The sequence below is a fragment of the Numenius arquata genome, chromosome 2, assembly GCF_964106895.1.
Source record: "Numenius arquata chromosome 2, bNumArq3.hap1.1, whole genome shotgun sequence".
Classification (NCBI taxonomy): domain Eukaryota; kingdom Metazoa; phylum Chordata; class Aves; order Charadriiformes; family Scolopacidae; genus Numenius; species Numenius arquata.
This window is the reverse complement of record NC_133577.1, coordinates 110601259-110745437: the sequence shown is the minus strand read 5'-3', so window position 1 is coordinate 110745437 and position 144179 is coordinate 110601259. Positions and strand designations below refer to the sequence as shown.

The 144179-nt window shown below is 40.2% G+C and overlaps 1 protein-coding gene across 1 annotated transcript; it reads right to left on the bottom strand.

The window, feature by feature from the left end:
- Positions 1–86376: 86376 nt before the first annotated feature.
- Positions 86377–143617, bottom strand: IL17REL (interleukin 17 receptor E like). The gene is made up of 17 exons (XM_074169044.1): positions 143516–143617; positions 116614–116641; positions 109722–109871; positions 108840–108949; positions 107328–107442; positions 105442–105486; positions 104440–104579; positions 104204–104275; positions 101871–101925; positions 100090–100253; positions 94896–94943; positions 94186–94243; positions 93700–93848; positions 91056–91115; positions 89941–89998; positions 87408–87462; positions 86377–86404 (listed from the first exon to the last, which is right to left on the bottom strand). The coding sequence occupies exons 1-17, from the start codon at positions 143615–143617 to the stop codon at positions 86377–86379; spliced, it is 1437 nt and encodes a 478-aa protein (XP_074025145.1).
- Positions 143618–144179: the final 562 nt, after the last annotated feature.

The following is a 144179-nucleotide window of genomic DNA, read 5'->3' as shown; positions in this document are numbered from 1 at the left end:
GAAAGTTTATACTTTACCTGAGTTACAGTTGATTGACTCAGTAATTATAAAATGGAAATGTACGTCATGCAAAGCTGTAGGTGCATCAGTGCATCTTTTTCTAAGAGAAAGATTTCCAACACTACGGCAGAGATAAAGAACATTGCCAGAACTTATATTGATGTACTCTTTTTATAGGAAACAAGCTGGTTAAATTCTGGGTGAAGAGTAAAGTATGCCTGTGGTTGTCCCCTTCCACGGGCACACGAGACCTGTTCTCTGCAAACAACATTCATCAAAAGGTTGCAATCACTCATCAAAAAAAGAAGACAGCCGAGCATAACAATTATTTTAAACTATTTAAGCTAGCCTAGTTTATTTTTCTTGGAAAAGGTTAGGGAGTGCTCACATGAGCCATGTGCAGGGCAGATCTAAGAGGGCAATCATCTTTGACAGCAAAACAAGGAGCTGAGGGCAGTAACCTTTACCACCAGCAAAGACAGATGGTATGTCTATGTCACAAGGCTACAGAAACCTCTAGTGCTCCAGGAATGCAAACTTTCAATGAGGACAAATTTTGAGAAGCCAGGAGAAAAAAAAACCAAATACCACCAACGTTATTGGCGAGCAGTAGTCATAATTCATCCCAGCATCAAAAAGGCAGATGGTTCATCTAACAAGAAGAATCAATAGTATTTGTTATACTTAATGTTGACATTTTTTAAACTTCTCTATATTTGCAGGGCAAAGGCCAGCCAAGCTATGCATATTTCATCTGCTGGAAGATATGATGACCTTACCATCTTGCCCTTTTTCAACCCTGGCCTTTTAAGACTACAGTGAAGAGGCAATCATCATTAAAGAAGAAATAGATATTCACATGAACCATAAACTAATTTTTACTCAAATTTGTTACCTAATTCTTCTGTTTAAGGAGTAACAAGATTTTGGCTCAGTTTCCATCACCTAAAAAGCAGCTGTATGTTTGTTTTTTGGGTTTTTTTGGTGAATTTGCCAACCTGTCAATATAGATTGTATGTCTTCAGAGCACCAGGATTATTCCTGGAAAGTAGGAGCATTCCCTAGCGTTTACCCTGGCCACATCAGGGCTGGAAGTTCCAGAGTAAATGGTATAGAACACTGGAGATTCTCGGGAAGAACATGCTGACCTGATGTGATACATCATGAAAAAGGCGAGGTAATTTCCTTTTGAGATTAATTTTTTCAGTGGTTGTATCAGTATATGGGCTTGCTAACAAAATACAAAGTAGTTCTGTGTCTCCATTGCCAAATGAATTACAACTTAGTTTTGGTGAAAGTGGTCACGAAACAGTATTCTCTAACAGCTGCTAACACACGAAGGCCTTTTACTTCAGTTACTACCTTCTCCATTTTTTATTTGCAGTACGTGATATGAGCTACTGACTTCCTCACTCTATTTTCCCTCTTTTCTTGCAATCACCTCTCTCTTACTCAACCAATCACTTCTACTTTCCTTAATTTTCCTTCTCTGGATTCTTTTCCTCACTAATTTTACTCAGCAGCTGACCACTCAACCTCCCATCCCCCTTCAACGTGTTCTAAATAAAAGGGGTGAAAACCAAAACATGGTCTTCAGTTTGCCTCTCCTTTTGCCTCCAACAGCATCGTCCTATGATCTGTTGGGAATTCTGCATTTCATTTCAGATACATACAGCACAAAGCAAGGTTTTGTGATACCTGTTTACATGTAGGCTTTGGTAGCTGGGGACTGGTTCTACTAGATCCACAATGCTGTTTGCTCACATAGTGATCTGAAACTCTCAGCATCCAAAGGCTCGGGTACTGGAATGACAGGAGCCCCTGGAAAAAGGCAAAACCAAAATCCTTCTCCCACTGAAGTCAATAAAAGTTTTCCTTCTTTCTTAAACTAAAGCTCAGAGTCTTTATTTGCTGAGAAAGTCTCATTTACTGTATAAATAGTGACATGAAGGCAGAGCATGACTTAATCCACTGTTGACTTTTACATAACCATAGTTACTAAACTACAGAATTCAGTGAAGAGACGTCCATAGAAAATGAGCTGCTTTATTACCAAATGTTTACTCAATAAGAGATTTAGCATGTTTACTTTAAGTATCCCTGTAAGACTAACCTACAAACTCACATTTAGCAACTTAAAAAGACTTAGTACCATATTGTGATATCCAGGTAGCAGAAACATTATTAAATGCTTTCCAGAAATAAACACAATACCTATTTGTATTAGTGTAAGTGTTTTTGACTTACCGGTTGAATTCACAATAGATCCAAATTACCCCAGTTTATTTTTTTTTTCCTGTATGGCATGTACCAAAAAATGAATTCATATACTTTATTCTCTAAAAATAGACATTGTCAGATTTATGAAGGTGATTATTCCTATAATAATTACTGAAACAAAAAATTAATTGACCATGAGTTAAGGTCATTTATAATACATTCCCTCCGTGAACAATGCATGAATCTGACTCCTTAATTTTACTTGTCTGTTGTCTGTTCTCTGCATTTGCCACCAGAGAGCTCTTTTAAAATAAGATATTGACCATGGAAAGTTCATGTTAACAATCAATTTATTTACAATGATCTCAGTATTACAAACAAGGACTTACACAAGTGAATAACATTACAGCAAATATGAGCTAGTTAATCCATCCTTCAACTACTCAGGAGTGCATATAATAAGAAGTGACTCTGTTTTTCTGTATTTCGATTGCTTGGATTACCATTTTATTCAGTGTTTTAGAGCTCCCAGTAATAATAAAAATGCATTAGGCATGATTCATTTCCAATACTGTCATCTACATTTTAATAAGTCTCAAAATTAGAGAGAAGAAAAATGACAAAGACTTATTATAGTTAATACAAATTTCAATCTATGCACTTCACTTTAAACAATATTCTAGGCTGTTAACTAAGGGTAAAAAGGGTTTGTAATAACAAGATCTCCTTCTCTCTGAAAAGAACTAAGGCAAAGAAAGACTGGTGCTACATGAAAGGTACACACAAAGGTACCCTCAATTGACTAAAAATGGCAATGAAAACTGATGAAAGGCATAAAGCGTACTTGTTCATACACAGTCAGAAAGCCTTCTCAATGCTTAGTGAACTCTCCAAAGATACCCCAAAAAAATCAGATTTAGTAAGATCAGTTTATTGATATCAAAGGTAGAACTCTCTCAATGTTATTTAAAAGGTTTGAGAGAGAGACTGATCCCTCTGGAGGCTGAGTTCCTTCCTAGGTTGGATGTCTTAAGCACAGTAGGGTGAATCACCCTGGGGAGGTACCAATTACATCTCCACTGACTACTGGGGGAGCTGAGACAACAAGCTTAGATGAGGCAACTGACTCCCAGAGAGCGCATTAGGAGAAATTAATGTCTCCCAGCCAAGGTTTATCTGCATTGCAGATGAGGCTGCATTTGAGTATAGGAAGACTTATCTTCTCCAAGTTGAAGTTTACTAGCACAAGATAACAGTAATGAAAAGTTGCCAGCACAGGCTTCAGCAAGAGATACCCTTGCTGGCCGCTGGCCTACATTCAAGGCAAGGTACCACACAATCTTTATGTTGATGAGATTAAAGTCAGAGCAGGGGTTTTTGCCTGTCATATAATTATACATCTGTTTGTTCCAAAGACTTGCCTGAAGCCTAGAGGCAACTTTTTCACCTCAGATTAGCACACACACAAAAGAATTTTCACAGGAAGAGTGGTAACTGTTTCTACCTCTAAGACATGGAAAATGACAGCCCACAGGAAATCCTGTATTTTAACATTTAGTTTTACCCATATAGAGATTAAAAAATATCATAATAAATCAACATTACCCAGTAGCTAAGTGGGATAAGATAGGTGGGGTGCTTGACTAATCTTGTGGCCTTATACAGTGGAGTGACTGCATCAATGGACAAGGGAAGAGCTATGGATATCATCTACCTGGTCTTCTGTAAGGCCTTTGACACAGTCCCCCACAACATTTTTGAAGTTAAATTGGAGAGATATGGGTTTGAAGGATGGACTGTTAGATGGATAAGGACTTGGGTGGGTAGCCACATCCAAAGAATTATAGTCAATGGCTCAATGACCAAGTGGAAACTTAGTAACGAGTAGTGTCTTTCAAGGAATACTATTTAATGTCTTCATCAATGACATAGACAGTGGGTATGTTTAGACTTGACATAAGGAAGGCATTTTTTACCATGAGGGTGGTGAGATACTGGAACAGATTACCCAGAGAAGCTGTGGATTCTCCATTGTTGGAAGTGTTCAAGGATAGGTCAGGTGGAGCTTTGAGCAACTTGATCTAGGGAAAGATGTCCCTCTTTGGAAGGGTTGTACTAGGTTATTTTTAAAGATCCTTTCTAACCCAAACCACTCTATGATTCTATGATAAGGAAAATCTGTAAAACATTGTTTGGAGTAGCTCTGCCAGGGAAATAAAATAATTTTATTGACAAATTCCTGCTTATAATTAATATAAGATCTAAAATTAGTGAAGGAAAACTGTGTATGATATAACAGGGGATGAAGCTGATGCCTATTTGAACTTAGCTCCTGAAACAATGCAGCTACAATACATGTATGATCCCCTTAACATATTTTGTTGCATTTTGGGGGTAGATGGAATCATTCAAGTCTGCTGTAATTGCACAATAGATATCACTTTGATGGGTAAGAAGTCAGTAAATAAGAGCTAACTAGAGGAGTCTGCAGCTGGAATATAGACAAAATTCTTTGCTATATGTTTTTCCTCTGTCCTTAAACTAAGAATCATGTTTTCTTGCAGTTTGACACAACTAAATAATCTTGTTTCAAGGAGGTGAAGCAGCCCATTTGTATGTTTCATTTCTATCGCTCTTATTTTAAATCATCCTGAGTTACTCTCTGCTGATTTCTTTTCAGTCAGAATTTCTTATATGTCTAATCTCTGACTGGCATGTATGTAGGTCAAAGCAATTATATTCCTTTGTTAAGCAAGCTAGCTTGAAACAAGGGAAGCCATCTCCCTGTTACACAGCCTTAAGCAAAAAATAAGCCATTCAAGCTGAAAAGTTTCCAGAAGGAAGACCTGAAAAGGAGATGAGGACTCTGATTATGCATGTAGGAAGCAAAAAGCAACCAGAAAACCCAAGAAATACTAGAGCATAATTTCGTAGAATGGGCTTGGGAAAAGATAGAAATAAAGCATCATGATTCAGAGCTGCATGTTGGGATTGGGATTTCTGACTACAAATAATTGCTTTCTCTTCGTTCCTACTGCCTCAGCAAAAAGAGAACTCCACGTGCACTCTTTGTTTAGCAGCAGGATTTCACTAAGGAATGTTGGACCCAATGTGTGTCCATTACCTTCTGGAGTGGTGCAAAGAGAGTAGTAGGCTTGGAGGTTGATTTGCTGCTATCCACTGGTTCTAGGCCCTTATGTCCACACTACATATTAACAAGAAAAGAAGTTTACTCCAGTTGTTGATTCTAGATGCACAGCATGCATGGGCAGAGAGCCAAGCACTCTGTAGGGGACCTTACCTCCACAGTGGAAGTGGGGTGCTCTAGATGGTGCCCTGGTGCATGACTTCATCACTCCAGGACAAAAACTGGTGGGTGCTTGAGTATCTACCACATAACACAAAGTATATACAATAGAAATTACCAGATGGCCATATCACTGAATTCATTTTCACACTCACCCATTTCTAAACTCTGAGCTTTTGTTGAATTGCTGCAGGTTAGATTCTTGGTGGAAGACATCACTCCATCAACTTTATGTCATCAAGGAGTTTCCTGTAAAAAAAAAGAAAAAATATGCCAGAGAACCCCAGTGATACATGAATCTATTATTCTATAAATATGTATTCTTATATAGCTGTATCCTCACTTTCTTCTTCTTTCTGTGATGTATCTGTGCTATTCCTTCTTGATTACCACTGCCTTGGGTGCTGGGACTGCAGGACAGCCTCTGTGAAGAGGTGGGGGGGCTGCCCCATGCCAGGCACGGCTGGTTCCAGCCAGCTCCAACCAACCCACCCCAAGGCACTGCTGAATCCCTCAGCCAAGATGGTGGCACATCTGGGTCATTGTATTTTAAAAAGGGCAAAATTCTGCATGGTAGTGAGAGGTGAGGTGAGGTGAAAAAGTGCGAGACACAGCCCTGTGACACAGAGGCTGGGGGAGAGAAGGAGGTGCTTAAGGTGCCGGGGCAGAGAGATTTCCCTGCAGTTGCAGAGGAAACCACAGGGGAGCAGGTATCCACACTGCTGCCCACGGAGAGACCACAGGGGAGCAGATATCCACACTGCAGCCCATGGAAGACCCCACACCAGAGACGATGGATATTTGCTGCAGGACTGCAGTCTGTGGAGAGGACCCACACTAGAGCAGGGAAAAGTGTGAGAGGGAAGGAGCAACTGAGAGGAGCTGTTCTGGATTGACCATAACTCCCATTCCCCACCCACCCTCACCCGCCTTTGTGCCACTCAAGGAGGGGAGGAGATTGAGGAGTCAGGAACAAAGGAGTGAGGTTGAGCCTAGTAAAAAAATCAGAGAGGGGAGGGAAGGTGTTTTCATTTCTGTCTTTGCTTGTCACCATATAAATCTATTTTAAATGGCAATTAATTAAATTGATTTTCCCCCAGTCAAGTGTGTTTTGCTGTGAGAATAATTGGTAAGTGATTTCCTTGTCTTTATCTCAACCCATGAGCTTTTCCATCTTATTTTCTATCTCTGTCCTTTTGAAGAAGGGGAATGAAAGAATAGCTGGGTGGACATCTGGCAGCCAGCCAAGGTCAAAACACTACAATCCAGCAGTTTCTTAAATCCAAACAATAGCTTGAGAAACCATCTATCTATGTAATTCAAATTATTAATCAGTCTTACACGCTTCCTCATATATGACATTGTCCATCTGCTTTGATTAGAGGTTACTATTGCTTCAAATACCTTCTTCCATAAGGAGACATTAAGCTTTTAAAATTAGCTTAAAACAAAGACAATGAAAACAACAATCATCTTTTTTAAAAACTGTTTTCTAAGGTGTGCACTGTAATACCTTGACCTTTCATCTCTCTTTGCTTATAGCTTAAAACCATAATTCAGGCAATAACTGTTTCAAATAGCCTTTAGTAATCCCATAATGTATTTTTATCATTCTAAAAGCTTTTTCAGTAACACAATTACTCTTTTATCCAATTACTCAATTCAGAATAACAAGTAGGTATTTTCAGAGTACATTTCTTACATCCTGGATAGATTCAGTTTCTTGGAAAGCACTGTTTTCTTTCACAACAGAGCTGCTGGAGCAGTGATGTTCCTTCAGTTATAAGGAGCAGTCCTTGGAGCAAGGCCTACTGCTCTTCAACCATAGACGTCTTTGCAGACAATGAAATTAAAAGCCAGGTGCTCTTTGGCACAAGCACTCACTTTCTTCCTCTTCTCTTCTTCCTCTCGCGTGAATCTTACCTTCTATTTTTAAAACACTTTCTTAACCACAAGAAGAGAGATGGAGGTTACAACATCTGAGAACAGATTGAAGCATGATGTTTAGAGTCGACTCCTGAAAGACAGGAGAGTAGGTTTTGAACACTTTAGGGCAAAAAGATCAAATATGAGTTTCCCACTTTCTGCATGGGTATTTTGAGGACAAAGCCATTCTATAAAAAGGTTCTACCACACAGGTCATTGATGGCTCTGCTATGGACCTAAAACGACTTAGTTTTGAACTGTATGCTTTTTTGAAAGAAATCCTCATTCTCTTCATCAGGATTTATATTCCAAATAACTGTACTTTCTGAATTTCCAGTTCTGGTAAACTGCAGTGGAGCAGCTCTTGGGTTTCCAAAAATGAGGAGCTGGAAATATAGAGAGAATTCTGTCTCATAGGCTCCATGTTATGCAAGGTTTATATAAATGTACATTTCCACTGCTTGTAGATTTATGCTATGCCAATACAAAACTTTAGACTCTTTACAGACGCTTCAGTGTACATTTTTGTACAGAATTACAGACATACCAAGATGCCAGACACATCAAGCACTGCAAAAGCTGCTTTGATCTCTACTGATTGAATACTTACTGCTCTGTTCTCCATACCATACCAAAGTGCAAAATGAGTAAAGCCACAGTAATGGCACTTAACGCTCTAATGATAAGTGATTTTTTTAAAAAACAGCAAACCACATAGCAATGCTATGTGCTATAAAACTACAGACTGCTATATGTAATTCTGGAAAAATACCATTAACATCATTCCACTTTTGAATGCTATAATTTCATCATGGAATCGAGGAAGTTCCAAAATAAATCTTGCCTCTTTTCAAAGACATTGATTTGATGCCTTTTCCAGATTCTGTTCCATAATGTTCTCATTTCTAATCTCCATGTAAGAGAGCAGATGTGTACTGGGCTGGTGCTCAAATACCCTGCGGAGGGAGAACTGAATAAATATGTTCTTAAAAGTTAATTTATTACTCTTCCGTTGCTTCTAAAGATCAAGACTTTGAGTGAGCATCTTGACAAATTAAACAGATGGACAGCTCCACAGAGTAAACATTTTCCAGAGGAGTGTCCCTTGATTTCCAGCTTACTCCATGGTTTCAAACCAGTGTTCATTCAGCTGAGTGGTATCTATTAAATACCATGCAAATAAATGGCAATACAAATTTGGGGGGCATGTATGAGCGTTTGGCCTACCTAATACTAACAGAAGTCAACCAAGATTTTACATTTAATATGTACAGCTTCATGCTTTGTTTTCTGAGTGAAAAATAGGGCAAATATTGATTTTTGATTACATTTTACACACAGGTAGCATAATATCAAAAGATCCAATGGTCTTTATTATTTACATGCATTGAAGTGCCTAATTATTCATTTGTATTTATCTAGATGCTTCCATATGCCTCTGTATACAAAGAAATAAAGACAATGATATTTGTTTCAATGTGCAGCTACACTAAAAATACTAAGAGCACCTTCTCTCTCTCACACCAATTGCATATAAATTTACTGAAAATACTTTAAATAGAGCTGTGGAGCTATGAAAATTTCCAGATTCTTCCAGCAAGATAACCATTCTTTAAAAGCTGCATACATCTGAAAAAGGACTAATACTTAAATCCATCTTCAGCTAGTATTGCCTATAATTTTTCTATAGTAAAATGAAATCTTTAGATCTCAACTAGCTGATACATACATTCTACTCTGCCAAGTCCCAAATTATCATTTGTATGAGAGCTTCTGAATCTATAACCATTTGCACAAGCATTCAAAAATGCAGCAAAATCTCTGCCCCAAAATCTATGGTGTGCATGAAAAAGTCTGAGACAATGAAGTGTTAATAACTTTAATTATAGTTAATTGTAGTTACATGTAACTCAAGCAAGCCTGAGGGAGCAGTTCAAGTTGTCTTTTTGTAGTAATACATATAGCTCTTATTAAAATGATTGTGAATTGCTTATAAAATTATTATGTACAAACTCCTAAAGATTCAGTTGAGTAATAAAAATTATCAATACATTACTGACCTATGTATGTACAAAGCAAAGAAGAAACCTGTCTAGGCTACTTGAGGCTAATATGGTCTCCTCTGGAGATATTCAAAACCTGCCTGTATAAGTTCCTGTCCAACCTGCTCTAGGTGAACCTGCAGGGTTCTGGGTGAACCTGGCAGGGGGGTTAGACTAAATCATCTCCAAAGATCTCTTCCAACTTCTACTTTCTGTGATTCTGTAAAGTGTCACAGCACCTCTGGACCATTTTCTCTGATGCATACACTGAGAGAGACAACCCAGCAGATGGCTCACAAGTGTTAAAAATCCAGTAGGAAAATCATGCAAGAGCATAAAGTGCTTAGATTTATTCTCCTGTCCGGTACAGGGTATAAGGAGAACTCAGGCAACTACTCCTTCACTTCTGTACAGTCCTGCAAAGGACAATGAGTAGGGAATTCCTTCATTTCACACACACACTGCACTTCAATGAAGCCACAGTCATCTTCCAGCTAGACTGCCATGGCAGAAAATCCACAGGAGTCTGCAAAGAACTTGTTCTCCTTGAGAAAATCTAATCATTTCCACACAACTTCAAGGTAGACACTTCCCCACAACCTAAATTTTACCCTGCCTGTCTCACCAGGAATCAGGTACAGGGAGTAAATACAACCAACATATGCAAACCCCTTCAGTGTTTTCCTGTTGTCGTGCCCTGGGTTGAAAGGGTTTGTACCACTTTGCCAGAAAAGATCAAAGGCTTTAGTCCACTCCGGCTTTCTCTCCATTTGTCCGAGGGGTGGTCTTTACATAGTCTAACATATCTTGCCTTAACCAGTTATTCCAAGTGGGATTTATCCAACTGGGACAACTGGCACTGGAATGTCCCACTCCATACAGCAGCTCCAAACAACTCAATTTCAAACTGCTGTTTGGGCTTGCTCTCTAAAAAAAGATGCAATCCTAGACAGGTCTCACAATAGCACGGAATATTCAATATACATCCATGAAATCTTAAATGAAGGAAAAAGATCAATCAACCAGAAACCCTGACTGCAGCACATCACATGTATCTGTAGAAAAAGAAATAAAATAAAATAGATCAAGCTCTTAAAAATAAAAGATGAGGGGGGAGTGAATTTGCCAGGTACTTTTTCCCTTCTTAATTTTTGTCTGGTCCCAATCTGCTGTACTGAGGAGAATGCATAGGTATGGGAGAATCATACTGCTGGGTCCTCCTTCCCCCCCCTTCCTTTTCATTTTGGTGATAAAATTCAAAAGCTAATAAAATCAGACAGATTATAGCAGCATTGATGAATGGCCATGTCTGGATTTCCTGTCTGGAGACCGGAGCAGGCAGTGTCTGAGAAAAAAGACAAGGCAGTCACTGCATAGAGAGAAAAGGAATATCCAGCAGATGGATTATGTCTGGCTGCTCCCATTATTAATACTGATCTGTATCAGGCAGTGATGAATACATAGAAGCACTCAGAAATACTAATGGTTTCACCCTTTAAGTACTAATTTCTATGCTTCTATCCTATTTAACATTAAAAATGCTCTCTGATCTTGTCATTGATGGAAATGGTTATAATGAAGAGGCAGGGCTCTTGGGAAGAAAGAATATACTAGATTTAATGAAAAATATTAAAATCAGCTTTAGAGGTAGAGAAGTCATAAACTACAGTCACAGAATATCAGAGAAAACTGTCTTCCCCTAAACAATTTATATTCTTATTTCAATGTAATTTTTAAATCCTAAATCTAAGGATATTTTCAGTTATCAAGACTCTGGACTAAATACATTCTGAGGTATTAAATAACCTAAGGAAGGCAGGACATATTAGGTAACATATAGACAGTAACATAATCAATGAAACAGCATTCATGCTGCACTGAAGTTAGGCTTAGTGTTACAAAATCTCTAAACCTCCATTTCCTTGAATCTTTAACTCTTTCAAGTCAAACAATGTGTATGCAGTGACTGTCAAACAGGTCAAAAAAATCACATCCTAAGGCCTGAAAGTGCCTAAATATCCACTAAATCAAACTGGAAATAGAGGCAGCTCACCGTCTGGAGGGGACAGCTAAAAAAGACCAACCAGGCTGTAGCACCTACCAGTAGCGCTTACCCAGGATGAAGTAGGGGAGATCATCTGGATTAGGAAGGTTCAGGTGTTGACTCACACTTCACAGTTCTTGTTGATGATTCTGCCAGGAGCTATTTGGGGTATTAATCGGAGCCAGGGCAACTGGATAGGCTTGATGGCTATGGAGAGTAGGGAAAATGTAGAATCATAGAATTGTCTAGGTTGTAAGGCACCTTTCAGTTCACCTAGTCCAACCATCAACCTAACTCTGATAAAAAACATCACTAAACCATGTCTCTAAGCACTATGTTTGCTCATCTTTTGAATACCTCCAGGGATGGTGCCTCAACCACTTCCCTGGGCAGCCCATTCCAATGCTTAATAACCCACTCAGCGTAAAAATTTTTCTAATATCCAACCTGAACCTCCCCCAGCACAACTTGAGGCTTTTTCATCTTGTCCTATCGCCTGTGACTTGGGAGAAGAGACCGACCCCCGCCTCTCTACACCCTCCTTTCAGGTAGTTGTAGAGAGCAATAAGGTCTACCCTCAGCCTCCTTTTCTCCAGGCTGAACAACCCCATTTCCCTCAGCTTCTCCTCATAAGACTTGTGCTCCAGACCCCTCAGAAGCTTCATTGCCCTTCTCTGGACCCGCTCCAGCACCTCAATGTCTTTTTTGTGGTAAGGGGCCCAAAATTGGACACAGTACTTGAGGTGAAGCCACGCCAGTGCTGAGTACAAGGAGACAATCACCTCCCGAGTCCTACTTACCACACTGTTTCTGATAGAGGCCAGGATGCTGTTGGCCTTCTTGGCCACCTGGGCACACTGCTGGCTCATGTTCAGCCAACAGTTGACCAACACCCCCAGGTCCTTTTCTGCCAGGCAGCTCTCCAGCCACTCTGCCCCAAGCCTGTATCGCTGCAACCACAAATGTAATATAGGTGGTATCTAACAACCAAGATAGAAATTAAGTAACATAACTGAGAGTAACAACAAAATTTCTCATAGTGGCTCAATCTGAGGATTGTAGGCACCAGGTTCTCAGCCATCAGGTGGTTGAAATCTGTGGATCTGCATTGTTATGTGCCACATCAACCATTTGCATTAACCAAGAAACTTCTCCTGGGCTTAACCTTCCTTATGAAATGCCCTACAAAGAGATGTATATGGAGGGAAGGAAAAAAGAGGGATCTGTCATTTGTCCTCCCTCCTCTTTTTCCTGGAAATACAGGTAAGCTTTGGTCTGGATCACGTGATAAGGGTAGGGAGAACAGAGACTCACATAGGTGCTCTAATTCATGCTTAAGCCACCAGTACAGTGTTCCCTGACTCCTTTTTCTGAGTCTGAGATCCTATCCCTCAACTAAAAGTGTTTATAAACTTAGTTGTGGGGTAAGAGAGGACATAAAACTGTGGAGGTGGGTCACTAATTTTATAAATCCTGCCAGATGAAGCATTTCTTTCTTTCTAGCCAGCAGATAGTTCTGTTGCACTTTGACTCTTTTTGTTCAGAAAAACAGTTGTGGTCTTTTAAATCTCTATCTCAAACGCAGGATAGTCTTCTAGACTATTTTATTCCCAAATAATCTTACAGACTATTTTATCTAGCACAACCTCCAGGAACTCAAGTACTGTTTTGAACACAGTGTCACAAATTCAGTGCCCCAAGAGCTCTCTGAGAAAGCCTACTCCAACCACAAAATACAACTTTTCAACACAAATTTTCCCTGAAGTGAGACTTCATTCTCTTGAAACACAAATAACATCTACTTTTTCTTCATTTTGTCTGTCACTTGCCACTTTTAACCTCAGATTTCATTCACACCAGAGAAGCTGTGGTTCCATGCCTAAAACCAAAGACAAGAAATGAATAGTTTTGGTTATTTTCATTACTCTGCCAGTGACTTTCTGTGTAACACCAGGAAAATCAGTGTCTACTCTGTTATTCTCTTATTTTTACGAGAAGTAGATGTACTAATACACACTTATTTTTCTATGTTTAATTGCAAGCTTGTTATACGAGCTTTTCTAAAATGCTTTGATGTTTCTGGGAAAAAAATCATAGTCTGTAAATGCCATCTGCATGCATATAGATGTTTAACTCAATCATACTTTCCTTCCTTTTCTTCCACCCCTAAAATATGAGTTTTATTCTTGTTTCATTAGAAAAGCTTCATTTTTACAATGAATATTGTATTATTACATACATGAACTCCCGAAGACACAGACTGTCATTTTAAGAAACTTTGTCTCCTTTCCAACAACCCACATAAAACATTTTTTTTTTTTTTTTTTAATTTGAGGAGGAAAAAAAAGGAAGAATATTGTAGAACTGTTCAGTAGGCTTTCAGGATACCCATCCTTTTCCTTCCTGAAAAAGGAACTTCCAGAAAAAGGAATCAAACATTGCAAGCCTTTTTCTCATGTGAACAGTCTTCAGTCAAGCAAGATGTTCTGCACAATCATTGGAAAAAACTTTTATACTTTTATTAATACTGAGTAATACTTAACTAATAGGTTTCAGAGGAAAGTATTACTCAATGCAGGATTCTGAAAAAGTAGGGCTATTAGAGTCAGAACTATTTATGTAGCCTTTCCAGGATAATTCATGAGAAAATGTTTTTCAATTTAGGCAGAAATAAAATCAAAACAATGCACGTTGTTAATTCCACAGGAGAAAAAAAAACATAAAAACTTGTTTTAACATCTCTGTTTTACTGTCTTGTGGATACTATCACAATATCACTGCACACACAGGTTTTATCTTCAGCGTTTCACTCAGATTTTAAAAGTATTATATTTTATCAATAAATTTAGAACCACTACATTAGAAAATTGGGGGTTTCTTTATATATTTGAGTATGAAATTAAGTTATTGAAATAACTTGAACAATTTGGGAAGGGAGGCCATATTTTAAAAAACAGAACAAGCCATTAGTTAACATAAGTATTTTAAAAACAGCTCTACCAATGTGGATGGAATTTGTTTTAAAAGCCTTGAAAAGCCCATGATTTACAATCTCTGTCAAAAGGCATTATGCATTTTTACAGTTCCTATTCAGATCAGCAAATTTCTAATCTCATAATGTAGTATGGAAATTAACTGCTTGGATTTCTCCATTTTGCATTTCTATTTGCAGTCCAACACATTCCTTTAGGAACATGAAGTTCCATATGTCTCTCTTCATTAACTCAACAGTAAAGCAAGATATCTTTGTCTAAAGCCTTTACAGTTGTCTTCTATTTCTAGATGTTATTGTACCATTGGGTATTATATAGTCTCTGAAGAATGAGGTCTCTAAACAGTTATTTCAGGTGTGTATGCCATTAAAACCAATAACAATACTAAATATTCAGAAAGGTCAAGGCAAAAGCTAAATGAACTTCCACAGGGCTTGGGAGTTTCAGTTATAAATCAACCACATCAAATACTTAAAGATACTTCTTATCTGCAGCTTATCCTAATATATCAATAACATCCTTCTTGTGGTAGCTGAAAACTAGGGTTGAAGTTCCAATTTTTTTTCAAGTCGGTATCAAGCCTCCTGACATCTTTACACAGAACTGTGATTAGCAGAACCCACTAATTCCAGCATTTCAGGGCGGTCTGATATTTAAATACCTGTAGAGTTAGTAGCCTGCAATAGCCACACATAAATACTTAGCAAGGAATAATGATCACCCGGTTAATCACAGGGAGGAGTGTTATGGAAGTATTTTGTAGCTCCTACAAATAGTTCAATTTTAGCAGGTATTTGCCCGCTTATTAATTTCGTGCTTGTACACAAAGAGACTCACAGATAGTTTCAATAATATGGAGCTGCTTATGGTGTAACATCAGCCTTCAATTCATTGTACCAAAGAAAGATTTGGAGAGTGTGTTCTTTGTAAATTCCTTCTGCAATACCAAGTTTCTCTCAGCTGTTTCATTACTGTTTCAGCTGCGCCAATCAGATATGACTCCTGTTTTTTGGAGGACCCGAACGTTTGTTTCAGTGCTATTGCATAGCTCACCACACCACTGTTTGCTACAGGTGAGGCATGTGACTTCTGGCCATTCTCACGCTTCCAGAGAATGTTAAAAGGAACAAGTCCACCACAAGCAAGGAAATAAAGCAAATAGTTTTAAACAATAGTTCCTAAAAGTTTCTTTACAATTCTGTAAGCTGTACTTTTAATTTTCAGACCTCTCCTCAAACAGGAATGCTTTGTCCAAGTCTGGAATGCATCTGCAATACTCTTCTCCAGAAGGCAACCGCCCATGCAGTATGTCAGGCACTCTGGTTTGGCTTTGACAAGGTTAAAGAGGGGCAAGAATCCAACTGTAATGAAAGCTGAAATCAGACTTAGTTGAAGTTGCCTGCTGGGAAGAATGCTGTGGGTGAAGAAAGACCACCATCACAAGATGGTAATCACAACACAACATTAACTAAACACAATAGTTAGGCAGGGTGATAGTGTTGCTGCCACCCTAACAATGGCAAATCCAATTACTTCTATGGAGCTCTCATTAGGACTTAAGATAATAGAAACAAATGCAGGTTTTCAATATATTTTCACAGAGGACAGAGCGTAGTTTAAGCCAGTTCATCAGCCTGAATAATTAGGATCCTCACTGTAGTCAGCACTGTACTTACCATTTTTCTACATGATCTTTTTCACCATGTCAGCCTTAAAGGCATCCTTGCTTCTTTTTTCCTTCTTTTCCAGTAAAGAATTTTCTCTCCTTTTTGCTACATCAACCACTCCATTTCTAAAACATCCTCCAAAAATTAAACTCTCCCGCAAACTCAAAAGTCAGTGAAAGTTGAGGACATCTACTTAATTAAAAACTCTGATCTTAACTGTGCCAAGACCAACAGTGGTACCCAAAACAGCAGGCAAGAATCAAACTGAAAACAGGAGGAGGTACCTCACAGCACCATTTGTGGCTCAAACACAGTCTCTTCTCAGCTCTGCTGTGATTCACAGAATCCATCGACCCTTGGTTATGTGGCATTTCCAGCCCTTACCACTAATGGAAGAGGTGCGTTTAGCAGCTCCACTGTCTGGTTTGTTGCTTTTGGTTTTAAATGCAAGGTTATACCTCACAGAAATGACCTATAATAAAATCAGATAACCTATATTAGCATAGGTTTCAAGATGTCTTTCTAAGTTATCCTAAGTCAGGAAACGATAACAGAAGGCTTTGTGAGGACAGTCAAAAAGGCAAGCTGAGAGTCGTGAAGGAAATGGTGGAGTAGAGCTGGATTTCTGCATCATTAGAAGTCCCTATCACCCAGCCAAATGACAAATACTGTCTCCACAGAGATCCAGCACGCACAGAATAGCAAAAAGAGCTCGAGGGAAAACACAGACTCATCAGAAGGTCAGTTCAATGAGCAGTGAGAATGCCAGATAAAGGCTTCCCTGCCTTTCCCCACCCACAAGGGGAGAGCTGTAATTCTGCGGTGCAATAGTCTTCCCCCCACCCCATATTTAGTCATAGGGCTCTTCGGCTTTCTGTGGTTCACCGCAAAGACATGGAGGCCTGACGATGGGACACTCTTGTCCCTAAAGATAAGGGACAGTGAAGAGCAGCTAAATCATAAATAACCTCCTCCATCCATGGTTTGTTGCCAAGATACATATGGAAAACTCCTGCTCTCCCAAAAGAACAGAGCGAAGGCAGCAAGGGGGACACAGTCCCACCTGCGAAATCTGTTTATTACATATCAGGTTATTATTTCACTGCTAAGGGAAAGTGACTTTGCCACTGGAGCACAAGGATGAGGGAACGCAAGGGAGCAAATGAACAACAGACTTCAAAATATGTGCTGTTAGTGCAAAAAAGATAATGAGCTCATCATATAATGTAAGCATTTCTGGAAAGGGATCTGTGTTAACAGATATTTTCTTTTTCCAATCTCGGATTGCTAGTTTTCAATCAGTCAACATGGTTGAAGCTGGAAAAATGAGCTATATAAAACCTTAAGAGTGATATAATAGTTATAGCAAACAGTGTTTCCACCATTCCTTCCTCCTTTGTCTTGCTTTGAGGAAATACAGTACACGCACATGAACAGCTGTACCTGCAAGTTGTTACATTTCATTTGTGTTGCCTCTATTCACAGGGTCCTTGCTTACAAGATAGAATTGGACAGGTTTATTCTGTTAGAATCTTATAGGCAATATAAATTTTTAAGTCTTGCCTGTACAGTAAGCCCTGTCTTGAAAATGCAATCTGCATTAACAGGATTTTGTAGGAAGGAACATCTAAATCAATAAGGTTAACCCAAAACACCCTAGGTTTTGTGCATTCATTTTTGGATAAGTAACTGGAGAGCACGGCAAAGCTTTTTTGCATGCCAGCCTCTTTTATCTTCAAACAGATCCACAAATGGATTATTTATAGATGTGACAGCAGCCCTCTGAGTAAAGCATAAAGGGCAGAGATTACAAAAGATTGATTTCCACAGCTCGTTACTGCCATAAACCTATAACCCAAGCAGATGCACAGGGGAGAATTCTCTTCCTTAGGTCAGCTGTTTATTTCTGGCACATGCTTACAAATCTCTGGGGAAGACTAAAAGGACATCCATATACTACAGTTTGAAAGGGCCGGTAAAGAAGTCTCATTGCTGTAGTTTCCTCCAATGTTTGCCTCCGTTTCATGAATCATTGTGGTTAACCCAGAGAAGAGATCCATTTCTACCTGTACTGTAAGCCATATGCATACTTGTATGTGGAAACACCACCACAAACTTTGAATTCAGTGTCTTATCTACTGAATTCACAAACTATGAAAATCAAAATTTATGAATTTACACTTGGATTTCAGGTTATTGCCCATTTGAATTTGGTGAGTAGAACACAGACAGGAGTTTTTTCCATCTCATTTCTGTGAACAGTGAAAATATATAATGTAAAACACCCATAAATCTAAAATAATATAGATTTGAATATAATTCCAATTGCTCACATCATATAAAAGGTTTTATGAACCTAAGACAGTGAGATATCCAGGCTAGGCTCAACTAAATGACAGCCAACAGTGCTACATCCTGCTCTAACTATATGTTTAATGGAACACCTTCATGATTATACCAGTACAAGTCCTCATTTTCATTTTTTTTTAAAATTTCTCATCTTTCCTTTTTGAAGAAGAGCTATAAATACACTCCTGATAAGACAAGTATCCATTCTGCCAATTTTAATTGACTCAACTTTTCAAACAGGTTCAATTCCTCCCTTTGCCCATTTATTCCCTAGAAGTCAAGAAAGCCAAGAGTAAAAAACAGCAAACTAAGCTCCTTACTGTTCGTAAGATAACTCTTCTACAGAATCAAAACTAATATTACTAAGTGTTCAGAATCTGCTGTCAGCTGACAAAAAGACATTTCAATTCCCTTTTTAAACTGAATCCTTGACAGGCTACTTTGTTCTTGCATTTGTTACAGTTTTCTCCAGACTGCTCAGTTCAGGCATAGATCCCAGAACGTATAAGGTATGGTTTTCATTCATTGTATCCTAAACATAGGAAGAAATCAATACATTCAGCTTTCCCCTTCTGAGCTAAAGAAGCAGTGCCTAATTGGTACAAGCAGTCTTCTGTCAGTCTGCTTCAGAACCATCACTCTGCAATGCTACAAACACCTTAAACACAACCCACTCAGCAACATAAGCAATTATATTGAAAGTTAGTAGATAGTCTTCCATCTCCACTTTGAATACAAATCACAGCTTCTAATTTAGCAGCTAGCCTCTTGAGACATGCACACACTCAGAGGGGAAAAAAAAAAAAACACCATAATGGCAGCTGCTTTTGTGACCAAAACTCTGTAGCTCACATTCCTATGGAGAGCATCAATCCAGTATCAGCAGGGCTCTTCTACTTCACACAGAGGCCAATTCTTAGTTATAAGTGTTTTCAGAACAAAACCAGTCAGAGTGACTTACTAAAAATAATGATCTAGGACCTACTGCATTTTGGCCCAATTTCGTGTGCTAAGACAGCTCCTCATTATTACTTCTTTTTTTCTTAATAAAAAGCTTGTTGACTTTGAGAGGGTGTAGGGAGAGGGAAAAGAGGAAGGGACTTGATATCACCCCAAACTGCCTGTAGGTGACAGCTGTGAATTTAACTCTCCTCTTAATGTAATAAGTAGGCAGTCAGCAGTTGTGGTCATTAAGCCCTCCACAGTCACTTTCTTAGCCTAAAAATTCATGACAGCTGCTACAATTAAGCAAGGTACCTTCAGCAGACATGCTTAATACAGCGTCTAGGTGGCTTTGATCAAAGATAATTGTATTTCTTGTGAATAAATGTACTCAGCGTGGAGAAAAGCATTACCATCTTGATTTCCAAGGCTATGTGCTTTAATATGTATTAACTGGGTGCAATTAACCACTGTCCCTCCCTAAAATTTATCAACCAGTTAACATGTAGTAACATACTAACTTGTGCTTGTGGCCTAGATATTTACAGGCTGCCTAATATTCTTCTCCCTTCCCCGTTTCCCTCCACTCCTGCCTCATCTACATCTGGAGACATAACTAATAGAGTCACCTTGAAAGGATAAAAGGAAAAGCTGCATTCAGGGCAATGGGTGGATGGTTCATTCCTAAATGATAACTGAGTCTGGAAATCCCAGTTATGCATAGCAGGAAAGAACCGTGGGTTTATAAGAAAACTTGGAACATCTCACATCAATAAACAGTAAGTCACCATTTCCAAGTTTTACATCGATACTTTCTTTCTGACAGTCTTTATAAAGGCAAAATTTAAAAAAATAACATTTGTATTTTAAGAATTCATTGGGCTGAATTGAATTGATAAAAAATACTTAGAATTGTCCTTAAAAATACATTAGATTGTATTATTGCAGCTACAGTGGGAAATTAAAGGAAAAACTATTGCTAATTCTGAACACTCAGCCTAATGGAAACCTCTCAAAGATTACTGTATGCATAAAAATACGGTAAGTCAAATTGCTCGAGTAATTTCTCCATGTCAGACTTCCTAAATAAGCTCTTGTACAAAGATATAATGAATTTTAATTGCATGCAGAAAATGTCTGAAATCTAACCACAAGTATAACATGCTGTGCCAGCTATTTCAGACCTCCTTTTTTGTCCCTTGCATTTAATTTTGTTCACCCTGTTAAGAATAAGCTCATATGCACAAAGAGAATAATTTTTCTTTTACATTATTAATTAAAAGACTAATGCACACCTTCAGATCTCCTATAAGAGCAGTGTTCCAATATCTGTATAGCTTTTAATGAGGTGAGCAAGAGAGATCCAAAAACTGTTCTTTTCTGTGGTCATATTTTCAGTGTTAATAAGAAAATTTAGCATCCAGTGAAGCACAAGCCTCAAAACCTGCTTCAAAGTATCACATAGACCAGGCTGAGATATGGAAATAGCCTGTTACAGAAATGTAGAGAAATGGCTACTCTGTTGGACTCTGAAAGGACTGCTCTGTTGGACATCCCAAGTCTCAGAACAATTCCTTTACTGAGTAGTCAAATCAGGAAGAGATTGCTATATACTGCTGCCGCTCCACACCAATCCCATATTTTACCATGTGCTCATTGTTTCTACAGGGAAAATTAAACAAACCTGCATTATTTCAGCTGATTGGATATTCAAAATACCCTAGTTGTTTCAAGAGGTATTAGTCAAACCTTTTAGAGCGAGACTCCCAGCTTGTGGCAGATGTAACTTCATATGTCCACCTTCAAAATGCCCAAGCAGCTGAGCTCTGCCAGTCCTGCTATGCCAACTCTGTGGCCAGTGCTAAATATGCACTTTTTTCTTTTATTTGTGGTTTCTCTTTTGAAACATATACTCATTTCACATCATTCCCAGGGCCATCTGGTATCAGGTTGCCTTTCTAGGCACCCCCAAAGGATTACCTGGCTTGAGCTTTGGAGGTTAGGAAAGCTGACAGATAGAAAAAGGCAAATCGGATATTAGCCAATACAGAAAGACATAAATACATTTTTAGATATATTATATTACAGTTCTTACACTGTGGTCATGAGTAATTCCTTTTCTCCTCATTTCTCTAAGCCAATTTTTTTTTTTTTTAATTTTAAACTGCCACAAAAACAAAGAAGTTATTGAACTCTCATTTTTTCTTTATGCATTACAATTACAGGAAAAATATAATATCACTTTGGGTCAATCTTCTGTGAAAATTCACAGAGTATTAAATAGCCTTACTTTCAGCATATATCATTTTAAATTGCATAAGCAACAAATGGGAACAAAGGGTTCTTTTATCCATTCTAGTGTGTGTGTTTTTTAAGTGTTTTACTCCTAGTTGTAGAACCTCTAAAATTGAGGCTTTATGTAAGAAATTACATAAAACAGCAGATAGTTAAATTCACCACAGGAAAGAAAGACAAGAAGAAATAAATATGATAATAGGATGATTTAAAACAGCATGATCTCTTGATTGCAGTCTAAATATTAATACCTCTGTGTTTACTGTCCTAATGCATGGAGAGAAAAAGAGGAGTCAGGATGACAGACTTCAGTAAGAGCTCCTGGTGCTCAACACCCAGGGAGTAGGACCACTATTAATGAGCTGTGGACAGGATTTCATTTGCCCATTCCTGCCATACAGTAAGGAAAAGGACTTAATTAATGACAAATTATCACTTATCTGATAACACACATGGCTCTTTGCCACACTCTGAAAATTACTTTTATATTCTTAAGTTGCTCTCACTGTTTTGAAAGGTGAGAGGTATTATATGTTGACAAGAAGCATAAAATTTTGTTTTAAATCTTATTCCATAGTAGAAAGCAAAAAATAGCAGAACAAAAAAAAAAAAAAAGCTGGTTTAGGAGGTAGATTTTTGGCTGAATTCAGATTTTCCTTTAGTTTCAGCTACAGAGGCTCCCTTCTTTATGCTATGCTATATGAAATTCCTATTCTGCCATTAAAGCAGTCTGATAAACTACTAATTACAGCTATTAGCCTTAAATGTCCTTTGAATTTTGTACAGTCAGTCAGCACCCCTCCCAAATTGTGCTTTCATCTTTGATGCAAATGTAAGAAGCATCCTCACATCCTCCCTTGAGGAACATAGTCCTGTCACTTTAACTTTATGGTTGATGCTGCCTGGGGTTAATATGGTATTGCTCCCAGATGCAATAAAGGAAGAGACCATGTTTTGCTGAGAAAGAGAATTAGACTGACAGTCCCTCCAAATTCTTGAACTCTAAATGTCTTATTTGGTATTTCAAATATTTTATTTTGCAATGTATTGTAAAAAGAAAATTATTTTAATATTTTTTATTGTCTGCAGGTAAAATGCAATACTTCACTCTGCCACCAAGTCCCTTTTCCTTTAAGAATGGCTGCACGGATGACTTATTTTGAAAAGATTCCTTAGAGAACATTTTGTAAGACAACAATTGTAAATTAAAGCACAATTATAATTTATATTGAGTCATTCTGGTTTTTTTATGGTCTGACTCTTTATTAGAGCTACTATTAGCAACTCCCTGCAGAGCCTCTTTTTGTAATCAAAATGACAACTCATATCATCAGTGGTAAACATTGTTTGAAATGTAATACAACACTTCTGTGATAGAGGCATAGGCAATTTTAAATTTACAGCCTGAACTTACGCTATCAAAAGCAATGGAAAAGCTCATCAAATTCAGAGGGCTTCTGATCAGGACAAGAGTCACGTAAATGAGTAAGAAATTTTTCAAGTAGTATTTTTATACTGGTAAGAAAATCAACTCATTCCTTTGTGGATTTGCTGTTCTGGGGTGTGATCCTGCTTTCCAGTGCTGCTGATGCACTTCCTCCAATAAGTCCTTAACAGAAAACACACAGGTAACCCCAGGAGCATCTCTTCTCCTCCAGTAACTTCCACATGAGTGTCCCTACCTAGGTTTCTACTTGCTCTTCCGTGACATCTCTAGCCCATGATTCCAGTGCTTCTTTCTGCACAGAGGAACTAACATTGTCACAAGTGAAAATGTTCACTGTCAGCTTAGACTTCCTTGTAGCCTGGTGGCCATGGCATTCGTTTGTGAAGTGGGAGTTCAGGATACCTTTCTTGTTAGAAAAATTATGAATTCAGACCTAGGTTTCCCACTGCTATGCAAGTTCTCTAATCCTTTATGTTACTCAAAAGAGATGGCCACCAATTCTTGTCTACGAACTGAACTCAGCATCCTCGGTGTGTAATTCATTTGCTTAAAAAATCAAGTCCTTCCAAGGACTTACGCTTAGTTTACACACTTCTCTTCCAGCCTCTGAGACACAACAGATCTCGGATGGGGACTTCATATTTCTGAACAGTGAAATGACAGCCAGTGAACAGCCCACACGGCAACTTGAGCCCTTAGTCACTTGTGGGTTCAAATACTTCCCGCGTCCCTGCTCTCATCTCAGTCCCTACTACATTTTAGTGCTGAATGAATATCTCCGCAAGTGCTGCTGTTTAGTGCTTTCTGCACAAGCCCTTCTGTGTCTGTCGGACAAGTGCAAAAGTGATTAGTCCAAAGATATTGCGCATTTGATTTTTAATACAAACGCATGCAACCAGCAAGGCATTTCCAATTCTTCTTTCTATAACTAAGTAGTTAAATCACATGCATCTGCAAGAATGTCAGTTTCTCCCCAGTGACCCAAAGAAAGTAGTTTCATAGCTCATTAAAACACATTAAAGTGTGAGTAAAAAGTGAAAACAAAAGTTAAAAAAAAAAATCTGTGGAGAATTCTCTTTTTTCTCCTTTTGGAAGTCAACCCTTGCTGTTCACAATTATCTTGTTCCTTACAAGCAAGGGACTGCAATAAATGGAATTATATTTTCCCTGAAGATAGTGCCTCAGTTCTAAGGGTGAGGATTTCATGTATAATCTGAATAATTTGAATTGTGCAAACTATTTATTTTTTCTGAATAATCTGAATTGTGCAAACTATTTCTTTTTTTAAAATACACACATTTAATACAAATGATGAAATGACAGAATTCTTATATATGGTGTTGAAAAAGAATTTACTGAAAAGCATTTATACATTTTGTCTCACAGTTACATAATTCTCATACTAACCCTGTTGCCTACATCTTCACATTTTCAAGAGGTGTGAATTTGACAGATCAGATGTCAGCTCAGAAAAAGTACGCTAAAACTTGCAAAAGGTTGGATGCCATTCTGGCTGCACCGATTAAAGACTGACACATATTTGGAACATGCCAGTTCAAGATTGAAGATGACAACAAAGGAAAGCATGAAGATGTGGAAGTTGTGATTGATGGGTGGTACATTATTCTAAATTAATACTTAAACTGGGAGCTGACATAGTGGAGCAAAACAAAAAAATTTGTATTTTGTCTGATACACTGCCTCTCACAGTAATATATACTGAAAGTTCAGAGAAAAATACTTTGCCACACTATTTATAGCAAATGCAGAATATCATCTTAACTCTTTATAAATACCTTCTTCATAACACAAATCATTCAAACAAATGGCATCTTGATTTTTATAGTTGATTATGTATTACCATTTACCCTGTCAGACCCAACCATACGAATCTGACAGCTTTAACATCTCTGTAACCTCGGCAGTTATCTGCAACTCAGAGACTGCTGTATTTCAAGGGTGCCAACTCCGTCTCCACTCTTCCATACATACCCCTTTCACCTTACCCCAGTGTCTCTAACTTCCCTCCTAGCACTATCTCCTCACCTTTATTTCCCAACATCCACCCCCTTGCCCACACCCCCTATATTTCTTTATTACCTATTTTTAATTTTCCTTCTCCAGTGTTTTCAGACATCAGCACCAGGCTGCCTAACCCAGGATCATCAAGCAGTTTCTGATGCAGGATTGGGGCGAGCTGGAAGGACACGTGCGCTGGCAAGGGGACCTTCATGTGTCAGTGACTAAATGGCAATCTGACCACCTTTTCATATCACCTATTTTTCCTTTCATCCTCAGATCCTTTCCTCATGGCCAAGAGAACTGTTCAGCAAGCTACAAATTGTGCAACCTTCTCTTGGATTTCTAGCTGCTGTCTAAAAGCGCCTCACAGGACAGAACCATACTCCATATCAGCAATTGGTCATGTGCGATATGCAAAAATCAGTATGAATGTCCTTATAAGCATCTTTATAAGCCTATAATTTCTCTCCTTTACATCCTAACCCACCAACAGAACCTATAAATGCCTCCAGCCCCTTAGGAGACTTCTATCTGCAATCCCTTGTGATATTTTAAGTTAAGCCCTGTCTCCAGTGCCAGTGTTGGTCTTTCTAAAACAGAACAGGTCTCCCTAAAACAGTCTAAGATCTCTTAGTCAAGTCTAAAGCAGAGGAACCCAAGGCTTTAATTTAGAGAATTCACTATGGATCATAATCCTTACATCTTGTTTCTCTCTCCTCTGAGAAACACTTTCATTATTTCATATTTTGGGACACAAAAGTTCTAACAGAAGTAGGAACCATTTTCAAATATTAAAACCCAAAGTTAAAGACTCCAAACCCAGTAGTTTTGATTTTTAAAAAAATTATATTCCTTTCTCTTGTTAAAGACTCTTTGTTTCATCTTTTTCATTCCTTATCTTTCCTCTCCCCAGTGTAACATCCCTAAAACTTACAAAGAAAGGAATAGACATGAAAAATACATCTGCTTTGGCCTGCCTGTGCAAATGTTAATCAGAAGGTAATAAGTAGTATTTTGGAAGCTGAGCTCTTTCCTGCAGAGCAGTCATGGGATGCTGCGTGTCCCAGCCCCAGCATCAAAAATAGAGAGTCAAAATCTCAAGTGTAAGTCTGTATTTGAGCACTGGAAAATGAAAGGGTTTCCTCTACTTGCAAATTCTTTCTTCAAGAAGGGGGGATAATCAAAGCATCTCTTTAGCAGTATAACATACACTACTATCATGGTTCCTACCTATTCTCTACCAATCATAATTTCAGTAAAACCCCTACATGTAAGACAAAGACTTTTACAACTCTTTTTTTAGTCATCTTCTACAATCTAATTCTTCCAAAACTGTCCTTTTTTTCATTCTGTAAGTGACATTTACTGCAATTCTTCATAAACCCCGAGAATTGGATTCCTTGCTCCTGGAATGGAATAAAATATGTGCACAGCCTGTCAGCAGGTCACATGTATCCTGCCAACCTACATCTAATAGATTTTTCACTTTTCATCAGTGGATTTCAAGACAGTATGTAGTCTGCCAAATTTACTAAAAAGCTTGCTACAGTATCGCACTTTCAAAATGTGCAATCTGTCAAAGCCACAGCTCAAAATGTCTGCTACGATGAGAGTCTTTGAAAAATCTGCTACGGTGTTGGCATTCATTCAGAAAATAATGAGTATATCAACAGAGAAGGAGGGGAAAAGAAAAAAGTTGTTGGGGGGTGGGGGAAGAAGTGGTGAGGAAAGAAGATGAATCCTAAATGTAATTTGTTAGCATCTGAAGAAACTCCAGGAATTCTTTTATGCAAGTGTAATTCAGTTTCATACAAATTCCTCCATGATGACAGCCTGTTAATAGATAAATAGTCTATGACTGCTATATTTAATAACACTGATGAAAAGATAATTTATCATAGATTTGACCACAACTGTACATAGCAAACCTCAAATATTGATTCAAACACTGAATACATTTAACAAACAGTAGAAGACAGCAAAATTGCTTGCACTGCTGTTGAATTTTATGAGATGCTATATATGGGGTGTATCATAAGAGACAGGTGGACAGAGCAAGGATGCTTAATTTATTAACTGAAATATGAAGGAAAAAAGCAATTTCAGGAGACTTGCAAGTAAAGAAAAACTTCAGTATTAAAATAGATGACACTAGTAAAAAAATATCCAAGGACTGTGAAATGCAACTCTGAGAACTTCCCTTGTCTGTTTTCCTTCGTCCTGTATTTTAGAAAATACAGTTACATTCAAAGAACACAGAAAGGGCAAAAAGAGGGTGAAAGACCCCATTTAGAAAACAAGAAAATATTTGCATATTAAAACCAAGTTCTTGTGTACCTACTTGAACAGCTGACAACACAGGCAAGTTTTCCTGAACAAAATGCTAAGCTATTGAAAGGATTGCAGTAGAATTTTGAATTCAAAGCACCACAGAAGAGCTGCTTTACTCCATTCCATGTATCACCAAAGACAGGAGGTTACTGAAAGACCCCAGAATACAGGAAACAAATGCATCCTTAACACCGTAACATTAACATGTCTCAATCCAATCACTTCCAGAAGCAAACAAGGAACTTGATATTATGAATATTGAACAACAATAACAAAACAAAACAAAAAAACCCACCACCAACCCCCTCCCCCCCAAAAAAAAAAACAACAAAAAAACAAAACCAAACAAAAACCCCACCAAAAAAAAAAAAAACCACACACAAAGAAAATCCTCTACTTTGGATAAAACATGCAAAGTTTGTTGCAATCAAGAAGGCTACAAGCTGATTGAAGTCAATCAGGGAGATTTACAATAGGCAGGATACAACTAGAATAAAGATTGGCTTGCAAACTAATCGCATTGCCAATTTAGTTTTCTCTGTTAAAGAGTTAAATATCCATTTTCTACTCTAATAAAATCTGGTTTTGTTGTTTATTTTAAGAGCCTTAGGTCTTCTTTGGGAGTCTCACTGAAAGTCTCACCGAAAGTCTCACCTGGGATATACCAAATCAACTCTTGAAAGACATCTTTACTGAATTCATTATTATATTGAAGTTGCTCCTAATATAGAAAATAAAATGCTTTTTTCATGCAAAAGCAGAAAAAAATATTTATTCACTGAGATGATGGTTTTGTGTTTAATTGTCATGTTCTTAAAAGCGCTACAAAGTATCCCGGATGACTTTGGCAATGTAAGTCATAGTCTTTGGATGCCTTTAAGAGACCAAATTCAGAAGTGGCTTAGCATTGTATAAAAATACTAAAAAGATTACGTTTTTTAAACCAAATATTTTGAAGCATCTTTAATTAGTCCCTCTTTCTTTCCCTTTCTTGCTTCCATTCAAATGTCTTTAACAGGGGGTTCACATCCATAACTTTTGTTTGTATAAGGAAACCACATTGTGGAAGAGTCCAGTAGAGGTAATGAAGTTGATTAAGTACTTCGTAATTTCCCATTATGGCCATAAACTAAGATTCTGTTCTATAGGCTTCAGAATAGTGATTTCTTTCCAAATGTAAGTATGGTAACTTAAAGTACATAAGTTGGAGAGTTTGTCCTGTAGTCTGTTAAACAAATGCAGCCAGAATACATTAAAAAAATATATAATTTTAATGTAGCCAGCATCATGGAGCACCGTGACAGCCAGGTCTCTTGAAGGCCCTTCAAACACTCATATTTTCCAGTAGAGCTCGTCTGTAAGGTCTATTTTCCCCATGTTTCTCCTGCAAAGGAAGTTAGGAAGTGTGTGGGCTTCAGTTCTTCTTTCACACGTATCGCAGTTTTGTCTTGGCAAACTTCGAAATCATATTTAAATGTTTACAGGTTCTGTCCTGTGGGATCTTCAGAAGGCATCTCTGAATTTTGTTAAACTGTGCCTTCAGCATAAGTATTGCAAAATTGTTTCAACATGGGGATAGAGGGTGGGGAGGAGAGAGAGAAAGAGATCGTTCATCAGCTTAACATGGTTTTGAATTTTGTTTCTCCCTCTCCTTAGAAGACCATCAAAACCAGCAACCTTGACGATGCAACCTGCATCCTGCTTCCAGGTTTATACATTGTTTGATGTTACAGTTCTTTAAACGATTGCCTCCTGCAGCAAAATGTAGAGACTTCAGATTGCAATTAAGATGCCATGGTCTCAAATTTTCTTCTTACAAGTGTCAAAAGTGTATAGTAGTTCATCAATGAGTCAAAGCTGCAAAGATTCAAGCACCTTTTGTGTGTGAAAAATGTCAGCAGGTTTTGTTGGTTTCACTAAGTCAGGAGTGTTCAAAAGCTTGTAGATTTAGGCTCAGCAGCTGCAAATTTAGAGCATATGTCTATGTTAAGTGTTTTAGGTTTGACCAGGACTGAGCTTTCAAAGGGAATTTCCTAATAATCTCCATTTACCAGTCTCCGATTCACAGTACAGAGCAGTCTCAGTGTCTGAATTATAGAATCATAGAATCATCTAAAATGGGGTTTGCCTGGAATGTTTTTTGAGGGCTTATAAGCTTCCATACTGATGTGATCAACTGTGTTCCATCACAACCTTTCCCATTCTGAAATGGTTTGTTCTCACTTGAGTTTTTTTACTTGTCTAAGGAGGGACTTTTCAATGCACTGTAAGAGGGGCAATATATATGTTGATGCTCTTTGCAAGACAACCTCTCTGTGTTTTACCTTTAAAACTCTGGAAAAGAAGGTACAATTTGAAAATCAACTCTTATCTTGATGTGTTGATGATTAAAAAAATGCCAACAAACCATGGAAAAAAAAAAACAAAACAATCAAAAACTAAAAAAAGCAGACTTACAGTGTGTTCTTTGGAAGACAAAGACCATATCGAGCCTCACAGAGTTCTGAGCTTGCCAGAGGACTGCAGACTGGGTCTGCTCCTTTCCTTTATCCCAGAAGAGGAATCTCGTCCAAATTAGCTTTTGATGATGTATAAGATTAGGGGAGAAAAATATACACTCTAGATTTTAAAATCACCTCCCTAAAGTGATCTTTTGTTCCACTGGCTAACCCCCTACTTTTGGTAAAACTATTTGGTTGCATACTGTGGAAGCAGAGAAATGTAGCTGAGCTGGCCCAGTTCCATCATAAGGAATTAACAGAAGTGGGATTGTAACTGGGTCCCAGTCTGGGAGGGACAGAAGTGCTTTTGTTCTGTTGCAGTGGAATCCTGCAGGAAGGTTAAATAGCAGACAGAACCCAACAACAGAGAAGTGATAATACTACATAGGCTGCAATACACAAAGATACACATACACACCGTGGAGATTATTAACACTCTCCAATTTTAGGCATCTAATTCAACTACCTACTCTCACTTTCAGCCAACGGGAAGAGGAAGACAGTTTTTTCCGAGGGGAAAAAAAGAGAATCCTTGATCTAAACTGCCCCTGGAGCTGACTCCCCCTTGCTCACTTTCTGCACTAACTACAGAAGGAAAGCGGAGACCAGCCAGCTACATTAGACACTGAGAAATTCCCTGATGTAAATATCCAGCAGTGTGCCTTTCCTAACCCCATAGATACTGAGGATTTTGAAGACAAGGGCTCTGGTTTATAACTAACTAAACTAACCATTCCTCTTCTGGCTTGTCAGATAAGTCAGTCCTATGAGGTTTTATAGAATTGACAGTTGTTTTGAAAGTTAGGATTGTCCCAAAATTTAGGAGACTGAAGGCTTTTAGGAATGTCATTTTATTTCTCCTTTCTTTTTCCAGAAGACAGACTGTACATAGTTACTTGAGGGAAACCACTTTTAATTAAAAAAAGGGTTTGAACTCTTTGGCTGCAACAGCCTCAGCCACAGACTGCACACAGTTTTAAGAGAATGGTAATTACAGTAGAATGATTAATTCAGAATTCACTTGAGATAACTTCACTATTTTGTAAGTGTCTACAAACAAACTCATCTTCATGTTTTTTTGAGGATTCAAAGGAAATAGTTGCAGACAGTGATTACAAAAGGTGATATGGTGAAGTTATGGTGGAATTTTACAATATTCATTCAGCTCTAATGCAAAACTCCCAAGCTTTTCAAAGGGTGCACTTTACTGCACAGTCTTAACTTAGGTAATTGCATGTAATACTAGTGCATACTAGGAATTCCCAGTAATCTGAAGTTCAGCTAGTCCACGGAAAAGACTTTGAAGAACTCAGATAATCATTTCACAGTGAGGAGCCTAAATATATGCTAACAATGACACCAGCTTCAAAAAGACATTGCATTATAGAGACTGAATAAAATATCTAGTGTGGTCTTACATAACCAATCAAGAGATCTGCTTAAAATAAGGGCTCTTTAAACTGATTATGCAATGCATATAATAAGAAATTACCTTGTTGTACATGCAGAAAATATTCTAAGCTATTATTATGGCCTACTACATGCATTCACCATTTTCTTATGAATTTCTTAAATATGTATTTATCTATTAGACCAAAACAAATTCTTCTGAGCTGAATCAGCTTCATACATTATGGAAAGTGGAAATGTCAAACATGCATCGTAAGACCACTGGTGCACTTCATCAAGTTATCTACATCAGACAAAATATCGTCCTGTTGCTTCAGCCCCAGCTGTGCAGGAGGCCATGATGGGATAAGTACGACTACAGATAAAGCCCACTCCTAATTAACTGTACCTCATTCTCTGAAAAAAATAATTTTAATTAAACATTTTATTTCTTCAAAGCAGGAGAATTTCACAGAAGCGTCAGGAATGAAGACAGGCTGTAGCAAATCCAGCTCCATTGCCTGGACTGCCCAAGAGAGGACCGAAGACCCTATCGAGCTGAAAACACACATGAATACACACACACATATATTACATTATGTACTTAATGTTATAATGCACATCAGTCTCAAGTGATAACCTTGTTATTATTAAACAGATAAGCAACAAGTTTTGCACTATTGTTTTTGCCTACATTTTGCAAGTGCAAGTACCCTGAAATCGTCTTTGAAACCTAACTTCTGAAATTCGTAAGGAGAGTGTTTTCCCTGACTGATGCCCATGAGCAGCCTTTGAAGTAAATCTTTATCTTTCAGTATAAACATTTTGTCACCTGCTTCCTTTCTCACTTACGCACACAGTCATGAAGTTCATCACGCATCGCCCCGAATTGAAACACACACGCCTCACAAGCCACCTGGCCTGTATATTCCCCTTATCTACTTGCAGTTCATTTCACTTATTATACTATCAATTGACACAAGTTTTGGTGCAATGATTCCACCAGGCACCCTTGCATCCCTGCTGGCTCGCAGGGCTCAACACCAGTGCCAGCAGTCACAGCAAACAGCCCAGCGCAGGGAGCGACCGGCTGGCAGCTCCCAGACGCACTTCCCGAGGGCAAATCCCTCGGGATGGGAGGTGGCGCCTCTCTCCAGCTCCCAACAAACACTAGAGGCAACAACCTCCTTCCCAGCCTATGAGCCTCACTTCTAGCACTACAATATTACAATACAGGGTTTACAATATTTTCCCTTCAGGGGACTTTTTAGCAATAGATTTGCCAGGAATTTCATTAAAATACAACATTGACTTAGCAGCTCAAGTCTCTGGCAGTTTTCCCTGGGAAAAACTGGCAGGATGGATTCCAGGCTTCTCTTCCCGTTACACAATGCCACGGTGCTTCCTACACACGCCACTGACTTATGAGGATGCTTTAAACTTGCATTACTCTTCCCACTCAAACAAGATGTCGGTTTTAATGTCTGCTAATAATAAAGAAGTATTTTGATGATTCAGAGCTGGCGGCTGACTCACAACTCACTTTACACTACAGAACCCAATGCACATTGCCAGAGAGGACAAAAGCCTTGCAAACTGGAAGAAAAGGTTTCCTTCTGGGAAATGTTTGTTAGGAATAACCTTACTTGAATATCTTTTTTTTAATGAATATGTTGTTAATAAACATTCCCATTGTCAAGACCCCACAAAGGCTGGTGGATCCATTGGGTTCAGGCACTGGGAGTGGCGGGGGGTCCCCAGGAGACCTGGGCGGGCAGGGCTGGGCAGCCAGGGCCTGTCCCACCCCAGCCAGGAGCAGGGGAAGCCCCAGCCCCAGGCATCACCCACCTTCATGGGGATGGGAAGGGGCTGACGCCAGTCACGGGCCCATGGATGTGCCCAGATGGGCAGGGCCCATGGCCGGGCAGGGCAGGGATGTGGGGAGCTGGAGACCAACCCTGCTGCAGCAGACCCCCCCCTTCCTGGGGCAGGGGCTCATGGTCCTGGGGGGCTGGAATGGTGTCCTGGGCTGTGGACAGGGTGGGGGAAGCCCCGGCGGGCTAAAATGGAGCCCTGGGCCATGGGCAGGGCACTGCATGTATGTAAGAGCTCACAGGGGGGGAAAAGGAGGAAGCATCCCTTCAAGACTACACAGCAACTCAAACTCCTATAAGAAAGTTAACCCAAAAATTGCTGCCAGTCCCACATATCTGGCAGTCCAGATTCTCCCTTGTATTAATATCAGATAACAGCAACTTTCAGAATACAGAACTGCAATGCATAATACACTGAAATTAGAAGCAGTGTGCAAGGACCTGAATTTTGCACGGAAAAGCAACATATCCAAATTTGGAGTGATATATATGCACACATCAGTGGTTCAACAGACCTTGCTTTTAAATGGACATAAATCTTCTACACAGTGTTGACGTTTTCTCTCCCAGAATGCCTCAGAAACCATGCAACTTCCCATACAAAAAAAAAAAAAAAGACATGCTGATGGAGAACTGAGCACTTTTTTTTTTTTTCCCTACTTTTAAATGAGCTAGTAAGTAGTTCAGAGCAAGTATTTTATAGACTGGAATAGTATTCATAAAGACACTCATCAGAAACCTTCCAATTTACAGGTTAAGCTTGTGAGGGAATGTAAGCTTCACTTATTGCACTGAGTTTGTGGCTTCTCCCTTCCCACCTCCAGTGCAGTTCCTATCTCACACAGCTCAAAACAGGAAACGAGAGGTTGTCTCCTCCTCCCCAGCACTAGTTTCTTCCCAAGCCCCACACCTGCCTTTGGGTCCCCCCAGCACGCTCCCTCTTCTTTCTATAGTGGTGGTTGCACTTGTCAAGGATGGGCACCTCTGCCAGCCCTGGGGCAGGTGGGACTGACACCTCTGCTCCTCAGGCCTTCCTTCTTCTTCTGCCTGGGGAGACCTGTAGGTCCAAGAGAGTTCTCCATTCTCACTCTTTTCAGATCTGCAACGGTAAGAAACAGGAAACAAGATGTAACAACATCTTAATTTCAACTTATTTCTTGCATGGGAATCTGGGAGCTGATTTTCCCCAGGTTCTGGACCCTTTCTGTTCACTTCACTGTTCTCCTCAGAGAAACAAGCAAATTCATATATTTTTTTCTTGTTCAAAAGATTCCTCTTTTTAAGGGGTTGGAGACAGCAGAAGCTCCCTCCCAATTCAGCTGTTTTCCTCCTGGAGGCAGGGAAGTGCAGAAAGCAGCCAGTTCTCAGGGCTTTTCAATCCTGTTGAATAACAGCAGTGCCCAGCCCACCAAAGCTTCATTTGTGAGAGCATGACCCATCTATGCAAGGTTCCACGAACTTTCAGAAACGTTTCCCAAGTCTTGTTGCGGTAGAGACAGTAACCCTTAGGATTAAAAAAAATAAAAAAAGGGTTAAGGGCCATGAATGACAGTAGATCAGCAACATGTAGCAAGTGTCACTGTTTTGAATTACTAAAAATATTGAAGGGAATTTGCTAATACTTTTTCCCCCGATACACTAGAAAGCCTGCTGTGATGGAAGACAGTGTTTCCTCAGCTAAGACACACGTTTTGCGGTCTCCCAGCTCTGAGTCCTTACTGTCTGTCCTTGACAAACCCCATGCGATGACAGGAAAGCCGAACTCTGCCATCAGTTAACATTCAGAACAGATGAGCACGTGCCCTGGTAAATACGAATTAAGAAGAAGAAAATCTTAAAAATAATTACTTGCACTCAAAGGGAAAACATAAACATCAATCCAGACATTTAGAGCTTGAAAGTTTGTCTGCATAAAAATCATGATACTCATTTTAAGAAAAATGGAGTGATTTGTTTCAGGAAGGGTCAATTTAAAATTAAAATACTTTTTCCTCTCTTAAAACTTAGTGTACAATGTGACATAAAATATAATAAGTTCTTTTATTGTCTTTCCCTAAAATAGAACAGTGGGAGAGAGGAGGACATTAACATCTATATAAGATATAAACCATTAACTGTAAACTAAGAAACAGATTTAAAAAATGCACAAACAATAACAAGCAATACTCACTGTTAAGCTGGATACAGCACATGATTCACAGAAGTGGATGTAGAGCTAGGACAAAAAAAAATTTGATTTCTGTTCATTCAGTTGCAAAATTTGGACATAATATTCACATTTGGGATTTGCATTTCTCTCTTTCTCCTTAGTAAAACCTGAAACTGAAAACTTGATTCTATTTTAACATAGTTCACAACTACCCAAAATAAATACACGTGAAGTGGAAGAAAAGATTCTGAAATTCCTTGTTCTCTAGAAATGTCTTTCAAACAAAAAGGTTTGCTTACTCCAATTTTTATTCAGAATTTCTTAGCCAAGAACAACCTCTATGTCAAACATGCAGACCTTTCACAAGCTTAACCAGGTATTTTAAGCTAGCACGAGGTATCTCCATTTAACATTTATCCTCCAAAGTTCTGCCATCTGTGCAGAAAACATGTTTCAAAACAGTGACAATGTCACGTTGCCATCCACAAATCCTACCATTCACAACTGCAGAAAATCTTTGGCCAAATACATCTCCAAGCGCTTTCAGTTAACCAGGACTGTACATCCCAACAACATGTATATTCACAAAAATAATATGAACAAAATGGAGATATTTTTTCCTTTAGAATTATTTCTACTGCTTAAATGTAAAAAGAAAGGGCTCCATTATAAATATAAGCAGTTAGACACACAGCATCTATTTGATTTTATCAAATATTTTTCTCTCTTTACTCAAAGACACCAAACAGTCACCCTCTTGTGTCAATCATGTCTCGTCTAAAACGTCCAACAAAAATAAATATTTCTGAGCAAAATATGTGCACAGATTCTCTTTTAGCAACATTTATTTACACCAGAAATTAATCAATGTAGATTAAACGTACAGTTCATCTTAAAGTTTTTGGACAAGGTATGGCTAAGATATACCACAGTATTGTCTCATTTATTTTAATTCATTCTTCTAAGCCCCAAACATGTGAAATAACCCATAATCTTACGTTCTTAGTGACCACTGAAATGACTTCATAAAATGTTATTGATATAAAGTATACGGAATAGAAGACTAAGCACATATCAATGCTGCATTAAAGGAGAAGGGAAAAGTGCACTTTCAAACATTTCTGCTTCAACACTCTGGCCCACCAGCCATTTAGCCTATAAATAAGTGGATTTACTCTTTTATAGACTGTATTCTTTCCTTCAAAACTAGACTGATTCATCGTTATTATTGTCAAAACCACTAGTTTCATTGGCTATGAGTGTCTTTCTGCGGGGACATATCAACTCTAAATAAAAAACCCAGGCAATCAGACCTGCAGAAAAGCATTAAAACCCCAAATTCAGATATAAATGCGTAACACTAATTTTAGTTGAATCAGTGTTGGGTTTCATTTCTGACTGTTCCTTAACTCAATACATAACCACAGTTGTAAATACACTTATTCTGGAAATATTTGATGCACTCATGCAAACCAACAGACCTTGGAATCTTGGAAGTAGCATAGCTTTGTGTTCATGCTTTAAATTTTCTTTGAAGGTGATTTGCAAGGCCCATAGCTGATACAAAAAAAAAAAAAAACCAAACAAAAAAAAAAAAACCAAAAAAAACCCTAAAGGTGATTTATATGTCAGGTGGACTTCATTAATCAATACCATCTCTCAATTATGCAAATACTGTATGCTTAAATCTGATCTGCTGTTCTATAACGTACTCAGCTATTGTAGGTGGGAAGTTAAACATTTCTAAAGGAAAACAGTTTTATTATCTACTATTTGTTTCAGAAAACTTTTTAGGAATTGGGTCTGGTTTTGACATTAGATGCACAGCAACTGAGCAGCAGGTGATTCCAGGCCCTTTAAATACACTACCTACAAACACACAGGTGATTTATACAGGTGTCCAGATAAATATCTTCAATTCCTAACTTCACAAAAGGAAATTTTGACTGTGATCAAAGGTTTGATTTAGTTTTAATGATTACATTCTCATTAAAAGTTAAATATATTAAGTAACCACTATGCCAAAAAACCCCTTTTGGCAATTACACCTTCCTTTTACTAAGAGCTGATATATAGACAAAAGCCTCAGTTTGAAATAGGCATGACACTAATAATTGAGAAGACATACAGGCAAAGGGAAAAACATAAGAGCAGAAAATTAGCCTTTTGCAGGGAAATAAGAGGAGGTTTGTGGAACTAAAGAGAAATGTATGCAGCAGCCATGCATTCCAGCAGATGGCAGCTATTTATTAGTGACCCACAGGATTGTGGTTTCAACATTGAACTTGCAGCTGATTTATCCTTAAAAGCATCTACAGTAACACTAATTCCTCTGTGCAATGAAGCACACTTCTCCGCTGCAATAAGAGGGATGCCACTGTATCCGTCTCTCTCTATAAATACCTTTTGTGTACAGCAGTTCAGATGACCGGGGGTTTCAATGTGAAATTTAAAATAGGAAGTTAGGCCACAGGAGCCCTAACGTATTCTAATATTGCTATGGAACACAAAAGCTGTGGACAGCAAGCCATAACATCAAGCAGCTGGAGTGAGACTGCATTTAAAAGTATATTCTTACCCAAACCTATTCCCTTGAAATTTCAGAACAGAAGAAGATGTATACATTCATTCTGGCTTCTCAGCTGATGAAAGGTTTTCAGGACAGAAAAATCTTCCTCCGTATGAGGCTTTGTGTAAGAGAGTGGTGCTGGTCAGATAATTCAGAGCAAGTGGAATAAGCTTCCTTGATGGGATTGCTGTGTGTGGAGGTCACCCGTTGAGGAAAAACAAAAAGCTAAACCATGAGTCAGCCTCAAAGGATGCTGAAAAAGAAGAGGCTCCTGCAGACTGGTTTTGCATTTTTATCCCCTAAACAAAGCTTTTTCTACAGGAGGCAGTATGATTTCTCAGCCTTTTTTGTGGCAAAAGAAAAGATATTAAATAAAAATAAGCTAAAAAAGCAGCTGAGTTTCCCAAGGCACTGCAAAAGTCATGAATTTTTTTGGCATTTACAGAGATGAGTTAACTTGTTTAAAAACATACATATATTAAGGTTGCTTTTCAGATGACCAGTTTGCAATTCCTTTGTGTAACCATGCCAATGAAATTCTCAGCTAGTTGGGTTAAAGCCTTTGAAAATTGTAACTCATTGAAAGACAGATTGTGCCATGTTCTGAAACAGTGTTTTGGGTTTCCAAGCCTTTTACATGTCTTTTCAATTTCTAGCTGTGAGGCTCCTAGCAGTCATTGAGCACAGGTCTGGAAACTAAAATCACCCGGTGAGGACTAGGAAATCTTTCTAAACACAAACTACAATATGTGGGAAAAGGGAATAGAGAGAAGAATGGAGGGAAATAGGCATTACAGCATGGAATTCTCCCCATACTGCAGAAGAAAATGTGATTGCCTGGATTCCAGCACCTCCAGAAGTTATGGATGAGAAATATGTGGCATCAGCTATGGTTAAAAGCTCCATTTTATCCTTCATAGTTTGATAAATGTTACAAAATGGGCTGTGCTCTTATATTAAATGTAAGGAGCAACAAGTTACTGATTGAGCTACTGAGAAAGTTAAAGCTCTCGATGGCAATGACGGGGAGAGTGCAGGAACAAAATCGTGAACAGAATGTTCAGTAGCTCCACTGTCCCCCAGTGCTCCCCTTACACTGGAAGATGGGAGATTTTTAATCTTTCCTCTTCTGAGTCCTTATACAGATGGGCTAATACAACTTCTAGGACAAAGAAATGATAAAATTAGACAAAATCTAAATACAAACAAAAGATATAGTTGGTTTAAAAATTCTTCACAATCTCCTCTGTAACAGATCAGGAAAATATAGCAGCAGAAACAGATTGTTTTTCTGGGGACAGTATCAGTGAGATCAGTCCTTGGACCATTTGCTCAAATCATGAGAGGTGCTGAAAAAAAAAAACAACCCTGAGATGCATTCAGCATGTTGCAGAGAATTTGGCTACTGACAAGAAGATTAATAATTTAAACAAATACAGTTAAAATGAAGACAGAAATCAGGCTTATTCTTACTGCCAGTAACGTGGCTTTCTGCTTTTTCTGAATCACCTTTTGACGATTCGGAAGTTAAACTCCTTCCTGAGCATGTACGCTCAGTTGCTTTGATAGAGCATCCCCAGATCACTGCATAGGGCTACTTGCCCAAGTCCTTCCAGCCAGATTAGGAACAACTGTCAGACTCCTCTGCTTATAAAGATGGGGCATGCACTTTTCAAATGCTCATTGAATGCGTTGTTCCTTCACCATGACCACCTCCATGTTTCATCTTCCTTTTCCTCTGTTGTATGCCAAGCCCCACAGCTAATTCTTCTGCCTTGCTGAAGATGCTGTTACTGCTCAGGTAGACAGAAAACTCCCTTTGACTTCAGTGACTGCAATTCACTATACACTGAGTTGCTTCAATTGCTGTAAAACAAAAATGGTGAGCTCATACTCACTCTAAATGTGATAGAGAATAACTAAAGTCATCAATGTTGAAGCCACATACTTTCAACAAAGCTGGCTGAGGACAGCAATGTCAAGGGAAAAATTGATTGTACGGTTGTGTTTCCCTGGCAATTTAAAGATACAAGTGAATCCACTTGTTACTTTCAACACTCCTCAAAATTCTACCAACTGTGCAAACAATATGTCTAATGGCACTAGACTAGCAAAGCCTGTTTGAAATTAGATATGTGCTCTGAATAAGAATATCATTGGAATGTCTGTAACAAAAACTCCCCTGAAACTGCAACATGACTTGAAGCACGATATGTCCCCGTTATCTTCGGTGGAATCAGAGCACCCATGAACCCAGATCCACAACAGCATCAGCTCCAAGGAACCTGAACCCGGTTCGTGTTTCGCAAGAATTCACAACCCGTGAGCTAAATCAAAATTGAATATATCCCAAAGCACTCATTCTGACCTTATGATATACTATTATATGAGAAGTAATAGTTCATGTAAAGTTTGTATGCATAGATTAAGATGCCAGGCTGTAGAGCAACATCTACCTTGAGCAGGACTGTGACTTGAATTACATTTCTCTGTGGAAAAGAAGCGTTACACTTTACTGCGAGTGGAATATTTAGGGCATAAATAGAGCAGGCCTTTACTCTGATAAAACACAGATGGGGACACCTTCATTCCCCAGGGAGGGGAAAGAGTTGACTACTGGTAAAGGTAAATCTCAGACCACATATATATCGTGCAGCACTACAGAAAAATATGGAAGAGAAATAATGAAGAAAATATCTACATTAGTGAGTAGAAAATGTTAATAAATGGGATCCCGCCTCTCCCAAAATTAGAGGGATCTTCCTCCAGCACAACACGCATGCTGTGTGAAACTGCATGGACAATCCACCCTTCCTGCAATCTGCATCGTTCCCATAAGCAAACAGAAAAGAGCAAGTCAGTTACCCCTGCAAACGGAGCATGACATTTCAACAGCCTAAGGGTTAAAATTCAGACCTCTCTATGTTGGAGAAGAAGTGATGCTCACCTGAAGCCCCGCACCTCAAAGAGTTTCTAATGAAATGGCACATGCTGACAATTGTGGCCAGAAATCCCCTTTAACCCTCACGGTTTGACGAATGTTGTAGAGTGAGCTGTGGTCTTACCTTCCTCAAGTAGGAAAACTGGCTCCAAGGCATTTCTCAGGTGCTTTGCTCTTTCCAAAGAGTGTCCTCACAACTGAGCCTGAGGCTACAATGAAGCAAGTCGCACACCCCAACCCTGCTGCTGAAACAGCTGTTCCGTAAAGAACAGAATTCATGATTTGTAAGTCCAGAAGAAGAAATCAATGAGGACCCTAAAAGTACAGACCCGTTGTTCATCTGTTCTAAAAGAACCTGAAGTTCTGTCATTCCTTCCCAGCATAGCTGCTTTTGACTGGAACAATTAATGGGTAAAACAGTATCGGCAGCCGGGGCTACCAGATATTGCCAGCGCTCTTTGGAGAGGAATAGTTTAATCACTGTTGAGCATCAGTGGGAATGCAACCTAATCACAAGCCATGAGAAACCATCCTGATAAAGCCACTATCCCAGAGAACAACTGCAGCACTAGAAATGGAAAATAAGGTGCTGAGAAGTCACAGCTGGTGGCAGACATGCTAAGCGAGGCCTGTTTCCTAGACCAGTAACACAGATCTCTCAGTGAAAGAAAAGACTGAGAAAATCATGAACTATATCATCATTCCCTCTCTGATGGGAGACTCCAGGTCACTTGACAAAAGTCTCAAGGTCACCGTTAGAGTTGGTCTGGGTTAGGCTGATCACAAAAAGCCAGTGCCAGGGAATGTTACACTCTGCTACCAAGTCATTATTGATCTCTAGGTGCAGCGATAGCTGTGTCTTATTTAAAGAGAATCCACGGAGATTTATGAACCCCAGTAGCACAGACGGAAGTTTCAGAACTTTTGACAAAACTCTGACGTGCTTATACCTAATCAGAGAGCCAAGAAAGCCGGGATTCATTTTGTCCTACATATACAGCTAGGTGCTGTCATTGGAGTGCAAATTTGGAATAATATAGGTCCCTAGTTTTTCATAAAAGACTAGGTCCCTAGTTTTCCATAAAAAACTTAATAAAAAACTTTGAGTTCCCTGCAAAGAGAAGCCCTGGAGAAGGCACACTCTTAAATATGGCAATAAAACTGTCTTCTCAAAGTAGAACAAAAACCATGAGGTTTTATCCATACTTTAAAATACCACATACTTCCAAGGATGTGCTCCTGAAGGAAATGAAAACAACTCTGATTGTCCATGGTGAAAAGCTTAAGTAGGTTAATTACAGTCTCTCTTCCCAACGAGGAATATATTTGATGATATTTGGGCTGGATTTTGAAATGCTTATCACGCTTCTCCAAATATGAGATTCACATTTTCTCATGCTGTGCATTGGATGTCTGTTTGAAAGAGAGAGGCAAGAAATATTTATCAGAGTGAATTCATAATATGGACATGTTATTCCAAAACCTGCAAGAAGAACAAATATATTACTCTAAAATTAAATGCACTACCCTAATCTGCAAGCCACTTCCAATTAAATCTAAAAATATCTGTACTTTCAGTCCTGTCCTGTTTTTTCAGTTGTTTAAAAACAAGTAAAAACAAATCTTTTATGATGTCTGCATTTTTTAAACTAAAATTGAGTTTTAAATATTTAAACAACAGCTAAACAACATTGATATGAGTTGATGTGGAGGAATATTCACATTTGGGAACTGCCATCATTGTGTCAATAATAGTTTAAAACACTGGAGAACTTGTCTTGCAAGACATAAATCTTTAATCAACCTATGAACAGTTTGTTATACATTAATTCATATTGAAAATGGCATTCCTGTGTCAGAAGCACACAAAGACAGGCCTACCACCGCATGGAAACCATCTGCACATAATCCCAGTTACCATTGTTTAGCAATAGCCTGATAAGCCAGAGGTCCACTAACATGTGTGTAAGAGTCATTTCTTTTCATCACATCCTAGTTCTGTCAGACTGACTTTATGACATGAAAAAAAAGGTAACAAGATTATGCAGCACAGCTGGGCAGCTCTTCCAGGCCTTCAAACAAAATACTGTGTAAAAGTTATTGTCAAACACACCTGTCCATTCCATTTGCTTATATGTCAGTGCCCAATCAGTCTCTACAAAGCTCCTACTTTGTAGAGCACCTTGAGACATGGGGCTGCTTTAGACAGGCAGGTTCTATTTCACATGAAGTTGATAAGATCATGAAAGCGTCTTTCCTTTAAGGAGGTTTGTAGCTATTAAAGCAGTGAACAAAGACACTACTTGGTCTGAATTTGCTCAAGATCACATACTGGGAAATAAAGAACTGCAAGTGACATTCATGTGCAAATTCCCACATTAGTCTTTGTAGTTTTGAGCATTACTCCTGCTTTCTTTTACTTTTCCCCGTTATAATTACTTCTCATTCAAAACAGTATGTATTCCTGCCAATTTTAGTTGATCTCTCATCAGTCTCTGATGTGGAGGTGCTGCTGATATGCCTGCAGGACCTGTTAAGGTTGAGTGAGATTACTTTAAAACATCTTGTTCAGTCCTGTTTGGCTTCTACCAGAAGGTTGTGTATGTGATGGGCACTTGTGCCTGTTCCCTAAAGGCTTTCCTGAGTGTGGTCTTACATCTTTCACCATGAGGTTTTACATCTCTCACTCTATTTCTCACAGGTGAACATCCTTGAAGCAACCATCAAGCAAAGGATTTGGGCTCTTTTACTTGCAATACAAGAGGAGGCAGATTTGAAGAAATAAGTAGTGATCACCTCCTCCCTATATCATGCACACTAACAGTGTCCCATATTTGAAAGATATGGGACATTTGCAGTTAAGAATATTTGGAGGATACAGGATTCCTCCATTTCCTAGGAGCAGTTAAACTCGTCTCCCACCTCCCAGGGAGAGTCTGAACCACTCCAAGGTACACTTGAGTGCTGTTCTTAGTATCTCCTATTAGAGTAAGTCCACTTTACATTAAATATCCATCAGGGTAAAGAGAGAAAAAACAGCAAGATAGCTGAATTGCTATTCTTTATCCACTAAGAAGTTTAGTATTCTATGCAATGCTGAACATCAGGAAGAAGAGTACTTGAAAGAAATCCACTCTGGAGTAACACATACAATAGTGGTTAGTGAACTCTGTTGTGATATATGGGTTCAAATTCCTTTGAATTGCAAAAGAACGGAATCTCAATTTCTCACATCTTCAAAAGTTCCAGTCCAGAATGTCTCGGTAGGGAAAAGTAAGGAAGTAGTAGTAAGAAGCAATTTTTCTGTCTGGCTATTTAGTGAATAATATATGTCACTTCTTCGTGCTTTTACCACAAATTTGCAAAAATACAGTTGTCAAACCTTGTCTTTTTTTTTTGGACTCAATGTTTTGGTGAGTTTAGGATTAAATTTGCTGATAGTTTTGACAACTGAAATAAAAACCCACAATATTTGTCCTGGTTTCATTTATAGTTCAAAAAATGGAGTGTGCAAGGATTAGATATCTCAAATTTTACTTTACAAAAATATGTACGAAGGCAAGAATACTGGACACATGCATTACAAAAGACTCTCACCTTGACTCCTTCCCCAGCTCTCCTTGCATCTCTGAAGCACCAAGGCTCTTCTTCCTTTGCTGTCTCATGGTTTGGGACCCGTTTCACCAACCACCTTTGCCAGAAATACCAACTGACACACTCCAGCACCCACATGTGTATTTATCTTGGCCCCAGCCTGCTTCACTGTTATGCTAGAGCTAAAAAAGTTTCTAGCCCATCACAGCACTGGAGTGAAGAAGATGTGGAAGTTAGGGCTCATTCCTGCTCCCCAGCTCACAGTTCTGCTATAGGACTGGGGCAGAAACAGCCTCAGAGTGAGTTTAAAATGAAGCAAGCAGGCTCCAGAGATCCCATAATTTCACCTTTTGTAATCAAAGCCTGCCCCATCTGTTACCCCCAATTTAAATAGCCTTCACAAGAAACAACTGGGTGCTGTGCAATATGCATCACTGAAGAGCAGATGCCAGAAGAAAGACTTCCAGAATACACTTTTTTAATGTGTGAAGATTTCCTCTTTCATCAATCAAACTATTACATTCTACAACGTGTTTTACCTTTGCAGAGTGCTGCCTGAGAGGCACCAAAGAGAAGGCTCCTCATGCTGGGTTGGAATTCAACCACCTCAGTATGGTGGGAAACAATAGTATTTGTCATCATGATGATCCAGACAAAATCCAGATCACTTTCCAGAACTCCTTTTCCCTGGCTGGGGGAGGGCTGGGCAGGGAAAAGTCTCACACCTGGATCCCACCACCATGCACTGATATATTGGCTAGCTGGCAAGGACTATGTATATATATAACTGTCTGGGTACTGCTGTCTCTCAGCTCAGGGGAAGATCAATGAAAAAGCTTCGGAAACTCTTCTGCCCTCTTACAGCTCCTCCTGCTGTCAGCGATGCAGGGACCATCCCCACAGACTCACTGAATGTGCTAGAGCCAAGGGATGCAGAGATGTAGCCAATTTCTTTATCAGCTATTAGGACCTCGGTGAAGAAAGCTACTGAACTGAGAATAAGAAATCTCATTTTTCTTATGCTTGTCTCCCAACTGCTGGTGACCAGACAGTCTTGAGGAGGAAATCACTAGATTCAAATATTTTGCAATTTTGATACTACTTTTGCCTTTTTGTATGTGTAGTTTCCTAGGTTTATTAACAAACACAATGACAAGCTCCATCGTTTAACTCCATATCAAGCACCCATATCAGACCTCAGAAGGGTTGCTCTACTTGTTTTTTAGTGTACATCACTTTAAAGCTCCTGACTGCTAGCCACCTTTTCATTCGCTATAGGGATCAGAGGCAGTTGCAGCTTTTGTACTCCCAAATGTAAGATTATCTCTAAAATCTATTTTCCCATCTTACATTTCTTTTGTTCAGAACAGTTATAAAAAAGACTGCAATAAGATTTAGTACTTACCATGAGTACTATGTACATTATGTGAAAGAAACAGGTCTAGCCTGGATCTGTGTCTTCCATAATGTTATTTCATTGTTCTTGTCTTTGCCAAGTCCCCTAAATAATGTAATTTGATTTCATATCATTCAAATGACTACCAGTATTACATGATTAATATAAACGAACAATGTCTGAGGGAAAAAATAAGACCAGATGAACATAAACACCAGAGGATGATTCATTCTTGGTGTAATTTCTGTGTCAATGGAAAATACACCAGGGATAAATTTGACCCCGTGACGCAGAACTTCCAGGAAACATGAAGCTATTGTAACTAGAGATCTCTGCTGACGTATGAATTGAAAAGCAAAATAGAAATGAGGCAAATTCAGCATGGGCATAAAAGGAGGGAAGCCAGCTCTATTAATTACCCAACTGAAAGAAAATAAAAGCCGGGATCAAAATAACCTAATGTACAGAAAGAAAAGGATGAAAACATCAGGCAAGAACAACAGCATGATGACAGATCTCAGAAGCGGCACATAGTAAATAGGGTGACTAAAATGGAAAAAGAAAGTGTTTTCCATGACATTCAGCACAGAATCTTTGACTTCTGAGAAACTCAGTTCAGAGAGTGTTCAATGAACTACATCTTTCAATAAACATCCTTTATTTGCATTAATAACCAAAGTAATACAGCTTTTGCTAACACCACACATACATAAAATTGTGAAGAGATGGCTTTTGATCTGATGAAATTAGGGTAAAGGTGATCTGTTCCTACATAATTGGTACCGTCACTTTCACCACGTCACAAGAGGCACAAGTACCAGTTCATATCAAGAGATGCCCCACACTTCCAATTTAAACTCTTATTAGTGTAAAATATAGGTAGTAGAGTAGGGTGCAGAAGAGCAAAGGACAATATGCATTTTATTACAAATAAAACCATCTTATTGGCACATTTTTTTCCCTAAATTTGATAAGAAAGCTTTAGAATCATCGTTAACCCTGCTGTACCAAGCTTCTGTCCTGGGGGGGGCCTATGGGAACATGTCACACCTCCCTCCTTCCCTGCCTGCCCTCCCTGCCTGGGTTTGCTGCCAATGGAGGATGGGAGAAGGGGGGCACCCCCATCTTACTGCAGTGTAGAGTTAGACACAGTCAAGACATGCACTTGGTACCCAGAACTGCCTGTAGCAATTATCCATTAATGTGCACAGATTCTACTGTGAAGATAAGATAATTCAGGTCAGAGAACAGTGGTGAAATTTTGCTTGCAGTTATTTTCAAAAAACTGGCATATTTTATTACAATATCTAAGGTTGTTCCTAAACCAAGTAACTAATTAATGGTGTCACCAACTATGCTATAAAGCCTTACATTCCACTCAAGCTGTGATAAGTAAAACTGTAGATCCTTTTTTCTGATGGTTTATTAAAGGCTAGAAATGATATCATTAAAAACTCATGTTGACAAGTTCTCCAAGAGCATTGAGGCTTAGGCTCACTTCCAGTCATGTATTTCTTCTCCTGAGAATTAACAATCAAAAAGGGATGGGACGGTGAAGAAGGAAAATAAACTCAGATCTTGAAGTGGCCTCTCTCATCCTCATGACAAGGCAATTAAGTTATGGGTTGAGAATTTACCCTTGTTAAAACACGAACCTGTCCTTTCTGCTGAAAGTAGAGTGCATACAAATGATCTCACCAAGCTGTATCCCAAAAAAATCATATCATGTAATCATGAGCACAGTCACTATGTGAACTTCATAAGCACAAATTACATTTCCACAGACAGACAATCCCAAAGACACAACCTAGACACAATTTCATTTTTCTGTGCTCCCCAGGATAGGACTAAGTCTTATCATCCTTGACAAGTAACCTTTTTTCAGTTGTGTTATTTAAAATAGTGTCATCATAGGGAAGTAGAGCTCTGTGGTAGCCCTGAAGCAGACTAATAGTTATTAGATTGCAGGTCTGGAATCTGGAATCATTAACAACCTATTCATGACTATCTTTTAGCCTGTAAAAAACTACTCCAAATAGATATATTTGAGGAGGATTTTGGCAATTATGAACCTACATCTTTCAAAGTACTAAAATTGCACTGTGAGTTACTATATAGATTTGACTTCTCAACAGACTTTCTAAAAGATAAGGAAAACAGACATGTACTGAAAATCCTTACTGAAATTTTTATCATGGAAGTATTTCCATCTAGAATAATTAATAGCGTTCTTGCCTGGTTTGTTGTCATGCATTATCTATCTGTTATGACAGTCTGAACTACAAAAGACATAAAAATGTTTAACAAGTAATGTTTATCTCTTCGTTTTCCATTATCACATTAACATTACCTAATTTCTAAAATACTAATAAATAAGGAATAGAAGATCTTGTCAGTCAATCCAAAATAGGACATTTTTGTCCAACAGGAAAACATGTCATATGTATGTTACTATCTTGGTCGATTTGTTCTCTGGCTTATGTTTTGCAAGAAGACCTGAGGTGTAACAGGCAGGGATTTAGTAAAAGCCATTTTCTAAATAAATAAAAGTGAATTATTTCCCTGTGGCAACCACGCTGAAGAATATTACACAAAGAATCCCACATAGTTTGATGCTTCTTTTTACATGACAAATGATGAACATCTGTCCAGGCAAGGATCAGTAGTACAACTTCTCCTACAAAGTAAAGAAAGGTCACAAGTTTATGCATCCATCTTTATGTGTCTGAGATGGCAAATAGCACCTTCAATGTATTACAAGGGCATCAGTTTGCATCCCTGACTCAAACTGAAAATTGGTGCAGATTATGCTATTTACTACTTGAATGACATGAGCCAATTTCTATAACAATGACCTGATCCTGAAATCTATCTTCATGTAGGCTCTCAAAATTGCCAATGAGATACTTGTAAAAATATGAGTTATTAACTTCAGCAGCTAAGAATTTAAAGAGCATTGCCCTTCTGAAGACTTCTGTCATTGATATGACTAACTAACCAACAAATAATGATCCTTTCTATTTAATAATCCCTAAAAACAGCAGCTGGCAAAGAGGGGAACTGGACAGGAAAACCGAGTCAGTTGGGTAAGAGATAGACATAAAATGACAAGGAGTTAGAGGATGAGTACAGGCACATATTTTTCATTCAGAAGGACAACAGAGATAGGAAAGGAATTTACCATCAGCCTCCCTAATCTTCCTTCCATTGCCTGGTTTCCCATGATCTAAGGAGAGAGGAGGAGAGAAGGGGAAAAGTTGAGCAGAAGAGAAAGGAGAAAACATGTTGCTAATTCCTTCCCCTGCTCCTTCTTATCCATGACAGGCAATATCACAGGAAGAGTAAAAAAACACAGCAGGTACAAAGGATCTAAGCAGGCTAGAAGGACCAAGAGGGAGGTGTTATGGGGGTACAGGGATCACCAGATCCCTTAATATTGCTATGCCCTGAGAAGCTCCTTAGCAACCCAGTCTACATGTGAACATAGGCTTTACCATCATCAAATGTTTGGATGTGTCTCTGACTGCTAAATATTCATCGTAAAGCCTATCCTATCCCTTTGTAGCAATTGTATACAGATCCTTTGAGCCCTGGCTTCCAATTTCCCAATATAGGACAATGTCACTATCTTCCCCATTTATGCTTACTCCAGGAAATCCTACAAGTACAGGGGTAAACTTCTCTGTCTGGCCATTCTAACTCTCCCTCCTTTATTTCTTTTCCCACAGTGAATTAACTTGCAGTTTTCTAAACTTCCTGTGTGCCTGTGGTCAGAGGAAAATGTCGTTCATGATTTGTGTCAAATTCTCAACAGAGAAAAAACAGAATTTGATCTTTTCCTTTAATAGAGATGTAGTGTTAACACCTTCAGGTTTGGATATAGGTTAGCCTGTTATACTGATAAGGGTTTGAAGTGCACTTCTGTACCAGAGCTGATTCAGAGTCCAGTGGTCTGATTTACTAATGTAAATAAGCACAGCAATATTGCTGTTTCTTTGTATACTCTCTTTCCCTCCCCTCCTCACTCCAACGCACTGTCATTGTCAGATATGTTCAAGGAATTTGGCGTCTCCATGCAGAGAAAATAATTCTTTCCACCATGTCTTACCCACATCTTCAGCTCAATAATATTAAATTTCATAACTGGGCTATGCTGATCACAGCTGGAGGAGAAGGAACCTAGAAGATTTGAGGAACTATTGCTCCAGTTGTAACTAGCGCTGTTCTTGTCTCTCTGAATCACCAGGTTTTTTTGTCTGAGGTCTCCTTGCTTTTAGTTATCACATCTCATAACCAAGCTTCTCTTGCCTGAGATTATAGTATAAACCTACTGCAGAAGATTAAAATGCAAGAGTCTGTCCTACACGATTTACATCCTTGACACGTAGCAAATGTTTCTACAGAGCACTTACTAACTCTCTACTAACTCTGTATCTAGATACACCTGCTATGTCACTACAGGAGATGTGCTTCGAGAGACAGGATGCACAGCAAGCAGAAGATAATGGAATGGCCACATAAAATTTAACAACAAAAGCACCTCCTGATTATAAAGCAATATCCCTTATTTTCAACACAATTTTATCTCCATTAAAAATAACTATCAGTCTGTGTAATCATTATATGAGTAGTGCTGCAGACGAAGCTATCTAAAGGGCTATTTTTTCTGTATCTTTACTAATTTATTTTGCCTATATCTAATATTCCTAGTATATTATCTTGTCAACAGAAATATGGACATACTCTTCCATATAGCTATGTATGAATCGGTGTCCTTCTTAAGAAGTTACCAATGTATTAACTGCATCTCCTGTGGTTTTGTCATCTAAAGAAATTTATGCCACACTAGTCACCTCACCAAGAAAAACATAAGGTAGAGAAATTGAGGGAGAAAATCAAGGAAAATGAGATGAAAGAGAGTAGGTATATCAGTAGAAATCATAAAAATATAAGGATTATTTTTCTTAGAAAGCAGGTGAATAAGAGGTTGTGGGATTAAAAAGTACAAAGAACAAGACTGAGAGATTAATTTTCTCTGTGTCGAACCACAAAAGTAAGAGGATATTCAATCAAAATAGAGTATCATCTCACAGGATATTTACTCAAACTCTGGAACTACATTTCCAAATGTCACAAGCATCAGAACAGTAGCAATATGGAAAAGAAGATTACATGTTCAGAGGTAGCAGAAGAAATCATGGAACAGAGCTAACAGCATTTCAGAGGAGATTAATCTTCATGTTTCAGGGCGTAGTGAAAAAGTGTCTTAACTTTTCTGAGGTATCTGAGCTGGCCACTTTCAGAGTAAAGACTGAATGGCTGATCAGACCACTTAACTAGATTGCTGTGTTAGATTAACTCCCAGACTAGTCTTCACCTGCAGAGTAGAAATGTTGATACTGAGCTAAATTGTGTTTTTCCTGTAAAAAGCCAGCCAAAACTATAAATGCATTCGCTCTTCCATCCCAGTGTTGTATCTGCCTCTTATCTGTACAGTGAGGGACTGCATTTTCCTTCCATTTGAATTGTTGCAAAAATTCTGTTAAAAAGGAAAGTTAGAAGGACAAAAAGAATTTGAAAGCTCAAAACCACATGTACACATATGGAAGAAAGATGCCTACCTTCACCTTCCGAAACTGGATTTATGTTAGACTCACAACTTATGTAGGAACCCGGGAAGAGCTATTTATGCTAGATAAGGGTCATAAAATGCAGTACTCTTCATCTTAGATCCATTTGTCTGAGAAAATCAGGCTTGCATTATCATGACAAAGAGCTGGAGGGACATCTAGTGGACTTGTTTACAAGCAGGAAGGCCTTTGCACTATCATTTTACTGCACTGCTCCACATCAGAGGTGTTAATGTTGGTCTTTCCACTAACTGAGCATATGAAATGCCTGAACAGTACTAAAATCCATGCCATGCAAAACAGGCAGCCAGCCATAAAACATACTGTCATCAACTCTAGATCTGTAGCCCGATTCTCATATCCAAACTGAGATGCAATTTAAAGCCAATCTACAGCTTACTGACACTATTAGACCAGAACTACATGTTTAAAATACAGACCTGAGGCATTTTAACTATAAATATGTATAGCACACATTGTGCCAGTCTTCTAAAAGGTGTTTATGGTTTAACATCTACAAAAATTCCTTTACAGGCTGCAGGCAAGAGATAATTCCATCTTAAATATATTCTTTAATGGTGAGAGAGAACTATCTTCCAACTTTACCCTAATCTTATTGGCTTCAAGAGGAGTAATGCATTTTGGAGAGCAGAATGAGACATTCAGCAGCGTGTATTTTATAGAAACTTTATTCTTATCCAAGCTATGAATACTTACTTCCACTGGCCTTGCTCAATAATATACCTGAACACTTCCAAGATTCTTAGGAATGGAGTTTCAAGTGTACTTACACATTTAGGGAAGCAGACAGACCAGAGTTAGGGAATGCTCTGATTCTGGGGAGCAATGCTACTAACTTCAAGTACATTTGAAAAATCCAAGAGATACTATATTTGAGAGTCTAAAGTTGAGAGTCTCTTTTTGGTCCCCAAGTCCACCAGATGCATTCCAAACTAGTTCATCAGCTCAACATCTGTATCTTTAAGAATATATTTAGGTAATCAGGTAATTCCCACAAATCTTAATTTGAGCTTCTTGATCTGCAAATGTAGTGTGACACATTCCAGTTTGTCCCATTGGCATGGGAAACCAATTTTCTGTTTAACTGAACTCTTAAAGTATTCTAGTTTATGAAGCAACTGAAGGAAAATCAGGCAAAAGCCATCTCCTCCTTCTCTCCACCCAAGTGAAAAGCTGAGTTTCAACTTTTCTGTCTCTAGTTTTCCCTCTATGGTTCTCTATGGTTGAAACTATAGAAACAGGAAGAAGAAATCTTTACTTAAAATTAAAAAAAACAAACAAACAAAAAAAACCCACCTCATGTGTCTCTTTCATTATTTTTTTGTAACTTAGCAGATGGTTCTTCAGTCCCTGACAATGAAGAGCCTACAGGTACAACCTGGAACTGCCTGGAAATCAAGCTATCACCCATTGGAGTTCTCAGATCTCTCATCTGTTTCCATCTGCAAGTTTTTTGTCCAGGACTGTGGGAACTTCAGGAAACTGAGTCAAGCTGGTGGTCCTTTCAGATTCATTTCAACAGCTGAAATATAGTCATCCTGATACAGGTGGGATTTAGTAGATCCTAGTAGTAGTTTATGCACTTCATAGCAATCTGTGTGCCTCAGATCTGTTGCGAGTGGCTTGTTCGCTATCCATGCCCATATTCCAGTCTGGAAGACGAGACAGAAACCCAGCAACCCTACACTGAATAATGAAAAGCTCTACAAGTGTCTGCTTAAGCTACAGTCCCTGGTGGGTATCTTTATTTGCCTCCAGCTCTCACAGGCTTAGCTCTGGTGTCTCCCAGGTGTTCATGACGCTGCCCGGGAGAGGGAGGGCTGCTTGCATCCAGTGATGAAAGATATTACTCTTCTCCTAGTCTGAGCATAAAATTCATGTCACATATGCTAACTTCCAGCTGGCTGTTACTGGGACACAAAGGTAGGAAACCCAAAACCCATGATTGAAGGGCCAGACCTTGGGACAGAGACTGACCAGACTCTGATCAGTTTCTAAAGGGACAGTCTGTCCTGTCATAGCAGCACATGCCACAAGAAAGATCAGAAAATCTTTATCTGAATAATGGTAATTTTTCATCACATTAGTGAAAATATGTTGAAAAATGCTACTTTTAGAAAACAACTAGTTTTTCAAACATCTGCACTTTTCACTCCACTCTGTGGCCCATAGTTCTTGGTGTTGATTTTGTAAAAAAAAATCACTAGGATTTCTCTCAGAAGCTTCTGATCTTGCAAGGGGAATTTTTTGCCTTTCTAGAATCAAATATTTTGGCTACACAGTGATAAGGGAATAGAATCAATGTGACAGAAGGTAGACAAACAAACAGGAAAATTACACTTGGAAATTTTACTACATTGGTGGCTGTTTCATACAGAATAAATATTTGGTACCACAACATTGATGTGCTATAGGAGTAGGAATACTGAATGCATTGTACACGAATAGGAGGCTGGGAGTGATCTAATCTTCAAGTAATTGTGAATTCACATGTCAAATAAGAAACCTTCCTTCAAGAAAGTACACTCTTCCTGTTTGAATATGTTCCTTATGAAAAATGTTTATTTCAGGTTATTTTGCCATACATTAATAACATGGACATTTGTAATCCAAGCAGATGTAGTGACACATCCTAATGCACCTAATGCCCTTCACATCCCTCAATAGATTCAACTCCAGGTGGGCTTTCACTTTCCTAATTGAATCCCTGCACACTCAGTGTCTCTGTTCCTCCAAACCTTGGAGGAAGGATCTGACCCTAATTTTACCTCTTCTGTTTTCTTTATTATGTTTTTTTAGTCAGGAGACCTCATCTGCTCTCTGCTTTCTGTAGCAGACACCTGCTACAACACCCATGTTGGTCCCCCACTAACCCTAACCCGTAAACTCTCAGCTGGCTCATCATGCATCCCTACGCAAAGTCCATCTACAGTGTGTAAATTCTGTTCAAGAAGAAAGTAAAATCTTCAGAAGACTGGCTTTCTCAAACAGAAGCCTGCACAACCCATAAAAGAAACATATGCTTCCTGTTGCACTGACACAGGAACATTGCAACTTCTGCTGCCGTGTTGCCTAATACGGGTCAACATATTAAACTACAACGTTATAGACTACAAGAGTGTAGCAAGTACAGTTTCATAAGCAGACAGCATTTGTCCACAGCAAGCTCCAAGATGCAAATACAGATTATTGAGCAAGACGCTTGTTTTCATCAACATTTTGACTAAATTCTCTTTTAGATTCCTAGATTTGCTGGAGTGCAAGCATGAAAGCAAGGTTCTGAAATATGCATATAAAACTGAAAACAATCTCATAAAAAAAACCCAGAGAAAACTGGCCAGATTTCCATTCTTATATTTTTTTATTTCATATTTGGCCCATAAAGGACTAATAATGCCTGTCACAAACAGAGACAAAATATCAGGCAATCTTTCTTTCTACTATGCTAGTGTTAGATTTTTTCCCATCTCACAGTGTTCTCATGGATAGACATAGGAATGGCGGCAGGGGGGAAATAACACCAGCATTTGGCCATTGGATTTTCTAATTGGATTGTATAGAGGGCACCTCCTGAAAGTTAGACAGGATCAAAAGTCAGCTCTGTGCATTTACTAGCTACGTAGTATTTATGGAAAAGTTATGAAGAGGATTAATAGACACCCAAAAATTGAAGCTGAGGCTGTCTTTGGATAAGGATCTTGCAATGAGCAGTTTAACAGAGACACTGAGTGCTATGTCCCGGTTAATTTCAGCATCCATTTGGACATTTGGACTGTAGGAGCAAATTGTTTCACTCTGTATTGCTAGATGTTCTGAAGGCAAATCCAGACCTACAGTTTAAAAGTTAATTTCCATTTCTGTAGCATTCAAAATACATAGTTAAAATAAATTTCTAAAAGGTTGCAGTGAGCAAGCCCACGCAAACTATTCAAAGGTGGCTTATACCAGCCTGAAGATGACAAACAAACCTGCTGCTAATCTCATTGCTGAAAAAGGCAGCCGGCCAAAACACAAGGTTATTCCCAACAGATTTACAGGCCAGCAAAAAAATCCCCATCTTAGGTTTGCAATCCTTTTGACTGAGTAATAATAGAAGTATTATGTCTACCAGTGCCCTTCCCATCCTTATTCATATTTCCACCCAACTGAATTCAACAGCAAAGGAGAAAAAGAAAAAATAAAAAACTCTTATCTGTTTCACTCTTTAGGATCCAGAGAGTAAGGGAAATTCCTACTACCTTTTTCTTCTTTGCATTTCTTGTAAAAAGAGAACACGTTTTACTTTAAAAACAATTTTCCTGGAATCACAGGATTACAATGGCTGAGATTGGCAGGGACCTCTGGAGATCATCTAGTCCAGCCTCCCTGCTTTGAGCCGGGTCACCTGCAGCAGGTTCCTGTGGACCATGTCCAGTTGGGTTTTGTATATCTGCAAGGACAGAGCCTCTCTGGCCATCCTGTGCCTGTGTTTGACCACCCTTACAGTGAAAAAAAGCTTTCCTTATGTTTGAATGGGAATTCCTGTACTTCAGTTTGTACCAATTCCCTCTTGTCGTTTCACAAGATACCTCTTAGCAGAGCTTGGCTCTGTCGTCTTTATTGTCCCCCATCAAGCATTTGCACACATTGATAATATCCCCTGAGCTTTCTCTTCTGCAGTCTAAACAATCCCATCTCTCTCAGCTTCTCCTGCTACATCAGGACTGGCTCTACTCCCTTAATCATCTCAGTGGTCCTTTACAGGACTCACTCCAGTATGTCCATGTCCATCTTACACTGGGGAGCCCAGGCCTGGACAGACCACTCCAGCTGCGGTCTCACTAGGGCTGAGTCAGGGAGGCAAGGATCATCTCCCTTGACTGCTGGTCCCACAGCCCAGGATGCTGCCCGGATGCAGGATACACAGCCCAGGATGCTGCTCGCCACCTTTGCACAAGGACGCATTTCTGCTAATAATTTTTATTGTAACCTACGTCCTTTTGGGCAGAGCTGACACCCAGCCAGTCAGCCCACAGGCTGCGCAGACGCAGGGGCACCTGGCTGTCCTGCATGGCAGCCAAAAATTCTGCCAACAAAGTTTTCTCCCACTGTCTATCTAAGGCCACACAAATGCTTTCACATTGCCCTCCCTTATCACCACTAAGCCAAACCAGTGTAGCTAGGAAACATATGAAAACCCATCATGGAAACTTTTTCTACTTTTTTTAGGAGTCAGGCCCTGCCCTGACAGACCCCACAGGCAGCACTTACCACTCAGAGCTCCCAGCCCGTGGGAGCCACCAGCCTGTGCTGTGCCATGAAAGATACATGCAGTGGAGTCCTCAGCACAAGAAGGACATGGACCTGTTGGAATGGGTCCAGCGGAGGGCCACAAAGATGATCAGAGGGCTGGAGCACCTCCCCTGTGAAGACAGGCTGAGAGAGCTGGGGTTGTTCAGCCTGGAGAAGAGAAGGCTCCAGGGAGACCTTATAGCAGCCTTCCAATATCTGAAGGGAGCCTACAAGAAAGACAGAGAGGGACTTATTATGAGGGCATGTAGTGACAGGACAAGGGATAATGGCTTCAAACTGGAAGAGGGCAGAATTAGATTAGATATCAGGAAGAAATTTTTCCCTGTAAGGGTGGTGAGGCACTGGAACAGGTTGCCCAGAGAAGTTGTGGATGCCCCATCCCTGGAAGTGTTAAAGGCCAGGCTGGATGGGGCTTTGAGCAACCTGGTCTGGTGGGAGGTGTCCCTGCCCATGGCAGGGGGGTGGGAAATAGGTGATCTTTAAGGTCTGTTCCAACCGAAACCGTTCTACAATTCTATGATTCTATGTCAGAATATGTAGGAAAGCTGCTATATGGCTCCACTTTATTTAACAATTCATGAAAAAAAAAAAAAACCTTCTGAACACCGTGAGACTTTTGTTCAATCCCCTTGGTTAACTCATAGCAAACCTGCAAGAGATGATACATTCAGCAATCCATCTTCATTCTCCACAGTTGTTTGCCACATGTCCCGCTCCGGCTGCGGAGCGCAGGCGGGAGCTCCCGCGCCCCGGGGATGCCCGGCGGGAGAGCGGTTCCCAGCAGCGGGCGGTAAGACGGACCACCCTTCTCGCCGCCGTGCGGCTGCTCTTCTATAGGGCCGCTACCCACACGGCAGCCTACAGCAGATTTTTTGCCTCCGTGCCTCTGTGCCCGGGTACTTGCTGCCGAGCGGGCGGGTGGCCGTCGCCTCCCCGCGCTCCCTCCGCCACCAGCGGGAGCCGGTCCCGCCGCCAGGGGGCGCCCGAGGGCCGCGGCCGGGGCCGCTCCGGGCTGAGCGGCGCTGGCGGGAGGGCGGGCAGGACGCCCAAAAACAGGGGTTCTTAACTGGTTTTCTCTCCGTAACGGGATGGATGTCACTGAGAAAGGAGTTCATGTAGCGTCGCTAAGCCGCTGCGGCAGCCACAGCCCTGTTCTTTCGAATACAAAGCAGTAGCTGGGGAGGGGAGGAGAGAAAGGCAACCAGCCTCAGTGGGTACCGAGATTTTCTGTTTCTTTTCCTGGGCAAGAGCCCATGAGATCCCATAAATGCCATTTCAGGTTGTTGCCAAATGATACTGTGCAAATCAAAATGTGGTAATGGGTTGCAACAGTAGACGATTGTCTCCAGGACAAAACTCTGCAAGAGTTTGTACGTTTTAGCAAACAGAATTTCTGTGGTTTGGAAAAAAAGGGGGGGGGGTGGGAGGTGGTAAAGCAACTAACGTAGGAATGGGCACGTTTCCATGAAAGACACAATCTCCCTGAGCATCCTGTGTTGTGAAACTTTACTACTTATTATTTACATAAAGGGAGAGGGAGGAGGGGAGGGGTATTCTTTGATGTCAAAGCAAGAATTGGGTATCAATTTGGTGTCATTTGTACACAGGGTAACACATAAAGGGTTGAGTGCCTCATTTTAGTTCATACGTTGAGTCACAGGCAAAGCACAGGCCAGAATTCCGATTCTCCGAATTCCAGTCCACCTTCCTGTCCAAGACAAAACTCCAGTACCATACTTCACGCTCTTCCACATCATATAGTTTGGTGTTTTTCATTGTACTGCTCTTGCACAGCGTACATTTCATAGCAACCTTGGTAAGACATCAACCCTGAAAACATGTCTTGCAGAAGCAGAAAAGAACCATTGTCGGCTTGGGATACTAATTCTCATTTGCAATCTCAACAAATTTCCACAAACAGAGGTAGTACCATGGTTTCATTAAAGCCAATTCCTGCCATTTCAGAGGGGGCAGGAATTCATCCACTGCCTGAAAAACTTAGAACATTAAAACATTTAGATCAGTACCGCTGGGACTAGGTCCTTTTCTCAGTGCAGGGATCAATCCCCCTGTGAAGTCAGGGTTAAATTTAAACAGAATGGCTAAAGAAAATAGGTGTTCTTCCTGCTGCCTCTGCCTCTCTCTCTCCATGAAGCCCTAACCTATCTCTAATGAAGCAGAAGACCGTTTTTTTTTCCTGAGTCAGTTTTCTGCCCAGTAAGGGAGTCAAATCAGCTCAGTGTCTGACAAATGCAAGATGAATCAGGAAATTATGCATCTGAGAGCAAGGGGAGACAAATGTAGGATGAAGAACCTCACTCCTTTAGCTGTGATGACTGGTCCAAGCCATCTTAAACCATCAACTGCACCACCACTAGATGAAAATCTCTATACACCAACTCCTCCTCCCTGAGTAAAGACTGGCTTTGGAGTTTGTCACATCTGGACTCCTTTCCTTCTGTAGGTGACCTTAGCTTAAAAGTATACATGATATTGCCAAAAAAGAAAAAAAAAAAAAAAGAGAGAGAGAGAACGAGACAACATAGCTTTCAGTCCTTTCATGGGGGCTTTTCTCAACAAGTTCTATTAAAAGACAAAGTTCATGCACAAATAAAACCTCCCTGTGTCCCAAGTGGAAGAAATTGTCCTAACTTTAAGTACACGTTCTCCCCTAACTTGACAGCAAAACAATGTTGATTGAACCATCTTCTCAAAAAATGGAAGCACTCACTGCTCCTGGATGAAGTAGCCCCATGTTGCAATGTAACTTCCTATTTTTGCTTTTTTCCCAGTTCCTCAGAATCGTACTTGCACAAAAGGGCAGCATGTACCATTCCTGCTTTTGACTTTACTTTTTTCTTAACCATTCTTGAGAAATCCTTTGGTTTCCTACCAAAACTTTCTGATGCCTCACTGGAGGACAGTAATATGCCCAGCAATGCTGTGAATTCTCATGGTGGTGACCATGACCTCCAGAAGAGCAACAGTCTTGCTCAGTGCCACATTCTACACACACACAGACACCTGCTTGGATGACATTTCCATTTGCTTCAACAGCAGTGCCAGTCAGGTAGCAGGAGGAGGACACTTTGCTTCTGCATTACTGTCTGACTCCACATGGGACTATCGTTTGTCAGGATACTGACTGTTCATCAAGATCTGACATATACTTAAAAAGGCAATATCAGTCAGTCAGAGGGGATCTGCAGAAACAGCAGGAATATCAGCAATGCTGGCCAAAGGGTGAAGGCAGCAAGTTCAGGCACATCTCACAGTTCAGATGAGCAAGAGATGATACCAGCAGAGAGGAAAGTGCACGTCCCTGCCCTTCAGCTGCTGTGGGAACACATCCGCGGCTTATGGATGATTTGCAGGAACACCGTCTTCCCATTCACAGGTGAAATTTCTGCACTTCTGCTTGCAAAAGATAGATCTTATTGTACATGACCTGAATGTGTCTTCACCTAGTTATTATCCTATTAAAATAATTATACCACCGTTTTGAGCAGTGAGAATTTTTGTCCTATATCTTCACACACACTAAGATCCTCTGCTTGTTATAGTGGATGCAATAAGCATTTATTTCATTAGGATCACGTCTTGGTTTTATTAAACATCCTTTGTATTGCAGTTATAATTTCCATGTTCTTGGCAACATGGGCTTTGATGTGTAAATTTTTCAAACGGGTTGTTGGAATAAACAACACAGCTTTCTGAAATAGCTAAAAATATCTGTTCTGAGCAGAGCCTTGGAATACGTCAGAGAGGCTGGGAGAAGCTCAGATGGGCCTCTGGTCAGGGATCCCCAAACCATATGAGCAACTTGTGGTGTACAAGTTGTTTCAAAACGTAACCTATGCGGGAAGGTACAGAGAGAAACTGTTGCTGCCGCTGAAATGTAAAAGAGGAACTCCCAAGTTTAAGTCCTTTCTAAATTGATAATGAATTTGGGCAGGTAATTTCTAGTCACCACGTAAATTGAAAAATCTGAAAAAGAGTTCCCCTACCACTAAAATCCTGCACATGAGCTAAGACAGCCACAGTTTAAATTAATTCCCCTTTCCTGGCAACCCAGCGAAGACACCCCATTATTTTTATGTCAGGCAGACAACAAAGCAACATTACAAAACTTTTACCATGGAAAATTTACTGGTTAATAGCTTATATGAAGTGGATTATTTTTTGTCATTTGGAGCAGAAAAAGTTGGATTGGGAAGCTGGTTCATACATCAAATGCATCTTTTTGTCATATATAACATTAACAATTTTCTCAAGTGACTGACTCTCCATTCAGGGTTCGTGTCACCCAGCACAGCTACTGGTGAGGATGGTTTTCCTTATTCACTGGCAACTGGCTTAGAGAAAAAGAATTTCAGACAGTTCTCCAAGAAAATTCAGACCTTCATTTTCAGCCATGACCTGAAAAATAAGCTTCAAGAACCAAGGTCACAATCTTCCAGATCAATGAGCACACAAGGTGATGGCTGTTGTGGTTGTCTGAGGGGAGCCACTATATCCTGCTTCTACCCTCAGAGGGACAAAAGTGGATTTAGCCTGGCACTAGTATATTCTGGGGGTGGTAGTTTGCTTTTAGGGGTATTCATGACATCTATTTTGTTTCTCTCCCTTTGTGTTCCCTTTGTTTACACATATTTGTACAATGCATTGCTTGTGACTGAGGAAAAACCTTTTCTTCAAAGCCTAGAGAGCTCGGTTTAATTTCCTCGATTTAATTTAATTTCCCCACAGTTCTGCATGGGACTTCAAAACAGTGTGTGCCTGGACTTATTTATTAGGGATCCCCAGGAGCTGAGCGTGGCCAAGAGACTGAATCGTGCCTTGCTTTCTGCCAGTCAGAAAAGTTACATGAGTGAAGATACCAGAGTTACCATCACCCTGGGCTGTGAGAGAGCAACGAGGCTATGAAAGGAAAGACACTTTAGAAGTGAGAAGTCATTTTAGCTGCATGTGGAACTGTGTAAGAGCTTTTGGCATACGCACGGTGCTTTTACCTGGCCTTGTAGTCTTTTTGCTGTGTGTACTCAAGAGACAACAGTGTGAATACTTAATATATCTATACCTGCCTATATAGACCTGTAGTGGGCATGCACTGTGTGGTGGTTCACACTTCACGATGGGGGCAAAAAGGACAGCCTATGCCTATAACGTAACAGTTCCCTTGCTGAGGAAAACAAGGCAGACAAGAGGAGGCAGCAGAGTCTGAAAAACTCCAGTTACTGTAATGTAAGTTACCTTAAGAAAATCCCTGAAAAGGGAAGCCCTTTGAGGGATTTTCTGTTGTGGACAACAGCAGAAATGGCAACTCATAATATGCAGAAGTGAAGGAGAACGATGATTATAGGAGTGCTTTGCTAGCTATTAAATCCAGAGGCTTCTGTAAATTAATGTGTCATCAGAGATTTCAGTTTGATCTTTCAAGTGTTTGTTGGTTTTTTCACTGACACTGGTGAGACATCTCTGATGCTCTGTTTCACTGCATATGAAAAAAATGTAAACAGCATAACATCAACAGAAAATAGTCCATTAAAATGCTAGAAATACTCTTACACTCACAACTTAGTCCATCTTGACCATCTTGTAAGAGCTGTTTGTGCATCCTACCATCCTTTTGGAGAGTTCCTAAATGGCTGGAGACTGGCATATCCTTTGTCTCCATTACGGCCACAGTAACATTAAGGAGACAGCCAAAATATATGATCCAAAAGACAAAGAATCAGATACTGTCTGGCACCTAGATTTTAGGCTGCTAGCTATTTCTGTATGGGGTTTGTGAGCCCTGGGGAAGAACATAATTGAACTTTTTTAGGTTAGCAAAGATTCTCCAATCATTTTCAGCAGACTGAATTTTTAAGATTTGATTTTTCTAGGAGTGGATTTTTCTACCTTTTCCAGGTAGAAACAATGTTGTCAAGATCTGGTTACACAGTGTGATCAAATTTAGGAACAGGTTGCTCCAGTGCTTCTTACATTTCCAGACAGCATTTTGGGGTGGAGAGTTGTAATATGTCTCACAGTGTTAGATAAACACTTTATTTCACAGGATAAACTTGTCTCTTTCAGACAGGAAAGGTCATCATAAAGCCTGGTAATTCTGCCTATCAAGGGTTTTGCTGATGACAATTAAGGTAACTAAGATTAGTAGAGAAGAGATTTTCACTTATCACAGCAACCATCTAGGTTTAGGCTGAGGGATGATGGGGTGCTTTTCCTCCTGCCTCCATTCTGTGACAGCAGAACGGGGTACAGAAGGTTTGGGCTGGGTCACATCACAGGATTCCCCTCTGATTTTAGAAAGAGCCGTAGCAATCAGAAGGAGCTTAGAGCAAACCTACAGCGATTCACAGAATCACAGAATCGCCTAGGTTGGAAGAGACCTTTAAGATCATCCAGTTCAACCTTAAAAAAAAAAAAAAAAAAAAAAAACAACACCACCACTAAACCATATCCCCGAGCACCATGTCAACTCGTCTTTTGAATATCTCCAGGGATGGTGCCTCAACCACTTCCCTGGGCAGCCCATTCCAATGCTTAATAACCCTTTCAGTGAAGAAATTCTTCCTAATATCCAACCTGATCCTCCCCCAGTGCAACTTGAGGCCATTTCCTCTTGTCCTGTCACCCATGACTTGGGAGAAGAGACCGACCCCCGCCTCTCTACAACCTCCTTTCAGGTAGTCGTAGAGAGTGATAAGGTCCCCCCTCAGCCTCCGCTTCTCTAGGCTGAACAACCCAAGCTCCCTCAGCCTCTCCTCATAAGACTTATTCTTCAGACCCCTCACCAGCTTCGTTGCCCTTCTCTGGACCCACTCCAGCACCTCAATGTCTTTTTTGTGGTAAGGGGCCCAAAACTGGACACAGCACTTGAGGTGGGGTCTCACCAGTGCCAAGTACAGAGGGACGATCACCTCTCTGGTCCTACTTACCACACTGTTCCTGATACAGGCCAGGATGCTGTTGGCCTTCTTGGCCACCTGGGCACACTGCTGGCTCATGTTCAGCCGACAGCCGACCAACACCCCCAGGTCCTTTTCTGCCAGGCAGCTTTCCTCCATTGTCCAGGAGACACCAGCAAAGCATTCCTAACTCAGAGCTCTTCAGAAATGGAAACATTTACATTTTCTTCTGGTTAGTCCTGTAAACAAGTCAAACCTACAGTTAGTACAAAAAAAATCCTTGTTGTTCAGAATCTATGACTGTTCACTTGTGGATTTTAAAGACGTGCCTGATTAAGTTATCCACCAGACTGTTCTAATAATTGCAGCACAGAGTGATCTGATGCCAGATGCATGAGTTCAAAAGCTTGATCACCTCCTGGCATTCAGAAAAGCTCTTGCTGCTTCTCACTTCATTGTCACTGTCTATCATTACTTACACTGATTATCCTGAGCTGTGCTACAGAGATCATTCACCGGCTTTGTGGGCTGCTTCAGACTCCAGTGCTGGGGGAGTTTGCAGAAAATATCTCTCTCTCAGGCAGAAATTTACTCAAGTATGATGAAATATAAAATCCAAGTTTTGTGCCTGCCTCTGGATCCTTTTCTGCCTCTTTTCGAAGTAAACACTGGCAAAGGATTTCACCCCAAAAGGCCTGTTTCTACTCATTAAAATTATATAGAATTAGAGCATTAGCTCAGTGTGTGGTTAAGTTACATTCAGAAACTGAACCTTGTTCACTTTCCAAACAGTGCCTTTTTCTTTCCAGTGACTATAATAACAGAGCAGACAACCCGCTCAACAGTAGATGTCTACTCCTGATCAGATGAATCCCATCGTCAGCCAAATTGTTGCCCCGGCTACTACATTAGAGGCTTCTCAATCCCTACATTTTTCATTGTTAATACATGTTTTCTTTTGATCACTCTGCATAGACACATTACTTCATTATGCTGGGTGTATGATGGGAGGTGAAGGCCTGAAAATGAATCATTTGGGCTCACTTCAGTAAACCAAAGTGGATTCTTTTGATTGTGGACTATGATAACATTTCATTTAGATTTTAAAAACAGCAGAAAAACTTCTAGATTTTTAATTAAACTTTTGTGGGTACATCTGTTCTGTGAATAACCATGTGCTCATGTTTTTTCTTCATGTGTAACAAAAGAAAATGTTGAAATGTTGGAATTTTGCTTGGGATTGAAACTGGGTTCTGTTTAACTGCACTAAAAACATCCTAAGTTCAGCCAATTAGGTCATGAAGTTACAAAAGGACATTACAGCAAAGAATAACCTGCCACACTGAAACAGCTTTGTAGTGTATTCCTTTTACATTTACTGCAGCAAACCATAATGCTGATTGCCATGAAGTACTGGCCGCATCTAAATTAGTAAACTGGACAGCTGGGGTATGTTTTCCAATCATGCAAGCGAATGGGGCAGCCTGGATTGGTTGCAGCAGCGTAGCTAGACTCTTTCCACAGCGGGGTTCTTTCACCATACCATGTATTGCAACCTTGTATAGTCTCATACATACTACCTTTTGGGAAAAGAACCTGGAGCGAACTGTCCCCAGAACTATGCCTGGGCTTTGTCCTCACTAATGCAGATAGGAGAGGGCCAAACCAGAGCTGTGGAGGTAAAATACAACAGAGTGGATGATCGAAGCCTCTCTCCTTTGCCCTTGCGCATTTAGCAGCAGTAGCACCTTCAGGTTCTAATAAAATATTTAACAATGGTCCATCATTGACTTTGGGAATTCCCTGTGGCCTGGAGAATTGTAGCTCTCACGTTCTTTAAAGCCAAAACTATCCAATGTCAAAATTTCACATTCAATTTTTGGACTTGAAGGAAATGTACAATTACTGCACAAAGGATAACGTAAGCCTTTGCTGTTCCAAACTGAAGCATTTTTGCGTGTGGTGTTTGGCCAGGCTTTGAAACAATACTCTGTTGCATGGTAACAGTCAAAGTGACACAATGATCTATTTTGCAGAGATATGATTTTATTACAGTGGGGCCCAGTGAAGAGTGCCCTATAATAAAAGATTCATAAATGCCTATTTTCAAAAGGCCTTATCTGAACCATAAAATTTATCTTCAGGCATGTGCTATAAAATAAGACTGTGGCACTCAAGCATGATTTTATATTTTTGGCAGCAGTGTAGACAATATGTTTAAATTTGAGTTGGTTTGCCCTGATTCAGTCTTTTTTTGGTAACTTAAGGGATGTCACAAATTATATCACATTTTTACAGTGTTAGATTTTTTTAATAGATTTCATAAAAACTCAAAAGAAGACTGTTTTTATGCCTGTTATTTTTATGAACCAATAAATCTGTGAGATGGACTGGTGTTTCACAGACAAATTCCAGCTCTGTACAAGCATGTTATTTTCATTGTCTTTATAGAAACAGTAATTACTATAACCAAGAGTCTGTACAAAATCTTGCTGATGCAGGTTTGTAATCTACTGGGAAACTCCCTGAAAAATTACTTTTTTTCCTACACACTTCTGTGTTTAAAGCTTAGCCTGATGGACTGGTGACTCCTCACAGAGGACCATGGTTCAGAGCAACAGCAATAAACAATGTCATAGATGTGAAACCATTTCAGATCTGTGTGATAGCATCTTCTGTCAATTAAATGAAGAAGAGTTTTTCCTTTTTTCATGCACAGCAGGACAGAGCCCAGCCCCGAGGCTGGGAGGTGCTGGGGCAGGGACTCTACCTGCCAGGCCAGGCACACATAGACATTCACCTCCAGCAATAAGCCCCTGTTTCCCCAGACTGCTTCAACACCCACCACCTGCAGCTTACCTCCAAAATCCCCAGCGTACCAGTGCATCGCCCTCTCTTATGCATCCCCCAAAATGCCTATTAATCCTGTGCCCTCCTACTGCTAGCTCCGCTCAGCACTGCAGACACGGCCTCCCACCCATTATCAACTGTCTCAATGCCTAGTCCCATGCGTAATCCCTCATTGAAAACCCCTTATCTGCTGCCACATCTGGCACACTCATCACCAAAGTCCTATGATTGCTCCCTACAGAGCCACGGGGCTGTAGAGCCAACGAGGACTTGTGCAGCAAGGCCACCCCAGGACACCCACTGGCCATGCGCTGGCCACTGTTGCTACACTCTGTGTGTTTTGACCTCAAGGTCCCCTTTTTGGTCAGTGTGGCATGGCGAAGAGGGCAACCACCAGAAATACAACAAAAGAAGTTTCAAAAGGTGCACTGACTTGGTAATACAACTGAAAACAAGCTGGGCAAAGCTGATGGTAGGAATTCAGTAACACAGAAGTACTTTGGTTTCTAGGAAGATGTGATATTGCAAAAATATTTTGAGTAAGGTAAAACAAGGAGCCACCCAGCTGAGCTCATAGATCAGATCCTCCCTGCACTACTGAAAGGGAATTGAATCTAGGCATTTTTTTAAAAGCTAATAAGAAAGTGACTGACATGGATGTAGCTCTGCTGACATGGGAACAACCATGAGCTACATGTAACCAAACATGAGAGGCATATGGATAAACACAGGTCACAATATTTGTTCATTATATTTTATAGGTAACAAGCATGCTGGCAAATAATTTGTCTTCAGCTCTTCCTTGTCCCCATAATCCCCATACATGCAAACTTTTTACCAATCCAAGACTGTCTCTCTAATTAAGTTTTATCAATCCTCAGTCCACATATCTTCCACTCGTATTATTTAAACTAATTCACAGCTACTAGCTAGAATGGCTTGAAATGTCTCAGGTTTTCCTGCAATTCAGAATGAAAGTAGTTTTCTCTCTCTCTGTTTTGTCTTGTTTTGTTTTGTTTTAATAAAACCAGGGCTTCCCATTAAAAAAAAAAAAAAAAAGGCAGTTTTTGAGTCTTGACAGAAGGCAAAAATTGATCGTCTTTTCTTTTATTCCATGGAAGGGAATGGAGTAAAAGTAAACAAGGAAGTGGAGATAGTATACTCCTGAAAGAGCAGAAGGAAGAATTTCTGTAAATAACCCTGTTGTTTGGTCAGAAAGCGCTAGCTGCAGGAGGCAGCTCCTTACTGGAAATAGCTGTAGGAAGAGAGATGAAAACAGACCGCAGATACAACGCGCCAAATGACTGGCTGCCTGAGGCCATCCCTTAAAAACCCTTTGGACAGCACACGGCAGGTTTTGCCAGAAGGGAACGCTCCCTGCGGTGACAGCACAGTGACACCCACACTCCGGTCCCCAAGCCTGTGCCTTCCTACCCCTGCTCTGTAAATCCACATTCACTCTACAGAATCCTTTTCAGAGAGACAGGCGTTTCCTCACTTCACAGACACTTCTAGCCATACCACAATGCCAGCGTGTTGTACTTAGGTCTCAAAGAGCCTGGTAAACGATATCCTCTTATCCTCTATTTTTATTTCCTGGTCCCCAGAGAGCTTTTCACTGCTTGTACCTGCACAGAAATTGTAAAGTTTCTCCTGCTGCTGAGCTGGGTCTGCTGCTGCTTGAAAAAGAAGCTCACAAGACTCTTACTCCTTCCTATTTAACCCTATATAACAAATAACACTAAGGGGCACAGTTCTTTATGAAAAGACCTACTATCAATCTTTTTGGGTAAGAGAGGACTCCTGACTAGAACAACTGATCAGAAACGACACCCCAAATGAGTTTTTAGTTGGGAAAAAAATGCTGTTTTCTATATCAAATCTGAAATTTATATTGTGACTGTGGTCAGCTCTGTCATGGTTCAAAAGCTGGAAAAAAAATTGCAACCCTTTACTATTTAGCATAAATTTGTCATTGATGTTTCAGATAGATCTAATCAGACTGATGTAGTCAAAGGTAATTACTTTCCCAAAAAGTCATTAGACAGTATATTAGCCAAGGAATAACATTTTAATGCCTAGGACTGCATAATTAGTTCAGCATACACATGAAAGTTGAGAAGTTCGCCCAAAAGGGGACGTAGTCGTTTGTTATCACCTTTGATTTGCTTACACTCCTGTGGTTTACTGCATAGCAGCAATAAATTCCTGTTAAGCATTTCCATAATTCAGATCGGGGTATCATCATCCAGCAATCTGGCATGAGCTAGCCTGCAAAAGAGCAAACATCTATAGCAAACAGAGCATATCCAGCCTGCGATTGATCTCTTTCTCAACTTTCATACTTAATATGCCTCATTAAAAGTGAAAATGCTGGTTCATTCTCTCAATACCCATGTGGAGAGGAGCAGTGATAAACCACACAGCTTGGAGTGTGTTCAGGATGACTGTCCTCAGCAGCCCAGGTCTCCGAGACCCCTGGAGCTCTATGGAAAATGAAACTATTACAGTATCTCCTGACTGCAGCTTAAGAGCTGCGACTCCATGTGTTACTGATCCACTGGCAAACCCCAAATTTCCATTTCAAAATCCCAGCAGTGTAAAATGCAAGTGGGTAACCATCAGCCCAGCCACTGCAAAGCCTTCCACCTCCCTCCTGAAGAAAGCAGCCTACTGGAAGGGGTAGTTTCCAACAGCAAGGTATAGGCTAGAAGGTGCTACACTTAAAGCCTCCTCCTCCTCCATTTCTTCTAGATGTCCCAAATACGCAGGGAGTTGGGATACTACATCCTTGAACTCCTCAGAAGGTTCCTTATCTTGCTACCTTCATGGGATAGTATTAAGGAAAATAATGTCTCTTAAGGGTGTTAATGTTTTTTAATTTAATTTCATTAACCTTGCAATTTGAGTAGCTGCTAACTGACTGAGGACAGGATTGGCTAGCCTGGTGAAAAAACAGTGACTTAGACCTTCCCGGCTGACCTGTGCCCTCCTTAGGTGCAGTGATTTTTTTTTCAGTTCTACAACAAACCAGTTAAGACCATTCAGATGAGCGCAGGCTGGGCAAGTCATGGTCCCTTGGCGAGCACAGAAAGATCCCAGCCTGCAAAGGCCAGAGTTTGCTCAGCATTATCTATGCAAATTCCAAGGGATTTTCTCATCCGAAGTAACCCATAACCAGCAGGGAAGAGGAAGTCACACTTCCTCACACACCCACATGAAAGATGATTGACAGTAATGGCATTTGCTGGATTGCGGTAGTTTCTCCCTTTGTCACACCGTGTTGGTCTCTAGTTCTGTCAGAGGTTCCCAGCACTGGCTGACTGGGTCTTATCATGACGGCCTTACTGGAAACCATCGTTCCTATTGTTGTTATTCTTCGCAGGATTCATCATTCATGATTATTGCACCAGTTTTCAGAAGTGCTTGTCAAGTGGAAATTCCCAACTTTGAATGAACTTACACAGATTACATTCTATATTATATTTTCCTAGTTTCCTTAGGAAACCGGGGACAGGTTGTGCTTTTAGAACTAGCTGGCTTACTTCTCCTGAGTTACCCTCTTCTGAGAATGAAAAGAAGCTGTGTTGTTAACGGGAAAGCAGCAAGGATCAGCACTTTTGTAACGGATTGTTTGTCAGACCATAACCTTGGTTACTGCTGTTTCCATGCTGAGGCTCAGCTCCCTGACACAGCGTGCAGCCATTGGGGCCAAGGAAGTAACATAATTACCTGGACACAGAAATAGGCTGTTTCCTGCGGTGGCACAGGCACTGATTATAGGAATTCTCCCTCTGAAATCTCTGGCGTAATTTTCTTGCTTATATTCTCTGCTTGAAAGAGCACCTGGAATCACCCCAAAGCATCCTCTTATGCAATTGACTGAAGCTAAAAATCAATTCTGGAACAAGGATTTACATTGTTATTGGTGGTGAAGCTTCTGTTAGAAGTCAATCCATTTATTCAGTCTGAAGTTAATACAGTTTTAAGGACGGGAACAATTTTCAGGGAGGCCAAGATAAAAAAAATAAATGAGGAAAGAGATAAGAAAAGATGACTGATTTCAGCTTTTAGATTCTTGCCTGATAGTGAAGCAATTCTGAAAGACAACTTTGAATAAATTAAAATTCACCTGAAAGACAAACAGATATCTATGTCCCTCTTCCTACCCAATGACAAATTATGTCTTTCCACATAAACAGCTGAAGGATGCAAATGACTAAAGTAAAACAAATAACAAATTTCTACAGTAAAATACTGATAAGAAAATGCAGAAACTACTTCTGAAGCCAATTTCTCACCACAAGAAACATGTAGAGCAAAATAAACATTTGAATATCTCTGGCAAAATAAAGTAGGAAAAAAAAAGTCTGTCATCACAATGCAATAAAACAATGTGTCTGTGGGCGCTTTTTTTTCCCAATAAGAAGCTAAGAGAAGGGCTACAGAGGGTGCAGAGGTGGAAGCCAATCTTTGGTCTGCATGGCTGGACCCAAGGAAGCTGTGAAATGAGGAGATAATTCTTTGTGCAAGTATTAATACAAGCTAATACCTCTGTAATAAGGAAAACTAAGGCAGTAAAGCCAAATCACTTTCAAAGTCAGGATTCACAGTCAAGCAATTCCCCCTCCTTAGAAATTACCAATTAGTGTGCGCATGTGTGGTCCCTGAAGACTTGGCTCCGCAATTCATACCTCAGTCATTACCTCATAGGAAGGGATAATTTGACAGCAGATATATCCTTTGTATTTTATTTCAAATGGAACTGCATTAGTCATAGGTTGCACATTCCTCTCATGCACATTCCTCTCTTTTATATACCATTTTAGCATATTTCTTCTTTTGTTTCCCTTGCATCTAAGTGGAATTGAGATTTTTCTAGGAAAAAAAGAAAAGGCATTTGCAAATTTGCATTCCCTTCTCCATTCTTGTCTCTGCAAAGTGGAAGGACCTTCCACGGGGTCTGATGTTCCTATATTAATAAGTAAAGTTAGTCAAAAATTCATAGTTAAAAAGCTGTGAGGTAAAAAAGGCAGTACTTTCTTTTCTGACTGTGGTTTCATGTTCAGATTGGAAGAATATTTTGGGAACTCTGGAGCTGAAACAGAAGCATCGTGAAAAAGAAACTGCTGAGGGTCATCTACAGTAGACAGAAGTGGGTAGGAGATAGGTGTCTGAAGAGAGATGAAAAATGAAAGGGATCTGAAAAATTTACTTAGCTGCCTTGACAGAAAAATATTAGGGAACTGGGGATTTGAAATCATGTCTGACTAACCTGATAGTCTTCTACAATGGTATGACTGGATGGATAGATGAGTGGAGGGCGGTGGATGTTGTCTACCTTGACTTCAGCAAGGCTTTTCACACAGTCTCCCACAGGATCCTCATAGGTAAGCTTAGGAAGTGTGGGTTAGATGAATGGACCGTGAGGTGGATTGAAAACTGGCTGAAAGACAGAGCTCAGAGGGTCATGATTAGTGGCACAGAATCTAGTTGGAGGTCAGTAACAAGTGGTGTTCCCCAGGGGTCACTACTGGGTCCAGTCTTATTCAACATATTCATCAATGACCTGAATGAGGGGACAGAGTGTACCCTTAGCAAGTTTGCTGATGACACAAAATTGGGAGGGGTGGCTGACACACCAGAAGGCTGTGCCGCCATACAGCAAGACCTGGATAGGCTGGAGAGTTGGGCAGAGAAGAACCTGATGACATTCAACAAGGGCAAGTGTAGGGTCCTGCACCTGGGGAGGAATAACCCAATGCACCAGTACAGGTTGGGGGACGACTTGCTGGAGAGCAGCTCTGAGGAAAGACACCTGGGAGTCCTGCTGGACAACGGGATGACCATGAGCCAGCAATGTGTCCTTGTGGCCAAGAAGGCCAATGGCATCCTGGGTTGCATCAGGAAGAGTGTAGCCAGCAGGTCAAGAGAGGTTATCCTGCCCCTCTGCTCTGCCCTGGTGAGGCCCCATCTGGAGTACTGTGTCCAGTCCTGGGCTCCCCAGTTCAAGAAGGACAGGAACTTCTGGAGACGGTACAGCAAAGGGCTACAAAGATGATTAAGGGCCTGGAACATCTCTCGTATGAGGAAAGGCTGAGGGAGGTGGGTCTTTTTAGTCTGGAGAAGACTGGGGGGGGGACTGATCAATGCTTATAAATACTTAAAAGGTGGGCATCAAGGGGATGGGGCCAGTCTTTTTTCAGTGGTGCCCAGTGACAAGACAAGAGGTAACAGCACAAACTTGAACATAAGAAGTTCCATCTAAACATGAGGAGGAACTTCTTTACTTTGAGGGTGGCAGAGCACTAGAACAGGCTGCCCAGAGAGGTGATGGAGTCTCTGTCTCTGAAGACATTCAAAACCTGCCTGGACATGTTCCTGTGCAACCTGCTCTAGGTGGACCTGCTTTGGTAGGGGGGTTGGACTAAATGATCTCCAGAGGTCCTTTCCAACCGCATATAATTCTGTGATTCTGTGATTTCAAGCTTTGCAAAATCTTTTATGATGATTCACGAGCATGTGTCCATTTTTCCTCTGAAAGCTGTATGTGGAGTAACTTTAGGGAAACCAGAGGAGTCACATCTATGGGGAGTGAAACCAAGGGCCACAGCAATCTGGCAAAGCCACCACTGCTTTTCATGAGGGGAAATAATTCCCAGTAAATACTATCATGAAGCACCACAATATAACTGATTAATCTGAAGTTAGCTTTCATTTGTTTTTATGAACCCATATTTCTTTTGTAGTGAAGCGGCAGGGAAGTCACCCGCAAAGTAATCCTCCACCTGAGGATGAACATCGCCCCTCTGGAATGAGCAACAGCCCAAACTGAGCCTGACCTGGGTCTGCTCCCTGTACCTCATGTGGTAATCAACACTGCATACATATGTGTTTGCTTTATGAAATGCATGTTAGAACAGGAAGGTAGAGCATTTCATGTACCTATTATCTATCCTGTTTTCCAAATAAATGCTTTGGAGACATTTTCCTGGCATACAGCAGGTTCTCTCGGTCTGCAAGCTGGCCCAGGCCCCAGGTTTTGCAGTCTGTTTTCAGCATGCTCAGCAAAAATGTTGCACTCCCCACCTGCCCAGGAGTTGCTCCCACCAAAGCTGCAGTTTTGCCTTTACAGGTACCACAGCACAGCCATATATTCAGGGGCTGCTCTTGGGCTCTGACCGAGAGACTCCTGTTCCTTCCCATGAGTTACTGAGATGCCAGACAAAGGCAGCTTAGAGATACATCAGTGTCAGGGTCATTGGTCATATGGTTGTAACAAGTTTGTGTTGAGGTTTGGTCTCATCAGTCCCTGGAGGGTATTTCCTGGAGACTATTTCCATCCTTGTTTGTTCTCCTCGCTGTACCTCAAGCCCCTACTTTGCATTTATTATTGCACAGGTGGATGGGAGTCCCTCTTCTGCCTCCTATTTGCTGTCACGCCCCAAAGCTGATTCCCAAATTCTGGAGATGGGGCAGTACAAAAAGTCAGTACCAGAGCTCGGACACACATTAGCAATCACCTGGCTTCGCATCCTGCTGAATAAGCTAATGGATACAGTAACTTCCAAACCATCCTGCCATAACCTTCAGCACTCAAGTGCACCAAAAGAGGGAAGGCTTCTGTTTCCTCTTCTCTTTGTCACTTTCGGGAGGGAAGAGGGGCTGAGTTGCTGCTGACAAGTCCCACTGGGCCTTGAAAACACACAGGGTAATGGCGTCCAGAGAATTTTCCAAATGGTCAGTCTTGAAAATCAGAGACTGACAAATGTCAAGGAATGAATAAACAAATGAAAAAACAAACAAGCAGATAACTTAGTGTCCTGGATATTGCATGGAGAATTTTGCTACATAGTTTCAGAGGAACCACGCAATTGTGGAAGTACATTTCAACACAGATTGGAATTCCCCCATCAGACTCCCAAATTCAATAAGACTTGAGTCTAGGCCCAGCAGGTAGTCTATCCTTTCCTTATCGGTCATTACTGTTTGAATGCTGTGCTCACTCAGTTTTTCACAATTAATCAAATAAATGCTAAACCTACACAGCTGTTATGAAATGCTTGATAAAAATCACAGCTGAGAAGGTGAAGGAGAATGACTGATCCAAAGCAAACAGTACTTTGCATAAATTAAGAAATAAATGCAGGGAGACAGATTATTCACCACAGAGCACTTCCCTTTGGAGCACTCCATGGCTAATTGCAAGTCAGTGCAATGCCATTCCACCATTTTCATTTTTGGCCCCAGCTGTGCTCTTAAGCAATCTATCTGAAGACAATGATGTCTTCTAGTGACAAAAAAACTGAGGATGAGGTAGAGGGCATGGCAAAGGTATCCAGTAATTTAATAAGAAATATTGATGTAAATTTTTACTGCTGTAGAGGGAGCACGTGTTGATTTCTCAACTGTTCAACGTGCTCGTAAATTACTTAGGTGCTGATGTAAAATATTTGCCGATGATCCTAAGGTATTCAAGCTGAATATGACAAATTACAAATGAGTTTCACAACAGTGAGCAGCTGGTGATAAAATGGTAAGAGATATTCAATGCTGATAAATAAAGTGATGTGTGTGGGAAAAAATAATCCTAACTTCACAGCTACAGAAAACACCATTGACACCACCACTACTGTCACCACCCCTACCATGAAACCTTAAGTACATGCAGAATGTATCCTGTGCTGGCTCACAGTAACTTGGTAGACTCATGAAAAAAAAAAAAAAAGCTATCATAATGAGTAGATTGCAAAACTTTTCTAAAGCTACCCATCTTGCAAAAAAAATATTATACTTCATATATGATATAGTCACGTACAGTCTGCTCTAGATAGTTGTGACTTGGACTGGAAGATCAGGACTACCTTCCCTTAAAATCTGACTATATAAAGAGCACAGAGTTATAGCAGTGCGTACGACACTTGGGTACCATCATATAAGACAACCTACTTTCCATGCAAACCTCCAGGTAAGGAGTGAACATCCTCTGGCTGGATCTTCCCTGCAGATTGGCACAGGGCCATATTAACATGCATGGAGGTTTTACCAAGATCTGTCTAATACAATGGAAGTGCCAACAGATGGGGTTTTTTTCATTTTCATTCTGATTTTGTTAAGTTAAAGAAGTAATAACAAAGCCTCTCTTCTCTTCTGTCCACTCTACAAGAAGCATGGTCTGCACAGAGCATAAAGCTGCATTTTTTTTTCAGTATAGTACTAAATTCTGATTTAGCCATAAGCACTAAGGAATGAGATCTCAGATTTCTAACAGTTCCATGATGTCAACAGTTCAGTACTGAGTAGTACTGGTTAAAAACAGGCAGGTAGTTGTCAGTATTATTAGGTAGGGAAAAGAGAACAGGACAGAACATCACTACACCACTGTATAAATTCATGATGGACTTATAAATTGAATACCATATACAGTTCAAGTGATTTCCATATAAAGAGTGATTACATAGATGACCTGTATTCTTCAAACTGACAAAAAGATCAGGAGGAGGTACCGTGGAGGTTGATAAAGCATAAGGAGTGTGAGAAAGTAAGTACAGAGAAACTGTTCATTGTTCGTTTAGGCACAAGAGCTAGAGGACAGCTTGGGCAAGGTGAATGGCATAGTGGCTGGTGACAGGTTTAAAGAAAGATACTTCACACATCACCTGCAACCCCCAAGTTGAAGTTTACATGAGTTCAAAAAAAGACAGGCAAATTTGTATAAGAAAAACCCTTCCAGAGATATTAAGCACAAAAAAAAAAAAAAAAAAAAAAAAGAAGAAAAAAAAATTCATTCATCAAGTTCTTAAGAAATGGGCATTGAAGTTGGGGAATATTACTCTATGCCTGTCTAGACTATCTGCAGATGTACATGCTGAAGACAGAGTACGAGCAAAGCACAACCTTTGATTTGGCGCACTACAAAATCTCATATGTCCTTACACAAAGTCAGGGAAGCCTGAGGTGACTGCACAGAAATGTGAAAAAGGTAACAGTGCAGAGAAGCTCTGCTGACAGTGTGGACTGAAATCCCGGCTAACTCATCAAGATTGGTTTTGGAGTGTTCTGCAACAGGTAAGGAAGGATGGGGGAAAAGATTTAACTTTTCCTACCTCTGTCTGTGATTCCCTACATTCTCCAGACAGTATTTTTTGCTTTTTCTGGCTCCTCAGCTCCAGTTTCTGGATACCAACCAGCTGGGCTCCAAGAACAGGAGAGAAAATGCAGTGTTGTATGGCAAAAGGGGAGTGTGTGCCTCTAGCTCCAGCCCCACGATCCCTCCCCAGGATGGACTTGATTTGGAGGTGTCATAAAGGGAAGCATCTTGTCTCATCATGTGATACAACATGGTTGAAGGAGGAGCACCTTTGTTACAGGACACAGTCCTGGCAACTGTGAAAAAGTAGCTACTCTCCTAAAATATCCGGACTGCATCATGCCCTGGCTTATATCGATGGGGACCTAAAGCCAAGCCTTTAGGGGAACTAGCAAGGATGACAGCAAAAGCATGGAAGCTCATAATGTCCTGATCCAGCCCCCATCAAAATTTGCCTAGTGAGGGACAGACTTTGATTTCTCATGCTTCTATATCATATATATCATTTGTAGCCTCTGCACAAAACCTATAATTACCCAAGTTTGAAAAGCTGTTACATATGTCTCATAGTCTAAAAACTTGCTTTCCAGTTACCTGGAAATGAATCACTGGACAGGAGAATTAAGAGCTTTTGTTCTTCTGGGAAATGAAACTCAGTAGTGTGCATATATTGCCAAGCAAAAAATAGCACAAAAGACAAATGGAATCCATATTTGACTGGGATTTACTACTAATTACTACAGATGACTTACAGATCAGAGGCGTACTTTCCTTGGGCAGGACAAAATCTGTTTTCTTCGTGACAACACTAAGTGAGCAGTGAACGATGTTGTTTCTGGCAGGCAGAGGGATTGTTGCTGTCAAGTAGTGGTTCACGGGGCAGATAATACGCAAGAGAAAGTTTCTCGCGATGTTCATTCTTTGTCTCCCACTTCACACACATGAACACACACCCTTCACAAAAATTCACAACCGTCGGATTAGACATGGGATGGGAATTGTGGTTGGGAACTATATTACAATGAACATTCTTTAAGTGACCCTCCCACTCTACTGGAATCTTTCAGAATTCCACAAAATTACATTTAAAAGCAGTTTCTTTACAGACCTTAAGATATAGATAAGGGAATGCTGCTACCCTGTATGCTGAGATACACAAACCTATCTCCAGGAAAGACTTGATACAATGGATCTTCATTTCTGTGAGCTGGAATCAAAATATTGGAGTAACAGAGAAAGAAAATAAACCTTGTGAGAATCTAAACCAAATTAGCCTGCAGTGTTCAAGTCTTATAAAATACCAGAAACATAGATGATGGCTTACATTCTTTAAACTCAGTCACTAGTTTTCTCTTGTGATGATGACAGAGCACTGCTAACCTGGAGTACAGTAGAGCATCCATTCAGGAATCAGAGAGTCCTCTTTCATCTGAGGCAGTGACTCAGTGGCAGCAATTTCTGTGCAGCTATTTCCCATGGTATCTCTCTGCACCAAGCAGATAATGACAAGTGATAAACAGCCCTCACAAGTACATTTACGTTATCTTTGAGATCTTTTCCATGGAGTAAATGTTAGTCTGCAATATCAACTTGTGCAGACGAGGCTGTATATATACCGTTCCGGGGCTCTTTCAAGAGCAGACTGGTTATATCCACACCCCCCGAAGGGACGGAAAATACCCTGGAGCCTAAGCTGTGCCCATGCTTTGTCTCAGATGGGAAAAGTTGGTTTGCTCCAAATGAAAGCCCTGGAGGGAACTAAGATGTATGTAATGTGGATGATCAGAACCCTGAAGTAAACCAGAACAATAAGGTTTCACCCTAGGGACTACAAGACATTTCTTAGACAAAGAAGATAACAAAATATCAGAGAATTTGTATTCCCCAAAGACTGAGGGACATTTCACAATGCCTCTTCAGACCCAGTTTCCTGGGTCTGTATCACTTTTAAGTGCCTGAGAAGACCTTTGTAGCAATTGGAACACATTTACCTCAGCATCCTGTTGGTGTTTGTCTCTCCAAAGTATTTCTTTAACTTAGTTCCAGATGACTGTGACTGAAAGGGCTGCCTATTCAGAGGCATTCCACCTCATGGGACACATGGAAAAATAGGACAGAGGAGAAACAGATAAACTCATTAATAATTTCATTCACGCAAGAACAGATCTCCAGAGCCATTTCTGGACTAGAGAAAGGCAGAGGACCAAAACTCTCTCTATGAACTTCAAGACTTCTGCTCAGAGAAGAACAGCCAGAAGATTGCTCATCAGCAAGGAACTAACACATGCTACAGCTGTGACGGCATAGGTTCTTGATTTGCCCCTGGCATTTGTTGGACTTTTGGCATGCCACAGAGGCCTAAATCCCCCCAAGGTAACGGAACTTTGCAGCTCATTTTCATGTGGAGGCCAGATGGAGCTGCAGTGGAGCAGCTCCCAGGAATGAAAATTAGCAAACAAAATTAAAAAAACAATGCAATAACATGGCATCTGACAGTTCTGCAGCAACAGTTGAAGGACATAAAGTCAAGCAGAGAAAAATACTGCATTTGACTGCAGTTGTTACTGACAGACCGGGAAGCCGTGTTGCAGCACTTCTTTTTGGAAGTGGCGATGATGTCTGGTGAGCTGGCCAGCAAGAAGCTATTTGGTGAATATTCTTCTGGCAGTAGAAGCATATGAATTCTGATCACCTTGGAGCTTACAAATAAAATTGATCTGTAACACACCCTTAAAGAGCTAGAAAGGTGCCTCTAGAAAGAAACTTGAAGACCACAAAACACCACAGAAGGCAGCTGCCTGAAAACAGGCCAAAGGAGTTGAGTCAGGCTAGATATTTTTGACAGTTTTCTGCTCATCATTAACTCACCGAAACTTGAAGGAACACAGGAAGGATGCCTCAGCTTGAATCATTAAAAAAATCACATAGTCTCTGAAGGAAGGGACCCCAAATGAGGTAGCTCATTTGGCTCAGCCCACTCTCATACCTTAAACAAGCCAACACAGAAAGAGAGAATTTGGGAAGCACAGCTCAAATATACAGAACATATATCCAGAAAAAAGGCTGAAGTTTTGTTTATATAGCAAGGTGAGGACAGATACCACATTGCTGTCTGTGCTCTGACTTGGCCAGAGCAAGTTATCCTCAATCTGGAAACCACATTAATGCTGTGGTCAAAATGATCTATCCTGCCTTTCAGTAAATCATATTAGTTTAGGCGTATTCCCACACAAAAACAATTAAGTGACTTCCAGGACTCAGATACACAGCCATCTTAGAGCACAGACAGAAGAAGCTTGCATGGTCTGGAAATATCCTGATATATTCAGACACTCGTGGCTGTGAGGTTCATCAGTGTAACCCGGGTAGCCCACAGATGAGAAACTGGGTAGATAAAAGAACACATCAATGGAACAAGCAGAACATTTAAGGGTTATGACATTGGTATCTGCAGACATACAGAGAACCATGTCTTCCAGGGTGAGCTGGCAACAGCCCAGTCTGAAGGCACTCAGCTGCCCAGGGTCTTGCAGGTAAAAAAAATCCATGAGTAGAAACTGCAGATGTAGGAAGATATTCTGGATTTCACAAAGAACATGAATAGAGAGCAGAAGAGGAAGAGCTACCAGAAAGGCAGATGACTGCCATGGAAGTCCAACACTGCAAGAAAGAAAGAGATTCGTTATAATATTAAGTAACTAAAGAAAGTGAAAGTTCCACTTCTAAAAATAAAGGGAAACTGACATTAATGCAAAAAATTGAAAGAAACAGCTCTGTCAAGTTCCAGTAGTTTTAAGGGGGGAAATGGTCACAAAAGGACTATTAAAGATATATGGCTGTTGTGTAACTCAGTGTTTAACCACTCATTTGAATCACACCTTTGCTTTCTCTCCCCACTGTTAGGACTGTTATTATTGAAGAAGAAAAAAAAAAAGACAGTTTCGGCACCACTTCTAATTCATGCTCTGCACTTAGAAGTCAAGGCGTAAGATGACTTGCTGAGGAACCAACAGATGGTGAAGTCTTATAGATAAGAATCGCATAGGCACACTGAAGAGGACTCCCTGTCATATAGGGAGATTCTGGCTCTGTTTGCCTCCCACTTACTGTGACAGTCTGCTCCAGGAAGGAGGGGACAAGATAGCATAGGACAAGGATAAAGGTGAGAAGCAACCAGGTTGGGCAAACGTATGCACTGGATGCAGAGCAGTACCTGCCTGGCTCCAATCCATCTCCCCTATCCCACCTGCAGTCATCCCTGCCTCCACTTCTGCATGGCCACTTCATCCTTCACCCTTCATGGGCTTCCTTCTGCAGGCTTCATATACACTGTTTCCTGCTGAGTGCATCCTCCTACCTGTGCTCACAGACGGCTCAAAGTATATTCTCCCTATCTTTATCTAGTTATCCTATCTCTGGGCCTTCTTTTGCCTTTCATAATTTCTTCTTCCAGAAATCCCATCAGAGAATCTCTCATCCAAAAACTGTTGCCCAAGCACAAACTCAGCTTCAGAATGCATATAAGCTACAAGAACAAAGCTTGGAAACCTCTGCAGTGGGTGTTCAGCCACTAAGAATGTACTAGAAGCTGTGAAATATATGAGAATAGTGGCTATTGGCTCAAAGGCAAGAATTTTTTTATTATATTGGCTACAATATGAAAATGCCTAAAACCTTACAGCACTCAGGTGGGGACAGCAAAGTGGAACATGATCCCATCCGAAGCTGAATTTGAAAATTGCACCTTTAGAAGTTAGATAGGAACGTAGACACCTTTAAAAGAGGACGGTTTAGGTTTCATTAGTCAGAATGCAGTAAATGGCAGGAAATAAATTTTACAAATTCCACTGTTGAAAGACGCAGTCTAGAGAAATGACGATCTGCTTTTCGGTAGATAAGATGTCCTGTTTTTATTGTATCAGCTGTATATTAAGGAGTCATTTAGTCCAATGTAAGATTGAGAGTAGATGAGATCTGTCTGGACACTGATGGTTCCTAGGAAATCATAATTTCTAGAGTTCTTGTGAATCCAATACAGGGACTGACCCTTACTAATTTAGTGAAAGTTTTTACATAGTGGCACTTAGTGCCACATAGAAGGGGCTATTCCTGCAAAATGTGAGCCAGTGACACTGACAATGGCTTGGAGCAGTAGAAAACCAGAAGAGTGATGGGAATAATAGCTCCCACCACTGCTACTGGACTTCTTCCAGTACTGCACTAAACACGGCAGCATTACATGTTTGCACTAAAGGGCTTTCTGGATAAGAGAGAGAAATTGTTTTCTTAGTCCAGGAAAGGTATTTCTGCGTACAATAAAAAAAATTACAGGGGATATGAGGTATAAGATAAAGTCACCGTTTTTTAAGGCCCGCTGTTACAGGATATGAGCAAGGGGAATTTCTCACTGCAACTTTTCAGAGTAAACTGAAGCAAATACATTTTCTTCTGTTTGCTAAGCTCAGGTACGTGATCGGGTTGCAGTGTTACATTACAGTTCAGTCACGCTATTATCTAAGGAACTAACAGGAGCAGCACCATTTCCACTCCCCTGTAGCTGGGTTCTTCCCGTCTGCTGGCTTGCAAAAGCCAGACTTGGTAGATCAGGGAGTGAGATCAGCAGTAAACTAACCCTATGTTATGGTTTGAGAGAACCCATAACAATTTATTGTCGTTAGACAATTATTCTATCACCCGATGACCCCTCCCCATCCGGAAAAGGGAATCCGGGAACAAAAAGAAACACGAGGGTTGAAATATAAATAGATTTAAAAGACTAAATAAGTAACAGTAATACTAAAGAACCAGTATTAATGCCAATACCGATAGAAGATATACAGGAATTATAGTCAGCCAATTATATCAGTAGGAAGCTGTGCTCTCCCAGCAGGGACAGCAAATGTCGGACACTGCGAGCGCAATGGCTTCAGGAGGAAGGGAAGGCCTCAGGGTTCCGGCACTAGGACAAGGAGTTGTCTGGACCCGCCGCCATCAGGGAGAGAGCCAGCTACACAGCAAACTTTTTTAATTTATATTGAATGTGACATTCATGGTATGAAATAATCCTGCTGGCCAGCCTGGGTCAAATGCCCAGGCCTTGCTCCTCCTTGTCCCTGCACCTGGCAAGGCTCAAAACCACTAACCTTGAATCCCACAGAGCCTGGCTGGCTATAAAGTAAATATTTTCACAAATTCAGACACTAGAGTCTTCTAAAAGTGCAATTTTCCCCAGCATTAGAAGGAAAGTTAGTCCTGTGTCTCTCAACCCAGGACACCCTACAAAAGTAGTCATTATTTCTCTTCCCATTTATTTCTCTGAAGAAGTTTATCAGAATTCCAGAAAAGAGATGGGTCAGCAACACAGCCTGCACAGCACTGGAGTAGGTCTGCTGTGGCTGTTATTATGGCTTAGTGAATACACAGCTACTCATTAGGATGTGGCAATTCAAGCATGCCACACAACTGTAACTCGTTATCAAGGAAACGTATCCACTACTACAAATAAAGACATCCAAAATACTGCAGCAGCATCAGCCTGGTTTCCCACACCAGACCCCAGTGTGGGTGTCACAAGTGACAATAAGTCCCTGAACAAGTGTAGGAAAACTGCTTTAATTTATGTGGTAACTTCAAATGTTTGGTTTAGGTTTGTGCAACGCGCTAGGCACAGCTGAAAGTCTTTAGAAGAGATTACTACAAAGCATGTGTCTTTTGCTATACCTCAATGATATTCTGATAAATGCTAGTATTTCAGAATAACTGGGACATTGATGCCCTGTGATAATAGGAAGAATGTACATATGAAATGAAAACCAAATAACTGCAGGTTGCCTCAAGACAGGGTAATTGGACTGGCTCCACAACAAGCGAGAAGGGAATTTCCTTCTGCAAAAGAATGGAGACTCTACAGAATTAGCCAAGTCTATAGGCGTTGACAGAGGGGATTTTTGCATTTAACTATAATTACAGCACATTTACTTGTGCATTGGTCAATATTGCAAAACTATTGCATAGTTTGGGTGAGAAAAAGAAAACATTTCAGCAGTCAGCAGAGTAAAATGAATACTTTTAGAGTTGGGAAAGATTGTCCTACCTTCTTCTTCCAGGATTGACCTACCAATGTTTAAAATGCCTTGTGAAAAAGAAAAAAAAAAACCACTTTATTTTTGCAGCTGTAGTGTCACAAGGCCAGTAGTGCCTGGTAGCTTCGTAATGCAGAACTCTAACTTTTCCAGAAAAGGCACCACCTGAGTGGAATGCCTTCCAGTGCATTACGTGTATAGGGTGGTGCAGTCACCACTTGAGAGAGCGGGAAGAGCTGGTCTCAGGTGGAGCAGGAATTTTGTAATCAGAAGAGACAATGGTTACTTGACATAGTGTACTAAAAACAGGACTCAAAGATCAGCTCGGGAGTCAGTCAGAAAAGCTACCAACAATTCTCTCACTATACAAACAGGCAGACCTGAGTCAAAGCATGGAAATACTATTAGGGATTATTTGCAACATTGACATAAACAGGAAATGTCTTAATGGTAAGCATTTAGGCTAAGTTGTCTAGGCTCCCTCTAAAACAAATTTTTTCTGTCCAAGCAGAATGAAATATGCCTGGGGAGTACCTGTCCCTCTGCAGTGGCCATCATGGGAGCTAGATTACTACCTTTGAACGAACACTTTCAGACAGTTAATTTAAGTGATGTCTGCGATGTTCACCATTCAAGCTTTCCTGTAATACAGCACCAAAGTGATCAGGACCATGGCTGGTCACACTCACTTCGGTAGTTCCATTGCTGAAGCCAACAAGAAAAGACATACTGCAAGAGATTTACTGTCTGTGTAGCTGATACAGCATCTTATCATTGAAAGCGTCCAGCTTCATTGCAGCTATTGTTGCTTCAGGACCTCATATGAACTTGTAATTGGAGGTGGTGTTTGTCTCAGCTACACTCAGGTTTTTCAGATCCTGCCACACCTGTCTAATTTTAATTCATTTTCAGTCTGATGACCTGTTCATAAAGCTGATCTTAAGACTTTGCTGCAATTAAAAGCACCATGTACAAATCAACCTTCCCTACAGAAAAGACTTTTCCAGTGGAGGAAATTGAAGAGAGTAATGCTATGATGCTTTCTCAGTTGAATGACTGAATGTCTTCTTCCTGGCTGCAGTACGGAGGATATTAAAGGAAAAGCAGATGTCTGAATAGATCAGTGCTTCTATTTCACAGCCAAAGCAAGTAACTAAATGCTTTAGGAAAGCTGCCTTGCCGCCTCTGCTTTTGGAGCTGTAGCACTGCTTGGATTAATAATATATCACAGAATCACAAAATCATAGAATGGTTAGAGTTGTAAGGGACCTTAAAGATCATCGAGTTCCAACCCCCCTGACATGGGCAGGGACACCTCCCACTAGACAGGTTGCTCAACGCCCCATCCAACCTGGCCTTGAACACTTCCAGGGATACATCTGATAGATGTGCAGTCTACACAATGAAGCTTTGATATTAAAGAAGCCAAGCAGAATTTGTCCTCTTCAGGGCACCTCAAAAACCTTGTGTTTCAACACAGCAGGTATGTCTCTTGCACCATATTTGTCTCCTGTAAATTGCTCTTTGAAAGTCTTGAAACAAAGAAACACATTCAGATGGAAAATATTTTTTATTGATCGACTTCTTGTTCCAGACCCTCACTCCCCACCCATATTCCTGATCCCACATGAGCAATTCCACATGGTTTCAGGATTTTCTATTAATCATCTTTTAGTTGACTTTATTTCCTTGTTACACAACAGGAAGTAAGGATGTTTGATGGGAGTATTCAGTGAAATAAAGGCCAAAATGTTTGATAATCAGTACAATGTGTAATATTATTCTCAAAAATAGAGTATAAATACTGTTATAATGGAAAAAAAAATACTTCAATTCTTTCCACTAAACTGTTTCCTTCTAGGCTGGATCTTCACATGAAAATTTTAAATAGCTATCAAAACAAAGACATGTACCTCCTCTGACAAATAGGAAAGTTATCTCCAAGTCAAATACAAATGCAAACAGAAAGACTAGTTGTTAGATACATTTAAGGAATATGGTCTGTCATGGTGAGATCACCAGAATGGCATCAAAAAACAAAGGAAATTACAAAGAAGGATAATGTAACAAAGCTGAGAAAACTTCTTCCATTCTTCATTTCTCAAAAACTTTTGCTTATGGTTTAAAAACAAAGGTTACAAACAAGAAAATCTGAAATACTTGTTCTATAGGTACACAAAGTACTATGAAAGTACTCATTTATAGCATTTTATATATAAAATATTAATTTAGAAAGAAAATGTGAACCTGATTCTCTAAGTGATGTAAGATATTTTTTGTTTTGAAATACTGGGAAATGAGGAATCATAATCCAGCTTCTTTTGGACATGTTAGATTAGGCTTAACTTGCTAAATTCTTCACTCATGAGAATATTCTCACAGTAATTAGCAGAAACTACTAACGTGAGAGATGACCAGTTAGACAAGATTTGCAAGTTACACCAAAATATAACTTGATGTTGAGAAGACACTAACGACCTTGAAAATGTGTTGTTGAATTCAATGCAAGGAATGCACACTCTTCATTCTAGGGGAAAAACAGAAGAGGAAAGAAGATTGGCTTTTTTTCTCTGAAGCGCGAGAGAGTCCATTACGTTCATGCATAGTTGGAGTTAAATAACAAATCTAACCATTTGTCTACAGCTTGTGGACTTGACCTTCGCAGTCCAAACAGCACTCATATGAGCACATGAACAAAACCAAGATACTTTATTCTGAATGCTATCTTCTGACAAGGGAAAAGACAAAGACTGCCTCAAAGCAAAGCTGGTAGCCCCTTCTCAACCAAATGACTCGCATAACTTCTGCAAGGCTGCATCTTTTTTCCCATCTTTGAACAATGGCTTTTCAGAGCATCTCTACTCTCTCTGGAGTTCTGGGTTGCTCCCGCTATTCTAGGTTGCCGCTGAAAGGGTATCCTTAAAGGAAGAGAGTTTTTAAGACTTTAAGTTAAAACTTAAGTTTTTAAGGGTCTACCAAATCATACCTCCATGGGCTGCATTAATTACTGCTTTGTTTACAACCTAGGAATAGGTGTTTTGCAAAGGGCTGTGGAATGAAAAGCAGCACTGGAACAGCTGAGTAGAAACATCTAACGAATGAGAGCACAGAGGGGACTGATCTGCCTGCAAATGTCAGGGAGAAAGCAGAGGACAGGTGTTAACAATATGAATGTCATGCTCAGGAGATCTGAGGTTGTTCCAGGGCTCTTGAGGGTTGTCTTGTTACTTTAAAAACTTTTCATTTCCATTGATCACTTATCTCCCTTTGTCCTCTCTCTTTGGCAGCAAAGCAGCTACCTCTGCTTGGCCTGCAGTGCAATAGAGAGAGAGCAAGAGGAGAAGGAGCACAGGAGCAAGAGATGTCTTTAGTGGCGACAAATAACAGGGAAAGATAGGAGCCTGATGTTCCTGCTGGCTAGCACGAAATTCCCTCAGACATTGCTTCTCTTATTTAGAGAGACCAATGATTCAGGATTAACAGCTCTATCAACTTTCAAAGATGTTTTAAACTATACCCTGGATGGATACCTGTGTGTCATGGCCTTTTCTGGGTTTCCATCATCGTATGTCTGACCACGAAAACCTGAAGAAACAAGTTCAAATATAGGTTGCCATTTTATTTTCAATATGGTTGACATATTTATTCTCAAATTAACTGATTTGGGTTATTGTTGAATTCAGAATAGACACGTTTCTTTTTTAACAGGTGAAAAAATGTCTCAAAATGTTTGGCCACATTAAATGGACTCCAGAGAATTGGCCAGAAGAAAAATAAAATTTAAAAAGAACACAAAGTTTTGTCTCTAAGTCAATGCTATTAAATGCCAAAAAAAAAAAAAAAAGAAAAAGGATCTTCCCATTTCTATCCTCTGCAGAGCAAATAAAGGTAAGCCGTTCTAATTCCAAAGCACAGCTACAGATAGCAGAACGCAATGCATTGCAGTATAATGCATTCTACATGCCAGAAAACTCACCTTGCATCCGGAAAGAGAGTAGCCCATGTGATGGTTAGCTACACTGATTATTTTTTTTTTTATAATAGATACTGTCAGCACCGGAATCTTGGTGTTGAGTAACAAAATACATGTTATTAACACCACAGCTCTTTTGGACACACTGATGCTGCTTGGTATCTTTAACAGTCATACTTAACAATGTAATTTTCTATTTTACAAAGATGTATGCAATAAATATTTTCACTATGCCATTATAAGATCATTTCTCATTTACTTTGACATTTTGTATAATTCAAATTGTCACAAATTATGTGAAAATCTTTGGTTTGATATTCCCTTCACCTTTACATGGACTGTTTTTCTTAACATCTTAGGTTCAAACACAATAGCATCCCAGTGAAAGGGGTGAATTATCACCCTTGGTGATATTGTCTTTAAGAAACTTTCATCATTTCCTGATTTTGAAAAGCTAGTGCTTGTTAAAATATCTTTGTTATAGAAAATAAGCATTTAAGAATACAGAAATCCTTAGTAGTAATGCTATTACTGTTACATTAAAAGTCTTTCACATGGCAAGCAGTGGATGGCTCCTGACCAGTCATTAAGAACACAGGGATTGCAGCAATGACTTGAACCCACCTAGTTCAGTGTCCCATCTCTGACACTGACCTGTACCATCTGCCTCAGAGGGATGTTTTGGGAACCCTCTCTTGGTCAGCTGGCAGACATGGAATTACCCATGCACTAATATGGACCGCATTATCCCAAAAATATGAAGTATGGCAGAACGCATGAACCATGAGGTTAATATCCTCTATACAACACAGTGATCATGTGTTACAGTTCTGATACTCTTGGTATGCGCATAGTTTCTCAGATTTTTTCCTGAATCTCCACAAATTCTTGATTAGAACAAAAACTTGTGATAAAAACATTTAAATCAAATACTGTGCCCAGTAAAGTTCTTTACTCAGTTTTTGGTGTTCTACCATTTTCCTTTAATACACAGACTCATTCTCTTCAACTATAAGGCAGAGGAAAATTCCTAGACTGACATCTCTAGAGCCTTTCATTATTTTACAAGTTTTCATCATACCCTTCACATTTGTTAAAAGGAAAATATGAATTACGGAAAATGCTCCTAGACTGCACGAATCACAACACTCTATTTAATTGATTCACCCTGAGTGGGCTTGGTACAGGTTTCAAGTGGAGAAGAAACCTGAACTAGGATTATGCAAGTGCTTGCACAGAGAACTACATTTAGACGACAAATTCAAGACCCCTCCTTTTTAGTATCAGGCTTCCAAATATGAAGCTATAGTTAACTGACAGGTATTTTTAGACAACAGAGAGTATCTGTAATAGAAATCACTACATCTAGAATGAACTGGGAGGGGAGGCTGGTTGTTTGGGTGGGCTTTGGGAGGTGTTTTTGGCAGTGCTCAGACTGATCCTTCTCTCAGCTTGACTCCTTTTAGACTTTTTTGTTCTAAACTAGTCAAATCCACCCCTGTGCACCTCACCACAAACCCCACAGCCTTACTTCACTCTGCACTCACTAACTTATACAACACCTTACTTTCAGGGCTTGGAGATTTCAGAATACTCTGACTCCGTGAGAGTATCTGAGTGTACCTCAAATCATAATAATATCCTTGCCGCACTTCTGCAGCGGAGGGAAGTACCACTGTCCCATTTGCAGCGGTGGTGAATTAACAGTAGGGCCATGCTGCAATCACTACCATAACAGCACGGTGTGCCTGCCTGCCAAGGATTGTTTTTAACGAGTTACCTCCTGTACTGACAGCAAGGTAAATATAGGTGTGGCATGCAGAACTTGGCACAGGATGGAAAATTCACCCAGGTAGCAGAGAAAACCGCCAGCCACATAAGTTGCCCTTGCAGTAGCTAATTAAAAGCTAGCTGAGGTATGTGAGTCCACTGTCTAGAAAGGAAGCTGAGCATATCTAGCTTCCATGCAGACACTTACATTCAGGCAGGTAAATCCCACCACAGTTTCCCAATGAAAACACACTTCACCTGAGATGCTTTCTTCTACATAGTCAAGACCTAATTCTCCTTTTGTTATCATTCATACTTACCGCAGTGGATATCACAGATCTGCAGTGGAACTGAATAATCTACATCTGTTCTCCAGCCCTTTCAAAAAAAAAAAAGAACTGAGGTTTATTCCCCTTTCCGCAGAAGTGTTATTATACACTTGTGTTGACAAAATGAGATTGCTCTATTAGTTTACTAAAGTGACTGCATTTTTCAATCTGTTTTTAAATAAATGCATATGGAGACTGTTGGTCTAGTGTATATTTGCTGAGTTGCAATCACTTTAGGTTTCTAAATGATAAAGACAATCAATTATTTATTTTTTTTTTGACAGGGAGAACTGTATTCTGACAGATAACATCTAATTTACAAAATAAACTATTTATGCAGGAAAACATCAATTTTACCAATAAATCTGATTTTTCACAAAGGAAAGAACAATTCTGATTACCCAGAAAGCTCTTGCCAGTCTCACTTTCATCTTGCCCCTTTCTTCCTGGCAGCAGAAAGTGAAGCTGACAAGGGCCTTCCAGGGCAACTGCTGGAGCCTCCCAGCTCTGGGTGTCAGTCTCTCTTGTCCCAGTGTCTGCTGAGAACATTAACTCCAGAGAGGAATAAACCCATCAGCTTCATGCTCACTTTCTATTAATGATGACTTAATAAAGTTCAGCTATAGAAACAGTGTGCAAAAATGTCAGAAATAATTTGCTCAGCTCGGCTTTCAGGAGTGCTAATTCCAGCACACCATGCACTTACTGTGCTGCTTCCCATATGCCCGACCTTTTCCAGCTAAGGTTAGTTTTTGAAAAATTCATCTATGATTTACTTGGATCTTTTGATACTTTGGAACTTTTTATTACAAAGGAACGTTTAAAGACAGGATTAACAATTTCCTGGTGATATTCCTTTATCTGCCATCGACAAAGGAGCAAGGTCATAGAGAGCAACTTCCCTGTTAATTAATGTCATCTCAACAAGAGGCGGTGGAAGCACATCAAGCTATAAATAATGCTCTTTGCCAACTCTGTTCACACAGTAATCAGATTTGGCTGGGAGGAGAAAGTGGTGAGAGTGCGTGCTGGTTTTCTTTTCTATTTTTTTTTTTTTATGATTTGTTTATTTTGTATAGAGTACCTGGCAAAATCAAGACATGTACCTGAATGCAAATTGTTGATCCACACATTTCCCATGACATAGTGATTGATACAGAATCTCCCTAATGAAAAGAAAAAAGGTGAAAACTATTATTTTCCATCCCCTGGAACAATGAAAATGTATTGTGTCCCTCCAGCTCTTTGGTTTGTTTGCCAATAATGCTACATGTTCTACCGTGTCAGAAAATTAATAAAGTATACATTCATTATGGAACATTATTTATTTACACAGATATTCCTAGATCTCAGCAACATAAGCAGCTGGTGTAGTTTTGCCAAGCACAATTTGGGCAGCACAGGAAGAGGGCTAATGTTCCTGCATTTTATGAAGCACCATAAGGCAGGACGCCCTGCCCGCCGCAGCTGCTTACACCATGTTAGCCAATGAGCATCTTCACTTCTTTTCCCTGGTGTACACAAGTTGAAGGAATGACCCTTTCATTACAGTTCTTCTGGATTTCCCATCACGTTGTATGCTGAGAACAAGTTCAGCCTTGGGGTAAAATTGTCCTAAATGACTGTTCTGACACTTAACATTTGATTGTTTATGGTTTGTCCTCAAAATACTCTTAGTTAATTCCACTAATAGCTATGAATCAAACACTGTTCTCTCTAGTTTGGCAAACGCCTAAAATAATTTGGGGCAAATTAGGTGAATATGTTCTTTTCCAGGCACAACTGAAGGGATTTCTAGGTAGAGAATGAACATTGGTTTCTGGGAACACAGCTAAGTCTTGATGAAAACTTTGTGCATAATGCTCATGGTGTTGAGACAGAAACTCTGTGTAATTTATTTGGGCTCCCATTTTGTCACAGTAGCAGAGGACATAACAGCTTTGTGCTGGAGGGAAGAAAAAAGCGTTTTTAAATGCATCAGTGCCCTTCATGAAACACACACTTCAATACGTAGTTGTGATTTGTTGGTGCTCCACCATTACCCTTCTCACTTAGCATTTCACACAGGGAACCTTTAAAATCAGAAAGTCTAAACTCCACAGATTTCATGGGAAATAAGCCAGCTGAAGGGAAGTGCCACTGTAAGTGTCCACTGAACACAGTGTTTGACAACTCTTCTACTGTACAGATCTCCATCTCTGCCGGTAATACAGCATTTCCCCAGATATCTTCCCCCATTAGAACAGACTCTTGGTAGTGCCACCAATGCTCTCTGTGATCTGTGTTGATTAGGAAAGCTGGTTTTTCCCAGGCCTTTCCCCATGATTATTCAGCCTTGGGATTTCGTGCAGGAGCAGTTATCATGTTCCATTTAAGCATGTCCTCAGCTTGAGCAGCAAAGCCAAGTTGGGAAACTGCTTTTAACAGCTATTCTGTTACATTCAGCACCAGAGATGTAATAAAGACCTAAAATGATTCATTAGAAATAAATTCAGCTTTCAGTGTCCACCTTTTTGAGTTTAAGAAGTCCTTATTCATAGCTGCCTGCTTCTCAGCTAATGCCTGGTATGTGCATCTTGCATACTGAAAGTATCAGAGATATTTGAAAAAGTCACAGTTGGAGCAGGTACCTGCATATAGCGGCAAAGAAAGAAGTACAGCTGGAATGTATCACAAAAAGAGGACAGATGTAGGAGCTACGGCATGCTTATGTCTTTTAAAGCACATACCCCTACAGCAGAGTGAAGGAAATGAGCAGTCAGGAATAACAGTAGAAATCACAACATCTGGATTTCTCAGCTCTCTCAAAATTCATGACATGACATCTCATACACCAGGCCAGTGGAGCAGAAAGCAGGAGCACACATTTAGGGGTGAATATAAGACTACTGAGGCTGCTGAACCAGCAGGATGCCTTTCAGCACGGTAGCTCCTTGGACCTAGCCTGCTAATATTCTCCTGTTTGAAAAATAATGCTATATGGCCACTCCTCTGCTCTTTGATGCCACTTTCCAGGTGTACCTCTCATTAGATTACAGGCCAGGCCAACAAGGTAACTGTGGTAGGCAGGGTAGAAAGGCAAGTGCAAGCCACAGTGCTGCACTGAAAATGTATGAGACACAGGCTTAGTTCCAAAAGAGGAAGGAGGTTCCCATTTCCTGACTAGCTGCTGCCTGAAACAGAAATCTCACCCTCCTGTAATCTTTTCCCTCTCTCCCCCACTCTGCTGGAAGAAGCAGTTGTGTAATCACACAGTCAACCAGCTCAAAAAGCTAATTTTGCTAAAACTTACCTTTTTTGTGTGTTGAGTTTGTTTTGGCAGCTGTGAGATTTAGAGTGGCTCAAGATCATCATGGATTTATGCCTCAAGTCTTACATTTCACGATGTGAGATTTACCAGGTCAGCTGTACCAGTGACCCATATATGAAATGCTAACATTAACATTTGCTATATACATAATGAAATACTATATCACAAAAATGATGTTAAAAGAATATTAAGGTTCCACTCAATAGTCACTTCCTTTGATGTGACTCATTTGTCTTCAGGATTCTTATTTATTTATTTCTTCAGTGTGAGATCAGAATTAGAACTATGTGCTTTAAAAATGTTCCAGTAATTGTTCCAGTATGTACACACATGCGTTCATTAATGCTTTCAAGCTGCAGACTGATAAATGAAATAATAAATGAATCTGGTTAGATAATGTTTTAAAGTCTTACAATGTTTAAGAAATAATGTATACAAACCACAGAGACTGAACGGTGCATCCCAATAGATTCACATGAAGTCAGCTGCGTCCTGTTACACACAAGCACTGAGAACTGTGCCTTCTTGGTTTGGGATGTGAAGAACACTTGTATTTGTCCTGCAACTGCAGCAGTTCTCATTTTCCAAGCTGATATTAGGGGAAAAGACTTACTTTTAGATTTACAAGGACCACGTATTACATTCTAAATTGGTATATTTAAAATAAATGCCTTTTTAATTAGTTAAGTGCCATCAAATGATATGCAAGTAATTATTTTGATTCCCACAAGTTACTTTTAATACCGATAAACGCTTGATCTACTGGGGATACACAGAAGTAGCAAGCTGACAAATCTCTCTGCCATAATTACAAGCTGCGGCAATGTGAACACATCTCACTTGCTTACTGGAGAAGACTAATATCTAGTGACTGATTTAAATATTTTTCACAATTTAATACTATGTAATTTAAAAAATACATTTACCTGGAAATTCTCCATGAGCAAATGGACATTTAACCCAAGAGCCTTGCTTGGTTGTAAACTGAAAGCAGAGAAATGTGTTAGGAAAACCGATTTTTCAATTTCAATCTGTGGCTACAGATTCAACTGGAGGTGATCAGTGCATTCCAAAATGTTGCAGAAGATGAATTCCTGGCTCTCCTGGTCTATGGTATCTTCCAACCCTTGATTTAAATTAGGTCCCCCAATTCTTCAGATACTTATGCACATGCTTATTTTACAGAAACATGCAGTTGCACTGACTTAAAAGTAATCTAAAAGAAAACAATAGGTCCGTATTAACCTTATGTGTCATTCTTCTTTCAACTAGAATAATAAAAGGTAGTCCAGAAAATGTAGTGTATCAATTATTTTTATTACCATATATTTAATATGGAAAACTTTGTATGTTAAGTTTAGTGCATGCTTCAGTTTGCATTGGCTTAAAACGTTTTCTCCCTGCTCTTCTTACACAGAGAAAACAGAGGGTGCAATCTGACCTGTGTCCTGACTATCACTGCTGCTGCACTTCCAAAGAACCTCCTTTTAATGAAATCTTTCACATTTCCTTGATTCTTACTTCCCATTCATCAGAGCTATGAAACAGAATACTGATCCTACCTAAAGAACATTAGCAACAACATTAGAGATGACAGAGGGCAGTTAAGAGGTGTTTTACAAAGAAATACCTTTACCTTCATGCAAAGTCTTGGGTGAGTGTCCACACGAGAATATTTAACCTGCTTGAAAAGAAAATACTCAGCATTAGCTAGTTTCATTAACTAGTATCACAAAGTCAATTACCCAAAATTTTCATGGTTTGATTACTAAGGAACTGGTTTGTCTACTTTATAAACATCCCAGGAAGCTAATCACATAAAATAGTAAGAAAAGAAACAACTTCTACTTTCGATTGCTGAATAATTTGCTTCTTATTATCTGTAACATGTAGCAGTTTTTATAGTCAGTCTGACCCATTAGAGCCAAATTAATTGATTCTATGGTGGCTCACGCAAAATTCTGATTACACAGTTGTCTTGTTTCAGGCCCTTATTTACTGTTCATCAATGACTCAGCAGAACATTTAAACATACACCCACAAGTGTGGTTCCACCTTCAGTTCAGAAATTTTTCAATTTTCCAGATCCCTGTTCCGGAAAAGACTTAAACATAGACTGAACTTTAGACATCCACTTAAGTGACATACAAAATGCTGCTTTCTTGATTAACAACTGTTTCACCCGCCAAGGGTTTCACCATAAAAACAATTACTACTCATGTAAGTAATGCACGCAGCATGAGTAACAAACAGGAGGAGCTGGAGGCCATCGTACAGCAAGAAAACTATGATCTGGTTGCCATCACAGAAACGTGGTGGGAGGACTCGCATAACTGGAGTGCTGTGATTGATGGTTACCAACTTTTCAGAAGGGACAGGCAAGGGAAGAGAGGTGGTGGGGTGGCCCTTTATGTTAAGAGCAGTATTGTATGCCTCGAACTTAGCAATACACACGATGACAGCGTTGAGTGTCTATGGATAAGAATTAAGGGGAAGACCAATAAGGCAGACATCGTGGTGGGAATTTGTTATAGACCCCCAAACCAGGATATAAAGGCAGATGAAATATTCTATAAGCAGCTGGCAGAGGCCTCACGATCACTCCCCCTTGTACTCATGGGGGACTTCAACTTCCCAGATATCTGCTGGAAATATAACACAGCAGAGAGGCAACAGTCCTGGAGATTCTTAGAGTGCATGGAAGACAACTTCCTAACGCAGCGGGTAAGAGAACCGACTGGGGAAAGTGCCCTACTGGACCTGCTGATAGTTAACTCAGAAGGTCTTGTGGGGGATGTAAACGTTGGAGGTCGTCTTGGACAGAGTGATCATGAAATGATGCAATTTTCAATTCTTGCTGAAGCAAGGAGGGGGGCCAGCAAAACTGCCACCTTGGACTTCCAAAGGGCAGACTTTGGCCTCTTCAGGAGCATGGTTGAAAGTGTCCCTTGGGAGACAGTCCTGAAGGGCAAAGGTGCCCAGGAAGGCTGGTCGTACTTCAAGGAGGCACTCTTAAAAGCCCAGGAAAGAGCCATACCCAAATCCCAAAAAACAAGCAGGAAGGGGAAGAAGACCAGCCTGGCTAAACAGAGAGCTTTGGCTGGAGCTCAGGAACAAAAAGAAGGTTTATGATCTTTGGAAAAGGGGCCTGGCAGGCAAGGAGAAATAACAGGAAGCGGTGAAGATATGCAGGGGGAAAATTAGAAGGGCCAAGGCTTAAGCCGAACTCATCTTGGCCACTACAGTTAAGAATAACAAAAAGGGTTTTTTTCAGTATGTAAACAGTAAAAGGAAGATTAGGGATAATGTGGGCCCACTGATGAATGAGATGGGCACCCTAGTGGTGGAAGACACGGAGAAAGCAGAGTTGCTGAATGCCTTCTTTTCTTCAGTCTTCACTGCTAAGGCTGTCCCTCATGAATCTCTGGCCTTGGAGGCAAGGGGGAGGGTATGGAGAGAGGAAGTTTTTCCTCCAGTAGAGGAGGACCAGGTTCGGGACCGCTTGGCCAAACTGGACATTCATAAGTCCATGGGCCCTGATGGGATGCACCCTCGAGTGCTGGGAGAGCTGGCAGATGTTATCGCTGGGCCACTCTCTATCATTTTTGAAAGGTCATGGAGAACAGGAGAGGTGCCTGAAGACTGGAGGAAGGCCAACATCACTCCAGTCTTCAAAAAGGGCAAGAAGGAGGATCCTGGGAACTACAGACCAGTTAGTCTCACCTCCGTCCCTGGGAAGGTAATGGAGAGACTCATTCTAGATGTCATCTCCAAACAAGTTGAAGAGCGGGGGGTTATTGGAAGTGGGCAACATGGGTTTACCAAGGGTAAATCATGTTTGACCAATCTGATAGCTTTCTATGATGCTATAACTGGTTGGTTGGATGAGGGGAGGGCAGCAGATGTCATCTACCTTGACTTCAGCAAGGCTTTTGACACAGTCTCCCATAGCATCCTCATTGGGAAACTAAGGAAGTGTGGGCTGGATGAGGGGACAGTGAGGTGGATTGAGAACTGGCTGTGTGACAGGACCCAAAGGGTAATGATTAATGGAGCAGGTTCAAGCTGGAGGCCTGTAACCAGTGGTGTCCCCCAGGGGTCAATACTTGGTCCAGTCCTGTTCAACATATTCATCAGCAACCTGGACGAGGGGATAGAGTGTATCCTTAGCAAGTTTGCTGATGATACCAAACTGGGAGGGGTGGCTGACACCCCGGAGGGCCGTGCTGGCATCCAGTGAGACCTGGACAGGCTGGAGAGCTGGGCAAGGAAGAACCTTGTGAGGTTCAACAGGGAAAAGTGTAGGGTCCTGCACCTGGGGAAGAAGAATGTCAGGCACCAATACAGGTTAGGTGTGGACCTGCTGGAGTCAAGTTCCGAAGAGAAAGATCTGGGGGTCCTGGTAGACAGAAAAATGACAATGAGCAAGCAGCGTGCTCTTGTGGCCAGGAAGGCCCATGGAATCCTGGGCTGCATAGGGAAGAGTGTGGCTAGTAGTTCGAGGGAAGTCATTCTCCCCCTCTACTCTGCACTGGTGAGGCCACAACTGGAATACTGCATCCAGTTCTGGGCTGCCCAATTCAAGAGGGATAGGGAATTACTGGAAAGAGTCCAGTGAAGGGCAACGAAGACGGTTCAAGGACTGGAGCATCTCCCTTATGAAGAAAGACTGAGAGAGCTGGGACTCTTTAGCCTGGAGAAGAGAAGGCTGAGGGGAGACCTTATCAATGCTTATAAATATCTGAAGGGTGGGTTGAAGGAGGAGGGAGCCAGACTCTTTTCAGTGGTTGCCAGTGAGAGGACGAGGGGCAACGGGCACAAGCTGGAACATAGGAGGTTCCACTCAAATATGAGAAGAAACTTCTTTACGGTGAGGGTGACAGAGCCCTGGAACAGGCTGCCCAGGGAGGTTGTGGAGTCCCCTTCTTTGGAGGTTTTCAAGACCCGCCTGGATGCAGTCCTGAGTAACATGCTCTGACGTGCTCTGGGCAATCCTGCTTCGGCAGGGGAGTTGGACTAGATGATCTTTATGGTCCCTTCCAACTCTAAAAATTCAGTGAAATTCAGTGAAATTCAGTGAAAGTGATCTTACTTAAATAAACACCGTTGCTCAAGTGAGTGAGCACACTACACACAGCACACAGCATCATGACCTCTTTCCTGTAACTTTTTTGAGAATAACGTAACGGATGCCCTTGGGTATGTCTAGAACAGGGTCACAGAAGATAGTTCTGTAAGAGTCCACCACTCATATATGGAGACAGCACTGCCATCAACAGAGAAAGCTCCACCCCAATTAAAGAGGAGAGTTTGTAGCTTTTGGGTCTAAGTCAGTCCATGTGCATGGTATTAGAGTGTGTGGCATCATGTGGATGTACTGGAGGAGCTGGCACTATGTGAGGAATCTCTGCAGTAGTCTCCCGCACGCTATAGAGATGTTCTTCAGTGTTACAGTACAATAAATGGACTAAATTCAATATCAACCCTTTTAGGATGAATTGGAAAAAAGGGGAAATTCATTGTGTCCATGAATATTAATAAATACAGGAAAACATCCACCGTCTGTAACTAACTACTCTTGGATTGTGTTCTGGGTAATAGATATAACCATTACCAGCCAAACCTCATTTCAGGCTTCTTTCTTTTTTTTCCTTTCTTTTAATTTTTTGCAACCAATGAGTTGTGCTTGCTGTCAGCAGATGATGAATCCCACAAGGACCACTCACATGTATAAAATCAAATATATTTGGTTTTGCAAGATCAAAGCTTTGTTGAAACCCATAAAATGGTGAATCTGAACAATCAATAAACACTTGGACGGGAGTTCCTAATCAAAAAAGCATTCAACAGTCTTGAGTAAGGCCTCCCCCCACAAATCATGTCATCAGAATAATTGCTCATAAAGTTTCAAAAATCAAGAATTTGTATTTGATTTTATTTGCCTTTTCAGCTGTTACCTCAAGTTTACTCCAGGAATCAGGAAAGCCTGAAACCTACTTTTCAAAATGACAGCCAGAATTCTAACCAACCTCATAAATCCAGTGCATTCAGCATCATGAGGCTTCAGATTGAAGTATTAAGCAGTTCAAGATACACGCACCAAAAACCCTTTTCAACTTTAGAACATAAGTGCTGGAAGAACTGAGGAACACAATATTTCAACACCCACAATTTCAAGACATTGGACCAGGTTGAGGAAGGCACTTCAAAGAGATCTTTAATAGAGTACCAAAGTACTCTTATGTCTCCAGTAAGTTTTAAAGAAATTTAGCTGCTTCTCACTTACATTTTAGGTTAATGTTAAATATCCAAATCTGATCTAATCACAATAGACTTCTGTGATTGTCAGTGAAAAAAACCAGGTACTGTCGTAGTTTGGGTTGGACTGGCCTCCAACCTTTCTTATATATCTACCTTCAGTTGAGAACAGTTGTCCTCTCAATATGTCTGTTTCACTCACTTACTTTAAAGAGAATTTGACAGAAATAGTGTAGACTTGAACACCTATCTTTTCGACAGCAAAATCAGCACAGATGATTCATGTCTTTATGTAAATGAAAAGCAGACCTTATTTACCCCAAAGAATTTAGCAAACATTACTAGCTTCACAGTCATCTCCACTTTTTATTTCTTAATACTGAGTCAGTGAGGTCTTTGAGTAAATCATGTGGTTAGCGTACAAGAACAGGCTGTGATTATGAATAGTTTTAAGTATCAGAGAAGAAGAGAGGAATTTGCAACTGCTCTTATTCCAAAGTCTAGCTCTTCACATTATGCCTTTGATCATGGCCTTCAATCTCAGAGTCTGAATAAATCTGCCTAGCTCTTACTTTTTCAGGAGAATTTTTGGAAGAGTTTTCTATATCTTCACAGTGGTCGTCAGACTTCATTAACCTGCATAGGTTAACCGTGACAAGCACAGGACAGGCTGGCTCCCAAGCTAGGGTTTGTGTCGCTGGGTTATAGACAATATTATCCCATAGCGCCGTCGTATCTGTGCACAAAGAGGGGAAACATTATTCAATGTGTCTAAAAACGAATGAAAATTGTTCATAAATCTGGTACCGATACATGTGCTTAAAGCCAAAAGCATTGCTTTTCCATTTCCTTGTCATTTTCACCAATCACAACGGAAGCATTTCACATTGTTAACAGCGTAAAACTTGAATTCGTCCCACCAAAGTGTTGGCATTTACCAGAGGTACACAACCTGAGAGCTTAGTTTTACCAGTCTCCCACTATGGTGATAGATAGGTGTCACCTGGGAATGACACCAGGAATGATGATGGGAATCACCATGCTCTTAAGTAGGCTGCACAAGCTCCTGGAAGTGCATTCTGTGCCCATCAATCACGGGGGGGGGGGGGGGGGCGGTTTAACACAAGCAAATTCCTAAGGACCTTCAGTTAACCATGTGTCGTAAATTGGAACAAATCCATACACTAGTGACTAGAGGTCATGGTATTGGAAACTCAGATTCTGTGTGCCTTGTGTAGGACTTATAATCACACAATGTATATGTAAGAAGATAAATTCAAGTCTTTAGCTGAATATCAAGAACTCAATAGTAAACAAAGCTGTGCAAGTAATTCACAATAAATATTTTTTCTACAGGATTCATATAAATCTTTTTTTCTATGTATACTGGGCACAATAATTTTAGAGCTAGTCAACATATATTTGAGGATATCTTAAATAGGCACTTCTATAAAAGAAAAGCTGTCTTATTTATTTGATTGGTCAAATTAGTCACTATGTACATACTTTCTTTTGCATTTAGCTGCACGTAGGTGAGAGAATTTCCAGCATGAAACTGATATTTCTATTTTCTAAAGAGGAAATTGCTTCCATTCTAACACAAATGTATTTGCCCTGCAAGAATGTGAAAGTATTGCAGTGAATGTCTATGCAAGTTTAATAGAGTTTGGATGTGCTGTTATGGGAAAGTGTTTTTACTCTCTCTTGTTTTTTTTCTTCAATCAAATCCTAAAATCCCTTAGTGGCCTTCTTAGCGTAGTCTGGGGAAAAATATTGTACTTATGTTGTACTTAACACAATAAAACACTTTTTCAGACTACTCTTTTTTCTATCTGCCTGGTAAAATTTTCACTAAAGACCTATATAATATAATTTCTTTTTCAGCTCTCATCTCAGACCAAGATCTGACTTTGTTGGAACACTGTGTGAATAATTTCCCATTTAGCTGTGAGAAACCAGGACCTAACAGCTGTTAACTGTCTTCTTTTTCAACTCCCTGTTGCCTCTTTTGAGTTGGGTGTCAGACACCTTCTTCAAATGTCTCTTTGAAGCCCCCCTCTCACATGAGTAAAGCTGACCTCAGTGGATTTTCTTCCCTCTGGTCAGTTTGCATGCGACTTAAGAAAATACGGGAAATGAAGAAAGTTACTTAGTGTTTACATTGGCAAAAACTTCGTGAAAAATTTGGTCTGAAAGTAAGTTATTTCGTCTACCCACAGTATAACAAACCAATATAACGATTTCCTTGAAGTTTTGCAATGTATGATCTTCACCTTAGATGAATTTCAAATTGTGACATACTACTGAAGCTGCTGAAAATCACTCATAAAAAGAGTAATCACACAATACTTGCCATTTTCAAATGGGCAAAGTTGTATCCTTCTTGCATCTGGAACTGCCAGCCAACCCTACAACCCAAAAAGTGGCCATTAGCTCTAGATTCTCAGATACACCCATTTTTAACATCTCACAGAAAACCCTTCCACGAAAGATAAAGATGCTATGGTTATTAGAAAGCTTTGAAAGTAGCTTCTTTTAAAGGATGTTTTGCACTGGATATAAATTTTATTGTTCATCATTAGGGGGATTGTAGTTGATGAACTGAGGTGATCCCTTCTAGCACTATATTCCTACTACTTCTGAGTCATATATTTAGCCTGATTTCATTTAGAAAGTCTTACACATTGATTTTCATTAAATTTCTTACACTGTCATTACTTTCTAGAGGTATCAAAAGACATTCAACAATCATAATATCAGAACTCCTGGCCTTTGTTATGGTAAAGGATGTATCCTTAACATTTGAGGGCTAACACTTAACCCAATCTGCAAGTATATGTGCATGGCTGTTACTATACCCTAATTATTTAGATTCATGTGCAAATGTTTCTATTACTCACAGTTCCCATCTGTTTGCTCAGCAATTGTATTGTGGAATTCTCTGTGAAATAACATCTTTCCAGTGACCTCATACCTTTCAGAGTGGAACAAAAAAAAAACCCTAGGCTTGGAAGAGACCTTGTGGTTCAACCCACATATTAAGGTATGTGGTTTCAGGTACCTACAATGTACACATCTGAGTGTGACTAAAGTGCCCAAATTACTATTACAGCAGCCATATGAAGATGTAGCCAATGCAGCCAGTGGAGTCTACAGTGCTACCCATCCCATCCCAAAATAGCCATCCACATTTGGTCAGTTAAGTAGCTGACTGCATTAACTAGATCTCCACTGACTTGAAGAATCTGGACATCTAATTCAAATGTAGATATCTACGTCTGGACATCTAAACTTAGGTATCTCAACCTGCAAGGGAAATCATACCCCAAAATTCACTGAGAAACTAGGTCACATAGTAACTTTATATCTTAACAAGATCATTTTAAATTTATTCAGTGACTATTTATTCCTTTTTATGAAAGATATTCCAAAATCTCACTTCTCAGATTATCAGAAAAAAAATCTGTAGCTATTCTGAATATATGATAATGAAGTTTACCCCCTTTCATTCTTGAGGCAAGAATGGCTTTAGCTTAAAAAAACTGGTTTTTTTCCTTATAAGTGACCATCCTGATGTGTATTTAGACAACAAACATATTTTCTCTTTGCATGTGTTTTACCAGGCTAATGAAAACATGTTCTTTGAATCTCCTTTATAAGACAGTCTCTCCATTCCTCAACCATTCTAGATTTTTTATCTACGTCTTCCATTTGAGTTAATCATTCTTGAATATGGATACAAGAATTGACTACAGTATTTCAAAGAAGGCTTTGGCCGTACTTTCCTGTTAACTTGGAATAATCTAACCCACTAGACTTTTGTTCACATTTACATCATGTAAGCATGTTAGTATGATCATCTGATGAACTATTACTCCCAGATGGTTTTTCCTCCACTGTAATTTCTAAATGAAGTCTTGCATCTTACAACAAGAATTCCATTTATTAGAGCAACTGCATGAACTTGTACTTCATACATCACACTTCTTCCTCCTTTAGTTATTTCACGGATGAAGATCTCTGGTCTCTTCTAATTATCCTGACCTTCTTCCATTTTGATTACACCTCTCAACTGTGTTATCAGCAAATCTCATTTGGCTGATGATTTGGCACAAGTCACTCTGCCACCTGTACCAGCACAAACCACCACACACGTTCCCACCTTTTGTCCCCATGTCATTGATGAAAATATTTATGTAAGAACAGCTCTTAGTGTGGTCCTTAAATAATCTTCCTACTAGCACAGCCCCATTCAACAGGAGTAGTTGGGTTAGCCCTCCAGCTAGGTATTATCTACCATACAAATCTTGTTCTCACCCCCAGCTTCCTCAATTCTTCTTTTAATTTCTAATGCAATACTATATCAAATTCTATGCTGCAATTCAGGTAGATTAAATTTTCTGTCTTTTCATTGCTTATAAAGAATCAGTCAAATTAATCTTACACAATGCTTCCTATAAATTAATGTAAATTGTATCCCATTTTCTTCTTATCTCCATGTTTTAATTAGTGTTTCCTAAAATATCTCTTCTACATTTACATAATCATAAGGGCAGAGAAGCCTTAGTCAAAAACTCAGGTCTAGAGCTTTTTTCTACGGACTTTTCCTCCTTTCTTAGCACAAATCCCAGATAAAAATTCTTTAATCAGAAACACAAGTATATACAAAATTCCAGACTGTATTACCTCAATGCAAAGACAAGGGAGTAGCTGAGAATATTTCAGAGAAACTGATTTTAAAGATTCCTTCCCTTTTATCTGAAATGAAAAAGATGGTCATGAATCCAGGACAATAAATGACTTTTAATAAAGCTAAATAAAGATATAGAAGGGCATTACCTATAACTGAGACCCCAATGAGAACTTCCATCTACAAGCAATTCCCCCACCAGTTCAACAATCTGCTTTGATCTTTAACTCACCACAGCAAATGCCCCTGCATCTTCACAGGTAAACCATTTGTGGCACAGCCGAACATAATAATCTTGATCTCGAAGAAAATTGGATACATTCACTGATATAATTTTCCTTGCCCTGTCTACATTATAATCAAACTTTCCAGCTGAAAAAGAAAATTCAAGCATGAAATTATCACATCTGCTTCTTTATTACTTTATTATTTCTGATCTCATTATTTCTTTATAAAAGGTACAAAATATATTTCATAACTTGATGGAGATGAAATTCAACATCTATAGATACTTACCTAGAATGTTTTAATTAATTATTTTTATATCCTCATATTCCTAAAGGTATTCTTATTTTATCAGATAATAATAATTTTCATGAGAAAATAATTCAATATTATTCAGTTTTAAACTAGCACTGGCAATACTGAGTGGCCAGGACACCTACTGACTGCATCTCCACCTTAACACTTGAAAATTTATGTAGTTCATGTACAAATACTTGAAATATATACACTAAAACTACTTCAAAAGCTGATTATCCCAAGGTTGCAATTTCATTACACAGAGAATATGTGCAACTGTTAGACAAATACAATGGGGGGGGGGGTGTATATTAATTATCTTTTATTAATTTTATTCATTTTTTATATTCATTATTTTGGTATGCCAAAATCAGCCTAGCAGTTTGGCAAATTAATTTCAATCTGTTTATGAGGTCTGCCTATAGACAAAATATAAAACCAGCAATCCAAAGTGAATGAAAATGACAGAAACCTATTTGCAAAAGTTTAAGTATTAAATAGGTTGTCAATATCTTTACCTGCTATCTAGCATTTCCACATCAATACAAAGAAACACATTTTCCAAGACATTACCCGTCAACTACATGGTAATTACAAGTAGTGGTAGTTGTAAATCATCGGGTTTTTTCCTGCTTATTCAGCTATGAAAATATATCATTGTACAGGTCACCAGAAATATCTCAGATCTTTAAGTTATATAGAAGATGCTCACCTGAACAAGCTGGAATATATTTTCCCACATCGCTGTTTCTGCAATCTGCAAAACAGAAGCCAGAGTTTTCTTTAGTGCTGCTTTATTTATATAACTGTGTAAATAAACTGCCAAATTATGCAACTTCTTCCCAACAGTAAACCAAAAATATATACTCCTTTTTAAAGGCAGATTTGTGTCCACTTCTAGATAAGCAGCAAAAAAGAAAAGTCCCCTTACCACACACAGAGATTATATCACAATTTGCCTTAAGGAGCTACCTCACCAGTATGGGGTTTCTACTGGAAAACCTCATCAGCAGTTTAAGGCGGCAATCTAGGATGTAACACTGCACTTCCTTACCTACTACCTAACAATAATTTAAGTAACAGTAATAATAATAATTTAAGTTATTCTTTTCTTGAAAGCTACTCCTTTTGTTTACCAGGCTTATTCCTCTGCTATAAACAACTGTCTATTTTTGCTATTCTGGTTCTACTCTGGGCTTATAAAGAAATACCCTATTTAGCTCCCAGGGAGCCCACCAGAATTAGAGGCCAGGCGACACTTTCAGAACTATAATATAATATTTGTATCTTCAAAACTTAAACCTTGATTTAAGAGTACTAAATCAGCTCATAGTTTGCTTACTTCTGTTTTCACCTGTCCTTGCTTAACTTGGTATTAGAGCAGCATTTTGCTCTCACTTCCCTACACAGGACAAGAGGAAATGGCCTCAAGTTGTGTCAGGGAAGGTTTAGATTGGATATTAGGAAAAATTTCTACATGAAAAGGGTTATCAAGCATTGGAACAGGCTGCCCAGGGAAATGGTGGAATTGTCATCCCTGGGGTATTCAAAAGATGGGTAGATGTGGTGCTTAGGGACATGGCTTAGTGATGGTTTTTGTCATTTAGACTGATGGTTGGACTCAATGATCTGGAAGATCCCTTCCAACCTAGGCAATTCTATGATTCTATGATTCTTTTTCCCAGAGAAATATTTCCTATTTTCATTTGCTTACTCACCCTTGTAAAGTATCTTTAAACTGGGCTTTATAAAACCTTATTTTCCGCCCTCTTTATTCACAAAGTACATATCTACTTCAATAGTGATTATCAAGAAAATGAAAGGCTTTTTAAATACAAAAAGCTTTACTTCTATGGAAGCATGAAACAGCCACGTGTCTGATCCTGTGTGCCAGGGATCATACCATACCAAGGGCAAGAGCTGCCAACCCAGAGGCTCTGGAGATAGGAAGGCAGGACAAGCCCACGTACCGGACCAAAACAGGGGTCTCATTTCATTTTTTGCATCATCATTTGGGCCACTTGTCTCCACCAGCCACACTGTATCTTGGCTGGACCCCAGTGCTGAATCTATTTTATATACGTGTGGCTGGTGGAGAATCATACGCCACCTTATCTTATGCAGTTACATGAAAACAGGCAATAGAACAGTGAGCTAATGAAAGTAAAAAGGAATTTCTTTGCACTTTCTTATTAAGCTTTCCTCAGTCTCTGAAACCACCTATGGCCTAACTATGAAGAGAAGCAGAGGCTCTATCTTATGAACAGAGAGTACACAGGACTGAACCTGCAGGCAGAGAAAGAGCACATGCCAATCACAAGAAGGCCAATTAAGACAAATGCATAGTATAGTTCAGTTTTCCTTTTAGATATAAACTTTGGTCTCTGTTTTTTTTATAGCAAGTCAGACATTTACACGCACAAAATAAATCACCAAAATGCAGAGTAAGCCTGGTCCTGGCATGCATGATCTACCATCAGTTAGATCAGTGTATCCCAGAACACGATTTGGCTTCGCATTTGAGGTTTTGTGGTTTGGTTTGGTTTTATTTTGAAAAGATGTTTCTTGAAAAACATCTGGTTTAAGAAGTGTTCCTACCTTCAACATAGTATTCCTGACTCAGCTTGACTTCACAGTAATTTGGTACTGTTTTCATGGTCACATAGATGTGTTGTGCTACATTGACTTCAATGCAATTGAACTGTACCTGTACCTGTTCAAAACATTTACAAAATCAAGTTTGTGCATGACTTCCAGAACACATGAAAACCACTGGTTATCAGAGTTAAGCAAGCAATATTCTCTGTTCAGATTTATTTATATTTACAAGGAACATTAAGCAGTCTCAGATATTGTAGAATTAAGAATGTAAAAGAAGCAGATACAACTTAATGAAAGGATTTCAAAGAGTATCATTACTTCTAATCCAGGACGTTGCTATCTTCTTCACTTCCAGAAATCCAAATATCTACAAGCTATCAAATAATCCTAAAAGCAAAGAAATACATGTACCCCATGCTCATTGAACTTCAAAAGCAAAAAGGTCTTTCATACTACCAGAAGTCCCAGCTTGTAGGCATTTTTAAAAACACAGACACTTGTGTAATAGGAAAAAAAATGTCTGTTTAAACATTTAGTGGCAACTTCTGCAAATTTATTCATTCCAGTAACAGTTTGTGAGAGAGAAAATAATTTAGGAGACAAAAGCTGAGGTCCAGTTATAGCAGGTCATTCCCTCAGTGATAGAAGTAACTATTAAATTAAACTGAAACAAAGACAATTACATTAAATATGCTTGTTGAGTCTTGCTTATAAACTCACCATACTCTGAAAGTTCATTGTTCATTGCTGGCCCCACATTGTCTTTAGGGACATTGGATCATCAAGTGATACAGAGCAACAGCAGTTTGGGAGAACTTTGTTTCATATGTGCGATCAATATAACATTTACAAAGCCGATGAAGTAACACATTTTGTGTGGGATTAATAACAGTTATCCACCAGTAACTGAAAGCAAAAATTCATCTTTTTTAAATAGTTGGTCAAGGATGGGTCTTTTCTTTTTTTCCCCAGTTGCAAATTTTAATAACAGAGACTTCTGGGTTTAGTTTAGTAAAAAATTGTACGCTGCTGTTGCAATTATTACCATGAATTTAGGACAGATGTGCACAAGTGCTTAGGCACTTGGCTCTCTTCTATATGTGTAAATTCCATTGACATGGTTGGACTTCAATGAATCACATGTATGCATTTAAAATCCCTGTGGCATTCTGCTTCCTAGCAATTGGAGTTACAAAAGCTTCCCCAAAACTTGGTGGGCACAAAAAGAAAGCTAGCAAGATTGATACGAAAATTAGGCTTTGCAGAGGCAGCTTCTCTTGCACAAAGGTAAGCAGAAGTATAAAAATGGTGGAGAATTTAATTTATAGGTCAGGTTATAAAAAGGACATTTGTTACGGAGTTTCATTTGACAATGCTTAAGCCTATATTTCATTACAGTTTTGCAGAAAGTCACTAAAAGAAGAAAATAAGAGAGATACAAAATATATTTTTTTCCAAAGGCTCATAAACATTTAGATGAAAAACAACCCAAAAAAAAAAAAAATCTACCTTCTTTCCATTAAGCATCTTGCTTTTTTTCCTAGCAAATCTCACATTTGTGCACTGAGATTGTTGCGTGTCCAGTGAAAGAGAACATATTTCCAGCCCACGGATATTTTCTGAAATTAATTAGGAATAGATTTCAAAAATATAATTTGAGCATCTTTAAGAAAAACAAAAAATAAATCAAAATATATCACATCATAAGCTTTCCTCCTAAGAGAAAGGCACATGTATTTTCTCTCTGTTAAAAAAAAAGGGGCATTATATATAATACAGACATGAGGGTAGGAGCAAGGATTTAATACAGATTGCTATAAATTAAAGCTTTAATTATGCAAATTCTAAAAATAAACCTATTAACTCTGAGTGAAGCACACCAAGAAATATCTAAATGGTAACACACTTAGCACATTAATGGCAAGGTGTCAGTAAAAATAGACTATGCCCAAAAAGTTTGAGTGCTTTAATTTTATTTTTAGTGCAGAATTGTGACTTCAGACACATAAACTGTTTCTCCTTCTGTTGGGGCAGTCACTTATGTCTGAATTACCAGGGCAGACAGAATTTGTGAGTGTGTGTGTGTGTGCACGCCTGTCAGAACAAGAAAGACAAGGGCAGCTTGGGGCACTGGTAGAGGACAAATTAAGTGTATTTTGTTGGAAGTAAAAATTCAGTTGTATTAAATTCATTATCTTAGTTCTCATTCCCTTGAGAAGGGCCATGGCTTTATCCTGGTTTGTAGTAAAATGGTTTCACAAAAAATATCTTTCTGATATAACTACATGAAGACAGCTTGTACACAAATATTGCAATATGGAACAAAATTTGGCTGGACAGCTATAAACAAAAAGTAAACAGAAATGATTCAGTAGCAAATCGGCTTCCTACCATCCAGACTCAGAGTTCCTTTAATGTTTAAATGAAGAGAGCATGGGCTTCCTTCGACACATTTCATCACTGTTGAAATTTTCATGCTTTTCAGTATCATAGAAGACAAAGATGCAGGAGCATCATGGCAGAAGCTGTTAAAAATGCCACCTGCAAATGTAAAAACAAAGACAGAGAAATCTCACTGTGCAAAGGATATCTGGAGGAGAGAAAGTACCAAAGGTGAAGCTCCAGCTCTACAGAAATCAGTAGGAAAATCACCATTGACTTCAGCAAAAAAAGTACTTTTCCTAAGACTTTCACATGGCCAAGACAGCTAGTTGGCTCCACTAGCAATGTAGGGAGGTTGGAAAGAACTATGTTACAGATGGGGTTTGATAATAAATTCCCTGGCTCAGGGATCAATACTGGGACTGGCGCTGTTTAACATCTTTGTCGGTGACACGGATGGTGGAATTGAGTGCACCCTCAGCAAGTTTGCCGACGAAACCGAGCTGTGTGGTGTGATCAACATGCTGGAGGGAAGGGATGCCATCCAGAGGGACCTGGACAGGCTTGAGAGGTGGGTCCGTGCAATCCTTATGAAGTACAGTCAGGCCAAGTGCAAGATTCTCTATGTGGGTCAGGGCAATCTGAAGTACAAATATATGCTGGGTGGAGAATGGATTGAGAGCAGCCCTGAGGAGAAAGACTTGGGGGTGCTGGTTGATTAAAAGCTCAACATGAGCCAGCAATGTGTGCTTGCAGCCCAGAAAGTCAACTGCATCATGGGTTGCATCAAAAGAAGCACGGCCAGCAGGCTGAGGGAGGTGATTCTGGCCCTCTGCTCTCATCTGGTGAGACCCCCACCTGGAGTACTGTGTTCAGCTCTGGAGTCCTCAACACAGGAAGGACATCGACCTGTTGGGGTGAACCCAGAGGAAGGCCACAAAAATGATCAGAGGGTTGGAGCACCTCTCTTATGAGGACAGGCTGAGAGAGCTGGGGTTGTTCAGCTTGGAGAAAAGAAGGCTCCAGGGAGACCTTATAGCAGCCTTCCCATACCTGAAGGGGGCCTACAAGAAAGATAAGGAGGGACTCTTTATCAGGGAGTGTAGCAATAGGATGAGGGGTAACAGTTTTAAACTGAAAGGGGGGAGATTTAGATTAGATATTAGGAAGAAATTCTTTACTATGAGTGTGTTGAGACACTGGAACAGGTTGCCCAGAGAAGTTGTGGATGCCCCATCCCTGGAAGTGTTCAAGGCCAGGCTGGATGGGGCTTTGAGCAACCTGGTCTGGTGGGAGGTGTCCCTGCCCATGGCAGGGGGGTTGGAACTCGATGATGTTTTAATGCTTTACCGACTCTAACCATTCTATGATTCTATGATTCTGTGTTAATCCACAAGAGGAAGGACTCACACTTCTCTAATGGTTAAGACTAGTAGAGCACACCTAGACTGACAGTGGTTTTAAATAATCAGATCAGCTAGATTATGGCTAGACTAATATTTCATTTGAACTTTTTTTCAAAACCATTACCTGTATATTGTGAGCACTCATAGGTACTATTTTAATTTTAGGATTGGCTGATGGTCTCAACTGCTGTTAAAATATCATTTTCACACAAGAGGGCACCATTGCATTCCTAGTCATGGAAAAATTCCTCACACCTACAGGACTTCCTTCTCCTGTAGACCAGAACAGCAAGAGCAAAATAGATAGTACCCAGGCCTTTTTCAAGGTGTAAACAGCAGGCACAGAACACAGCTACTACATCTCCTCTTATTTTGCTATCCAAATTTAGTCATCCCAAAGCTGTAGGGCATCAGTTTGCACAGCCGTCTTCTGTAGGCTAACATAAAAGGAAAAACAGTCTTAAGGCCCCAAATCTCATCTGTTGGCCACATTTCATCTTTTTCTACTTCCCAGACTGCCCTGCACAGAAATCAGTTATTTATTTATGAATTTATGTTGGTACAGTCAATTTAATCCCCAATGCACTCCTTGGGCTTCTCTACCTCTGCATCGTTTGCAGTCCCAAAAATTAAGGGTTCGAGAAATTATCAGAACAAATAGCCAGGGAATTGGGTTTTGTCCCTTGGCTATGTGGTGTACAATGAAGCACACCTCATTTTAGCTGTAACTACATCATAGCAATTTCTTTTAAAGACTTCTTACCCTTCTAACTTTTGTACATAGCATGAAAGTTAAAAGACACTGAAGTAAAACAAAGTATTTCACTGGACATTCTCCCCCCGCCTCCCTCCGAGGAGAGGCTGAAACAACAAAAAAACATTTTACTTTAATTAGTCATACTGCTGAACATACTCCTAGGAGGAGTTCAACTAGTATGGTGAAGACGACAGTATAAAACAGCAGTGCCACAATACTGTGCTTGCCATAAAATACAGGATAACACTCCTAACTCAAATCATGAGGAAAAGGTGCATCCCTCAATGCCTAGCCAAGAGTTGTTGGCAAGTGTGGATGGAAGACACAGCCACAGTTCTCACAGAGTAAAGGTAGGATGTGGAGGGGAGAGGAAGGGCAAAGCTTATCCTTACTTACCCCTCCAACCCCCCCGATGAAGGAAAGTCTCTAAATTTAAAGACTGAAAGTATATTAACCTGTACAGGACCTCTTTTTATATTGTGAGATCCTCACTTTCACAGTGCCCAGTTGCAGCTGAAGCCCACTGTCAGGGATCAGACAGTGACACTCGCAGGATGTGAAGACAGGCTGACACAAATGTGGTACCTTGGCTTGAATCTGTCAGGCCTTAAGGTGCCCTCACACTTGGTATTGGGAGAAATAAGGCCAGCATGATACCTATCAAAAGTCAGAAAAGACAAATGCTTCACACCCGAATCTCCACTCCAATATCCTGATTTTGTGTCATTAAGTATCTTTTGGAGGCAAGAGGACATGTTGATATGAACTAAGTGGGAAAGTACGGAAAAACAAGGACACTTTACCGCAACTGCCAGTAGTCAACTCTCAATTATCCAAGGCCATATCAGAAATGAGAGAAGACAATTTGTGCAAACCAAAGAAAAAACACGTATCATTCAAACTATAAAAATTAGGCTTTAAGAGCAGATTACATTGACTTTTGAAGAATTTGTAAACATGTTTCCACAGAGATGAGGCAGCCTTCAGAAGTAGAGTGCACAGCGGCCAGATGTGAACACTATATTCCGTGTTCCAAGAATGGGTGTTGTAATAATCCTGAAGGTATCTCAGGATGCAAAGTTATTGTACAACACCCAGTCAATCCACCCACAGGAAACTGGGAGGTTATTATATTGCAGAACTACCTGATAATTATTACTAATAATGTGATATGTGATGATTAGTTTTAGCTCTGTCTCTTTGCTCAAAAAGACATTTTCTTGACTGCATCGTATGACATGCAGTTGTGGATACCAAATGGTATCCAGGAGCAACTGTTCCTGCTTAATTCCTTGGTTGTTGGTGCAAATGTCTTGATCCAGGCCTAATCTTGCCTATTCCTGTGTCTGTGTAGAAATTATTCAAGGGAAGAGCAATGTGTGTATATATATATGTATATTTGTATATACACAGACACACATTGTCAAAGCTGAGAGGTCTTCACAAATTATTCTCTTTGGGTGAATTTTGACCATATTATTTGACCCTAATTATTTGTACGAGAGATTCTCATGACTTAATTGAATTCAGTCCTCAGTTATTACTGCCTGAGGTATGGTATTATCAGATGTCACAGGCCTGGAACTATCTCAGGAGGATCCTAAGTCATACCTAGGTTCCTTACTGACATCGGATTGTTATCAGGCAGATGCACAGTTTTAGGGACCGCTGTCTGTCCGTAAGCAGGGACACTGTCTTCCTTGATCACAGTTTCTACCTTCAAACTGAGAACAAATAAGTAATACACTGGATAAAATGAAATTACTCTTCCACTTTGTATTTTGTCCCATTAGTTTTATGATACGTTTTGAGAATTGCAAAAGATGCTGCAGAACTTGTTAAAAATAATTTAAATTGATATCATGCATGAGGGTATTAGTTTTGGATCACAATAAATATATGATACAAATAAGACCTGACAGAAAATAATTTTCATTCTATAAATCATCACAGTATGAGACTCACTTCTGACTAATTCTTAGTAAACTCTTACCTTATCACCTTTTAATCCCCCCCTTAGATAGTTTCCTCTGGAACACACACATCTTTCCTCTTCTCACGAGTAGTTCAATCTACACCCAGAAGACGTAAAGACACATCTTGCTACACAAAACATTTGCTGAGTAAATCTTGCCTAAATTTTATGTTTATGAATTATAACTGTAATTAGCCCTACATGAGAGAGGGATTGTTGCTGTAATAAAAGATTCCTTAATTATGGACACATATAAGCCCAGGCATAAAGAAGCCAAGGCTTATTATTCAGCATGTAGACACTTTCCTTGTACTTTTGCCATCAGATTATTTTTTTTATCTGATGATGCAGCAATCAACCTGAACTGTCATGACAGCAAAATACACCTTATGTACACTCAGAGTACCTACTCTTATGTATGCCGGAGCTAAGCAATGGATACGCAATAGAAATTGTTAGATGAATAATTTGAAGCCTCAGGCAAGAAGATTAAATTGGAGAACAGCAAAAAGAATTGCAGAGAAAATCCATTAATAACAGGCCCAGGCCAACACCCAGTAGAAAACCCTAACTGGTTTTTTGTCTGATATTTCTGCCCTATAAGAACTGTAAGAATCTGAACTACTTAGGATACTGACAGTGCTAAATCTGTGAGCATACCTAAAGCACAGTAAAATTGCTTCACTGGAGCATCTTCCCATGAGGATAAATTACAGTAGCATTTCAAACCCATTTGCATACGATTTACCACAGTATCTGCTGCATCTGTGCATTACGATCATTCGACAAAATTCATAAACAAACTAGGTATCCTCTCCTGAGATAACCCCGTGGTGCACTTCAGTTAATAAACACCAAAATTCATTATTTAAAAGTACTTACATCAATTATGAAATCGATTAAATTTCAGGATGACAGCCTTTCTTTCACAATAGATTTCAATGCAGAGTAAAATAGAAGGCTTTCACAGTTGCACGTTCAGAAAGTATTTCAAACTTTCAAGGATAAGGGACAACGTGGTGATATATGATGCCAAATACATTTTCTGAGAATGTAAGGCTTTTTTTAAAGTCACTGATATATTGACATCAATGTCTGCATGTATTACAGTGAATTTTAAATAGTAGCTACGTAGCCCTTAGCCCACTAGCACTACTAACAGTCTAGAAGACCAGGAGGGAGAAGGCAGAGTAAAAGCTACGTTGCCAAACACAACTGTGATGATAACTTCAAATTCTAGGAAATAAAGTCATCTTCTTGTTGCAGCTAAAAGCTATAACTACTGCGAAGGTGCTCTATTATACAGTTAAGGTCTTTTAAGGTAATTTTACCTCAAATAATAAATAATAAAAGGAATGACTATAGAACAGGAAGTATGGAAATGAGTATACACCCACTGTTGCACAAGGGAATTAGAATGAAGACTAAAAAAATGTTTTTTCATCACCCTTATAAGGCTGACTCATCCTACATGTTACTTGTATTAAAGATAGCTGATAAGTCATTTTCAGGCAGCACTGAAAACCTACAACCAGCTCTGCTTCATGTATATCATCTTGAAAGATAAGGATCTTTAGTTTACAAACTCTTCAGTGCCCAAAGTCTACATCCAGCTAAGAGCTAAACATCTAGTTTAAGCTTATGTGCATCATCGCAGTACCTCTGGCAGTCAGCAGAGAGGGACAACCCCTCTCACCTCCCTCCCAGCACATAATTCACCTTGTCCTGAGATGGGTGGAATGAATCACCACCTCGTGGTACCTGTAGCAAGTCTCCACTATCTAGATCTGCACTTGTGTAATACCCAGCACAGATTTTAACTCATAATCAACAGTATTGCAGCTGTCCTTCCCTTTGAGACCAGGGTTGAAGGACTCAGTTTCTCCAGCCTATGCCTCTCAAGGGGATGAAGGCGTGCTTCAGCTAGGCAGAGCAAAGGTCAGTGCCTCTGTTCCTCTCCTCTTATACAATTCCTTCCACGTACTTTGTGTAACAAGCAGCTCAGCTGCCTAATCCTAAAAAAGATTCATTCACAATCCTTGAACCAGCCACCAACAGCTCACTCTGCTCGCCAGTAGAACACTAGACTTTTTCAGGTGGGATGTTTAACTGCATCCCTTCCACAGCCATGTTCTTTCTCTTGACCTCAACACATATCCCATAAATGCCATGTTTCAGAGAAAGACTCATGACAGCTGACATTCGGCTCTCACCCCACACCATAGCACCAGCATCTCACACGCTTGCGGCTCAGGGCTGCAGCTTCTCCCTGTCTGTGGATGCTCTGCCACACAGATCCAGGAAAGGCACCACGGAGACAAGCTTTGCCCAGAGCTGGGCCTCCAGCTAGGACTGTCCTCTCCAAGGGGACTGCCACAAGGCAGCTGCCTCGTCCTTCTCTGCCCAGTGACTGTGCACTGGAGGAGTGATTGATGGAGGCTTCAGAGTTCAGGTAATTCAAGATCCTGTATTATTACTGTCGGCAATAATAATAAGTAGAAGCAATAAAAACACGTGAAATGACTACACAAATTCTCCCAATGACTACCTATGTCAAGGAAAACTATAAAGCAATAATGCACAATCATTACTAACCTATTATTTATCAGAGCCTACCAGTTTCCAATGTTTTGTACAAGGAAAATGTTGGTAAATAACCTGTCAAACGACAGTGATCTGATGTCATCAGGAACGTGGGTTTATTATCTGCAATAAATTATCTTCCAAAAATAAATGTAGTAAAAATGTGAATGACATACTCACTGGAAGGTTTGCTTTTACAATGAATCCCCTGCAAAGAGAAACAAAAATATTATAAAAGCTGAGGTAATAATAAAAATAAATATTGCTTAATCATTGCACACAAATATATACATACCTCAAACAAGTAAACATATTCACAGTTCACAACAGAAATAATTTTCAAGACAAAAAAAGATTTTCAAATACAGTGAAAATGCACTTCACTACTGCATATGACAGCCTGATATATAGGGGGACACAAGATCAGTGTTATCCTTATTTTTATGTATTTCTTCTGAAGTGTAATTGTTATAACAAGTATAACAGTTCCATCAAATACAGACATCATTTTATCTGCCATTCATACTGACCAATAGCTTATTTATTGTTTTGTGAAACTTTACAATGGACTGTTTCATACCAGAGCAAAGAAGCCAAGCAATTTTTTTAATGGAAAATATCTAGAACACTACTAAATATTATATGATTTTAGAAGATCACCCTAGGCCAATGCAAGGAATTGTTACAGTAACTGCAAATGAAGTTTAGAAATAAGACTTGCCTTTTTATATATTTCTGAGAACTATCTGACTCGGAATCCTGAAAATGAAATTACTCAGGCACATTACTTACTTACCATGTTCAAGTGGGAAAGTGGTTTTGTAAGAGCAAAAGTGAACCTGACACTGAGATTTTAACAAGTTCCTTGCTATCTCTCAGACACACTACATCCATTTTCCCAGTGAAATAAACACTAAACAACATACTAAAATTCTGTAGAGAATAAAAATAACAAATCTTATTCTGAATACTATGCATGACATTCTAAAGGAAGGCTATTACTTGGCCAGCAAATACTGGTTTCTGCTGTTCTGGCATTCCAGTTTCTGCAATAGCACTTAAAGCAGTATTCTTTTGTATACGGCATGTATGTTCCCCTCTCCTTTCCTTTAAAATCAGTGTCTCATTCACAGAGACACTTTTGTCACACCCACAAAAGGAGCAGGCACCATCTGCTGCTCTCAAACAGACTGGCAGCTCTCAGTCCTTTTAAAACATTTCAGGATCTTGTCAATAAGCCAAAAATCTGTGAGTTTTAGAGCCAGCAAAAGTCTCTCAGTGGACATTTGGAAGTTTTCAAGTTGTAGACAAACACAGAGGCTGCAGCCTGGGTAAGCATTAGCACATCATAAAATAACTATTGCTTGGTCTTCCATGAGGCTTTCATCCACAGGTAATTCTGTCCTCCTCATACACGCGGCTGTAGAGCAAATTCTTATTATTGCTGCAGGTGAGAAATGACAGCTGTGGCAGCTGCCTGGAGTACCTGAGAAGTATGTTTTCTGCCCTTCATTGAGGCTTTTAAGTTTTTAGCTCGATAAGCTTGTTTTTAAAGAAGGCCTTTAGAAAACCAGTCACCAGTATTTAGCCTGTATTAGTTCTCATTCCTTTGTCCTTCTGGCACTTTTATTTTTAATAATCACTTCTAGAGGTAAGTTGTCATATTTTATAATTGGCATTTTGTCACTATGACTCATAAAAGTGCAGATGCATAAATGGTGGTATTTTAAACCACTTTTTATAATAAGACAGATGGCCATATACTTTCACAGACTGAAGATTATAAAAATTACTTATGACATGGTTAAAGATATCACTTTGGCTGCTTCTACACAATACTACATCAACAGTCAAAGAAGGAAATCTAAAGGAAATCAAACTTCTTTACGTAACTGTTCCATAACTAGGGTACTTCTACTTCAATTCGTAAATTCCTCAAATTTCCCTGAAGGAGTGAAAAGTGTAACTGATGTGACCTCATTTCTGTTGCAACATGTTCACAGAAATATTTCTCATTTATGAATTATCTCTGCCCCATCCCCTCATTCCCACCCCCCCCAAAAAAAAAGCTTCATTGGTAGTTTGCTGACTCTCCCAATGCGGATTCATCAATACAAAGACGACGACTATAGCTTTCTGAATAATTCAATGCAACACTAAACCAATAAAAGCGCAACATGCCAGCTCATATAAAATTCCACTGGAATCTTAACTGCTGTTTCAAAGCCCTAATTTTGAATTATTTCTAATCAAACCCTGCAGGAGTATGCAGAAGGACAATCTGAATTCAGCCTCTTTACTTGAGGTTCTCCATGGCCTTAGGGAGTGGAATAGACAAATATACAAAATGACTGCAAAAAAATGAGTAAGTGAATTAGGGAGCTTGCTTTCTTGGTGAGAAAATCTAACTGTTGGATCAACTAATTGCTGAGCTACTGCTTACTGGAAGAAATTAACTCTCATGAGGTTGATAATTTAGCAAATTACTTTCGTATTTTTAACTTTCCATTCTGCAGCCAGACTACTGAAAATATTTTGTTTAGGTGGCTTGAGAGAGTTCCCAATTGACAGTCAGAATTTCTTAGAACATCATCTTTAAAATAACTGTTCTCTCTCGTTACAATCATGGTGCAAAAATACATTAGAAAAAAATCAAGATCTCATTGAAGTAAACAACAAAAATCTCACAAAAATCATAGAATTCAGCTTTTTACTTAAAGAAGGCCAGTGCTTTGGAATCCCTGTTACGACACCTGAAAAATGCAAATTGTATGTAAATAAATAATATTAAGTTACAAACATGAAAAAACCCTACCCACTACTGTGAGGCTGTGGGACAACGCAGAAATCCTCCTACGCCTTCTAGTCTATCCTAATTAAACCTTGTTTTTCACTATTGCTCAGACGGGTCCTACCATCTGAGAACTTCCCGGTACCATCTTGTGTTGATTTTCTCATCTTCTCCATGGGAAAAAAAGAAACATATCTGTCAGTGATTTTTGTTCTGGTAGGGAGATGTTTTGTCGTTCTTGGGCAGTTGGTTTTGTTCTGAGTCAGGACTTGTTGGGAAGGTTTACATAAATAATCAAACATCTGCATAAACACTTGCCAGTTACAGCGAGCATTTGGTCACAGCTCAATTCCTTTTTTGTAATAAGTGTTTCTTTTTATTGTACAATACCAAGGGGGGTGGTGGTGGTATTTTCTTTTATAATCATTTTGCAAAAGAGTCAAAAAAGACCATTTGTCTCAAAGAAGAACTCAAATAAATTAACCAAGTTCCTCTCCCACTTTCTATATCTTTTGTTTTCAGGAATTTTCAGTGATGAATGCAATAGAAAAACATAACACAGTAAAACCAGAATGGAATTTTTCTTCCCCTTTCACAAATGCTGTGAGCGTCTTTTATGCAAAAATAAGATCCTGAACATGATGGTACATTTTACTCCTATACAGAGAGCATCTTTGATTCATATCTGCTTTGGCAAAGAGCCTAAGGAAAATATACTTACACAATGCACAAACAGTTAGGGATTTTCCTATTTCTCTAGGGTTTTCCCCATTTGTGGTATTACTCAACTGTAGCTAGAGGTTATCTGAACAGACACCACTAATGTGCAGCATTCTCAATAGAAGGTGTGGTGCCAACCTTTTAGCTAGCACAGCAAATCTTCTCAATCCAAGCCAACCGTAATATCACATTGTTTTGTCTTAAGACTGTAGAGAAGAAAGTGAGATCAGCAGAGGAAGACTTGGATTGGGGGGCACAGAGAGTATTTTCCTGAATTAAAATTGCCAAGGAAAAGAAACAAAGATTAGACCTGCTTCCCATTTCCTCTCATATCTCCAGGCACTGAATTAAGTGTAGAAGTGTGGAAATTCTTCCCTGAATGTTCTGTCATGCAGGAAAGAGCTTGAGGCAAATTTGGTTTCATGGTCTACCTGTTAGCTCTGTCGTATCTCGTTCATAGAAGAGTAGGTGGCAGCTCTTCCACAACTCCATAAGGAATAGTAATAAGCCTGAAAATGCCTTAAAACATGTTCTTTAATTGGGACCAGGTAGTCAGACACTTAACGTTCATTCATTAAGGTGCCTATATCAAAGTCAGTGGATGTACAGTGAACAGTTTTTCCCCTTTCAAAAGATCCTCAGTGGCAAAGCTGTTACCTACATTCCTACTTTAGGTTCAGTTGTCAGAGGGGCAGAGAAAAAGGAACACGACCACCTTGTGACGTTTCCCTCTATTCCAGCAACTTCTGTTCTTTGACCACCACTAAAAGCAAGCATGTGTCTCTACACAGTCTTGCAACACAGGGAAAGTCTTGTCTCAATGCAGTGTGGTCTTGTAATAACCGATGTGCAAACTGTAGCCAAAAGGCTGGCAAAGATGATGAACATAATCATGTTCTTTTTGATTTCCAGAGAGGGGATGCTCTGCACAAATCCATCTTATTCTGCACACAATTAGAAAGGATCTCCCAAGTCACTGGTTCTAGTCCACTGATAACCACAGGTGCCACATCATCTAATCGCTTTCAAAAACTAGTGAAGCTTTGTTTTATTATTAGTTAGGCTTTCATGTGCACTGCTCCAATAGCCAAGGCTATTCCAGAAACCCTGTGTAAACGCAATAATCATAGAATCGTAGAATCATAGAATGGTTAGAGTTGGAAGGGACCTTAAAGACCATCTAGATCCCACCCCCTGCCATAGACAGGCACACCTCCCACTAGACTAGGTTGCTCAAAGCCCCATCCATCCTGATCTTGAACTCTTCCAGGAATAGGGCATCCACATCTTCTCTGGGCAACCAGTTCCAGTGTCTCACCACCCTCATAGTGAAAAATTTCTTCCTAATATCTAATCTAAATCTCTGCTCTTCCAGTTTCAAGCCACTAACCCTCATCCTGTCACTACATGCCCTGGTAAAAAGTCTCTCTCCAACTTTCTTGTAGGCCCCCTTTAGACACTGAAAGGCTACAATAAGTTCCCTGTGGAGCCTTCTCCTCTCCAGGCTGAACAACCCCAACACTCTCAGCCTGTCTTCACAGGAGAAGTGCTCCAGCCCTCTGATCATTTGTGTGGCCCTCCTCTGGACCTGCTCCAACAGGTCCACATCCTTGTTGTGCCAAAAACTCCAGAGCTGGATGCAGTACTCCAGGTGGGGTCTCTCTAGAGCAGAGCAGAGGGGCAAAATCACCTCCCTCGACCAGCTGGACATGCTTCTTTTGATGTAGCCCAGGATACAGTTGGCCTTCTGGGCTGCAAGCTTCTACATCTGCTCAGCTCATTCATTGAGGGAAGAGCCTACAGATGCTGGGCCACAAGAGTCCTAAATGATTTCTCATGGCCTCTAGTGAAAAACCTGACAATGCTAATATGATCTCAATCACCTCCATACAGAAAAGGGTCTGACACAAGTTAAAGTGCTGTGGATCTGTACAATTTAAGAACTTTGGATGGAAGCAGAGAGGACTCAGAGCTACGTTATAAGCTCCTCAGACTATGAACAAATGACAGGAATTTCTTTCATAGAGACAGTCAGGCCCAGAAAACATGTAGGGAGAATGTCACAAATGGGAACAACTGTGTATGCTTTAGCTTTTTCCAGAGCTATTTTCACAGGTGAGGGAGATACTGGCTTTGCACTTTATTGTCCTTGAGGCTGGTGGGGATTGGAACCTCACAAGACTTTTCTCATTCTATTCTTATAAATGTCATCTCTATATTTATCTTTCCAAATGTAAGAAAAGGGAATTCTTTACAGTAAGAGAAAGCACAGAGATAATATGATTCCTGTCCCACTAAAAAAAAAAAAAATCTTACCTGTATCAAGGTCAAGTATTTATACAAAAAAAGCGTGGTTTTTTGGGGAAAAGGAAAAATAACAGGCCTACAGAACACACTTGGTAATTGGATAAAATTGTGGTTATATTCACTGAGAACCAGAGGAAATATAATCAGTAATGCACATAATATGAAAATTTAGAACTTTTAAAAATTCATAGCTAGTACTGCTGATACAGTGTCCCCAAAAGACCTTTTCTCAAAAGGAGCATCCGTATTTGTTTTGACGTCATGTGTAATTACTTTCATTGCCAAGGTAAAACTATCTTACTGATGATCTTTTTTAATTTTTGGCAAACCACAACGTTGCTCTACAACTTCTACTCACAATGTGGTAATCAGATACATGTAAACAGTGTGCAATGGGATCAGCTAAGCAATTGTAGAAGGAAACATTTAGACTGTTATCCATGCAGAAAAGAAATAGGCACCTGAACTTACGGCAAAGCATTATTTTGGACTACTTTGAACTACTGCTTCCTCAAGACCACCTGGACGTTGCTGGATTTTTTTACAGAAAGCTAAAAACAAAACATCTGAGTCATGCCTAGGCATTACCCAGCTCTGAGCATCTCTTTGTGCTGAACAAAACCAATCCCATCACATTAGTGCAGTGCTGAACCTGAGAGAGTAAGTACGACTGAGAAGTGGGATATTAAGCTCAGGCTCAGTGCAGTGCTAACAGGGTCACACGCTTTTTGGATGAGTGTGAGACAGGATTCGGCTGGTCTCAGCAAAACCCCCAGCACTGCTCAGTTGATAAAAGAAAATGTGCTGGAACTTGTGGGCCACAGGCCCTGGGAAAGATAAGATAAAAACTTTCAGAATAGGGAGTACTGACATCCTACAGGGACAGCTGGTGAGGCTGTAAAACAATTATCCTGTTGTCCTTGCTCAAGACAGATTTATAGGTGTTTAGAAAAGTACTTTTTGCATTAGCATCAGCATTAGCCAATCTGTGAGTGCCTAATGTGGAATGTGAACCAATTAGCTTAGAACACGCTACCTTAGGACTAGTATAAATGTATGTAAAGAATTATAATAAAATCGACATCTTGCTTGCATCAAGCTGCGTCCCGTCTCTCCATCGCGGCAAATTGGTGACCCCGACGTGATGGGTTTATGAATCGCCTAGCTGAGCGACTTGCTGCGAGTCCCACAGAACTTTGAATGAGCTGCTGAAAGGAAGCAGGAGCCGGCCGGCAATCAATCCCTCCGGAGTAGAGAGGTGAGCTGTGGGAAACATGGGGAATCAAGTGTCTTCCCCCGAGAGAGACGTATATGAGCTTATGAAAGCTCTCCTTAAAAAGCATGGAAAGAATATCTCTGGGCATGATCTTAAAACGATACTTAAATGGGTGCAAGTGAAAATACCCACTGTGACTGCATCCACTATTTTTACGCGAGAACTTTGGGACAATGTGGGAGTGAAATTATGGGATGCAGCGACTACGGGGAATGCTGAAGCACAGCGCATGCTTCCGTGGTGGAGAAGTATTTTTGAAACTTTAAAAGCCCAGGAAAAAAGTCACAAAGATGAAGCAGAGAGAGAGGAAGACTCTCCTGTGATACCTCTGTTATCGTCGGAGGGTAAAAAATCCATTGCACCACTAGAGGTGTGTGCTGCGGGGTATCCCCCAGAGGAGCATCCCTTTGATCCGGGACCAGTGGACCCTGAAAAGGAGCCAGACCTCTACCCCCCCGACCCACACGATGTGTGGGCTAACATAAGGCGCCAAGCCTTAAAGGAAGGAGAACTAGAGATTGCTAAAATGATAGTAGCTCCCGTGATTTATCAAGGTCGGGGGGCACAGTGGGAAGCTCTATCTTTTCCGGTAGTTAAGGAGTTGCGCCGTACTGTCACTGAACATGGACTTTCCTCGCCGTATTTTGCAAGCTTGTTATCCTCTGTTTTTGATACATATGTTATGACTCCGCATGATTTAAAATCCTTAGCGCGATTGCTTTTGACACCGACTCAATACACTTTGTGGGAGGCTCATTGGAGAGGGGGACTCCAAGCACTCCTTTTAACTTATGTAGGTCATAATAATAACGCTATTGCTGCACTGACCTTGGAGCACCTCACAGGCACAGGTCAGCACACTAACCCTGTAAATCAAGCTCGAATTCCACGGGAGGCCCTCGAGGCAACTCGTGAAGAAGCGAAAAAGGCCTTTTTCAAGGTTCCCGATTCTCAGAAACCGCAAAAGGCTTTTACTACTATTACCCAGGAACCCCGAGAGCCTTATATGCAGTTTATTGACAGACTAAAACAAGCCTTGGAACGCCAAATAGATAACACAGAGGCACGCGAAATTTTGTTGCTAAAACTGGCTGTTGAAAACGCTAACGCAGATTGCAAAAAATTGTTAAAATCCCTCCCAAACCCGAACCCTACATTAATTGAAATGGTGGAGGCTTGTAATAGAATTGGTACTATGGATCATAAATTTGAGGCCATGGCCGCTGCTTTCGCAGCCATGCGTGGTCCAACAGGACCAGGAAACTGTTATAGTTGTGGCAAACCCGACCATCTAAAGAAAAATTGTCTAAATGCTAATACCAGTGCTAGATCCCAAGCCCCTGGGATTTGTCCCAGGTGCCGAAAAGGGCGTCATTATGCTAATCAATGTCGGTCCAAGTACGATTTTCAGGGACAACTGATACAGGGAAACCGGCTACGGAGCGCGGAGCAGCGACGCGTGCAGACACAAATACCGCAGCCGACGCTTCAACCCCCTCGGAGGGAAGCAGCAGTGCCTCAGGTCTTCGCCCAGCAACAGCAGGCAGCGCCGGACTGGACCTGGCAACCGCTCACACAGTAACGTTACTCGATTCCTCGGTTCACCTATTGTCAACAAATGTCTCGGGACCTTTACCCCCTAAACCACAAGCCTTATTATTAGGAAGATCATCTACAACATTGTCAGGGCTTTTTGTGTTACCAGGTGTTATTGACTCTGATAGCACTGATGAAATTAAGATTATGGCATGGACCCTGTTTCCTCCTTGCACTGTACCGAAAGATAGCTGTATAGCGCAATTGATACTGATTCCCACAGGCACAAGTTGCCCAATTTCTAGTCAGCTTCAACAAAGGCAGGGTGGGTTCGGATCTACGGGGAGCCCACAAATCTTATGGGTACAGTCTCTCTCCCAAAAATGGCCTATATGCCAATGCACCCTCATTCGCGAAGGGCAGCAGGTGGTGTTAAACGGAATTATTGACACCGGGGCTGATGTTACAGTAATATCTCAAGCTAAATGGCCCCCACAGTGGCCCCTAGCCAATATTTCCCAGGCGTTAGCTGGGATCGGTGGAACCGGCAGCAGCCACCAAAGCTTGGAATTAATCCAAATTCAAGGCCCAGAAGGACGTATAGCCTCTGTCAAACCTTTTGTATTACCTGTTCCCATGATTTTATGGGGGCGTGACGTACTATCACAATGGGGAATGTCCATTCAAACCCATTTTTAGGTGGGGCCATTGAAATGCGCGACACCCTAAAATTAACCTGGAAAACCGATGTCCCCATTTGGGTAGATCAATGGCCCCTACCTTTAGAAAAGCTTCGCGCCCTTCAAGAATTAGTTACGGAGCAACTAATGAAAGGACATATTGTACCTTCTACTAGTCCATGGAACTCACCGGTTTTTGTTATTAAAAAACAGACCGGCAAGTGGCGCTTGCTCCATGACCTTAGAAAAATTAATGATGCTATGGAAGACATGGGAGCCCTACAACCCGGACTCCCGTCCCCTACTATGATTCCTCGAGATTGGCACTTGACTGTTATTGACCTCAAAGACTGTTTTTTTAATATTCCTCTACATCCAAATGATGCTCCTAAATTTGCTTTTTCAGTTCCAAGCGTCAACATGCAAGCTCCGTTGCAAAGATACCAGTGGGTTGTGCTGCCACAAGGAATGAAAAATAGCCCCACGATATGCCAATGGTATGTAGCCAAAGTGCTTAGTCCAGTCAGGACTGCAATGTCTAGTGTCTTATTGTACCACTATATGGATGATATCCTGGTGGCTGCACAACATCACGAGGTCATGGAGGAAGCTGTAGCCCTTGTCACGGCTGCCGTTAATTCGGCAGGCCTCTGTATCGTGCCGGAAAAAATTCAGAAAACACCGCCGTGGAAATATTTAGGCTGGCGCATAAGGGCTCAAACTATAGTTCCTCAACCTTTACAGATACAGACAGATATAAAAAACTTGCATGATGTGCAAAAATTGCTGGGAACAATCAATTGGGTCCGACCGCTGTTGGGAATTTCTAATGCAGACTTAGGTCCTTTATTCGAATTGCTTAAAGGAGATACTGACTTGCGTTCCCACCGCAGTCTTGATCCTGAGGCCATTGCCTCCTTACAAAAGGTTGCTACCGCAATCACTCTTAAACAAGCACACCGGTGGACTCCCGAACTACCTTTTTATCTAATTATTTTACACCCCGCTCGACAGCCTCATGCACTAATATTTCAATGGGACTCTCAAAAATCAGACCCACTGCTAATTATCGAATGGGTTTTCTTGTCGAATCAATCTACAAAAACCATTTCGACGCAGCATGAGATGTTTGCTTCTTTGATAATTAAAGCCAGGCAACGTTTGTTAACGTTATCAGGAGTAGACTTTGCTTGTATTTGCTTACCTGTGACAAATATGTATCTACAATGGCTTTATCAGCAGTCAGACACCTTTATTATGGCGTTGGCAGACTATACGGGCCAACTCACATCCCACTCACCTTCGCATAAGCTGCTTAATGTCGATTTTCGCTTGATACCCAAGCCGAAAAGGAGTGATCAGCCATTACAAGCCCTTACTGTATTTACAGACGGGTCTGGAAAATCGCACAAATCAGTCATTTTATGGTGGGACAACCAGCATGAACGCTGGGACTCGGACATAGAGACTGTTCCTGGTTCTCCCCAGATAGTGGAGTTAACTGCGGTTGTTCGAGTTTTTCGGAGGTGGTCCACACCGCTTAATCTCATCACTGATTCAGCCTATGTTGCGGGGATTGTTGAGCGAGCTGAAGCATCTGTGTTACGCAACGTCCCACATTCTGACCTATTTGCTTTATTACAAGAACTTATCTTTCTCTTGGACTCTCGCCCTCACCCCTATTTTGTTATGCATGTCAGATCACACACTTCTCTACCTGGTTTTATTGCAGAAGGGAATCGACGAGCCGATTTGCTGACATTACCAGTACAGGTGTTGCCGGATCGCGTGGCACAGGCTAAACTCAGCCATTCCTTTTTTCACCAGAATGCTGGAGGTCTCAAAAGGCAGTTTGGGCTTACCTCCCAACAAGCATCTAACATTATTGCTGTATGTCCTGACTGCCAAAGGCATTCTTTCCCGTCAGTCGCAGGAGGAGTTAATCCCAGAGGACTGCAGAGTCTACAGCTATGGCAAACAGATGTTACGCATTATCCAGAGTTTGGTAAATTGAAATATGTCCATTCCTCCATTGACACCTTTTCAGGTGCTTTATTTGCTTCTTGCCACACAGGAGAGAAGGCACGTGATGTCCGCAAACACTTGATGCGCGCTTTTGCTACTTTAGGTATACCTTCACAAATAAAGACGGACAACGGTCCTGCTTATGTCTCTACGGCAACAAAAGCATTTCTTGACTCCTGGGGTGTGACTCACATTACTGGTATTCCTTATTCCCCTACAGGTCAATCTCTAATTGAACGCTCTCACCAATCTTTGAAGCGTTTGTTACAACAACAAAAAGGGGGAGTAGGAACTGCTACTCCTGAGGAACGTCTGCAGAAAGCTTTGTATGTTTTTAACTTTTTGAATTGCTCTTTGTTAGATAGGAACCCTCCGATAGTCCGACATTTTAACACGAATGCTTCACTTGAGGTGCGAGTCAAAGCCCCCGTGTTGGTTCGTGATCCGGAAACAGGTAAGATCATGGGACCGTATCCCCTTATCACATGGGGCAGAGGCTATGCTTGTGTCTCCACAGAGAAAGGCCCCCGATGGATCCCGGCAAAGAATGTACGACCCTTCCGTGAATCCCTACCACAGTCATCCAGCAGCTCAAAGCTGGGGTCTCTAAGCTTCGACAAAGCGACAGTTGGGATTGGTTAGATAAACTTTTTGAAGGATGGGGATTGTCAGGGTGGTTAAGGAGTCTTGTGAAAATGATTATGTATGCTTTGGCTGTCTTTGTTTTCTTGTTACTTTTTTGCCGTGTTTGTTGCAATGCTTACAAGGATTGATAGCACGCTCCATAAAAAGAGTTCTTACTGTGCAACAAGAAGGGGGAGATGTGAGACAGGATTCGGCTGGTCTCAGCAAAACCCCCAGCACTGCTCAGTTGATAAAAGAAAATGTGCTGGAACTTGTGGGCCACAGGCCCTGGGAAAGATAAGATAAAAACTTTCAGAATAGGGAGTACTGACATCCTACAGGGACAGCTGGTGAGGCTGTAAAACAATTATCCTGTTGTCCTTGCTCAAGACAGATTTATAGGTGTTTAGAAAAGTACTTTTTGCATTAGCATCAGCATTAGCCAATCTGTGAGTGCCTAATGTGGAATGTGAACCAATTAGCTTAGAACACGCTACCTTAGGACTAGTATAAATGTATGTAAAGAATTATAATAAAATCGACATCTTGCTTGCATCAAGCTGCGTCCCGTCTCTCCATCGCGGCAGATGAGAGCTGGCTTGCGTCCAACAGAACCAGGTAAGGTCTGCCTGCGACAACACTATGTTGATTTGCTCTCAACTAAGCAGTGAACTGACAATGAACAGGGAAGAGATTATTTGGTTTATTGAAGATTACTGGACAATCTTCAGTAAGGCTTCACAGTGGTCTAAAGCATGGCTTTTTAGCAATTTTTGTTTCCTGCAACATTTGCCATTTCACATGTATATATAAATGTATGGACCCTGTCCTCCACAACCTGCTGTTTGCTGTGAGGCCAACACTTCCATTACAGTCTAGTAGTACTTCAGTAATACAGGAACACGACTAACACAAGACCCTCAAGCCCTGTAGATTTTTGTCCTTCTGTTTACTGCTACTGTTCAGATAAAACACATTTCTGTCTTCAAATCAGTATGTACTTCCCCCTGCACTGGATTCAATCACAGAATACCAGGTTGGAAGGGACCTTAAGGATCATCTGGTCCAACCTATCTTGGCAAAAGCCAAGAAGGCCCAGCACCCTGTAAAGCTGAATCTTAAAAGTGTCCAGTGATGGGGAATCCACTTCCCTGGAGAGATTATTCCAGTGGCTGATTGTTCTCATTGTGAAAAATTTTCCTCATGTCCAATCGGAATATCCCCAGGAGTAACTTGTGCCCATTACCCCTCATCTTTTCCACGTGACTCCTTGTAAAAAGGGAGCCTCCATTTTCTCTGTAGCCACCCTTTAAATACTGGAACATGGTGATAAGGTCTTCCCTAACCCTTCTTTTCTCAAAGCTGAACAAACCCAGTTCTCTCAGCCTTTCCTTGTATAGGAGGCTTCCCAGTCCTTTATTCATCTTGGTGGCCCTTCTCTGGACCCTCTCCAGCCTGTCCACATCTTTTTTGCATAGTGGGGACCAAAACTGAACACAGTATTCCAGGTGTGGCCTGACAAGCGCTGAGGAGAGTGGGATAATGACTTCTTTGTCTCTGCTGGCGATGCCCTTGTTGGTGCAGCCGAGCATCCTGTTGGCTTGCTTTGTTGCAGCAGTACATTGTTCACTCATATTGAGCTTGTTGTCCACCAGGACCCCCAGGTCCTTTTCCACAGAGCTGTTCCCCAGACAGGTAGATCCCAGCCTGTGCTGCATTCCTGGGTTACGTTTTCCCAGGTGCAAGACCTTACACTTGTCCTTGTTGCTTCATAAGGTTCTTGTTATCCCACTCTTCCAGCCTATCCACATCTTCCTGCAGGGTGGCTCTCCCTTCCAAAGTGTCCACTTTCCCACTCGCTTTGGTGTCATCAGCAAAATTCATCAGGGTACACTTGATCCCATCATCCAGATCACTTATGAAGATAATTAACAGTGTTTGGCCCAATATCAATCCCTGGGGGACCCCACTTGTTGCCAGTTTGAAAAGGAGCTATTTACCAACACCCTCTAGGTAGGGCCTGTCAGCCAGTTCCCACCCACTACACAGACCACTTGTCTAGACCATAACACATCAGTTTCTCTAGGAGAAGGCTGTGGTAACCATGTGAAAAGCCTTGGAGAAATCCAAGTAGAGAATGTCCACTGCTCGCCCCACATGATAACTGAGCAGGTTACTCTATCATAGAAGGCAATCAGGTTTGTCAAGCACAACTTGCCCTTGATGAATCCGTGTTGGCTTTTCCCAACCACGTGCTTCATTTGACTTGTGACACTCCCCAGGACAATTTGTTCCATAACCTTCCCAGGGACTGAAGCAAGACTGATGTGCCTAAAATTTCCTAGATCCTCCTTTAAGCCCTTCTTGTAGATGGGCATGACATTAGCCTTATTCCAGTCTTCCAGGACCCGATCTCCATGACTTCTCAAAGATTATGGAGAGTGGCCTCGCAACAATGTCAGCTAGCTCTCTGAACACCCTCAGGTGGATAATGTCAGGGCCCATCAATTTGTAGGGGTCAAACTCCTCCAACGTTCACATATCATCTCTGCCTTCACTGGCAGTGAGTCTGTGTTTGCATCAACCTGGATTTTTGTTCCCAAGACCTGGGCCCCAACAGTGCTGGTAAGAACAGAGGTGAAGAAAGTGTTGAGAACCTCTGCCTTTTCAGCATTGTTGGTGACTAATTCACATCACCTGTTTAAGAGCGGGCCAATATTTTCTTTCTGGTTCTGCTTGTTGTTGTTTGTGTATCAGAAGAACCCTTTCTTACAGTTTTTGATATCTCTGGCCAATTTCAAGTCAAGCTGAGCTTTTGTTTTTCTAACTGCATCTCTGCATGCCCTGGAAGTACCCTTGTTCTCAATGGGTTTTCTTCCACTTTTCCACCTCTGGTACACTTCTCTTTCGGTTTTGAGCAGACTCAGAAGCTCACAGTTAAGCCAAGGGGGTCTCTTGGTCTGCCTACTTCCCTTACCTTTTAGGGGGATGAACTGGTTTTGTGCTTCCAGAAAAACTGCCAGCACTCACTAGCTCCTTTATCCTCTGTGGCAGCTTCCCACAGAATCCCTCCCAGCTGAGCTCTGAGCAAGCTGAACTTTGCTCTTATAAGAGAAGATGCAGAGGAATCCTGTTCCTATATTTTAGCTGGACTCTCCCATATTTCAGCTGGACTGCACATGGCATATAACATCTTCTGACCAGTACTGTGGCTGCATGGCTGTACCCCTTTTACAGAGCAGAACAAGAGAAAGAGTTGGCACAGAGTAATTACATTTCTGGGAACTCTTTGCAGTGACATGCATTTATCCTATAAGTGAATGCCCAGTCAAAACAATATCACTTTGAGATCTCACAACTGGGAAGAATATTTCCCCTCTTGTATTTTTTTTTCCAAGTGATTTGTATGTAAAAATAATGCTGTGATACAAAAAGGGCCTACACAAAAACCACTTGCTTTTAAATTTATTGGACCAAAGGGAGCTGTGACAGTCTGAAATAAAAGCTGCCTGTTCTATTGTATGCTTCAACTCCAGGACTAGAAGCAGAATTTGCTTGAAGCAACAGTATGCTCTAGCTTCTTTTTTTTAGAAATTAAAACCAAAAAATAAAATAAAACAAAAAAAAAATTGTCAATCATTTTGACGTCGTGTTTCCTAAAATATTAATACAAGTTGTTAACAAAACAGAACTGCATACAATAGGCAAAGTAAAATTAAAAGGCACTTCGAATGCCATACCCTCAGCTGGTATAAATCAGCACCATCCCATACACAGGGTGTCAAAAATTTCAGACCACTCAGTTACTTGAAAGGACAACTAATCTACCAAATCAGCACTTCTAGTCTAACAATGAGACAGGGACATTCTAATACAGCATTAACGGTTATTTAAATGAATGATTGGAGATCTCACACAGAGGATGATAAAATGGAATCAAAGACATTTAGGGTGGAAGGGATCTCTGGAGGTCACCAAATCCAGCCTCTTGCTAGAAGCAGTATTGACATCAACACCACTTCAAGTCAGCCATGACTTTGACTATGTATTGAAAAGCTGGAGGACACAGATTCCACAAGCTCTCCAGACAACCATGGATATCCCCTGCTTTGAGGTTAGGATGGTATAATGATCTCAGCAGCACAGAAGAGACTACAAGAAAAACTTAGTCAAGATCCCTCAGCAGCACTGACAGTACCGAGACTTGCAGCCTCAGAGATGACTGGAAAAGCAAGAATTGAAGTTAATATTATAAGAAGAGACCCTCCAGGACAGAATTGCTCTCCTGCCGCTCCTGAAGGCAGTGGTTATTTCTTTTGGAAATACTTCTTTCGGCTTCAGGATCTTTTTCTATTCCAGTTACTATCTTCTCATACATCCTAATGCTATTGCTCAGCAAAAGAGGGAGTATATTGCAGGCCTGGTTTCCAGTGCTCTAGCATACACAGTGATGCCCTCACCATTTTGCTGTAGGAAACTACTCATTTTGCTTATGTTTAGAATCAGTCACAGAAGCAGAACTGTGCTCTGCTGTACATTGTGACCTTTATAAATGATAGAATCATAGAATTATTTAGGTTGGAAAGGACCTTTAAGATCATTGAGTCCAACTGTAAACTTAACACTGCCAAGTCCACCACTAAACCATGTCCCTCAGCACCACATCTACCCTTCTTTTAAATATCCCCAGGGATGGTGACTCAATCACTTCCCTGGGTAGCCTGTTCCAATGCTTGATAACCCTTTCAGTGAAAAAAATTTTCATAGTATCCATCCTAAACCTTCCCTGACACAGCTTGAGGCCATTTCCTCTCATCCTATCGCTTGTTACTTGGGAAAACAGACCAACCCCCATCTCACTACAACCTCCTTTCAGGTAGTTGTAGAGAGCGATAAGGTCTCCCCTCAGCTTCGTCTTCCCCAGGCTAAACAGCCCCAGTTGCCTCAGCCACTCAGCATAACATTTGTGCTCTAGATCCTTCACCAGCTTCATTGCCCTTCTCTGGACACGCTCTAGTAGCTCAATGTCTTTCTTGGAAGTGAACGGCCCAGAACTGAACACAGTACTCAAGGTGGGACCTCACCAGTGCCAAGGGATGATCACTTCACTAGTCCTGCTGGCCACACTATTTCTGATACAGCCCAGGATGCTGTTGGCCTTCTTGGCCACCTGGGCACACTGCTGGCTCATATTCAACCAGCTGTCAACCAACACCCCCAGGGCCTTTTCTGACGGGCAGGTGTTCAGCCACTCTTCCCCAAGCCTGTAGCGCTGCATGGGGTTGTTCTGACCTAAGTGTGACAGAGGCTGTGTTCTGGCCGGGGATACTGGTGTTAGAGGGCTGGGTCAGGAGGCTGTTCATGAAACTAACCTGATCTCCTTCTACAAGAGTGACCTGCTTAGTGGATGACGGAAAGGCTGTGGATGTTATCTACCTAGACTTTAGTAAAGCCTTTGACACAGGTCCCCACAGGATTCTGCTGGAGAAACTGGCTGCCCGTGGCTTGGATGGACGTACTCTTCACTGGGTGAAAAACTGGCTGGAGGGCTGGGCCCAGAGAGTGGAGGTGAATGGAGTTAAATCCAATTGGTGGCCATTCACAAGCGGTGTTCCCCAGGGCTCAGAATTTGGGCCAGTTCTGTTTAATATCTTTATCAATAATCTGGACGAGGGGATCGAGTCCACCCTCAGTAAGTTTGCAGACAACACTAAGTTGGGCAGGAGCATTGATCTGCTTGAGAGTAGGAAGGCTCTACAGAAGGACAGGCTGGATCAATGGGCCGAGGCCAATTGTATGAAGTTCAATAAGGCCAAGTTCCGGGTCCTGCACCATCATTAAGGCCTAGACAATCAAAATACTCCCTAACATACAGGGCTACCCCACCACCTCTCCTTCCTGGCCTATCCCTTCTGAAGAGTTTATAGCCATCCATTGCAGCATTCCAGTTGTGCAAGTCATCCCACCATGTTTCTGTGATTGCAACTATGTCATATTTTTCCCACTGCACAATGGCTTCTAGCTCTTCCTGTTTGTTGCCCATGCTGCCTGCATTGGTGTAGATGCACTTCAGTTGGGCTAGTGATCCCACCACCTTTTTAAAGGAAGAAGCCCTACTTCCTATGTGAGCATTCTCAGGCACTTCCGTGGTTTCTAACACACCAATAACCCTTGCATCTTTGCTGCTGTATGGATCTTCATCCTCTACCTCCACTGAGATGGCAGACCCAAGGAACTTGCTAGCACACTGCCCCTCAAACATTTTCGCGCTACCCCCAGGCTTATCTCTAGCGAGCCTGCTTTTATCCCTTTCCTGCTTCAAATCTATTTCAAAGCTCCTTCACATGCCATCCTGCTCCCATGCACAAATTGTGGGGGACTATGCTTGAGTGAAACTCTTTCCACTGATTTGAATGAACTTTGAATCAGATCCAAGTGTGGAAAAACTTTTTGCCTACACAAGCTTTAGCTTTATCCATGAGAAAAGCGTCACATCATTTCCAAGTAAGACAATTTCTATGTGCGGATTTTGCATTACTACTGGCAGGGAAATGAAGCCAAAGTTTGCAGTCATTTGCAAAACAAGATTTAAGTCAGCCAAATCTAAAAGAGGATTTAGGCACCTGAAACATGATTTAAGCAAACTGTGGTAATCTCAGCTGAACATCATGATCCATAATACCCTATTAATTGCTACCTAACACTAAAGGCACCTAAACTTATTAGGCATCTACCTTTCTAATCTGAAAGCTCCCTGGATGCATGTAGTTTGGTGTCTCATTCATGACCAGAACAAAGCTCTTTGGGACAGCATACACCCACTTGTGAGACACCCATCTCCCCCAGCATAGCAGGTGGCTGAAGGAGATCTAATAATAACAGAGGTCAAACTAACAAAGCTCAAGCCTCGCTTCTTTCAAACCGGAAATATTAGAAGAGGAAAGGAGAATATGGGCATGTTCCAGCTTTTATACTCTAGCTTTCAAGTCCTTACCTGAAGGGACAGCCAGGTTCAACATCCTCCTTAACCTGAAGCAGTTCTAACCCTAAGTTGTTTCTTTGCCACACTGCCCAGTAAATGAGAGGGCTTCCCAGGCCTCCTGTCAAAGCAGTGATACAGTGTAAAGAGGAAATGAAAGAACGATGATTTGAGAGAAGGACAGGCAAGTTGCGGTGTAATTTTTAAACTTGAGCGCTTTCAACATTCAAATGGAAGATCTGTATCCTACTTCAAAGACCACTTACATTTTATTTTAGGCAGTCATCAGAAAAACACCCAGAAACTGAAACTTTGGAAAAGTGGCTCTCAGCAGCTACTCTGAAGAGAGAACATCAAACTCTGGCTCATAACTCAGGTGCCTGGGCTCCAGAGAATGGAGTTCAGACTAACCCGGTGCTTAACTTTTTCCCTTTTGCCTAACTTGAGGCAGCACAATGCTGAGCATGCCCGTTTCTCACACTGCCCTGTCAAGACGCTAATGCTTTCTCATGATCTCCATTTAATCTGTATTTAATATCCTGGAACAATAGGAAAGGAGCAGGGTCATAGAACGGGTGAATGTTGCACAGATACTATCCTGAGATGTTGGAGGCGGAGGGCCTTAAAACCAAAAACGTACGTGCTAATCCCAACCCTGCCAGCGTGGATCACAAAGTCATACTAAAATTCAGAACAACAAAGTGCACTTGGCAATAATTTACTATAAAAGTTTCAAGACTTTGGAGGACACCCTTCAAAGTCACAGAGAGAAATACAGGAGCACGTTTCCGGTGTTTCTCTCTCTTCTCCTTAAACAGAAAAAAACTCGCATCTGAATAAACTTGGAACTACCCCTGACTGTAGCTCTTCCTGCTGAGAAATATTTTAAAATGTTGACTTTGGTTTTATTCTAGCCTTAGCTTGTTATGTTGTTGTGTAAGGATGTAAGGCCATACAAATGATCCCTCAGGCCATGCGAGAAGCAGTGGTAGTCTTGGATGGCAACCCTGAGAGGCCACTGCATTCCTTCCTGGTGCCACAGTATCAGTTAAGGAACTGCTTCCATTAAGGACTTAATGCTAAAAGATCCCTGACTAGCTCCAATTGTGTTACAGAAACACTCCAGCCACAGAAAAATGAGGCAAATCTTCTTAGCACATGTAGGTGATAAACTTTGTTTTGCAGCTGTATACATGAAAATTTTGGAGAGAGGATTATTTCCTAACTATTCATATTTGTATTATTATGGCATCTGAAAGTCTGAATCCTACATGAGGAATTTTATACCAGAATCCCTGCATACAGGCCTTTCCTCTCCTATCAAGACCAACAAAAGCCAAAAACACCTTTCCCTGAAAGACCTAGCAGTATAAGTACATAAAAAAATCAAAAACAATTCAAAATTTGCCATCTACAAAAGCTCTACTGAAAATATCTATGAATTCCAGCTGAAACATTTCCAGTCTGAGATAACTGATACAGAAGCTAGTTATGAATAAATTTGGAAATGCTAAGGAAGAATAGATCATGTAAAATACAAAATAAAAAATAATTACTCAAAAAGTCATTACATAGTCTATTTCTCTTTTTACTGTTAACACATAATTTTGTAGGGGTTTTAGGGAGGGAAAAAATGGAAAAAAACACCAAGGTATGGAATAATCATATAGTTTGGCTTTATCTTGTGTATCTTCCACGTACTGTAGTTGCTAAAGTTAGCACAGTCCAATTAAAGGAGGCAGAGGTCCAAAAAAAAAAAAAAAAAGGGCTTCCAAAGATGCAGGATTCTAACAACTTTACAACAGCAGCATTGTTTCACCTCACTCTCCTGATCACGCTGTTGTCCCAGGGGCAGCAATAACTCCTGGGCATGGCCTCAGCTTAATAAACCCATCAGCATTCGGTACCTTCATATGTTGCTTCATCCTATGTCTCATATTTAATGATAGCCCTTACTCACTGAAAACCACCTCTGCCACACATTCGCCTAAAAAGTGTATGTGTTTTTTCCTCCCTAAGTGCAAGAGAAAATAAGCTACAAAGGCAGACTGAATGGTAACAGAGTTATAACCATGCTCTAGAAATTATTCTATCATATATAAATATAATATATTGAAAATGAGGGGGAAAAATTAAAAGAACACATACTACTGACCAAAACTAAGCATGAAGCATGACACTATGATGAGAAATGCAAAAATAAATTAAATTTACAAAAAAAACCCCCACAAATAGGGAAAAATTTAAAGATATTAAAATTTGAAAGATAATGGAGGAAACTGTCGTTGCAGTCATGGAAGGACGAACAGCAGGTTAGGGAAATGAGGAAGTGGGAAAAAGATCAAGGAAGTTTGCATATGTAGGGATGAAAGGGAAAAGCAAAACTGGAGACACTGCAATGTATTCACTGCAATAAACTCTATTTCCTCAAAGTTTTTCCAAGAAAAGACAATGAATGCACATCTAGTACTGTACAATGTTGTTTATATGATTCATACTTTCTGAAAATATGTAGGCAAGTACAGGCAACTCCCAGACAGTTTTCCAGAAATGATTGAAATTTATCACACATATTCAAAGCAACTAAGTTGAAACATTTTCTTTCAAGAGAAAGAGCCACAGATAATTTGCAAACTGAAACTAAAACTCTCTTAATTTTTGCATAGATACTTCCTGAATGAGATTGTATGTCTCATACAGTTTTCAAGGTGAGTCCCGTATTTTGCGTGCTGAAAGGGCAGGATATGCAATACAGCAAGGCAGGCCTTTGGCTCTGTTACTGTTCCAAAGAAATAAGTTAAATATGACTTGAAAGACCATGTTTAGATCCCACAAAAGAGAAAATGATGAATGAAAGCAGAGATATTAGGGTTAGAAAAGAACTCAAGATGCCATCTACTCTACATTTCTGCCTTAGGAAGAATGACCTTTGTCTGAGACATATCTGAGAGATATTTGCTTAGCATGTGTGGAGAGCTCTATAAGCTCTGCAGGCAATCTATTCCAGTGCTCAGCATCATGAGTTACTGTGACTTTCCAGCTTATTCATGACCTCAGAAATTTCCTACAATTGTGAAGGCAGGGTCAGGGCTGTTATGTGCTGGCATCTGAGTGTACATGAATTTACCAGTTCTGCAATCATTCCTAGCCAAGTAGTTCACAGCTGGTCTGGAACTTCCTCAGCAGCACACTACTACTACAGGCATATTTTCTGTTTTGTGTTTTTAAGATGGCAAGTAATTTCCTGGTTTCCAAAAAACAGCCAATAAATGTTAACAAAATCAGACACAAAGTTTTACAAGAAAAAGTATTTTCCTGAGAGCATCAAAACTGCTATGAAAACATCTCTGCCAGAGTTGATACATAAAACCTAGGGATCTTTTGTGGGAATGAGGGTAACGCAACACATAGAACTTCAAAAGATGATCAGAGGGACGGAGCACCTCCCCTATGAAGACAGGCTGAGAGAGCTGGGGTTCAGCCTGGAGAAGAGAAGGCTCCGGGGAGACCTCATAGCAGCCTTCCAATATCTGAAGGGAGCCTACAGGAGAGCTGGAGAGGGACTCTTGGTCAGGAGATGTAGTGACAGGACAAGGGGTAATGGTTTTAAATTGGAAGAGGCGAGATTTAGATTAGATACCAGAATGAAATTCTTTACTGTGAGGGTGGTGAGGCACTGGAACAGGTTGCCCAGAGAAGTTGTGGATGCCCCATCCCTGGAAGCATTTAAGGCCAGGCTGGATGGGGCTTTGAGCAACCTGCTCTAGTGGAGGTGTCCCTGCCCATGGCAGGGGGGTTGGAACTCGATGATCTTTAAGGTTCCTTCCAGCTCTAACCATTCTATGATTCTACCATTGCTCTTTTTGCAAATTCTGAATTGCAGAGCTTTCTCCATCTCGCCTTCTCCTGAAAGAAGTGGTGGTAGGTGCTCTAATAATGAGGAGCACTGGAGAGTTTTGTAAGTCCCTGCTTGTACCTGTCACTGGTGGTTTTCTTCTCAGGGGGTGAGGAAATGGGATGGCAACCAACTAGTGACATAGGACACAGCAAGAAACATGGAAGGTGTCTCATGTCATTGCCAAGCTATTTTTGACCCTAAGAGTAAATGTAAAATAGAGTCCAAGAGATAAGTCACATAAACTTGCTAAACTGTAGCTCTCCTGACCCCCAGCAGGGAAGGGAAGCAGAGATATCTAAGCAAATGGGTTAATATCACTCAAATACAGTGACTCAACATGATTGAGCCCCTGAAGTATGACTGCTTTGACTAATGAGTACTTAACACTTAATTATAGTATTCAAAACACTTAATTAAAAAAACATAATTAAGACATCACACAGGAAGGTCAGCACTATTTTGTACTTGTGAAAACTGGAGAAAGGAAATTACTTGAATAGGGCCACACAAGTGAGTCAATGACAGGCAGGGATGCAAAACCCAGGCTTTCTATCAAGGGCATGCTCTCATGGATTGCAGCGCATCTCAGCAAATATTAGCTGAGGATATGTTTTATATTTTTATGCATCTCCTCCAGTCACCAGGTATATTGATACATATAAAAAAACGCTTGTGGTGAATCATATCCTGCGCTGAGACTTCACACTGTACCTCTCTCTCACTCATTCTGAGGAAGCCACGTCTCTGATCAGTCTCTTTAGACATTTTCCATGTCAAAAATTAGTTTTTCACAGATTTTAGAGAACAACTGACCTATGTCACCTAGATTATCATGTCCGTTTTTTAGAGGCTTGGGATCACTTTTAAAATACGAATTGCTTACCTAAATAATGAAGAAAGAATGCCAATTTATGTCAGCTGACATAGTGGCCTAAGGGCTGTATTGTATCACTGATTTTGCACTGTGTAGTATTCAGCAAGAATGCACTGATCCATGGCATAAATATCCACTAAGGAAACAACACATACTTCAACTATGAATAGCATGAACAGGCAGCAGCTATATCAAGAATTTGCTGCCAATAACCTTTATAATTGCAGGGAAATCCCAGGTTCAATTTAGGGTTTCCTTCTTTATCCATGGACTTTGGAAACGTTACTACATTTAACGGCAGACAATACAAATACTATTTCATAGTTTTCTGAAGAGTTTTTTTTAATGTAGTGCTCTTGATCTTAACCAGCTGTTGAGTCAAATTTGGCATATGCCTGTTTCTTTGTGTACAGCCTGCAAACAATGTGGATTGTAAAATGAGTAGGGCACAAACACAGTTTCCATTGCAGGCTGGGATTCCCCTATGCTTTTACAGTGAAACTTAGTTGATAACTGTGTTTGCTATTGGGTGAGGCATGGAGACCAAGCCCATTGTATTTAACCTTTGAATACCAGAATATCATGCGAGCTCTAAAGCCAAGCGATTAAAATAAGGAAGGAGAAATAAATCATAACACATAATAAAAGCTTGGCTTTTCCTTTGCCATCACTCAGCCCACAACTGTATATTTTCACGCTGTTCAAATTTTCATGTAATACTTGCATAAACATCCAATGTTCTCTCAGTCTTTCCTGTACTGAACAGAAGTACAGTTTGTGGTAGAGTAACGAAACCTGGATATTGCCTTATACAAGGCAATGCAATGATGTCTTGCTGAATACTCATGGTAAACTAAGAATGATTCATAAAGTTCTAGTAAGATCCAAAATCTAAACAGTTCAGTAAAAAGGGGTTTTAAGTCACATACCTCAAAACAGTTACGTCACTATTTCCCTCTTAAGTACAACCAATGCTTTACTCTGATAAGGTGGACCCAAGGAGGTGAAAACTCATTACAAATATTAAAGGGACATAGCGACCTTAAAATGGTCAAACTCAAAACTTATAAAACCTGCTTAAAACCTTCTGACAGTACACACAGTTTGAAAAATGCAGAAAAACACAAATTAACTGCATTCATTCCCCTATTGCTTTATGAAGAACCACACAACCTCAGGGTTCACTCTGCAGAAGAGCAATCCACTATACAAATTTATGAGAAAAATTCATAAAGAAAAAAACCAAACCAAAAAACTCCCTTGTAGCAATAGCAGCTACAGGAAACTTCTGATAGTTTTAAAATTACAGTATCTCATTATCACATTAAGCAAATTGCTAGAAAAAACAGCATTGATTCTCCACTTTGTGGTCTGATACGCTATACATATATGTTGCAGTACACATATATTGCACATAGACAAAGGCAAATTGTAACCCCTGCTTAGTGCCCCTATAAAGACCATTGAGTTATAAACTATGGAGAAGATAAAATGTTCCCTTTTAAAGTAATTCAGGTAGGAACAGGATTGAGGCCACAAATTCTGGTACATTATGTCGGGAAATTGAAGTTACTTCCAAAGGAAAAGGAAGAAGGAGTTTTCTCTAACAAGCAAGTCATAAGACTCTAAAGTTAATGTAGCTAAAATGCTTTGCACTAGATTGAAAACGCTAGGCTGGCAGTAATTTTTCCTGTTGAGATCATTATTGTTCCCAGTCAGAAAACATTTTTGTCTTAAAAAGTCATTAATGCATTCAAGATTCTATTGAATACAACTAGCAGAAACATTACATAGAGAACATGAACTGAATCCTATCTCTAACATCACAAATGATTGACTGACTTCATTATACTGGAAACAATGTATTTCCCTGTAAATTTAAAAATATACACCTTTCTCAGTTATCCAGCCTTCAATATTGGAAAAGCTGTAAGACAAACTCTTAAGGCAAAAAAAGGGATCCAGCCTATCAAATCTCAGGGTTGGATCTGTATCTTAGGCATCTAGCAAATTGACCTTCTTACATACATACCTAAAATATGACAGAGAAAGGTGCCCTTTAAGGTCCCCAGAAAGAAATCCTATCCCCTACACTGAATCCCACCAAAAAAGGTTGATATTGCTCTCTACATGCTTAATCATATACTCTTTAGAAGGATCAATTAGAATGCTAAATCATTTCTATTTTAAACTCTCATTGCAGCAGACAAAGGATCATTAATAATTTAATACACGTGTGCTTGCATTCATAAACAAAAGTACATAAAAAAACTTGAAAAATGCTCAGGCACATCCAGAGATCTCATGACTCATCTCATCTCTCTTGACTATATTTTATTATTCTAAAAGCATTATCTAAGTGGATAGAGACTACAGAATTTGAATGCAGGAATGTTAAACAACCTTAAATATAGAGGGTGGGGTTTTGCCCCTCGATCTAGTATTTTATAAGCATCTTTATTCCTGATATTTTCTAGGATACACATATAAAATATAGAATAAATTGCTGTAACAGGTACTAACTTAATATCTGTGCAATACCATTACATTTAGACAATCTTTAGTATGTCTCATTGCCTGTCCTAAACACTGGCATCTTCAATCAGAAGTCTGCACAGAGTCAAATTCTTTCACGCCATCAATTCCACTTCTCTGTAGTAAGTACATAGTTATCATCCTCTACTAAGACTAAAAGTCAGATTCCCTACTATTTTATCCTTTTTTTTAATTTTTCTTTCAATTTACTGTATTCTTACAGTTTCAGAATGCCAATAGAAGCAGAATATCTCTATACTGCCCCTTTGTGGGGATATTTGGAAAAATACAAAATCGAAAGCTATTAATGAGATGGTGTGGTTCACACTCCACTTTTACGCACATACATAAGTCATTAAATTTAATACTGCAGTACATTCATCCCACAAAATGAAAAACAGGTTCTACTCTTTCTCCAGCTTAATTCATTTATTCACAGGAAATTCAGTGTTTCATATATTCCCAACATAATTAGCAATTTCTGAAACCTCCTGTACCTCCCTCCCCCATCTCTCTGGCACCACTGCAGTTGTAAAAACTGACTCTCAAAAGCAATGAATATGAACTAAATCACTTTTTTCAAATACAAAAGACAGATTAAAAAAGGTACTAACAACAGCAGTTGGAAATAGTGTAAAATGCATTTTCTTACACCCTTCCTAACAGTCATCTTTGTCACTTTGGACACTTAATTCAGAATGACAGGAATACAAAGTGAATGTTCAGGACAGCTGAAATATTTTCCCCTTTTTTGCTTTCTTGCTTTTCTTACAATTATTTTGGCAGCATACAACTACTATATTAATAAATAGCAAATAGAAACAAGTAAGAGATTACCTGAGAACACGAAAGTCCACATTCTTCAATCCTGGGAATAATCTGACAATCAGAATTCCAAAAAAGAATTATTAGAAGAATCTGAACATGAATACTTATCATCCTAAATTGAAAAAAAAAAAAAAGCAAAACCTCAGAAGAAACCTTCTACTCTGACAATTCTCCCTCTCATGCCAAAACTTTAATATGAATTTTAGTCCCTCCCACAGCACCTCTGAGCTCCTCCCTCTAAAACTTTCCAAAGATAGAAAATTGCTAGTTGTGTGAAATATAAAGCATGTTCAACTCATTTCTTATGTTCCATAGTGAAAAATGGGAAATCTGAATCTCTGACTATCACAGTAAAAGCATTTTCCTTCTGGATTTCATCATGTCAGCATTAGATCAGTTTTAGCAAATTTCTTTTCTGTAAATTCTATGTATAAATGGGAATTTTGTTTCTGGAGTGAACCAGGCAAGTTCACTGGAATCCAAATGCATTCTTATGTCTTCTTATTTTCCTGGTTTTCTATTGCATTGAATAAAAACAGCTTTGCTGAGGTGGGTATTCTTGGAAGACTGTTTCTGTTTTTCATCAGCAGGAAAACCAGATTGTTTAACCCTAGAAATCTGTGCCTTGAACTTACTTCACTTATTATTTAATTGTATCAACAGAAGCCTCTTG

What these genes read in the sequence shown, in the direction of transcription:
- IL17REL (XM_074169044.1), bottom strand. Translation starts at nt 143,617, where the DNA reads ATGATAAGTATTCATGTTCAGATTCTTCTAATAATTCTTTTTTGGAAT. An exon ending in ACTTTGCCCATTTGAAAATG is followed by an intron (nt 100,254 to 101,870) that starts GCAAGTATTGTG and finishes CTTTGTGCACAG; the next exon opens with ATACGACGGCGCTATGGGAT. An exon ending in GATCTGTGATATCCACTGCG is followed by an intron (nt 87,463 to 89,940) that starts GTAAGTATGAAT and finishes TTGTTTCTTCAG; the next exon opens with GTTTTCGTGGTCAGACATAC.